The sequence below is a fragment of the Marmota monax genome, unplaced genomic scaffold (assembly GCF_021218885.2).
Source record: "Marmota monax isolate L192 unplaced genomic scaffold, Marmota_monax_Labrador192_F-V1.1 WCK01_AAM20220418_F8-fsc00095, whole genome shotgun sequence".
In the NCBI taxonomy this organism is placed as follows: domain Eukaryota; kingdom Metazoa; phylum Chordata; class Mammalia; order Rodentia; family Sciuridae; genus Marmota; species Marmota monax.
This window is the reverse complement of record NW_026695244.1, coordinates 5506432-5650610: the sequence shown is the minus strand read 5'-3', so window position 1 is coordinate 5650610 and position 144179 is coordinate 5506432. Positions and strand designations below refer to the sequence as shown.

Genomic DNA, 144179 nt, shown 5'->3' with positions numbered 1-144179 from the left:
TGTGGTTTGAATGTGTTCCAAGGTTGATCTTCAGTGGGGCAGTGTTGGAAGGTGGGTGGAACCTGTAAGAGGTGGGGACGGTGATTAGGTCCCTGGGGTCTCTGACCTTGGAGGGATTAACGTAGTTCCTGTGGGATTCTGGTTAGTTAGAGCAAGCATGCCACCTCCCTGCTTTCTGGCTTCCTGTCTCACCACGTGAGATCTCTGCTCACAAGCACTTCCACCACGATGCCAGATGCCACCTGTATTGATGGGATGCAGCCAGGGCTACACTCTCCAGAGCTGGTGTCATGCTGTTTAGATTTTCACCCTTCAAAACTGTGAGCTAAATAAAAGTCTTCTCTTTCTGAAGTAGCCAGCTTTGGCTATGTTGTTGTAACAATTGAAAACAATCTAATGGTAGAGTCTTGTCCAAGGCCCCAGTAAAATACAGAGCTGGTAAATCCCAGTCTGTTGGACTCCAAAGTCTATTTCTCTTTTCTACTAAAAAATGAACACATGTGCTATCGAACACTATACAACCTTTGCTCCACGTTCTGTTTAGATATGCACTGCTCCACCTCACCACCTCAGCTGCTAGACTGACTCCCGAGAAGCTGAATAAAGCAAAAAAAAAAAAAAAAAAAAAAAAAAAAAAAGTCAGTGCCATTTTAAAATAGCTCCCTATCTAAATGGCCAAATGAAAGTACTATTTTGGTCTAATTGGTCCAACTGGCTCTGTTTGATACTTCATTTATTCAATGTATGTGGCTCTTTTGAGGAAAAACATGGAAGGGGCAAGGGGTGACTTGTAAATGCAGCCTAAAAGCTTGGCTGAAAGCGCTTTGAATCAATAAGCAAGGCAATGCTTTGGTATGGGAAATTTACTAGTCAGGTTTGAAATGCTTTTTTTTTTGTTTTTGCTTTTATAATTAATTACTGTTGATAATGCTTTCTGTTATTATTTTTACAATTAATTACCAAGCAGTGATAATAGGCAACATTGGTTAAATATACAGAGATAAGAAATCAGAATCAAAACTGGAGTGCACATTCATGGAATGCTAAAATGCTCACATAAGAATTACACACTAATTCAACTACAATAAAAAAAATTACACTTGAAGAGCTTATTATATATTATTTCTTACCCTTCTGAGAAACATTTGAGCAGAAGCCTAGCATGGTTACCATGGCAACTATAATGCAAAATTGGCAGTAACTTTATGAATTGCAAATTCCTCTAAGGGTGTCGGGGATTTTTTTCTACTTCCATTTTTAACCATCTCATATGCATTATTCCAGCAATATGTTAAACAAGATTTTTGGGAACTCATGCATCACTTTGAAATAAGCTATGTTTTAAACCCTCAAATTCCATTATTCTAACAAGAGCAGGCTAAACAGGGAACACCTGATTTACCGAATTTTATATCATCCATTGTTTTTAACTGCGTTTTTAGCACATTTGATCACCCTCACTTTTTCTGAACAGGATCCAGGTAGTCAGTGAATGACATCACTGGATTCTTCCCCATCATCAGTTCTTGAATCTGAGACTAGAGAAAAGGGATAGTCCTGTTGAAAAGAAAAAAAAAAAAAACACATAATCTCACAATCTGTCTCTCTAAGTAATTTCACTTGCATCCAGCATCAAAATGATACTCAAGTAAATGGTCAGTTTTCTTTGTTTTCCATTCTCAATTCCATCTTCTCTCAAAGACTACAGCAAGCATGAAAATGACTCAGAGCAATTCCTTGGGTAACCAGAGAGGTATATAGCACCCAATAAAGACTGTTTGTCTTGGGAGTATAGACACTTGCAAAGGTAGCCAGCATAGAATGCATGTATGTACCTCTTCATTTATAAATACTTGGAATTGAGAGCAAGAGTTACCCCAGAATCACAATTGGTTCAGATCTTACCATTGTCATTTTCTAGTCCTGTGACTTTAAATCACTGTGGGCATCTGCCTCCTCATCTGTGAAACACAGATTTTAAGTTTTACCCAGTCCATTTTACAAGTCTGTTACAAGACTCCCATGACAATATGTTTGAAGAATGCCATGTCCTATTAAAATATTACTATCTATTGTTCTGAAATTTTATTTCAAACAATCAATAGTTAAGAATCTCCAAAACATAAATACCCTTTGTTTTCAGAACCTAGTATCAAGAAGAAATGTGCTGATTTATGAATTGGGTGTTTGGAAGTTTGTGAAATAAATTGAAATATAGCTTAAAAACAAAAAGATAAGGATTAAATCCTGTTTCAAAAAGAAGACCTAAATTATTGAGTCTCCACTTTGGGAGACCTATTTGTTTACAAAACAGCAACACAGAAAATGAGTGCATTCACAGCATTTTTCCAAGACAAGTGTCCATCGTGTGCTCAGCAAACACAAGGAGCATCAGCATTTTGTGAAAACAAGCAAGCTTACTGGTTTCTTCTTTTCTGGCCCGTTTTATTGCAACTTCCTGTGGTCAAAGGAACAAGTTAGTTGTTTCCTACCCTTGAATTGTAGCCTTCAGAAAGGATATAAGTATGGTGTGAACCTCCAATGAACATAAATCATGGTATCCAAGGTAGTGGATAGCTGAGGAATATGGTGGAGAACCTTGGAAAGACAAGACAAGCCTCTTGGCCTCTGAGGACCCTGTGCTCATTCTTTCCTTCTCCTTATTCAATATTTACTGAAAGGCAATGGTCCTCTGCTCTGGTAAGTGAAAGGAAGAATCAGACACATTTTCACTCATGAAGAGCTCTCTAGTGCAGCCTACTGTGCAACCCTGGCTGCGTTTAAGGGTTTGAGAACACAGAGGTGGCAGCAACTAACCACAATTAGGAAAGGAACAAGTGAGGAGAGACATGGCAAGGAAGCTTTGCCCAATCTGCACTGATACAGGAGCATCCCTGGAGAGAAGAACAGGCAGGGATTGCCAAGGAGAAAATATGTGGAAAGACTGCAGCACGAGATCTGAACATCAGTGAAGACTTCTGAAGAGCTAGAGCATAGGATACCAAGGATCAGGAGTCAGGAATCTCAAAAAGGGGGTTCAGGTCCTACTTGACAGAACATGCATAAGCAGTGAGGAATCCTGAATTTTTTAAATAAGTGGAAAGAATGACATTATCAAATCTGGGTTTTAGGCAGGACCCTTTAGGAGTATCAGAGTCCACCAAAACAAGTACAAATGTCAATCAAAAGTCACTGACATGTCTCCCAGAAGAGCCCACACTCTCCAGAGCAGACACAAGTCTCAGTGCCTCATGGGCATGAGAACCCTGGGAGAGCTACAGGAAGGAAGTTAGAATCCACTGAACTCCACAACTTCCTGATGAGTGAGGAAAATTTTGGAAAACTGTCAGCATTATCTCAGAAGGTGAGCGCACAGATTGCAGAGTATTTCTACCTTTCCAAGCTTGGCAACAATACAAAAATGTGGTCGATTCACTCCGAGTAACTCATACCAGATGCTGATGCCCTTAGACTCTTCCTCAGCTACAGTTCCCAAAATCATTTCTTTCCAGAGGTCAGGCATATGGAGCTCATTAAATTCTATACAGCAACATTCTAACTGTGTGAAACTTTCTGTTTGCAGTGCAATTTAATGTTGAGTTTGATTTACGAAGCACTGCATATTCTTAGTTTTGGGATGACAGTCTATTCTTCTATGAGCTTAAATCATGTTTGGGGGCAATGGGGTTGGAAATAGAAATCTGGGCTTATGCAAAGCATTTGTAAAGAAGGGAGAGCCTCAGTGTCTCAGAGGAGGTCTATCCCAACTTTATTTTTTAAAAAATTTTTGTTGTTGTTGTAGATGGACATGATATCTTTATTTATTTACTTTTATGTGGTGCTGAGGATCAAACCAGTACCTCACACATGTGAGGCAAATGCTCTACCACTGACCACAACCCTAGCCCCCAACTTCATTTTTATACAGCCAAGCAAAGCAAGACCCAAATAATTTAAATGATAGAAGTTGTGACTGGAACCCAGGTATTCTGGTCCTCAACCCAGTGGCTTTTCCTCTCTCTCTCTCTCTCTCTCTCTCTCTCTCTCTCTCTCTCTCTCTCTCCTTCTTACACTTCAAAGGAAAAAAAAGAAAGAAAGAAAGAAAAAAAAAATAAAAGAAAAAGAAGGGCTTTCTTATCCATGATGAAATTTCTTCCAAAGTTATCCATGTACATGTACTAGTACTTTCATGTCTTGGTTTAAAGATGAGAGAAAAATTAATAAGACATATGTTTGAAAACGACTTGCTTCCTGTTTATTATAAAGTTTTCTAATACATAATATGTAGCTCTAGAATCAAATTTAAAAGTTTAAATAATTTGCTCAATGTCATGTGGCTTTGGTAACTCTAAGTCTGGGTTTCTTCTGCTGAAAAATGGGCAAGATAGTAATTACTTCAAAATTGGATTGTTTTATTTAATTAACCTTTGAGAAAAATGCTTAAAAGAGAGTGATTGCTATTATATTTTGTGTTATATATGTGGGTTTGGGCTTCAAATAGCCTGCCTGGGAGACTCACCGAACACTCATTCCCATGATGCTGTTATTGTTCAAAATATTTTGTGCATTTTTCTTTTGGAACTGCCTTAGAGTTAGTTTTTGAGTCTTAAGAGAAAATTATATCTTTATGCCTATACTGCTATGTTTGGACGAATCCCCGAAAGGCCTGTGTATTAAAGGCGTGGTTGCCAGTCTGTGGGGCTTTGGGGAGGTGATGCACTTTTTAAGAGGTGAGGCCCAGTGAAAGGAAGTTAGGTTACTGGGGACATGCCTTGAAGGGGTTATTGGAGGCCCAGTCCCTGTTTCTCTATTTACTGGCTGCTGTGAGATGAACAGGACTCATCCACCACGCAACCCTGCTGTGATTGTACTATGTTGCAACAGGCCCAAAACAACAGGGCCAAGCAACTGTGAACTGAAACTTCTGAAACCATGAGTCGAAACAAACTTTTCCTCCTTTTATGTTGTTTGTGTCAGGTATTTTGTCACTGTGTTGAAAAACTGACTAATGTACCTACATTTAATCAAATAATGTCACTCAGTTTTATCAATTTCATTCACCAAGGCTTGCTGAGGTAGCCTAAAGTGTTTAACCTAAAGCTAGATATAAAAGATGAACATTTGCCAAAAATGAAGATACACAAAAAACTTTGTGCCATTGAGTGATAGGACATATTTTCTATTTGTTGTATAAGGCCCAGAATATTTGGGAAAGTCATAAGCCACGGAATCAAACCCTGCTCTAGAGTTAAGAAGGTGGGGAAATATGTTGCTGATGATTCAAAGTCAACCCTGGGAAAGCTAGAATTTTCTGGAATTTTTAAGAGAGAAATATTGCCTCTCCAAAGCAATCACATGTAGATTTTCACAAGCAGAAAAGATCACTGTAGCTCTGGTAATAATTAATGCTCATTCTGTGGAAGGACCAGAAGGAAGGAGAAGCACTCCTGACCTTGAATGCAAGGCAGGCTATGAGAGGAACAGGAGAACTGGGTCACTCCTCTCTTGCCCTTATTCACGATAAACTTTTTCCCTATCCCAGTCCCTTCCCCTGGGAGACACAGATGCGTGCGTGAACACACACACACATACACACACACAAACACACACATACACACATGCTTACACACATACACCATTAAAGAATAAGCTCCCTGCCTCTGCTCTACCAGAAACTTCCAGAATTGAGGGTTAGCATTGTGCCTGCAACTTGCACCTCAAACATCTCATTCTTCATGTTGTTATCATTATAACCCTATCATTACACTGCTGGTTAATCATGATTAAAACAATAAACAAAGGGAAAATTCTTTCCCTGGTGAGCATAAATAATTGCAGATGAATACATCTTGTTTGGGCCCTACACCGTGTAATGTTAGATGCTATTAGGAACAGTATTACAGGATGTTTTATTGTCTGAGATAATTTTTTCTAATTGTAATGTTCACTCCCTTCAGATTTCAACCTCATCCTGAAGGCCCAACAAAGTCACCCAGAAGGATTTTGTGGCTCTTGCCTGCAGTTAATGGAAAAAGTGTTTTTTTCTCCTTGGTAATGATCCTAAAGTGCAAAACCAAGCAGAAGGGGACGGGGGCTTCTTTTTTCTACCAGGTATAAAAAGGAAAAGAAGGTAGGGTGTGAGCTCTAGAATGAGCCTAGCTTCTGGGGTGGGAGAGGAAATCTATGGGTTTGTTTGAAAATGTGTCATGTGCTTGGAAGCCTCTCACTAGGGGAAACCAGCTTATGAAGGGGCCAGTTCAGTAGCTAGGCTGGAAAAAGCTTGGAATTCTTCCATCCTCTGCCTTTCACTCTGGATTTCCCAGCCTTCCTTTCCCACCCAGCAAGGACGACCCCAGCATACGCCAGAGCATGCCCGGTCACATTTAGGTATCAGAAAGCCTCATTTTCAGGTTCTCTAAAAATCCCATCTATTGATCTAGTCTCAGAACTGCCATCTTTCCTTTCCTTTCCACAGCTCAAGAATGAGCAGCTCAGAGGAGGAGGCCCCCATTTTGTGGAACCTCTCCTTTTGCAGTTAGTCCTCTTTGTTCTTCCTTCTCATCCTCCTGTTCCAGTCACTGTGCTGCCTCTGGCTCCTCCAGGGTCAGGATGGAGAGGAGGGAAAAGGGGGAATGCTATTAACTGGTGACCTTGTATTCTGGGGGGATGCCCTTTGTGGGTAAGATGCTGGCTCCTCCAGGCAAAAGGATTCTTAAGAGACACCCTCCACCCCACCCCCTTTTCCGTGGCTGCAGCTCTCTCACGCCATTGTGCTGCCTGTCCTAACTCTGGAGACTCACTCTCAGGCTGCCTGTGAAAAGCCCTTCAGCTTCTTTTTTGCAAGCTCTGGCATGGAGTCCTCCAGGGCAGATGCCTTTCAGGATGATTCAAACCTGCTAGTTTCTGTGGCTTCCACACAATCCACAGGAAATATGCATCTTTGCCATCCCCTTTCCCCAGCAAAGCTTGGGAGGCTGAAGCCCTCTCACAGCCACCTCTATTTTTCTTCTGCCATCTGACATGGCTCCAGGCAGTTTTCTGCCTTTGGGCTTTTCCAAGCAAGAGTAGGTTCCTAAATCCAGCCACCTTCTCCCACCTCACCTCCATTCCACCACAGCAATGTTAGAAGGATCCCACATGAAGTGCTCAAAAGGTTCTGTGCCCTGGCTTCTGAGGGTTATTGCATGAGTTATGACTCTACCAGAGTGAGTGAACAAAATCCAAACCACCAGACATGCCCTTCAAGACTGGATCATGTCCCCTCATCCTCCCTCTCCATATACTGGGCTCTGCCAAGGATTATAGATCATTTTTCTCTTGAGCCTATTTCAGCTTTTGACTGAGCTGAAAATTTTAAACATAACACCCTTCTCTGTCATCATCTTAGGCAATTTACAGAGATAAACTTATGACTTCATATCTATGCTACATAAAGTATGGATGTTTCAGATTCATTAGAATATATAATTCTCACATATAAAAGTTTATACCCATAAACAGTATTTCCACAATACTCAAGCCAAAGATGATCTCATTATCTATATGATAAAATTCGTCTCTGGTGAATTTAAGTTGATCTTGCAAATCTTGTGAACCACATATACTATATGATACTTTATACATTTATACTTGTGAAATTAAGGAATAAGTAGATGGATGGAGGGATGGATGGATAGGTAGATGGATGGGTGGATAAATGACATATTCTCAAAAAGTCACATCTAAGAGGTGAGCAGGGAATTAGAGATGTGCGTATGTCTTATTCTTTTAAATAATAGTTGACAACCCTGGAAAATGTCATTTAACCTTAGTGTCTTAATTTCTTCATCTATATGAGTAGTAGATAGGATACTTTTGGGAGCTCTGAAACTACATAGAGCAGGAAGGTGTTAGTAGGACAGAACAGGATCTGCAGCTCTGCTGTTGTCTTGAACAGTTGCCTGTTTCTAGACCTCACTTTTAATAAGTGCAAATAGGACATAGGAAGATTCTCTCTAATTCTCCTTGGAAGGTAGTTCATATAGAAGAAATAACTTTGATTTCCTGGCCCAGCAGTTCTAACTAGCTGTACAATTATGGACCTGTCATCAAAATCTCTATGCTACAATTTCCTTAACTCTTAAAGAGGATGAGGATTGCTACTTTATGGGGTGGTGGTAAGAATCAAATGTCTTAAAGTACTACCATGACTAGTACATAGACAGCCTATACAATGGTTGGATTCTGTACCATCCTGTGGATTTCCAATTAAAAAAAAAATACAGTGGGGTTACTTCCCTCCTTTACTGCCCAGGTTCAGTCATTTTTGAATAAGCTTAGTTGCTATGGTTACCCTCCAAAGACACCACGTTTGAAAATGTGTTAGGAGATGGGGATAGATGGCAGAAGGCTTTAGTGGAGGACACAAAGCAACTTCAGCAACGGAGACATTTTAATACATGTGAATTCTTCCCCTTAGAAACCAGTCACATTTTGCCAAAATGGAAATGAACTCAGGAAGTGGAGTCTCAGAAGTTCTGCATTTCTCCTTCTCCCATAACTGAGACCTCAAGGACAGGTATATCTGGCTCTAAACCAACTCCGGAGCATCTCAGTTTCCTCCCCCAGGATCTGGCAGTCAGAAAGATGTTGGTTGCCAGACAGAATTCATCAGACTCACTTCCCAGATGCTATCGCTTCTGATGCCGAAGGAAAAATAAGTTGCCCAGCAATTGAGGTTGGAAAGGATGGCTAGAACTGGGAAATGCACAGTGTTACATACAACAATGGGCTATTCTTGTTAAAACTGATTATCAGCCATTTTTTGTATTTTTCGGAGGTCCTTGCATATCTCCAATCCCACACTGAGTCTCTAGAGGAGCTAGCACTAACATTCCAGGGTAAACTATCCCCCCACAGCGGTGTTACAAGTGGTTTTTGATCTGTCAAAATCAATGGCTCCAACATTGATTTTGCTGCTGGCTCCAACAGCTCTCAGCAAATGAATAAAAGTTGGCCTGACCCTGCTTCCTGATGCCTACTAAAGCAAACCCAGGACCCAAAGGGGCCTCTCAGGCAAGAATATTGTGCACTCAGTCCTACCAAAAAGACTCTTTCTGCCTGGTCATTCCCCCCCACCCCAGATATCCCAGGGAGCTGTCCTGCTCTCATTTGAAATTCAAACCAGAAAAAAGTCACCCCTGAAAATACCAAGTGTCCCACTTGTAGTTTCATGATGATTCAGCACCACCTAGGGGACGTTGTCATTCTTTTCTTGCTATTTCCATTTTAAACTGCTTTTTAAATATTGCAACTTCCTCTGCCCATGAGAAAGCAATAGAAGCTTCTCCGCAAGTAGTTTTCAAGATTTGGCTCCAGATCATTTCAGCTGGAAACTTTGATCAAGCAGCTTATCACACAACGATCACTCTCAAGGGTTGTGGTTCACATATACAATTCACCATGGGGAATTTGCTTCACTGTTATAAGAACTAGCAATTATTAAGCATCTACTCCATGAAAAGACACACACACACACACACACACACACACACACACATATATATATATATATATATATATATATATTTCTAATATATACAATAGTCCTTCAAACTGGGAATTAGCATCCCCATTTTAGAGATGAAGAAATGAAGGCTCTGAGAGGTTGAAACTTTCCAAAGATCCTAAACCGGGGAAGGCTCACTCTTTCCAATGCAAAATACTGTCTCTCTACATAGCAGTGTGGCGGTTCATTTTAATGACTCTGAATCAGAATATTCAAATATTGCCTTTCAAATAAGTCACTTTGAAGCCTATTCTGTCATTCCAATACCTAATGCTCATAACATAGCTGAGTCTCTGCTGTGCAAAGTGCCTTCAGAGCTGTCCATGAGCTGCACACATAATCTCAGTACCTTAGAAACATAGTGGAGATACATGACACCAAGCTGTATAAACTTCCAGGCCAATCCTCTGTGGAGTCTTAGTCCATATGTCTGAAACAGGCCAGGAATTTATATTTTTGTCAAGTAGGCAAGTGATTAAAATCACCAGGAAAGCTTAAGAAGTACAGGTGGAGTGATACAAACTTTGGGGTCAGAAGGACAGCAGTCCATCTCTGCCTTTTTTCTAATTATTCACACCTAGGAAAAACACTGAAAGTCCTGGAGTATCAGCTTTACTATAAAATGAATATTAATGTTTGTTAATGTCCGCCAAACAGGGTTGTGATGAGGACACAAGTAGGCACTTAATAGTCACCATTGTTACTTAGTTTAATCACTTACTCATCAAATTTGCCTTACAGAGAAGCTTTTTGACATTTTCAAAAATTAAATTCACACTGAAAGGATATCAGGATACATAAAATATACACCAGTAATATATATTATACTTCATTAAAAAACTGAACCAATAAAGACCTTTAGGAGGAGATGATAGATAGATACAGGTAGACTGATGATCAGATGATCATCTATGGGATAAGAAAATATTCCAGAAATGAGAAACCAAACACTAAAACAATTTGACACTAAGGAGAAAAACAAACTTCCAGAAAAACACACACAATGATAGAAAATGTAGAAGCAACTCAAGTGCCCATCAACAGAGGAATCCATAAACAAAATGTGATATATACATATAATGAAATATTTTTTAGCCTTAAGAAGAAAGGAAATTCTGACATATCCTACAACATGAATGAGCTGGAAGAACATTATGCTAAGTGAAATAAGCCAGGCAGAAAAGGACAAATACTGTATAATTCCACTTGTATGAGGTATCCAGAGTCTTCACATTTAGACAGGGCTGGGGCAGGGTACTTGCCTGGTATGAGCAAGGTGCTGGGTTCCATCCCAGTATTGCAAACAAAAAAAAAAATTATAGAGATAGAAAGTAAACAGTGGTTGCCTGGGCCTAGTGGTAGAAGGAAACAAGGAGTACAGAGTTTCTATTTTATAAATTTAAGATTCTACAGATGATACTGATTATTGCACAATACTGTAAGTATATTTAATGCAACTGAACTGTACACTTAAAGATAGGTAAGATGGTAAATTTCATTATGTTACTTTACCACAATTTAATTTTTAAATAAAAAATGATACAAAACTCACAGGTAAATTTGAGAAGGATCTTGTTGGTTTGTGTGGCTAAGGACAAACAGCACTATGTGAATGAGATACTGTGGCTTACAAGTGAGCACACAGTTCATTTTTAAAATGAGCAAATAAATTCACAAGTAATTTTGCATTCACATTCTCAATTAATGTGACCAGCACTGCCTGGGTTGCCTGTTTTTCTTTCAAGCTACGTCTTTACCCAGCAAAGCTCAAGAAATATTATAGAGCGAAAAGGAGACTATGACTAGACAACCTGTTCTGCCTTAACTCCCATGGCCTGGGGGAAAGTTTTGAAAATTGGCTCAATCCAAGGAGCATGGTATAAACGGAGGGAGCAGTACCTTCCTCTCTGCAGCACAGTGAGTTGTATATATCTGTGTGCTGGGACAACTGGGTACAGAGCAGACTTATCAGAGGCATGGCCTGTGAACTGGATCACAGAGCACCCCCAGCCTCAACCACAGCTCACAACAGCAGCAGGAGCAACAGCAGGGGATGTAACCTTATTTGAACCTCAAGTTGATGAAGAGGGAATTGCCCCTCAGTTTCATTGAATTGATTTTCTTCAAGACTAGGTATTCTTCAAGATTAGTCTTTAGTAAGATAGGGAAATATTTTCTGGTGACTTTAAGTAACACCCAAGCACTTCAATTTCTTTGTCTAATTTAATTTCATATCTTTCTCCAGTTCCACATTTTTTCGAGCAAAATCAAGGCATGGATTTCCTGAGACCACTGGGTAAAATACTGATGCCATCCCTTTTCCCTTTTCATGATGATGTGCTTCCTAGTGTAAGGAGATTGCTGAGAGGGAACTGGCAAGAAATACAGTGAAAATATGGGGAAGAAAAGTGAAAATTGAGTGCAAGAAGAACAAGCAGAAAACCAAGGCAGGTTTCCTCTCTCACCTGCCAGGAGAGCTTTCTCTGTGCCTGGAGCAACCTGCTGAGGGCAAGGTCACATGTAAACCAAACTGCAGTTTACGTGTTATTCCTAGTGGTTCTTAGTAATAGCATATGTTTCTCTGACCCTGAACAAAATTCTTTAAAGCAAAGTTCAGAAAATGTTAAAGAAACCTTTTTTATTTTTTTCATTCTACAACCTATATAAGCATATTATCTGTGATATTATCATTAGTCAGCATTCAGTTGCTGATAACAGAAACTACTCTATTTAGCACAATATGTTTGGAGGATAATTTCTGGCCATTCATAGAAGACTCATTCTGCTTACACGATTAGAAAAACTGAAGAAATGTGTAGTTTAGTCTGACTTCCAGCAATGACTCCCTAAACACCATCACAGAACTGGCTGTCCAAAGAGCTGCTATCTCTGCTGACAACCCAGAAGCTGAGAAGTCATGAAGATGCTGCCCCATCTCTGGTTCCAGAGCCACATTACCTTAGCCACAATCCCCACCAGCAAAATGGACATCCTACATACTGCCATACCTCACCCTGGAACTTTTGCTTTTGATACTCCAGACAAATAAAATGTTCCATGGCAGTTTGCTGGCAGAACCAACAAAAGCATGATTTCCATCTCATTTAACCTCTTAATTTCAGGTGGGCCCATCTGCATGAAGAAAGCTAGGCCACAATTGGAATTCAAGCTGGGAGTCTCAAAAATGTAGACTTCAGCTTTATCTGGGATTATGGGTGACCAGAACATGCCCATGTACACACAAGGGTCATAAGTATGTCAAGAGATATCTAACTCCTCGGTCTTCTGGGTAGCCACAAAGAGCTAGGTGACCAAAACGCTGTTGGTCAGTGATCTCCCCACCTAGGGCTTCCAAAAGGTAGCCCAAATATGATGGGATCTGACAGTCCCACTCTCAGTGCCTGTGGTTAACAACTATGAGGGGCATCTGGCCTTTGCTGCTCTGCTGTGATATTATGTGAAGCCAACAGTATATCCCATCACTGGGACAACTATGTGAGTAGTCTGCTGCTGACAGAACCATTGACCATTGTACGCAAGGGGAAATGTCAGTAAAGTGAAGTCAGGTGGGGTTTGAGGAATGCCAGCTCCTCATAGGTACAGCTCCAAAAGATACCCCAGATCTGTCTTATGGACAGAATTCTATGTACTTAAAGAGATATTCAAGGGTGACTACTCTAACTCACTCTCTCTCTCTGTATGTATGTGTGTGTGTGTGTGTGTGTGTATATATATATATATATATATATATATATATATATCTGCACTCCATAATTAGAATATCATCATTCTTTAGAAATACTTCAATTGCATTTGAGATCCATTTGTATTATCACACACAAAAAAAGATACCAATACCACACATTCCGTCAATGACAGAATAGGAAGATTTGTTAGGTTATAAACATAATTTTCAATTTTTGTATGGTTTTAATAATAAATTGTTTCATTAGCTATTTTTGTAGATAGCTTGTCAATGCTAAATATCAAGAATTTGAAGAACTTATTAAAGTGTCTTGATCAAGAATTGCATGTACAGGACTGGGCCTGTGGCTCGGTGGTAGAGCACTTGCCTAGCATATATGAGGCTCTGGGTTTGATCCTAAGCACCACATATGAATAAACAAATAAAGTGAAAAATCTATTGGCAAAAAATATTAAAAAAAAAAAGAATTGCATGTACAACAGCCCGGTATGCTAGTACATGCCTGTAATCAGAGCTACGCAAGAGACTGAGGCAGAGGACCTCAAGTTCAAGGCCAGCCTGGGCAACTGAGCCAGAACCTATCTCCAAATAAAGGGTTGGGGATGTCGCTCAGTGGTAGAGCATTTGTCTATCAAGTGCAAGACCCTGGGTTTAAACCCCAGCAACACCTATTTAAAAAAAAAAAAAGAATTACATGTAATCATTTCAATCACACAATGAAACATCTAATATCTTCTCTAATGCTTCGGATTTTACTGATTCATTTCTTATACAAGGAAAATATTTTTCGCTACCAACTTCCAAATAGAACCCCAAATGCTCTACAGCTAGTACTATGGAAATACTATCTTTTTTCCATGTGTGCCACAGACTTGTGGTTTCCAGGGGACTTTTTAAAGATGAGGGATATGTTAATTATCTTGATTGTCGTGATAGTTTCCTAGGCATATGTATGTGTATCAAAATTTATCAAATTGTGTACCTTAAATATTTTTATTGTATGTCAATTATACTTTAATAAAGCCATTTTTAAAAAACATGGAAGGAAAAAAAACCCACAAAGTACATTCCAGAAAGGTTGTTTACATTCCACTAGTAGCATATGCAAGTGCTTACATCATTACACCTTCATTAGCACGGCAATTCTTAAAAGAAAACCAAAATACTAATTTGAAAGGCAAAAATATCTCAGATGTTTGTATGTGCACATATTTACTAGTAGACTGCAACTGTTTCTTGTTGAACAGCTCTCTGCCCATTGTTCTTTCATTGCCACAAAAGGAAGAATGCTAACATTAGTGATGTAGTCAAAGGGAAATGTCTTCTCATCTGCTATGTCAATCAGTTCAAACTCAAAGAAAATTACTACTCCAAATGGCAGTTTAAGTATTCATAAATTTGTCCAATTCTCTGCATATGAGTCATAATTAACCTCTAGAAGAAACTGATACACACTTAACATTTAAAGAATGAACCCTAGTTTCTCTAATAACAGAATATTCTCACCTCATTCTGAAACTTATAAAGGTTAAATCACTTGGCTAAAACTAGACGATGTCCAATTTGGAACCAGAATCCAGTCCACTTGGGATGAATAGCCCTGAAATAGGAAGATGCAGAAATCAATGGCATAGCTGAAACTTCTGAAAGATAAAATTCTTTGAGCCTTAACTTCTTCATCTATAAAATGAAGGAGGTCACTAAATGACCACTGAGCTTCTTTTTAGGTCTAACCTTTCCTAAATGCAGGCTGCATTAAGTTGATAAAACCCAACAGCTATTGTCTTATTGCTGCAGTTTTATTTTATTGCCAGCCTGGGGAATCCTCAACTACTTTTCCTGTAAGTCCATGTCAGCTCACATTCAAACCTTAGCCCTGACCAACTATCTGTGTAGCCTTGGTAAATAACTTATCCTCATTCTAGAGATGAAGAAATGAAAGCCCAGAGAGAATCCTGAGAGCCGATATACCTTAAAAGGCTAAGACAACAGAGAAACTACACATGAATACTGAGCAGTGCCCAGTACCTAGTAAGATGTCTAGGAACTACAAGTCTTCTGTATTTGTTGGTAGAATAATACCAGTTTACATGAAACCCATACTGCAAGCTCCACAAGTGACCCGGCCTATTCACCACCATATCCCCAAAAACTCAAATACTGGGTAGACAAGTACAGAAAAAAATATTTCAACTGCAACAAATATTTGAACAAGAGACTAAATAGACACAATTGAAAAAATAGTACTCAGGTCTGATTCACAACACACTTCAGCTATATATTTAATTTAAAAGATATCATAAAATGATGGGAGAGGTAAAGAGGAAGAAAATAAGAGAAAGGAATAACATAAACAATGGCAAGGTATTAGCAAACATGCCATCTACGTACTATCTCATCTGTGTTTCTCCACCTGCAGCACTGGTTGCAAAGGCAAATGCCATCCTTATCATTTTTAACATGCTGCCTCACTAGTTAACATCTTCTACAACTTGAGTACCAAGACCAATTGCTATCTGGCCAACACTTGATTTGGAGGTATAACTCCATGTCATAGAACAGTGATAGCAGAAGTACGTATTCACAGATTTCAAACACAAAGACACATCAACTTGCCTATGACCCATCAAGACCAACTAAGAAACAAATTTTTTCAAATATTAAAGCTGGGGAGAAAAAAATGAAACCTACAGCTCTTGAATTTGTCAAATATCTGTATAGTAGAGGGAACGGGTGTTGGGAAAATGATCCTTCTGGAATTTTTTCAATATATTCTAAGGTACCAGTAATCAACACTTCTGTCATTCTTAAAATTAACTTGAAGAAATGAAGCAACATTTTCTGTCAGATAAATTTCATTGATAACTGAATTTCAGTCTTTTTTTTTTAAAGAGAGAGAGAGAGAGAGAGAGAGAGAGAGAATTTTTAATATTTATTTTCCAGATATCGGCGGACACAACATCTTTGTTTGTATGTGGTGCTGAGGATCGAACCCAGGCCGCACGCGTGCCAGGCGAGCGTGCTACCGCTTGAGCCACATCCCCAGCCCCGAATTTCAGTCTTTATTAAAGTTATTTTTATAAATGCATATGTCCTAATATGAAAAGGTTGACTTTTTAACTTTAATATGTGCTTTGCAAATTTGCATCAGCAGAAGGAAGGGCTTCAACTGAATAAATTTTAGTCTTCAAAAATGTGACCGCATCTTCCATCTTTAGTTTTTCCAACTCCCACTTGTTGACCTTAACAGAGAAAGAAGAAAATAGTCAGTTTATGAAAAGATAACACACATACACAGAGGGAAAAAAACTAATGTAGGGATCAAACATATTAAAGTCAACTGCTTTTTAAAAGCAGTTACCTTACAATTACTCATACTTTAAAGGCCAAATGAGATGATAAGCTCAGAATGAGTAAAGATATAACAGTAAAAATTATAAAAATTTTAAAGGCCCTCTAAATGGTATAAAAATTACTTTCTAGGGGGAAATCTTCCTTAGAATGTATATCACCAGTATGAAAAACAAAATCTTAAATAGTAGTACATCAAAAGAAAGAGGCTATCTTAATCTCAGTAATCTGGACAATCTGCCCCTGGATACTAAAGTATGATAATGGAGGATCAAATGTTTACACTTTACATTTTGTATAGGACAAAACGAGTTGCACTGAGATGGATTCCAAGATTATCATAAATTTATTTGCAAGATTCTTGCTACAGACAGAAACGTTTGCAGAGGCTGTTAAAGAAAAGCTGTGTTGCTTGGGATCAAAGGGAAGCATGAGAGGGAAGAAGAGGAACCATCATCCCCAAGCTATCCAGGAAACAAGCACTCTCCAACAGCCTCACTGGCCAGGGAAAGCAGAGCTTTAATATTTTTTCTTCCCTGTTCAAGGTAATTGAGAAACTGAAAATGGTTTCATGTGTCTTCAATTATATAAGAAAAGATATTACTTTCTTATCAAAAAATGATAGTAATCAGCTGAGTAGAAGCCAAGTAATGTATTAGAAATATTCTTATTAAAAAAAAAAAAAAAAAAAAAAAACAGTGGGCTGTGGCTGTGGCTCAGTGGTGGAGTGCTCACGTAGCATGTGTGAAGCACTGGGTTCAATCCCCAACACCACATAAAAATAAATAAATAAATAAATAGAATAAAGCTATTGTGTCCATCTACAACTAAAAAGAAAAATATTAAAAAATAAAACAAGCAACTAAAGTACTTATTCTAATAATGCTCACAATTTCTCTATAGAGTCCTAATAATCAACTTCACCAATCCTGGTAGCTGTTAGAATGTATAACAGTAATTAAAGAGTGTTTCATATGCATTTTTTTGCTTACCAAGATTACATGAAAACCCAGTGCATTCAAATGACGCATTTTCACAGCAAAGAATCCTCTGGGGTGGTTTGAATCCAAACAATAAACAGATCTAGGAACACACAGCACAGCTACTCTGAAAACAAAAATAAACAATATGAGAACAGTTATAGAGACCACCATTTACAATCCTGCTGCCTTGATGCTCTTTGGGGGTTTCTAAGTGGAGCTCTTCACTCACCACAGTCCTTACCATTCCCTACAACCTTAGTCCTTCACCTCTTTCCGTTACTTGCTACAAAATACAAAGATTACTTTGTAAACTAAAACCTTATCATTAATATATAACAAAGTTATCCCTCAGCCATCTTTAAGGATGGCTATTTTTTTGAAGTAGAAACTTTTCAGATATAAAAGCACTCTTTTTTAAGGGTTTCCTGTCTGCTAATCTCTGATCTGAATACAATTATCCAGTAGAAGCTCTGGTGGAGGTTAACACCAATGGTAATGCTCTTCTTGTACATACTTCACATACTCTAAAGAGCAATATTTAAAAACCACAACTTAGAGAACAAACACAAAGAAATCCCTAAGAGAAAGGAAAGACTTTTTTAAAAAATGTAAAATGTGTAATTGTAACAAAAATGTGCAAGGTGTCACTTAATTTTTTCATTGTTCTTTGCATTTTGGAAATGAGTAATGAGTTCATTAGGAGGGGGAAAAATGGGAGAGGAAAAAAAAAAGACATTAAGACTATTGTCTTCTCTACCCTGGCTGCTAAAAGAGAAATTTCATATTTTTAAAGAAATGTTTGCTTCTTCTCTTCTCAGTACTTCATGCTGAGAACTATATTATTTTATTATGTAAGAACAATGATATACCTAAAACAAAAAAATGACCTGTGACTAGGATTAGAGAGTATTAATGGTTTGGATATGTGGTACCTCCCAAAGTTCCTGTTAATATAGAAATATGCAGATTTAAATGATTAGATTAACCAATCCATTCTAGTTTGAATGAATTGACTGGGTAATCTTTAGGTAGAAGAGGCATGACTAGCAGGGTGGGTCACTGAGGGAGTGCCCTGCAAAGGTTCATCTTCCCTGAAGCCCCTTCCCCTTTCTCTCTCTGCTTCCCATCTGTCACGTCTTGAGCAGATCTCCTCTACCACCTCCTTCCACCATGATGTTCTGCCTCACCTTGGAGATCCAGAATAATGATTTGGCAGACCATGGACCAAATCACTGACATCATGAACTGAAATAAACGTTTGCTTTTCCAAGTTGTTCTGGTCAGGTATTTTGATCACAGCAATGCTAAACTGACTAACACCAAGAGAAAGCCTTTTTTGAGCAGATGGTAACAAGGGCAGGGAAGACAGAACATGAAAAAATGGTCCAGAAATAGCCAAATGAATTCAGAAAGGGAAAACTTACAGAACTTCATGTGAATGGAAAGGAATGGGTAGATAAGAATTTGAATCCCTGAAGATTTATTTTGCACCTTCCTCTTTAATATTTATGTACCTATCCAATAGAATAACAGGATATTTAAATTCTACAGGGTTGACATTCATATCTGACTCATCTTTGTGTGCCCCACGGGGCCTAACAGAGATTTTCCACAAAGGCTGACTGAATAGGGGTGTGTGTGTGCAATGATCCCATGATCACATACATCTGCTGACCAGGCAAGGCATTCCCTCATGATATGGCATCATAATTTTCCCAAAGGTACTCTATTTATAATGTGTGAGTCAAAGGAACAACTTATGATTACCTTCGATGGGCTCTGCTTCGTATACAACACAGCTTAATTAAGAAGTTAAGGTTTCTCTACTTTTGAAAAGGTCTTGGTGATACAGCAAAATATTTAGTAGGTATTTGATTTTTGCAGAAGCTTCAAGTATCTATAGTCATTATTATTATCTTCTCAGAAGTTTATACTGCAGTGATAGTTTCAGTTATTTTAGCTTCAGAACATTTTTTTTAAATGTCTATTTTGGTAAGTGACCGAACTCCAGTCCACTGTATTCAACAAAATGCAAACATTTGCACCTAAGCAACAAATTTAAGGCTAAGAAGTCCCATGATACATTGCAGGCTCCATACAAATGTAAGGTCTTGGTATTATGCTATTTCACATGAAGTCTTTCGGAATTAAGATTTAAATTCAGAAAGTCCACCAAATGAGCCAGGCGCAGTAGTGCACACCTGTAATCCCAGCAGCTGAGCCAGGAGGATCATGAGTTCAAAGCCAACCTCAGCAAAAGCGAGGGGCTAAGCAACTCAGTAAGACCCTGTCTCTAAATAAAATACAAAATAAGGCTGAAGATGTGACTCAGTAGTGGAGTGCCCCTTAGATCAATCCCTGATACCCTCATCCCCCCCAAAAAAGAAAATCCAGCAAATGAGTATTGGTAAGCAACCTTTGCATATTTGTAGCAGAAGTCACATCAATGTCAGAAAATGAAAGCACTTGGCTCCTGTTAGTATCCATTCTGATTTCAAAATCTGAAAGAAAAATTTTGATATTAATGTTTCAACATTGCTCAAAGTGATTTTCTGTTTGAAAATGTGTCTAACACTAATAATATCATTAATGATAATGATAGCTAAACATATTGAGAGCTAGCCATGTGCCAAACACTAATCCGGAGACTTTGTAAAATTTCCTTTATTGGCCACAAGAATCTTATGAGATGGGTACTATTATTATTGTGCTTTTGCAGATAAGTAAGACACAGAGCAAGAATCAAAGGCAGATCCAAAGGCAATACTACACTGCACTGGACATGCTGCAGTAAACTCCCCAACCTCTGAAAGAAAATAAATAAAATTAAATAAAGAAACTTCTCATACCAATATGATAATTATGTGGCAACTGCACATCTTTGGAGAAGTATCCTTCACCACCTAGAAGGCTAGTTAGTGCCTCTGTAATCTCTGCATTTGGGCGTGGTAGTGGTGATGGCTGCTGTGGTAGTGAAATGTCTATGGCCTTCTGATAAGGAGTGTCATCCAGTTTTAAACAAGTATCAACAATGTGAAGCTTATGAACATTCCTCTCAATGTCACCTAGAAAGAAAGAAAGAAAGAAAGAAAGAAAGAAAGAAAGAAAGAAAGAAAGAAAGAAAGAAAGGAAATGCATCATTATGAAAAATATTAATGCCACATTTTAAAAATTACACTGCATCTATATTTGTAATCAGCTTTCTTATTATAAGAACTCTATCAATGTTGCCCTACTTTCCATGGCCTGGACCAGTGCCCTGTTCCTGTCCATGTTTTAGGCCTTAAAATATCTTTAGAAGTGATTTAGTCTAAATTCCTCATTTTATAGAGGCAATATCCAAGAATGTTAAAAGAAGCCTCATGTGTAATTAAAGGCAAAGTTGGGACTAGAATGAAGGTTCCCCTGGCTTTAAGGCTGTTTCTTAAATATACTATTTGAAAAATCAGCACGTGGTATTGACCCTTCACAACTCAATTTTGGGATTTTCATAACATTGTTTTTAAAAGGATTGCAACTAACTTATTCTCAGATACATCATCAAGTTTTGTATGTCTATCCAGATATTTATTTTCTTTATTTAAAAGCCAACAATTAATTTGGTTCTAATAAATAAATTCGCTAATTTGACAGCTATTTAGTTATTTATTCTAACAGGCTGTGTCCTCATTACAGGTCACAAGTAACCAAGTGTTTACAGCTATAAGGATTGACTTAAGTGGCTTTAAATGTGACATGTACAGATTAGGAAATGCAAACACCTCTGATCTAGGCATAAAGAACAACTGGAACATTTAGCCTTTGTATAAAAGCATACAGTGTAAACAAAAAAGTGTAATGCTGATTGAGCTTGGATCTTTAATGTCCCCAAAGGCCTACATGCTAAAGGACTAGAGGTCATCCTGTGGTGCTACTGAAAGGCAGTGGAACCTCTAGGAGGCAGAGTCTAGTGGAAGGAAGTTAGAGCACTGGGGGTGCCCTTGAAGGTCACTGGCACTCTGGCCCCTTCCTCCCTCCCTCTCTCTCCTGCCTGGCTGTCATGAGGTAAGCAGCCTTCTCCATCATGTGTTCCCATCATGATGTACCATGCTGCCACAGGCCAAAGGGACACAGCCCAGCAATCATGGACTGAAAACTCTCAAACAGGACCAAAATAAATATCTCCTCCTTATAAGTTGATCTTCTTAAGTCTTTTTGTCACGGGATGGAAAGCTGACTAACACAATGATGCCATCCTTTTTCTTCTCTTCTATACACAGCCCCTGTCACTACAGGAGGCTCAGTGGGTTTGCTGATTTGAGCACTGACCTTTAACTTCACCATTATCAGTCCTTTCCTCAGAAACATCTGTTCTGCACATTTAACTCTGACTGAAACCCCATTTGGAATCACAAAGTAGACAGTGGTAGTGCCTTCTTTCAGTCACTATTTGCAACAACGTCCTACCTGATGTCAGCAGCTCATTGATCACATTCTTTTGGAGAAGCTGGTTAACAGGGGCCAAAGGGAAATAATTAATCACACAAAATGAACATATTGCATTCAGAAGGTTTTCAGAAGAGATGTGATGAAGACAGCCGGTCAGAGCACTAGCCATAATTTCCAGGAACCTTTTGGGGAACAAAGAAAAACCAGATTTCAAATATACATAGAAGACACGGTTATGGAAAACCTAATTAGCTCTATAGAACCAGCATCCTTTAGAAATCCAAAGTAAAGAGAAAAAAGCGGGCTTGTAAATAAGTTTTTACACACAGTTTGGGACAGGCTGCTCTCTCACAGAGTATGTATCAACTTGCTGTTGCTATTGTCTTGCACAAAAAGTGTTTTACATGCTTTCATTTAATTCCTATTAAAACTCTATGGGCTATTATTACTATTACCCTCATAATAAAGATGAGTAAACAGGCTCAAAGAAGTTGAGGAAATAGCAGTATATGAACAAACAGCCAAGAAGTAGCAAAGACAATATCAGAACCTAAATTGTCAAGATCCACAGCCTTTTAATCATTATATTATATTTTCTTTAAGGCTGGACCATCACTGCAATTTTGTAATCAATTAAAATTCCCTAGCTATCAAGTTTTCTTTCTTGAGTTTAAAACCCGAGAAAATATTCTGGGTTAAAAGAACTGCAAACTAAGTTTACCACTCAGAGCTAATATTATACAGTATAACAAAGAATTTTAGCATCGACTCAGAGAGGAAAGATCAAACTTCGGTGAGGTTATTTACCCAGAATGATAATACTAATAAATGGCACAGATATTCTTTGAGCCCAGGTCAGTCTGACTCTCAGGGAATCTTTGATTTGTATCATTATGTAAGAAAAAAATAAAATACATAGAAAGTACTGTGATAGTACAAAGGAAAAAAAAGTAGAGTAGCATTTGGGAGAATTTGAACAGGTACAAAGATGAGAAAAGGGAAGATCAATTGAATGGAGCCCTGAAAATGTATGCTATTTCAGTGTCAGTGAATAACTAATGAGAGGAAAGCACAGAGTAGGGATTCTTACAATAAGAGCAAATATGCCTAATTAACAATGCAACTGAAGGGCAAATGTTTAAGATCAACTGAGAGATCCCACAGACCCAGCTGATTGGGTCCAGGAGGAAGGGAGGCCTGGTAGGCTAGGAGAGCTATAGGTGTTACAACAAGACAGAGAAATTAAACAGATCTTATAGAAAAAAATGAGATATCATTATTAAACTGATGGCTGATTTCACTTGGATTGTGCAATCCAAAGACAGGTAGGACAGGGTAGGGCCACAGATGATGAAATCTGGAGACTGGGTGGTGATTACCTCTGCATCTTGTCTCCCTCTTTCCTCACCTGTACCCTATGCTTTCACAGCCCCAAGCTGTGTGCTGCTTCCTCACATGTTCTGCTGTTTCTTTCAGTTCTTGCAAACACAGTGCCTTCTACTCAGCATGTCCTTTCCTGCTTCTCTTCCCCTATGATCTCCTATACATCTGGCTTTTAAGACCAGCTCAGACACCATCTCTTCCTGGCAGCACTGAGTACACATTTCCTGTATGCATCTCTATCACTCTATTTTTCATGCTATATTTAACTGCCAATTTAGATGTCCAATTTATCTATTACACCGAATCCTCTGGTGAGAATGACTATCTTATTTATCTTTTTGCCTAACTATCCAGGTGCTTGGTAAACATTTAATGGCTAAATGAATAAATAAACTAGAAGAAGAGACAGAGGAGGAGCACATTAGTAGACAAGGATGAGTCAATAATTATGAGCTCACTTCCAGAGTTACTGAAACTTGAGACACTTCAAGATGTACAGTGAAGACATACAAACCCCAGAGATAGGTTTGGAACTCAGAGTACACTAACAACCAGAGATGCAAATCTGGGATTATCCATAGGGTGGTAAATGCAGATCAAAAGAGAAGAATCCAAAGGATCAAAACGACACGGTATAAGTGGTAAATGTTTTCTTTCTTGAGTTTCAAACACGAGAAAATATTCTGGATCGAATACATCCCTTCCTCCAATAAAATGATTAATGTACACAAAAAGGGCATTCATTATGCTAAGCCAAATTTGGCACCACCGTCTGACCCAATTTCTCTCTTCTAGTCAATGTCTTTCCAAATGCTTAGCATTATGCTGCTTCCATAGCTTTGCCACCCCTGTCACTATCTATTCTCTTTCCTTCATAAAGCATTCATTTGGTACCCGGCACCTATTGCCTTCCTCTGGATAAACAAGATGTGTCCTCCTAACTAGACTAAGAAGGAAATGCAAACTTCTTTTTTATGTCCTCAGAGTAGAAAACTCAGGCAACTACACATTCATGAGCATTCAGGGTGACTGACTAACCTCGATCTATCAGCCACACTTTGGCTGTCCCCTTTCTCCAGAGAAGAAATATTGAGATGGGAGACTAAGGGTGAGATCAATCTCAGCCCTATGGACACTTAACTGGATGGCTCCTTGGTGTAAGAGGTGGTCTATCCTGTGCAGAGCAAGACGTCAGTAGCATCCCTGGCCTCTACCCATTAGAGACTTCCTCCAGTCATGATAACAAAATGTCAAAAAATGTCTCCAGCACTGTTCAATATTCCTTTGGAGGCAAAACCACTTCTAGTTAAGAACTATGAGGTTAAATAAAGGCAGAGCAGACAGACAAAAGGGCAATATTTATAATTTGCTTCCTGTACTAATTCTGTTCCTGCTGTTGTATTGAGTTTCCTGGCTTTTTTTAAACCTCTATTATTCTCCCTCTATTTCCAATATAAAATTTTATTGGACAAAGTTATCTCTTGGGCTGTCTAGAGTCAGCTAAAGAAACTTCCTAAATGGCCAGTGCTTGTTTTCTAATCCCAAAGAATTTGTGGAACTGTTTCTGGAGTTTTAATTACCACTTAGCTGGATACCGTTCATCTGAAATGTCTACGAGGTCGCCAGGAGCCAGCCTCATAAGAAAACGGAGCAGGGAAGTAGATGAAGGATGAATCTGGGTGAAGTTCAAGACAACAGGAACCGGGGTCTGACTCTAGAGTGCTTGCCAACTGAGAAGCAGAGGCAGATTAATTGACAAACAACTATAACTATGTGGTCAAGGCTCTAAGAGATCTGTATGAGACATGGCAAGCATCCGGGCTCTGAAAGAGACAATTAGGAAAGCACACAAAACATGGTCTGAGCTGAATTTGTCCACTTGCTATAGAGCATGGTGGCCAGTTGCTTTTTAGGTGGCTCAGTATGACTCTGTTGATTATCTGCCCACATCAGGTAGATATCTGTCCCAAACCCGGCTGGATTTTGTGGGTAAATTTGAATAAGAAAAAAACAACATGATAGAAGACAGTTGTAATCAAGCCAGATGATGGCAAAGGGATGGACTGTGAATACTGCCATGAAGACTTTCAGAACTGCGGTAGTGTGTTCCTCCAAGAGCTGTGACCTAAACTCTACTTTAATTTTTAATCTAAAGATTACTTTGGATATTGGCCAAATTATATTCTTATGTTGTGGACATGTATGAATATGTAACCAATCCCACCATTATGCACAATTATAATGCACCAATTGAAAAATGTGGAAAGAGAAAAAATAAAGATTACTTTGTGCCAGGGATTAAGAACCTGGCATGGATTTTCAAAATGACCCAATGCAACTACAAGTAACTCAAGCCCATTTTAATAATGAATAAATCAAAGCACAGATAAATAACTTGTCAAAAGTCAAGTAGTTTCTGAACAGCAGAGCTAGGATTCAAACATAAGAAAGCTATCTATGCTTTTAATCAATCTTCTAACAGATGACATTTTATATACATATCTAGTTTTTAATGATTCCTAACTGTTCCAGAGAGAAAGAAAGATCTAAAGGAAGAAAAGCAAAGGCATAGAACAACTTGTAGAACCTAAGAAATTGTTACATGTTTGTGGTTAAAATAAAAAGAAGACAATGCAGTAGCACAGACCAAATAAACTATAGTGGAGTGAGTCAGCAAGATAGCAGAATAAAAAGGTCCAGCCCTAACTGCCCCACAGAAAAAATGATTTAACAAAAATATATAGATCAGAAAGCCCTTATGAGGCTTTATGGAAGTCCAGAATCCAGTTAAGACGTTGCAGTATTTCAGATGCACACAAAACCAAGAATTGCTGCATGGACACAGATAAGGAGAGCAATTTCTTTGCATGCCACCCCTCCTGCCAGTGGGCACAGCTCAGCAGCATAAGAGATTATCTTGGCCTGCAACTACTCCCATGGAGCAAAGAGTGGTGCATGCACTGAATGTGCTGGACTTTTAGCATATGGACCAAGGGACTGGTTTCTGTTTGGTCTCATGTGAGGTACTGATGGAACCAGACAGTTCAGATGCCTTAAGGCAATTAAGAACAAAGGAAAAAGGGTACGTGACTTTCTACACCCAGCACACCTCCACAAGATTGAGAGAAGGTGCAGAAGACAGGGCTTCATTCCAGGGAGCAAGGGAGAGGAATGGAGCATGGCTTCAACCTCACAGCTTTCAGTATGCTGAGGGGTCAGTTTCTATCTGCCTCGCATCTCCATGCCAATACAACAAGCACAATTCAGAAGCCAAGGAGAAATTAAGAAGAAAGGAAAAGGGATTGGTAGTTTGCAGCAGGCAACACAACTCTCCAAGATTAGGAAAAGGGCTCATCTCAAAGCTACTCCACAAGAGACAGGAAAGGAATAAGGTATACCTCCAATGTTCTAGCCTGCTGGTCAGCAGACACTAGAGGAAGGAAGAGATCATGGCTTCCTAAAAACAGTGGAACCAATAACTATTTCTAATTAGGAATCTATGAGTACAGAGAAAAGGTTGGTGATGCTCCATATTCTGTATCTGGACTAGTAAGGGTCTTTCCTTGACAAAGCCAGTCTGTAAAGACAGGAAGATGCAGTTGTTTCTTGAAATGTGTAGACATGGGTGCACAGCTATGAGGCACAGAAAGAATCAGAAACATGGCAACAATCAGAGGAGCACAAAAAATCTCCAGTAATCAACCCCAAAGAAATGGATATTCATTAGCTAACTCACAAAGCATACAAGATAATTGTCTTAGAGAAGTTCAGTAAATTTCAAGAGGACACAGACAAGTAAATAAAATCAGGAAAATGATACATGAACAATATGAGGACATCAACAAAGAGATAATAAACCACAAAAATAAAGCCAAAGAGAATTCTAGACCTGAAGACCATAACACCAATGACATGATTCCCTGGCTGCCAAGCCGCACAGCCAGTCTGCTGGACCCTGCTGAGCAGTGGCAGCAGAGTGGTAAAACAGTGAAGAGGCAGTCCAGGTGGACAGCAGCAAAGCAAGCACAGTCTGCAGCTGTGTGGGGCCTGCCATATAGGTAAAGCAGTCCTGAAGTACTGCAAGCCAAGGTAGGCTGACTTGTCACCCTTTGAAGGTCAGGCCTGGGCATGACATGATGCCTACTACAGAGGGCCACTTCACGCAGCACAGCATCGAACTGCTAGCATAGACCATTCCATGACCTCAACCTTCCTAACCTGTGGTAAGAAAATGGCAGTGGGGCAGGCCTGAATGGAAACCGGGACTCAAGAATTGACTAATAGTGTTAATGTTTCCAAATCCTAATTAACATAAATTTGAACCAATAGCAATGGTATTGGTATTGAACCAATAGCATTCTTTCAAACTCTAATTAGCATAAGCTTAGACCAATAGCAGTTACCCAGTGCTATATAAAACCCCTAGACTAGCACTTGTGGGAGAAAAACTGCTATTGGGTCCTCTCTTGCATTGTAAGAGTTTTGTTTCTATATCCTACTCTTACACTCACTTATCCTAGTCTGTGGATTTCATTCTCTGAATTCATGAGACAAGAATCCAGAAAGAATTAGAAATTGATGGTGAGCTGCTGGGTTCTGTTACAACACTGGACGGCATGACCCACCATTAAAAGCAGCAACACTACTCAGCTGCAGAGGCCTGCAACTTTATGCAGACCCCACCCACCAGTAGAATCAGAGAAACTCTGTTCCCACCTGCCAGCAGCTGCAGGGAATCAAACCTCTGGTTTCACCTATACTGAAAAATTCACTAGAGAGCTGAAAGCACATTTGAGCACAAAGAAAAACATCAGCTAATCCAAACACAGGTCATTTGAAATTCTCTAATCAAAAGGGCGGGAGAATAAAAAAGTATTAAGAAAGTCTAAAGGACTTATGGGACATCATCAAGCACACCACATTTGTATTTAAAGAGTTTGAGAAGAGAGAGGGAGGAGCCAGAAGTTCATTTAAAGGAACAGTACCCAAAACCCCTCAAATCCTGGGGAGAATAATGGATGTCCACACTCAAAAAGCCCAAATGCCTCCATTGGACAAACCCAAAGAAATCTATATCAAGACACAATGTAATCAGATTATCAAAAGTCATAGGCATGCGTACCACCACGATGGTGCTGAAAGCTAAGAAGGAAGCTCCTGCCCCTCCCAAAGCTGAAGCTAAAACAAAAGTTTTGAAGGCCGAGAAGGCAGTGTTGAAGGGTGTCCATAGCCATAAAAAGAAGATGATCCAGAAGTCACCTACCTTCCGGCAACCCAAGACAATATGGCTCCGGAGGCAGCCAAAACATCCTCCGAAGAGCGCCCCCAGAAGAAACAAGCTTAACCACTATGCCATCATCAAGTTCCCCTTGACCACAGAGCCATAAGACAGAAGACAACAACACACTGTATTCATTGTGGATGTCAAGACCAACAAACACCAGATCAAACAAGCTATAAAGAAGCTCTGACATTGATCTGGCCAAGGTTAACACCCTGATCAGGCCTGATGGAGAGAAGAAGGCATATGTGTGACTGGCTCCTAATTATGATGCTTTGGATGTTGCCAAAAAATTGGGATCGTCTAAACAGAGTCCAGCTGTCTAATTCTAAATATACCCTTTTTTTTCAACATTAAAAAAAAACAAACCTCAAAAGGCAAAGACAGAATTTTGAAAGAAGCAAGAGAAGAGTGTATCACCATATACATATATATGGGAACCTCCATAGCACTATCAGAGATTTCTCAGCAAAACCCTGCAGGCTGAATGAAGTGGGATAATATATTCAAAGTGCCAACCAAAAACCAACTATTCTTGGGACAATATCCCAACTATCCTTGGGATAACAGCCCTTCAAAAATGAAGGAGAGACAAAGACTTTCCAACAAATGAAAGCTGAGGGAAAATATCACCACTATGCTTGCCATACATAAATGCTAAAGGGCATTTTTCTAGTTGAAATGAAATGACACAAAATAGAAATACAAAAGTATATGAAAGTTGCTGGACTACAGGGTACATGCCTGTGATCCTAGCAACTCAGGAGGCTGAGACAAAAGAATAATAGGTTCAAGGCCCACCTGAGCAACTTAGTGAGACCCTGTCTCAAAATAAAAAAATAAAAAAGGTCTCAGAATAAAAGCTCAGTAGTAAAGTGCCCCTCAGTTCAATCCTCAGTACCACAAAAAGGAAAACTATATACATATATATGAAAGTAGAAAACTCACCAAAGGTAAATATATAAAAATATAGAAGACTATAATACTGTAATGAATAGTATGTAAACCACTTTTAATTCTAGTGTAAAAGTTAAAGAATAAAAGTATTAAGAGTACTATAATTATAAAAATATATTAATAGAATCCTACTAAATTGAAACATCAGTGGGGGGGAAAGTGTACAGTCTTTGTATGTGATTAAAGCTACCATCTTATATACATTGCTACAGTGATGTTTTATGTAAGACCTATAGTAGCCAGAAATAAAATACCTATCAAGAATACACAAAAGAAAAAAAAAGAATAATAGCACATATCCAATTATAAAGGAAGACAGCAAGAAAGGAAAAAAGAAAAAGAATTACAAAATGGAAAATAATGAAATGACAATAGTAAGTCCTTCTCTTAATAATTAATTAAATATAAATGTATTAAACTTCCCAATAAAAAGACTAAAGTAGCTAAATGGACTAAAAAAATAAAAAATAAAAAAAACCCCAGAACCCAAATATATGCAGCAAACAAGAAACTCATTTTAGATTTAAGAACACAAATAATCAGAAAACAGACCGGGAAAAATATATTCCATGCAACAATAGACAAATAAGAGCAGGGGTAGCCACATTTGTATCAGACAAAATAGATTTTCAGTTAAAACCTCTCATAATAGACTAAGAAGGTTATCATATAATGATAAAAGGGTTAGTTCATCATGAAAATACACCAATTATAAAATATATGGATTCAACATCAGAGCACCCACCTATAAAGCAAAAACTGACAGATCTGAAAGGAGTAATAGACTGCAGCATAATAACCTTACTTTGAATAATGGACAGAACATCCAGAAAGAAAAGCAATAAGGACATAAAGAACTTGAACAATGCTATAGATTAAATGAGCATAACAAATACATATAGAACATATAGCACCAGAGTACATTTTCTCAAGTGCACACAGAACATTCTTAAGGACAGTTCAAGTGTTATATCACCAAAACAAAGTCTTAAGAAATTTATGAAAACTGAAATCATATCAGGTACTCCTTTTAAACCACAATGGGATAAAAATCATAAAGTGGTAACAGAAAGAAATTCACAAATATGTGAAAATCATACAATATACTCTTGAACAACTAACTAGTGGGTCAAAGAAGAAATCAAAAGGAAAATCAGAAAATATTTCAACAAAAACATGAACACAAAAAAATTATGGGATGCAGAAAAAGTACTATAAAAAAGGAAGCAATAAATGCCTACTAAAGAAAAGAAAGAGCTCAAACAATTTGAATTTATACCTCAAAAAACTTAAAAAAAAAGAACAAACTAAGTTTACAATTAGCAGAATTAAGATTATAATAGAAATAAAGAATAGAAAAAAAGTGGCAAACCTAAGACTTGGTTTCTTGAAGAGGTTAACAAAATTGACAAACCCCTAAGGAGACTAGCAGGAGAAAAGAAAAGAAGATTCAAATGAATAAAATCAGTTTTGAACAAAGAGATATAACTAATGTCACAGAAATAATAAGATCATAAAAGATTACTACGAAAAATTACATGACAACAAATTGGATAATCAAGAAGAAATAGATGAATTCCTAGAAATATATAAAAAGTCTAAACAGGCCAATAAGGAATAAGAAGACTGAATTAGTAATCAAAACCTCAACAGGACTGGGGTGTAGTTCAGTGGCAGAGCACTTGCCTACCATGAGTGAGGCCCTGGGTCTAATTCTCAGCACCACAAAAAGAAAAGAAAACAATGAAAAAGCCAGGACTAGAATGGCTTCACTGATGAATACTACCAAATATTGAGAGAAGAATAAATACCAGTCCTTCTTAAATTCATCCAAACATTTGAAGAAGGGGGAACATTTCTAAATTCATGAGATCAGCATTACCCTCACACCAAAGCCAGACAAACAGCTCTACAAAAAAATCACAGGTCAATATCTTTGATGAACATAAATGCAAAAGTCCTCAACAAAATACCAGCCAACCAAATTCAACAGCACATTACAAGTTCGTATACTACAAGCAAGATTTATCTAGGTATGCAAGGTTGGTTCAACATACATAATCAATTAATGTGATACACCAAATTAACAGTGTGAAGGATAAATATCATACAATCATCTTAATAAAGAAAAGAGTTTGAAAAAAAAAATGAACAGTCTTTTGTGATAAAAGATCTCAGCAAATTAAGCATGGAAGGAATATATCTCAACATAATAAAGGTCATATATGAAAAGCCCATAGCTAACATCATATTCAATGGTGAAAAACTAAAATCTTCTCCTTAAGATCAGAAACAGGACAAGAATGCCTACTTGGAGCAATTAGGTTAAATAAATAAATAGGAAAAAAAAGAAAAGAAGGAAGCATTCACCTAAGAAAAGAAGTATTTGCTTTATTCCCATACAATGAACTATCCAAAAACAAAAAAAAAAAAAAATATATATATATATATATATATATATATATATATATATATATATATGTGTGTGTGTGTGTGTGTATATATATATGTATGTATATATATATATATATATATATAAATTCCATTTATAATAGCATAAAAAAGAATAAAATATTTAGGAATAAGACTAATCAGGCAAGTTAAAGACTTATGCACTAAAAACTACAAAACTTTGATGAATTAAAGACAACATAAATAAATAGACATCTCATGTTCATGGACTGTAAGACAATATTTTTAAAACGTCCATACTATTTCAACATGATCTACAGATACAATGCAATCTCCATCAAAACTCCAACAGCATTTTTTACGGAAGGAGAAAAATATAACCTTAAAATTCATATGGGAGTCACAAAATTGTCAAAGCAATTTTGGTAAAGAAAAACTAAGCTGGAACCGTAACATTTTTTGGATTCAAAATATATTACAAATCTACATTAATTTTAAAAAACAGTGTGGTATTGGCATAAAAACAGACAAGGGTGACTAGAATGAACAATGGAAAAAGCATAGTCACTTCAATAAAAGTGATGGGAAAACCGATATCCACATTCAAAATAATAAAATTAGACCTTTATCTTACACTATTCACAAGAGTTGACTCAAAATGGATTAATAGTTTAACCTAAAATCTGAAACTCTAAAACTTGTAGGAGGAAACATGACAGGAAAAGCTTTATGACACTGGTATAGGCAATGATGCTCTGGCTATGATACCAAAAGTACAAACAACAAAAGCAAAAACAGACAAGGAAGTCTTCTGCATAGCAAAAGAAACAATCAACAGAATCAAAAGGCAATCTATAGAGGGAGAAAATATATCTGATAGGGGGTTAATAATAATAATTAAAAATTCCCAATTTCTCAATCAAGCTTTAAAAAAATGAACTATGAATTTAGGAGCTGAAGGGATAAACTGAGAGTTCAAAATGAAAACTCCAATATTGAATGAACAAATATAAAGAACCAAGAAACAAACAAAATAAAGAACAACAAAAATAAAACAAAATTCTGTTTAACTTCATAATTGAGTAAGAAATGCTAGGTTTAATCTCTTGACATGGATGATGGCTGTAGATATGTTCCCTTGTAGTAACTGATTAAACATTTGGTTGGCAATCTTTTCTGTAAGTATGCAATATGACAAAAAAGAGATAAAAAGAAAAAGTACATACTCTCTGTCCTGGGAATCACAGAAATGATTGAGAGAAGAATATACATGAAGAATAGAGACAATGCTCCTCAAGCATAAGAATGAAGGATCCTCTACTATTTTCTTCATAAACAAGTCCATCAATCCAACATGTCGAAATCCAAAGTTTTCAAATAAAAGGAGGAGAAAAAGAACCTTAAAAAGAATTGAGGAGAAACTCCTTAATTAATAGGCACATTATGCTACTAGTAATTTTTTAATCTCAAAAAAAAAAAAAAAACAGAAATGTGCTGTCACACAGAATACTCCCTAAAAAGGAAAAATTATCTTTTCCTCATAAAATCTGTTTCATTAGTTGTTGAATGAGATATCAAGTTAATAAGCAATCTCTTTTTATAAGTTGAGAATTAGGGCATACAATGATTTCTTTACTTCTTATTCCATTTAAAAATAAATTCTTTCCAACATGTATTTCATACTACTGATCTGAAAATTACTTTTAAATACACCTTTTCTAGAGCTTTTCAAAATGACCAACTCAATCTTGAACTGCTCCCACTTCCAAACCTAAATAATTCCTAGTTTCTAATACATGTGATAACTAAAAAATTTCTAAATTTAATAGTAATTTCTAAAAGAATGGAGCAATATTATTAAAATAAATTTCCAGTTTGCCTCCAATTTCTTTTTTGGTCTTTATCACAATAATTACTTCTCTTTCTGAAATCAGTTTCATAGTAAATTCCATATTCATCTTACTCTCCAAAGTAAATTGAACATTGTGGTCCACTATAGTTACCACCTACTTCACTGGAAAAAGGAATTTCTGCTAGTTTGATTTATTTAGATGTGTATGTTATCAAACACTTAAATTGAAACTTTTACTCAGAAAGAAACAATGGACATCATCACTAAGTAATAACATTTTATTCTTCAAAAACTACATACCTGTCATAGTACCCATCTCTATGTTTCAAAATCTAACAAGGAAGATGTATAAACAATGCCAAGTATCTAACTAAAGTACCATACAACCTTTTGAAAACCAAATAGAAGAGAAAACTTTGGACTTTTAGATTTTTGTTTCACATAGAAATAAGATTAAAAGATTGAACAGGAGGGGTAGAGTTGAAGCTAAGTGGTGGAGCACTTGCCTTGCACATATGAGTCACTAGGTTTTCTCCTCAGCACAACACAAAAATAAATAAATAAAATAAAGGTATCGTGTACATCTACAATTAAAAAATAAAATATTTAAAAAAAAAAGATTCAACAGGAGCAGCTCAGGAGGCTGAGGTAGGAGGATCCTGAGTTCAAAGCCAGCCAGCCTCAGCAACTTAGCAAGGACCTAAACAATTTAGTGAGACCCAGTCTCCAAATTAAAAAAATTATAAAAAGAGCTAGGGATATAGTAAAGCACCCCCGGATTCAATCCCTGGTACCAAAAAAAAAAAAGATTGAACAGTATATTAACAAATAACTGCTAGACAGAAATAATAAAGAGCTTATTTTTCAGAAGTCTATTTAGCACTGAAATATTTTGATATCTTAAATGGTAAAAAAGCAGAAAGAGAAATACTTAAAATGCTAAATAAACTAATATTCTTCTCAAAATTTTCTGAAGTTTATTCTCAACTGATAATATACTCACTTGTTTTAATTTCCAGATTTCAAAAGTTGTAGCCACATAATCTGCTATTCCCTTGAAGAGATCTAAATTCTGGTATCGGAGGTCTTTGCAGGACTGCAATATGCTGATCAATATTTTAAAAGGACATCCATGGATATTATCTTTAAGAATGAGTTAAATAAACAACCAAAATTACCAGTTTTGGATATAAGATTCACAATGCTCAATACTTTTGTTTCTTTAGGAAAAAAACAGCAAAAAAAAAAAAAAAAACAGCAATGTATTTTGTCAAAAAACAACACTACAACAAAAATAAAGTTTAGATATAACCATATCATCATATTTTCTTCATACCAACATAAAGTTTTAAAAACATAACACATATAAAACAGTGGGTAAAATGCTACAAATCATAAAAAAAAAAAAAAATTCCTCTTACCTAGGACCATCTTACTGCATTCATTCAGGAGTATAACAGAACGGTGATTCATAGCAGCTAATACCTCAAACATGCGTTGGCTATTCAAAACAGAAAATCTGTCTAATTCTTTCAAGGCTTTCATCTAAAAAAATAATAATAATAAGTTCATATTTAATTTATCATTTGTAGAAAAATACACTTTTATTTTTAAATAAAAAGGATGAAGTTTAGAAAAAATAACTCAAATAGACAAGTAAATATGTTAATTCACTTTAGCAAAGCCAAACTCAAACGCACAGCCATGTCTTCCTAAAAAATTGACTTTAGGAAGTGATAGCAGATCATAAGACTTTTCTCAAATCTTACCCTTCTAGAGAAAATTCAGCTATTTACCTCCAATTTCCTTTTAAGAGCAACTGGTGTATCCTTTCCAATATATTTCATCACAGTTTGTAAAGTAAAGACACGTTCTATTTTCCAAACCTGCTGATCAACTAGTATCCTATAATTAAACACAATAAAAGTTATAATCCTAGAATCTTCAAACCAGAACAGAAATCTTAAAATTTCATTTGGTTGAGCTCTCCCTTCCCACAGGCAAGAAACATGAAGCCCATAGACATGAATCTGTCTATGAGAGTGTAAGTAGTTAGTAAAAGATCTAGAACCAGTCTAGCCCCACTTCCTCTCACATTATTACGCTCTTTATTAATGAGCAAATCACATCAGGAGATTATACTGGGATATCCTAGGAATAGCCAACAAAGATATAAAATTAACTATTATACTCAATAATCTATGCCATTAGATCAGTTGCATCGATTTTATAAATCCCCTTTCAAGCTGAGTCAATGTCATGTAACCCCTACACAGAGCCAAATAACCATTCTGAATTGAATATACATGTCAATCTTCCCCATTCCATATTGGTACTGTTTTTTCATTTTTCATTTTTTCAGTCTTTTTGTAGTGCTGGAGATAGAACTTACTGCTAAGCAAGCACTCTACTTTCTTTTAAAATACATTAATTTAGAATTCAGTGTTGCCCACAATTTTTTATATGGTAAACCCTTAAAAAAAACAGGTATTATTTCTAACTTTATTTCATACAAAGTCAGGATTTTAAGTTCAATAAAGAAGTAAAGACTTTACCAACAGTGCCTTCCCTCCCTCTATTCTCCTGCTCATTTTCATCTCAATTTTTAATTTCCAGTGTAAGAGGAAGAACAGAGAAAAACCACATGAAGAAAGCATAAGAGAATTCTCACCGCAATCCTGCTCGAAGAACATGCACATTCTTGCATGGTTTCATTGCCTCTAAAATAGTTGACAAAATGGAAAGACATCTCTCATCACACTCATTGATACGTTCCTATTGAAATATAATTAAAAAACACTAAAGATGATGAGCACATAGTAGACTATCTCCGTCAAGCAAAACCACTGACCTGATGTCTTTATAAAGGATTAAGTACAAAACTGAGTCGATATAGTCAGTCAATAATAAACAACTTCTCTGGGAAAGAAGACATCATATTTAAGTGAATTTACCAAATAATAGATGCATATTCTTTTATGCATCCATACATTTTTATATTTAATTAAATGACAAGTTCTATCAAACATTATTTTTACCTCTTCTTAGCACCCAAGACTATCATGAAGGCAATATGATACAGTAATATAAGACCTACTGAAGTACACAGAGCAACTTTCTCCTTCCTAAAGACCCTTAGGAGGCTGTGTTCTTATAATTTTTCTATCCTTTCCTGAGTATCTTTCCTGAACCTATTAACTTCAGTTGTAAATCTCCTGCCACATTTTACTACCGCTATCTGGGTCTCAGGGAGCCCAGGCTCCAAGAATCCTTCCTTGAGGTTTCTTTATTTAGGGTACTAATTTTGATTCCAGAAATGGCAGTGAGCATAATTTGGAAAACGAATAGTAAGAAAAAAGTTTACCTGGTACTCCACAATTTAATCACAACTACCCTATACACCTCATAAGGTTAATTATGATCACATTTGAGGAAATCAAGACAAAAGAGGTACACTCTTTGCTAAAATTACATCACTAATCAGTTATAATATATTGAGTCAGAACCAGATAATGATAAAAATGAATAAGTCTGAAAGGAAAAAAAGATTTTGTTACCCTGAGACAATCTGTGGTACTCCATCAGTACCTGCTCTAAAAGGAAAGTCTATCTGGCTGTGAATGAAGGGCAAAGTCATTGATGGCAGTGAGACATAATCATACACACAGATATTCTGACTCCAAATATCCATGGCTTCTACTTCACCAGTGTAAATGCAATACTGATGTGAATACCTGTCCAAGATCTAGTACCAGTAAGAGGATCACTGACTAGGTAGGGTGATTTATTATAATCACTTTTAAGTAACTACACAAGAAACTAATATATAATCTACCAAATAAGCATGGATATTCTGTGGCTGAAATGAATATATATATACACACAAAATAAAAATTAGTTTTTAATTGCAGACATAAGGAAATCACAGTAATGTAGAACATTAAAGTTAAAAACTCTCATACACCTATGAACCTAATTCTTGAATTCCACAGCTAGATAACATATGTGTCAAATTATCTTCAAGAACTTCTTTCTTTAAAATAAACATTATTTTATTACTATAATTTCAGTTTAGAAGTCTGAGGTGTTTACAAATGATTTAATGATTATTTTAAAGAGCTAATCATTCCTGACATCTGGTCAATGACATCAAGCAGAATACTGACACCCTTGTTTGAAACCAAAAGTTCCCCTATCCAATTTCATCCTTCCTTCCAATGCATTTTCCACTAATTCAGAGACTGAAATACAAATCTGAGCATGTCAACCTTCGGTTTAAAATCCTTCAATGAATTCCCATTGCCTAAAAGATAAATATAAACCCCTGAAGCAGGCATAAAAGGTTCTTTACAACTTTGCTCTTATTTCTTCCTAGCCTCATGTTCTACTACCAAGCTACTTGCTGCCCCTACTATCCCGCTTGGCCACAATGGGCACAACTTACTTCCCATCCATTCAAACACATAGCCACATCATTCTGTACTTCAACAGGATGGTCATCCCTTCAACTGCTGGTCATCCCTTGGTCTCAGCTTAGGCATAATTTCTAACTGGGCTTGAATCCCAATTCTACCATGGATTAGGTGTTCATTCAATCAGTACCTTACCAAGTATAGGTACTGCATCCCTAACCCAAATATCTGAAACTTAAACATTGGCACTAAAATTTTTGGATTTTGGAGCATTTCAGATGTTGGGTTAAAATGGTCAAAGTTCAAGTAGTAAAGTCTACGTAAATACTTCAAAATCTGAAAACTCCAAAATCGGAAGCACTTCTAATTCCAAGCATTTCAAGTAATGGATACTCAATCTGTACCTAAAGATATGGACAGTAACAGGTACATGTCTTGGCCACATAATTAACCTAAGTTTCAGTTTCCTAATCATTAATAAGAGTAATAATACCTATGTTAAAGGGCTATACTAAGGATTACATGGGAGGATTCTGTATTTAAATTTTATATCCTGCTTCAAACATCTCATCTTACCATCATGAAGACAAACTAGATTGAAAACTTATGTTATACCCTCTCATAAAACATATTTTTCTTTTATTTCTCTGAGAGCTCTATACAGTCAGCATTCTGTTTACAATTGTATTCCCAAGTGTTCAGAACAGTTAGAAAACACCTTAATATCACTGGGACTGGTTCCTCATCCTCAAAATAACATTGATCCCATAAGGTTAAGAGGATTAAATAAATTATATAAGTAAAAGGGAAAGATGCTCAATAAACATCAGTTCCCTTCCCTTCTCTCCTTCCTTCAACTAATCAACCTTTCTTTGTAAATCTTGCATCTCTCCCCATTTTAACCTATTCACAACACTGGAGAAAGTAAAGGGGGCAGACTTTCACAGATTTCCACATCAAAAGAAATGACCTAACTTAAGGTCTCTAAAAAAGAAATGCAAAAATAAATGATTGATCTCTTTTGGCAGCTACACATCAATTTCCCTCCCCATTCTTTTGAGATATGATAAACTGAGTAAAAACACATTTAAGTTGCCCTTAAATTTTACCTGGATAAACCTCAGCAACGTCTGTACCAGAAGAGTATTCTGAGGGACTCCAAGCTTCACTATAGCATGAAGACTGAACAGTAGGTGGTCATAGTGCATAATCTTGGCTTCTCTTATCGTTTGTTCACACAGCTGGTTAAACGCAGGGTGATTAAACATCAACTGCTTTTCAAAGTGTTTCTGGTCATCAGACATCCTTTTGGCAATTGTCCACATTGCTGACAAATAGTTACTACTAGGAAATGTAGGTGCTTTGGAATATATATCTAAAACATCACACAGAGAATTACATTCCTCAGACAGTTTTCTAAAGGTCACAGGGGTTGGTTTTGTTCCCTTGGTGAACATATCTTCACCAGAGGCCTCATGATGGAAGTTTACTTTCTTCAATCCATTATCAGATGTACCAACAGAGACAAGAGAATGTGTTGAGTCAACGGATAAGCTTCTAGAACAAAGTAGTCTGTCAACTTTAAAGACAGTGACATTGCTTAGGTCTTTTGTTTGAAAGCCACTATATCCTGATTTTAAAATGAATGGACCCTGAAAGAGATATCTAATGGATGTTTGCATTCTATCATGAAAGTCATTTAACAGAAGGTTTCTTAGCTTCTGGTTTGAATGAGCATTTTTTGGTGTGCGAAATCCCAAAGAATACTGCCTCACTCTGCTTTTTGGAACTGAAGTACTGAGTTGTCGGAGGTTCCATAGAAAGGAACTTGTTTTGTTGTTCATTTTGCTATCCACTGAAACACTTTCAAATGGGTTTAAAGTTGCCAGTATAAAACAAAAGTCACTCCTATTAGTGAAAGAGAACACACGCTGTCATTTTCCTGTAAGGAACACAGTAAAGGAAGAAAGAAAAATTAAACCAATCTTTTATTTAAATAAACACAATACATTTAACAGAGGCTAAGGTGGGAACCTACCAATCCAACAGATTTACATTTAAAAGGTAAAACTAGTTCACCAATACAAGCGTCCCCCATTTTTACCACAATGTGTGCACTGTTTTAAAGTACTCAGGGTCAACCACTTTAGAAACAATTCTTGCAAAAACTAGCTTGAAAAGAAACAGAAAAAAAAGAAGAAGAAAAAAGATTTCAGATGAAAAGTTCTTCCATAAAGCTTCCTCTGCGGAAGAAATTTTTGTTAGTACTGCCTTTGAAATATCTTCAATGGAAATAAAAAGTTTAACTTTGATGGATACTTTCCAACATGATGCTTTAGCAACGACAGAACACGGACTGTTAATAATACTGACTTGGACAAGTTGGACTTGCTCGGGACAGGAAGCAGGAAACAAAAATGATGTGCCCCACGCTTGCAAGATGTCACTCACCGGACCCCACAACCGTGTCAATGTCCTCCTGCAGCTGGGACACCCAGCACTAACCTACCTCCTTAAACACTGCCGGGGCTACTCCTCAGACCTTTCTTCGTAGGGCAAAAAGTCTAGGGTGTTATACTGCCGGTGGCCCCACCTGTGCTCGTCCTCCAGTCACCTTATAGCAGAACCCGTGCCACTATCCGGAGGCCGCCATGACAACTTTGCCGACAAGCGCGCGGATCGCGAGATTTTACGGATTCCCTTACAGGTCAAAAAGGATATGTTCCTGGCTGTTGCAGAAGGGTATGTTTTGGAGAGAAAAAAAAAAAGGCTACCAAAAAGAATGACTAGTTTTATTGAAGGCAGAGATGGAAACTAGGAGTGGAAGAAACCTCCGAGCTTATAAAGATAATATATGATCGTACACTGAAAGTGACCCATTCAAGTCACAACTTTGAACGCCCAACTATCTGGCTGGGCAGCGGAGTTCAATGCGGCAGCCTCAGACTGCGCCTGCGCCACTCTTGGCGGCGTGAGTTGCCCAGAAACCGTGCCGCCGCGGTCCCTAGCTCTAGGTTTCTTTAAACATGGCCAAATTCGTGATTGCGGGTGAGTGATCCCCGCGCTCGCCCGCAGGTGACTCAAAATACCAACAACTCTCCTCCCAAGTGTAGATTGCTCTTCTATCTTCGTTCCTAAATTCCACTCAATCTGACTTCTACTTTTGCCTCATATGGAAGCTGTCCCCTCCGAAGTTACCAGTGACTTTTACTAAAGCTGTCCGTCTTAGTCTTATTCAACTTCCTCAGTTCATTGAACACTGATCTTACTGGCTTGTATTTTAACAACTCCAGCCTCTACGGACCACCTCAGGCTTTCTTGTGCTTTTCAAAGAGTTTATTGGATTGTGACAGTTTGCCAAGCACAGCTGAACACAGGGAATACAGGTTTTTGGTTTGGGTTTTGGTTGGGGTTTTTTTTGGGGGGAGGGGGGCATTCTTCGGCGAGTATTCGTTCTCATGAGATAAAAGCACATAATGAAGTACTTTTGATATGGTGTGACTAATGTAATGAGGGAGTGGTACACTTACCTCTGGATGAATACACCCCAGATCTGGAGGTGGGGGTGGTAGTAATAGGGACCCAAGGAACTCACTAGGGGAACTGAGTTGTGAAGGTTTGGATATGGAGGCCATTCCAGATAAAAGCAGAGGGTAGAGCCTCATGGTCTAATGGGGGACCTGAATGTGGGTCTTTGGGATTAGATCTACAGAAGCAAGAGACAATCTTACTTAGACAGGTAAGGGCAATTGTTTTGCACTTCCTATACACCTAGCAAACATGTTTGAACTGTGTCTTGAAACGAATGGGGAGTTCAAAAAAAGTTACGAAAATTTTTAGACAGGAGAATCCTAATAGGCTTGCATTTTAGGAAGTCCATCTTGGCAGCAATGCAAGGTGAGAGAGGGACTGAAGTGTGGACTGGCAGCAAAGAACCATGGAGGGGGCTTATATTGTACCTGTTTCCTCCTGTTCTCAGCAAGTTTCTTTCTTTTTTTAATTTGTTCGTTTTGAGAGTGTGGATTGAACCCAGGGACACTTTACCACTGAGCTACATCCCCAAGCCCTTTTAGAGACAGGCTCTCACTAAGTTGCTTAGGGCCTCAATAAATTGCTGAGGATGTTCTCTAACTAATGATCTTCCTGCCTCAGCCTCCCAAGTCAACTGGAATTACACGGGTGAGCCTTCAGCATGTTTCTTAAAAGAGTAGATTCCTCTTCTATTTTTATTCCTTCATTTCACTCAGTCTGTCTTTACTCAATCTGTATCATTATGGAAACTGCCCCACCAAAGTCACCAATGACTTTTACTAAAGCTGTTCATTCTTTGTCTTATTCAACTTCTTTGATACATTGAACACAATTGACATTTACCATCTGCCTAAAATCTATTTCCTTTGCTTCATTAAAAGAATATTTTTGAGCATTGACTATATGTTTGAAAGAGTGAAAATTTTACAGAAAGTGTTTTGTGTATGACAGTTGCAAGGCAGTGTTCTTCAGTAGTGGTGGCAAGGAATCTTAGGTAAGGGCTTCCCAGAGGGAGCAATTTTAAACAGCTGAAAGATGAAAGTCACCTAGAAGAGAAGAGATAGGGTGGAGCAGAGCAATTTAAACATGGGTATCAGGGAGTGAGATAGGAGTGAGGAGAACTAATTTGGTGATACTTGAGAATATACAATTAGCACAAAATTGAAATAAGTTTAGTAGGACTGGAGCAAAGAGTAAGGAAGTGACTGTCTCAAGCTGAGGCCTGAGATAGATAATGTAGATTCTTCTGAGCCACATTTAGTAGTTTAGATTTTATCCAAAGTGACTGGAAGATTTTTGGAAAGGGAGAACATGCCTATTTGCCTTTTGCCTGTTTGACCATTATGGACATGGTGTGAGAGAGAAAGATTGAATGCCCACAGACAAATTAGGAGATTGGCACTATAGATCAGAAAAACATTGGTGGTAGCCTGCCCTAGCACCGTGGACAATGGAAATGGAGAGAAGTGAGAGATGGAAATGGAGAGAGATAAGGGAGGCAGAATCTATACAACTGATTGTCTAATTGTTTGGGGGAGATCAAGTAAGGGAGAAGAAATAATAAAAATTATTCCCAAGCAATAGTTTGGATAACTGGGTCTATTAGGAATCATTTGAAAAAATTGAGCAGAAGAATAGGCTTAATACTCCAGATAGTCTTAATATTCTTAAGTAATTGGGGAGATGGACATAAAAAGAACATAGGAGAAGGAGCACATTTGGTAGGGAGCTAGCATAGACATGTTGAGTACCTATAAGACATTTAGAAGGAGATGGGAGAATACTGGAGGATATATATAGACATCTAGGTAGGTATAGGGATAGGTCTGAGCTGAAAATACAGATTTCTACATGAAACCAAGGAAAAATACGTAGGGTACAAAGATAAGACATTTGAAGACTGATGTTTTTAATGGGTCAATAAGGGAATAAGGACCTGCAAAGTATAGAGAACAGCCAGAGAGATAGAAGGAAAACCTGCAGAATGTCCCATTATATTTAGTGTTTTCAAAGAATGGAGGAGGGTATCAGTAGTGAGGGCTCCTAAGGGTCAACAACAAGAAAAGGATTTTAAAAATACTAGGGCACAGATGACCCTAGTAACCGAGAGAACTGTCAGATAAGCTAGATGGCAGTGGGATGAGAACTAAATGAAAGTGGAGAATTGAGGGTGGCAAGTATGCAGTGTTTTTAAAAGAAGTTTTAATAGAAGGGCATATAGAACGTTGCATTTTTTAGCACACAAGAAACAACTTGAATATATGTATGTATGTCGTAAAGGGAGCATTAGAAACAGATAAGATTCTATCTGTGGAAGATAATCAGTTCAGCAAGGTTTCTTAGAGGGCAAAAGATGCAGTGATTCAAGTGGTAGGATTAGACAGAGAGAGGAGAAGGGATTCCTTTTTCATTGAAAAGGAGGAAAGGAGGAGTCCAAATGCAGACTGGCTTGCAGATGTGATGGCAGAAGTCTGAGGGATTTCCCCACTGAGTCCATTTTGTTTAGTTTGGTTTGGTTTTTATAAAGTAGAAAGCAAGGTGTCTATTACCATCATCAATGTTGTCAGTGTTCTCCTCCTTCCTCCTCCTCCTTCTGTTTATTTTTTCTTTGTTCTGATGCAGTTCTGGGGACTGAACCCAGGCCTCACATGTGCTCACACTCCACTACTGGGCCTTATCTCTAGCCCCTATCTTCTGATAGTGCAGAGAAACTGTGGGGTTGGGGAAGAGATTTGGAGGAAATGGACATAATTTGGAATAGTCACTGTGGAGAACAGAAATAAGTGCTTGTAAGGGAAGCAGAAAGCTCACCAGGCATAGTTGAGGGCTAATAAAGTCTGGTGACCATGAATTTATAATGTTGTCCCTCTGCTTGGTTCCACCATGTTTCTCCAGTGGTGACTAGCAAATGGGACCCACGCACAGAGAAGGCAGGTAATTGAGTTCATTGAAGGTGAAGGACTTTTACCAAGCTGATTTCCTGGGACAGAAGACCCAGATTATTCAAATCATGAGCCTTAGAATGATGGGCAAGGTATTTGAACTAGACAGAGAGGCTAATGGACAGATGGAGCTTGATAACTTGGGAGTTCCCATGCTGTTGACGAACTAGTGACTGGAATTAATTAAGGGAGAATGTTACAAAGAAGTTTCAGCACCTGTTACCTGTGCCTCCTGCTCTGTCTTAAACCCATACCTATTTCCTATGGTGGATTTAACCCATTAATGACTGCAAAATGTGTGTCTGAAACCCTTATATAGCACATGAACTTGAGATTTACATATCAAACTGCTGGTTGTGCCCACTTAAATACATTACAGATATCTCCAATTACACGTGTCTGAAATTAAACTTCTTATCCATAATTTATCTCTAGTAAAGCCACAATCCTCTATCCAAATCAGAAAATAGAAGTTATCCCACACTCTTCTGTTTCCCTCAGTTTCTCCCTCCCCTCTAACTGTGGGTCACACATGAAATCCACAGGTGCCCTCCCTCATTACCACTCCTCACCCTTTGGCTTTGAGTGGCTTCTGGTGATTAGTTCATTGCTTAATTGATAGTACTTAGCAGCCTCTTAATATAATATAATAAAAATCAGAAATTTATGTCATAGCAGTTTATACTATAATTTTGTTATAAAATTATAACTATGGTTAATTCCATAATTTCATGATAATTTCTGTGTGATAAAAGAAAACATTTGAACTCTCTTAGGTAGAGCAGATTGTCCATATTACGCAAAAACAGAACTTCTGGCAGACTATTTACAGAAGAATCTTCCTGATTTTCAGATATATAAAATTACACAACATCCTGATGTTTGGGAGGTAAAATGCCTTTTCTTCTTCTTCTTCTTCTTCTTCTTCTTGTTTGTCTTTTTAAGAAGACTTGAACCCAGGACCTCCCATGTGCTTAATTTGTTAAACTTGTATGTGCATAAAATTACATTTTAATTTGATTAAATATTAGCTAGTGTATCATATTGACCTCCAATAATAAGTGTTCATGTACTAATGATGTTTGAATACTATAAAACGAGCTCTTACTTATCAGTCTCAAAACATCATTGCTTTTTCCATAATACCTAGTAGAACAAATGAAACCTAACCATAAGTAGAATAAGTTTGGCTCTTCCATCACTAGCCCAACCAAGAATTCAGCTAGCTTAAATTACACTTGTTAACTGTACATTTTCTTCCAATGCTTAATGGATAGTATTTAGCAGCCTCTTAATATAGCTGATTCTTAATAGGAGGAGGACTTATGTATTTGAAATACCCATATTTGTGACTGAGTTGCCTTATAAACAGACTTTGAGAAGAAGCTTTGGGTGCTTTGGTTATGAAGATAGAAGCTGGACTCAATGGCATCCTCTTTATACACCCATTATGCCTTTGGACCCATATGATCCATGTAATAATTTATGCCATCTAGTAATCGGTCCTCCAGGATTCTGGTTGATGTCTTTCCCCAGAGAAACTTTTCAGGAGTAATATTAGTCAAATGACCTATATTTTCAACTGCACATAGTTTTCAGAGCCAAACTGACTCTTGTCACCTCTCTTCTCTGCTATCCATATATATTCCCTTCATCCTCTACTGGTGTAGGAGACTTATTAGGTGTGGTGACCTAATCTGTGTCCTTAAGGGATCTGATTCCTAGTCCATTTTCAAGATAGAATTGGTACACTTTTTCATTTACTGTCAAAATCAAGCAGGGAAATAACAAAGACACCCCAGTGGAACCTAGATCCTAAATATTCTTTACTGCTTATGCTGGGGAATGGCTGCTCTGTATGCTCAGCAGCAGCAGGGTAATTATTCCTTCAAGCATGGCAACTCCTCTCCTTGCCTGCTGCTTGGCACAGGAGCTCAATGTGACTAATGGAAGCTATAGCTTAAATTTAGTGGTACTCTTCCTGTTTCCCTTGATAAAAACAGTCTCCATTTAGGATTTAGAATCTCACACAGTCTAGAATAATAGAGTCTATGGAAGCACAGGTTACCCAAGTGGGTCCCTGGGGGTGATGGTAAGCAGGATCACTCTTAATTCTACTCCTTGGTTCCTGGATTCAGGTATTCTACATATTAGGGCAAAACATTACATTGATTTATGATGTGTATAACATCCTGAAAGAGATGCCCCATCCTTCCAAGGTATCGGTCTTTAAGCTAGCACCTGTACCTTTGGTGGCCTGTCCTGCCCTCTGTTATTCTGGGTGATATGTTATATGATAAGGGCTGTGGAACCCATGGTTACATGCTAAATACTGCATCTCTGCTGTAAACTGAGTCCTTTCATTCAAAGTAATTTTGCAAGCCCTAATCCATACTGGCCAAAGATCTAAGAGTAGAAAAGGGAGTTATTTACCCAGAATACATGTAAATGCAATTCTAAATAAATCATTACTCTCTTTAGGGTGATAAGAGTTCAGTGTGATCAATTTGCCGTGAAAGCGCATTGGTCTTTGTTGCTGAACATTTAGCAGCACAATAACTAGGTAGACTTTACTGAGTGGCAGCCCATTCTCTTGAGCTATTGTATAACTTCTCTCTTCTGTGAGCAGACTGCAACTGTTATTTCATCCCCTGGCGTTAGTTATAGTATTTCTTTAACAGTAGATGTTTTCTTCTGCCTTCTCAGATCTTTGTTTTTTGGGTTTTTTTTTGAACTGGGATTGAACCTAGGAGCACTTAACAACTGAGCCACATCCCTATCCCTTTAAGACAGGATCTCCCTAAGTTTCTTAGGGCCTCACTAAGTTGCTGAGGCTGGCTTTGAGCTTGCTATCCTCCTGCCTCAGCCTCCCAAGCCCCTGGATTACAGGTATGCACCACTCTGCCCAGCTTTCTCAGATCTTATCATTGGGAGGCCTAGTATACATAAACCAGAAAATGGTAATTTAAGCTTTTTCTGATAAATATTAGCAGATACTCCCAAGTGACTTTTAGCTTATTCAGTCTGAACCATATAAACAATGTTCACAGAAAATAAATATCAAAATTTATGTGTCCCTAAAACTGGAAGTAGGTCATATATAAGAAGAATACAGAGGAAATAAGTCACTTTTAAAAAATAAGTCTAATTAGAACATCTGGCCTCTCTTTAAATTAAAAATTTGTACTCCAGGTTTCCAAAAGACCAACTTTCAGTAATTTTATTTGACTAATTAATTTGAAGATTTATTCTTTCTTTTTTATTAATTTGTGACTTAAATCATCATTATTTTTCTATACTTACTTTTTACTGTTTAAAGATATCCAAATTGGTATTGAATTGAATTCTTGGGCAGATCTAATATATGATTTTTCTTGGAGTGTCATTCAACAGGAATGGCTGAAAGGTGTGTGTGAAAAGAATAAGTGGAATCACAAAAAGTCTCCCATTATCTGGAGAGAGCTGCTGGATCGTGGAGGAAAGGGTTTGCTTTTGGGAGGATATAATGAGTTCCTGGAGCATGCTCAGGTGCATAAATTAACTTGTCTGTTCAAAAAATATATCATTGTATTACATTATTATATGTTTTAAATGTTTTATTTTCAGGATATTCTGTCTTCTCTCTTTCTAGTCTATTTTGAGTTAGAAAAAATTTTCCATTATGACCATTATTGGGTGATGATCTATTTTCTGAGGTAGACTTTTTCATTCTCCATGTTTAGCTTTACTATGATGTCACCTCTAACATGATGACTGAGCTAATGATGGTAATTGCTCAAGAGAACCTGGAGGCACATATAGAAAAAGAGCTGGAGAAGGAAACCCAGAAAGATCTCATCAGCCCCTTGCAGGTCTGGATCACCAGGTGAGATAGTCAAACACTAGGATTTAGGATATTGGCTTTTATTTTTAGAAAGAACAATGAGATGGGATTAATTTCATGATAGAAGAAGACCTGAATATCAAGTTTGAGATGTGTGTTGGGAGCATGCATGCACATTTATGGTTAGATATGTGTGTGTGTCCTCCATTGTAACCCCATGTATGAGTTCTAGATTTCACACATATGCGTGCATACACACACATGCACACACACTCGCTTAACTGTATAGTATGACTGCTTTGCCAGATTTCTGTCTCTGGCACTGGTCCTCTCTAACCATTGCCACTTGCTAGGTTTCCTTGGTTCCTCCTCTTGTGCTCCCCTTCTGTATCCCCACTCCCCTCACTTTATTTCTTCTTCTTTTTTTTCCTTCTCAAGTTTGCTTGCCATTGCTCCCAGTCTGGGACACATCCAGTCTTTGCTGTCACTGTCTCTCTTTCTTTGATTTGATTTAATTTGATTTTTATTGGTGCATTATAGCTTTGCATAATAATGGCATTCATTGTGATACATTCATACATGCACAATTCACATTTTAGTCTGTTTAATTCTCTTGTGTCCTCCTTTCCCCCTCCCCAGCCCCTTCCTCTAGTCTACTGGTCTCCCTTCTATGTTCATGAGATCCCTTTTATTTCCTTTTCCTCTCAAGCTTCCACATACGAGAGCAAACATACAACCCTTGACTTTTTGAGTCTGACTAATCTCATTTAGCATAATGTTCTCCAGTTCCATCCATCTGTACTCTCTCTCGTTCATCTCTGTATTGTCTCTGTCTTTCTTGCTCTCTCCCTCTCCCCCTCTCCTTTCCCCACCCCTCAGTCTGACTCTCACATTATCCTTCTGTAGAGTAAGAAGTATGTGTGTACCTAACATGTGCACTTACTTTAAAGATGATGTTTTTTTGAAATATTATAAATACTCAAAGAATTGAAAATTGTTTAGTAAACATCTATGATCCTATAACCCAGCTTTAATAAATGCCACATCTAAAGAGCATCAAAATGATATAGATACTGTTGAAACTCCTGTTGCACCCCTCCCCAAGCCCGTTGTGAACACCAGAAATTCTCAGATGCAATTCCAAACTCCCTACAGTTGATTATCACAGAAATAGAAGACCCAGATACTTGCAAAATACAGTTAAAAAGATACCATACACAGCCTGTGTTGATCCTAGACATTTTTACAAGGATTTGTCTTTGTGGAAATTTGGAAAAGATGGTCCTTTCTAAAAAGAAAAAAAAAAAGTCATTACTTTATAGATAAGTGTATAAAATTTTAAAAAGCTGTGGCTAACTGAAACTTAGGTCTTTTTCTTTTAAGAAGAAATGTAAACGTGTAATTGAAATTGTGTGATATATCTCTTTGAAATTTTGCTTTCTGCATATGGGGAATTCTGTTTTATTTGAAAAACATACTACACAGGTACATGTCTTACTTGAGATTGTTTTCAGATACCCAGAGCAAGGGGTTATTAATGAAAATTTTATTGTTCTATTTCCAATTTTTAGCCTTCAAAATGTCTGTGAAGCTGTAGAATGCTTAAAAAATATTAAATCGTCTCACAATGCAAATGCAGAAATATCTATTAAGAATAAATGCTTAAGAGGGCAAAGGATCTAACCATTCACAATTCAACTCTGCATTTTTATCAGTGCAACCTCTCCTGCCTGCTACAACCTCCTTCCCATACTGATGAGTGGTGAAGTGTTTGGGATGCAGACGGAAATTAGCCTAACTCTGTTTGACAAGGAGCAGTCGGAAGAACTACTCAAAAGCCTGGTGATGGAGACCCAGGACCTGGCATCGCCTGTCCTCCGCAGTGTCTCTAGCTGTACTACGGAGAAATACGCCTTCCACCAGGCCCATGTGGTCATCGTCCTTGACGACAGCACCGAGGAGGAGGTGTATGGTCTAGAAGAGTGCCTGAGAAGCAAGGTGCCACTGTGTCGTCTCTACGGGCACCTGATTGAGAAAAATGCTCACGAATCTGTCAGGGTTATTGTGGGAGGAAAAACCTTTGTGAATCTTAAAACGGTCTTGCTTATGATGAATGCCCCAAGCATCGCTCACAACATTATCGCGGTGGCTCTGGGGGTGGAAGGCCAAGCCAAAGCGGCAGTAGCCAGAAAATTGAAAACAACTGCTTCATGTGAGTGAACTCCTGCTGATGTTTGTGTTTGTGCTTTGAAACAACAGGATTTCAAGCAGCTAGGAAGAAGGTGCATCCCCTTGGATAGCTAGAATAAAAGTAGAAAGTAGATACTAACAACTTATTTAACTACAGTAGTCCAACTACAGTAGTCTGCCTTAGTTAGGGAATATATTCTAGGACCCCCAGTGAGTGCCTGAAACCACATATAGTACTAGACCCTACATATATTGTTTATTTCTATATGTACATACTTGATGAGGTGTAATTTACAAAATAGGAACAGTAAAAAATTAACAATAATAACTAATGATAATATAGAATAATTATAACAATATATTATAATAAAAGTTCTCCAAAACATGAATTATTTCTGGAATTTTCCATTTAGTATTTTTAGACTGTAGTTCATTGAGAGAAACTGAAGTCATGAAAAGTAAAATCTTGGATAACAGAGACAACTGTACTGGGCATTTTTTTTTTTAACCAGCTTTTACAATTGACCTGGTCCTTCATTATAAAAAACTAACGAACATGGGCTGGGGTTGTAGCTCAGTGATGGAACGCTTGCCTATCATGTGTAAAGCACTGGGTTCAATTCTCAGCACCTCATATAAATAAATAAAATAAAATAAATTAATGAACAGATATTTGTTTTTTTTACTAGTCAAATAATAATTTGAAGCCTAATATTCAATTTTTCCTCAATAATGGTCAATTGAGGTAATCAATGCTTAAAAAAGTTTAGAGCTATGTTAAAATGGCTTTGCCCCACTTCCCATCCATGTGACCTTCAGCAAACATGCTGTTCCTCAGTTTCCTCATATGTAAAATGAGGATGTTAACAGCACCTCCCTCTCAGAATAGATGTAAGGATCCAATGAGATAATATTTCTAAAGTACCTGTGTGCAAGAATACCTGGCACATGGTAACATTTGCAAGGATGTTTAACTTTATCAGTAGGCTTATAATATCTGGTCAGTGCTCCTATTATCTTTGAACTGGTAGACATCAGAACCATCTGAAGATGAAACTGGATCACAAAATGGATGGTTATATTTTCAAGGCAACAACACATCTGACATATTTTAGTTCTTTGTGCCCAGAGATGGAGCAGTTGCAACACTGAGAATGGAAGGAGGCACAAGACTTTATAAGAATGAAACACAAGGAAGTGTGAACCTGGAATGCCTAAACCAGGCCATGGAAGACTTGAATGAGCCCCTGATATTAGAGTCTGTGCTGCTTTATCTGTTTATTCCCAGTGAAACCCCAGGAAGTATAACTCCTTGTATTCTTGTATACATATCTTTAGTATCTAACCTCCATGATAAAACTCAACCAGACTAATGCTAAAATTATTCAATAGGAAATGAAACATTTCCTAACCATTTTATCTCTGTCATTGACCTTATAGTTATATATGTAGACACTGATTTATCACAAAAGATTCATAATACACTGATGAAAAATGTCAAGAAGAGGCAGTGATAGAAAATTTTAAATGAGGCATATGTGTTGGGGGCTGGTAGCCTAGGCTTTCAACTAGAAAGGTGCTGTCTTATGGGTCTGCTGGTGCCATAATTATAAGTTCTGCTCTACTTAAAGCAAATAAGCATGTGATGAGCAGAAAGAAATAAAAATAGAGGAAAGCCAGGAAGAGGAAGGAGAAACATTAGAGAAATAGTAATTGAAGTGGAATTGTCAGTGAAACAACAAGGAGAACCCAGTAAAAGTAAAAACACTTAAGCAAAATGATGTGAAAGAGGGAAACCACTAAGGAAATCATTCAGGGATCGTTGCAGCTGCCAAGAGAGTGGCAAACCTTTCCTTAAAACCAGGTTCAGCGTATCCCTAAGTTCAGTTCACACGTTCTCGGACCATGTGTAGTCTTAATTGGTACTCCTGTGTTACAAGTGATAGAAAGTCAACTCAAAGTGCCTGAAGTGATAGTTTTTTTTTTTTTTTTTAAGGCATAGCTGAACACTGCGGCTCCAATGATGACATCAGGATCGCTGGTCTCTTTTTCTGGCTGATCCTTCAGTTAGTTTTACTGTAAGGTAGGCTCTAAGGTGTAGCAACATGGCCACTGGCATCCTCAACTCACAAGTTCATGACTTACCTAACCAGTAGAAAGAGGACTTTCTTCCTTGCTGGTTTGTACAAAAAGACTACAAACTTATTGGCCAGGTTCAGACCACATGCCTTTCTCTGAATCAGTCACTGTGTCCAAGAGAGTAGAATCTGGATCTCATGTCTATTGCTGGATCTAAGAAATAACAACAGCCCCATCCAAACCATATGGACTGAGACTGAAGAAAGGGTAATTATTTAAAGAAAACCCAGGATACTGTTAAAGAAAAAAAGAAGGAGGAAGAGAGACAAAAAGCAGCAGATGTTCACTAATTTTCTGAATCATAATTTAGGGTTTTTAGAGCTATAAAGAGACTCAGAGCCATAAGAAAAATGAGACCCAGTGAGATTAAAAGTCTTCTTTAATCTCTAAGAAGAAAATCTACCTTATGTTTACCTGGGGCTAGAGAATAATTTCCTGTGTGGATCATGAACTCCAAAGCCTGACTACCTACCCTACCCAAGCTCCTACATCATACAGCTAATGGATGGACCCAAGTGCATATTATAAGATCTCTTGGGAGTAGGGCAGTGAAGGGAGAAGTAGCTATTCCAACGTCATGAGCCATTTCGGTATAAAAGAGAATGTCAGAGGATGAGATAGGCATTGATGGGAGTCTACTTGAGTTCCATTCCCACCTTCTTCTTCCCTGCCTGTCTCTTGCTAGAGATCCAGGACCAACCCCAGTGATATAATTTTCAGTAGCAGTTTCTTTCAGGGAACTTTCAGTATTCCTTGATTTTAATCATATACCACACCTTCACAGAGCATTATTAGTGATTGCCAAGTGCTGATAATTAGGGAGATGATCCACACCTTTTGCAATATACTCTCCAGTTTATTTATTTTTTATTTATTTTTTGGGACACAATATCTTTATTTTTTATTTATTTATTTTTATGTGGTGTTAAGGATCGAACCCAGGGCCTCACATGTGCTAGGTGAGTGCTCTACCGCTGAGCCACAACCCCAGCCCCCTCCAGTTTATTTTACAGCCAATGGAGCATTCTAAAATAGACAAAAGTAGGATTCAGGTAATTTTTTATATTAATATTATATAATGTTATGTTAATATATTTGTATTAATGTTGTGATATTATTTATTATGATTATTTTTATTTTTATTCCCAGGCATCAAAGATGTGATAATTTGGGGTAATATCAGTGGAAATAACTATGTTGATCTGAGGAAAACACGGGTTTACAAATATGACAGTGCCATTTGGGGACCTCCTGAATTTTCTCGCCCTGTTTTAGATGTGATTTTTGATAGGTACAGTATATTTTTAAGTGATGTATACCAACAATGTTAAATAAATGTATGATAGTTGTTACTTTCTTTAGAAGCATCCATAAATCTTTGTGCAAAATTAACTCATATTTTTACTCATATTTGTTCATGCTTTCTTTTAAGGCAAACATAGAAAATTCTACAGAATATCATCAAGTTGCTCCCAATCCTAATTTTTTTTAAAGAGAGAGAGAGAGAGAGAGAGAATTTCAATATTTATTTTTCAGTTTTCGGCGGACCAGCATCTTTCTTTGTATGTGGTGCTGAGGATCGATCCCAGGCCGCACGCATGCCAGGCGAGCGCGCTACCGCTTGAGCCACATCCCCAGCCCCTCCCAATCCTAATTTATTTGATTTTGAAATTATGATTTTTATGTCAGATGATCCTTAAAGTAGTTTATTTACGTCATTAAACTTATCTCTAAAACAAATATATGTAAAGGTAATCTTATTTAGTGTAAAGACAGATATATATCCAAGTTTAAATTATTTGAGGCATTTTAAGAAAGAGGAATTAAAGATAATAAGCAAACCAGGCCATGCTGGGTATTGTGTCCCAATAGAGGCAGAACTGAGAGGTGGTGAGGCACATAATCCCAGGATCAAGCTGCTTGGGTTGGAACTCTCAGCCACCTATCAGCTGTGTGGCTTTTGAGAAATCACTTAATCTCTTTATGCCTTAGTTTCTCCATCTGCAAAATGGAAACAGTAACATGAGATAGCCCATACAAGAATGCTAGGAACATGAAATGGATTAATCCAGGTAAAGCACAAGAAACACCAGCATTGTGATGAGGCAGAAGAGGAGACACCAGCAGGAGTGCCTTTGAAGCATTTTTCTAAACTCTACAACACTTTCCCAGTTGTCTCATATCCTTTCCATTTCCCCTCACTTTCCCCTCCTCACAACCTAGGAACTTGGTCTGTGTCTTGGAATGATGTGTCCCCGGTTTGCCCTTCTGGAGCCAGATTTCTCTTGTGTGCTGCCTACACAGGGCCAGTGTTGCATGGAGCTGTGTCATGTGCTAACCCATTAGCAGGGGCAGCCTTTTAGCACTCGTTCTAGCCAAGCTAGGCTATTCCCTGAGTTTAGATTCAGATCATAAAAACATAATTATTCCCTAAATCTCAAGATGAATAATTCAGTGCTTCATGAAATTGTTTTATTTTAAATGAAGGATATCACTGGTTCCAAAATAACATCTACATAGAATAAATTCTTTGTAATGAAAGTAATTTTCCCTGCAGTATTTGGCCACTTTTCTGTGTTCCATATTCATATTATCATGGTGTTAGTTTGAAATTTTGGGATTCCTTTCTGCTATGCTTGATTATTTTTCCATCAACTTTTTATGGGGACTGAAGTCAGTTGAAGAAAGGGCATATGAAGTCATATTTCAGTCTTGAGTATGTATATAATTCCTAGTACTTAGTTTCATTGAACCAGAGAATATCTTTTGTAATTTGCATTCCTCTCTCCATTGTAAAATCGTTTCTTTTTCTCCTTACAGTGAGTGGGTAAAAAGAGAATTTGTGATGACCATTAAAAGTTTGACCTCCACGGGAAAACAATTTGGACGCATTTTAGCTTCACACAGTATAGCCACTACGTTGAAATATTGGTACCATGGCTCACCACCTGGGGAGATTGTGTCTTTAGGAGTACTGAGTGAAGGTAAATCTGGGTTTTTCATTTCTTGTAATATTTAAAAACCTCTTGTCTAGGTCTTAAAATGGTCTATAACCTCTGTGAACTTTTATGTTACCATAATTCATTGTACAGTTATTCATTCAAAAACTTGACAATATTTTGTATGACTGCACTGGAAACACATTAGGAATTTACCTGGCATCTTCCTTGGAAATCTACAGTAAAGGACAGCCAGACACACTCAGTTTTATGAAGGCAAGAAAGGGAAAGCAAAGTCAGTTCTAGGCTGGGAACAGGAAGAAACAGGGCATCTTCATAATGGACATCTTCACTACAGGAAGCCACAAAGTCTGAATGATGCTGAACTGGAAGACAAGAGTGAGAAGAGCACTGGTTATGGGAAGCCCTGGGAAGAAAGATGCAGAGTAGGATACAAATGAGTGCAAGAGGACCAGGCAGCACTAGAATGTGAAAAGGTTGCTCTCTGTCCACAAATACTAAGTAGAAATGTCAACAGCCTTAATGTTTTAATCTACTAAAACCTATTTAGCAGATAAACACTAGCTAAAACCATCTTCTGTCATTTTTACAAAACAGGAAAGAGAATAGCTAATATTCTGTCCTCTATAGTTCTACCTAAAGCATGTCTTCCCTTTGTGTTTTCCTGTCTCCCTTAGCAAGCTTATTTTCTTCAATGCTATGGGCCAGGGATCCTCTGCTGAGTTCTAGCCTACCAAATATGGCTACCTGTTTAGCAGGTAACTATGCTGTCACACGTAACACAACCCAACGTACACCAAACTGAACTTACTGTCTTCCTTCCCAATCTGATCTACCTCTTGCATTCCTTGTGTTATTAGCAGAATCATCACCATCTTCCACCTTGTACCAGTGACTTCAGTGCATTTTGAAGACATCTCTCCAAATTCCCCATGTCAGAATTAATCTGTCTTCTCCTCTATACTCATGTAGTATTCTGTTCATCTGTCAGAGAGCATATTGTAGTCTGCCTTTTTAGTTATATATGTATCCTTTACTTGAGAATCTGCACTCTGAGGGCAGGGGCTTTGTCTGGGTCATCTTTCTACACCTTCCTATAGGAGCATTTTGTATGGAAAACACTCAGTGAATCTTATTCAATTGAGGTTAAGATTCATGAACATTGCCACAGTGTGATTTTAAATCATTGTATGTGACTTTGTAGGAAAATGGGTACTTAAAACGCTTTATTTATAGAAATAAAGTTGAATTAATCTCTAGGAATTTCATTCAAAAATGAAAGTGGGAAGAAGATATCCTAGTGACTACATTTTCAGTGTCCAGAATGGCAGGAATCATTTTCTTATTTGAGGCATCAAAGAAAGGTAGTCATCTTATCTGAATGGTGCTCAATTAGTAATAAAGAATGTCAATCTTTTTATAGAGAGCACATTCAAATGAGGTCCTGGAAACTGCAAGGAAATAGCCAACTTTCCTGCCCACTTCTTTCCTTTCCCTGTCCTTCTACCCTGGCAATAAGACGGCCATCGTAGGCTAGAAGACTGGAAGACCAGATTGGACAAATGACTTTGCTCGTGGGCTTTATAGGGAGTCATGGAAAAGTTGTAGGAAACAGATACAAAGAATCCAGGCAAGATTTAGAAAGGAAAGAGTGCATTAACCCTTGGGATAGGAGATCTCGAACTAGAGATGGGAGTACTGTCAGCACTTAAACAGGTGCTCAGCCAATACTTAGAAAGTGAGTGCTTCAGTCCTCCCTTGAGGAATTTCTAGAAATTTAGTTCACCATTCTCATTATAAGTTGTCTATTATGTGTGTCCTTTTCTATAACACTTAATAGGGTTTGTTTTTCTGAATGCTTTTGTTTTGCTTTTCTTTGTATCTACTCACTACAGGCCAGTTTGGTATTCCCGAAGGGATTGTCTTTTCTATGCCTGTGAAATTTGAGAATGGAACATGGGTGGTTCTTACAGATCTCCCAGATGTTGAAATAAGTCAACAAATAATGACCAGAATGACAAGTGATCTAATTCAGGTAATGCCAGAGTACATTCAAGGAAACTGACTTTGACAGTGCTGAAACTGATTCCCCCAGGGCAAAGCATACATTGGTTTTCTGTGGGTTCAGTTTGTACCATATTCCTAAAAATAATGAGGCAATGAAAGTTTGAAGAAATCTGCAGAAGAACACTACTCATCTGATTATATAACGTCTGGTATGTTAAAAATACCATTTATTTAACATGAAAAATCAAAGCACTTTTCTCTTAAATAATAAGTAAGTAAGTATGGTCATTTAATTCTCTGATTATAAAATTTGTCAACAGGAGAAACTTGTTGCACTTGGAGACATGCTGACTTTTCAGCCATATCATTCAGGTAACCTCTTGAATGTGGTGTTGTGTTGCACTGCTATTAAAAAGTATTAAATACTTGTTACAACAATTACTGTTAATATAGATGACTCTAATCCATGTTTTATTATTTTTAAACCAAATTATTGACAAAATAAACTGCCACGTTCAGTATATCTTTTGAAATAAAACAGAAGAATGATAAGAAAATCATATCTTTAAAATGCCATGACCTTATAACTTTGGGGAATAATATATTAATTAGTTTTTGAGAACTACTATAACAAACTACCACAAACTGTGTGACTTAAAACAATAGGAATTTATTTGCTTACAGTCAAAGGACTGGAACACCTAAATTCAGCCATCAGTAGAGCCATGTTCCCTTTGAAGGCTCTAGGAAGAATTTTCCTTACCTCTTCTAGCTTCTGATCCAACACTTGGTGTTCTTGGCTTGTAGCTGTACCACTCTAATCCCTGACTTTCCTTGTATGTGTGTCTTCCTTTTGTGTGTTTGTTTCTAAGTCTGTCTTTCCTTATGAGGACGCCAGTCATTGCATTTAGGACTCACCCTAATCCAGTAAGTCCACATCTTAGATTGATTATATCTTCTAAGACCCTATTTTCAAATAAAGTCACATTCACAGGGGTTAGAACTGCAACATACCTTTTTGGAAACATAAGTTAAACCACACCACCATATTTACTTTTAGATAATTTAAACTCAGGAAATTTCAATAAGCTTATTTTTTTCATTGATATTTTCTCTAATCAGAAACTCATAAGAAGTGCTGTCATCTCTCTTTTCTTCCTTTACTTTAGAGAAAATCCCACCTTATCTGTGGAAATAGGCATGTAGAAATAAATTAATGTACATGAAGAGCTTTAGCCAAATGTTTTTTGGAGTCCAACATTTTCTTCCACTATCACTTATGGATTACCAACTGTAAGTCAGTGCTAGGAGCTAGAAATACATAATAGATACAGTAGACATGATCTTGCTCTCTTGGAACCTACAGTCCACTAAGGGGCCACATGTATAAATGACTCCATTGTGGTACATCTTAGGAATGAGAAGTACAGAGTGCTGTGCTGTGAGAGGCTTGAGGATAAAAGGAAAGAACTTGAAGCAGAAAAGCAAAGATCAGCTTGTTTGGAAAAAAAACTGCGAAAAAGCTTATGTGGCTAAAACCTAAAGAGGTGGTACGGAGAGAGCCATAAGGTGTGGACCCAAGAGCTGTGGGAGGCTTCTGGGTAGAGAATAACATGATCATGAGCAGGTGGCAGAGGAGCATGAGAGAGGGGTAGTTGAGAGAAGGATGAGCCCCTGGAATTGCTCATGTGGGGATTCCTTTGGAAAATGGGCTGGAATAAGGCAAGGCTGTCTGCGAAAAGACTGGTGTTAGGAGGTGGCACAGTGACATGAGGAAGAGAGCTTTACAGCCAAGACTAGAGGCAAAGCAATTGGAGAGATCTTTAGATGTGATTATCAAGATTTGATGATGGGTTGGCTCTGAGGAGTCCCAGAGGACTCTGGCTTCTTTTGGTTAAACAACTCGTGGATTTCCTGAAAGGTTTGGGAATTCAGAAGCGATTCTGACCGTTGGTCAAGTAAGAAGCAGTCCAAACCAAGCAGCCCAGAGCAGAGGTGGAAAGTGCAGGCACAGAGGGTTGTGTAGAACTCTTATTCCCAGAATTTAGAGGCTTTCTGGGTGGCTTTCTGCATTTGGCAGACTAGAACTCAAATTCCTTTTATTAGAGAGAGCTATAAAACTGTTGTCCTAAATTTGACTCCATTGACTTGTAGCTGGTCCTACATTTCCCATCTATATTTGCCTTATAGAAAGTCTTGAAAAAGAAAATGACCTGATAATATGCTGTGTTCTTATTAACAAAGGTCAAGGGGTGGGTGGGTGGGTGGGTTGGTGTGCGCAGGCGTGCATGCAGGAGTATTTGATTGACCTTGACTCTGTTACCTTTGGACCTTTGCAGGGATCCCAAACTTAGAGCATTGAAGTAATCAGAGCATTGCACACTCACAGTTTGGAGATCTTTGCTTAGTAACTTATCACTGATATGATTCGTGTATGACTTTTTTTAATCTCTTCAATTAATTTAATGCTTACCTTTCTGACTTTTAGAAACTGAATTATCCCTAAGAGATAGAAGGCTCTCCTTAGCCAGCACAGATGACAAACAGGAAGAACAAAATGGTAGGTACACGTAAGGGAAAAGGTGCCTTTTTTAATCTAAAGGTTAACATTAAATTTTAAAGAAAGGAATTTGATCATCCATTAACTACAAAAAGGGAGTTAAGTCATTTGTCACCCTTATCACATACTAAAAAATAAGATCATATTTAAAATTTATTTAAAACTTTGGAGGAAATAACCCAAAATTTGTGGTGCATCTTCTATTTTCTGGTTGCTGGGGGACACAATAGGGAAGCTGGCCACACAAACCCTGTAGAGGAAAGGAGCCTTGAGACTCTGAGGTGCAGGACACTCAGTGAATTAGAAAACATACTAAGTTGGGGCACCATAGGGTGAAAGAAAGTACATAATAAGTAACTCTCTAAAACCTCACAAGGAAAGGAAGAATCCTTTATGTAAGATGCAGAAAGAAACTTGAAATCTACCTGGGACTTAAGATGGCTAAAGATAAACAAATTGGCATTTATTTATTCAGAAACTGTGCTAGTTCAGTTATGTAAGTTGAAAAGCTTCCAGAGATCTGCTGCACACAATGTACACATAGTTAACTGTGTCCTTAAAATTTTAAGGCAGATTTCCTGTTATATGTATTTTGCCCATAGGAAGGAAAGAAAGGAGGGAGAAAGTGAGGAAGAAAGGAAAGAAGGAAGGGAAAGAGGGAGGGAGGGAGAAGGGGTGCTATATGATAGGAACATAAAAATAAACGTTAACATCTGCCCTAAAAAGTATTTACCATGGAGCATAGGAAATAGCTAAGAGAAAATTACCTCACTGAGAGATGTCTAAGTTTGTTCAGGCTGCTATAACAAAATACCATATGCTGGCTGGGTGCAGTGGTACACGACTGTAATCCCAATGTCTCAGGAGGCTGAAGCAGAAGAATCATGAGTTCAAAGCCAGCCTCAGCAACTTAGTAAGGCCCTTAACAAGTCAGCAGGACCCTGGCGCAAAATAAAACATAAAAAGACCTGGGGATGTGGCTAAATGACCCTGGGTTCAAACACCAGTACCAAAAGATAAACAAACTGGATAGCTTGTAACAATAGAACCTTATTGGCACATTTGTTGTGTGATTAGGTTCCATTTCTGAGTTCATACATGGTGCTTCTCACTGTGTCCTCACATGGTAGACAAGGACAAACAAGCTCCCTTGGGCCTGTTTTATAAGGATATAATCCCATACATGAGGACTATCTTCATGACTTAATCACCTCTCAGAGGCCCCACTTTTAGTATAGTACATTGGGGTTAAGGTTTCAACATAGGAATTGGGGTGGAGTGATAACACAAGCATTTAGATCCTATCAAATTGTAGGAGGTCCAGGGTGAAGTGGAAGGACCTAGGGTCTCCTAATATAATATTAGGAAAGCTTTTCCAGAAGAGATGACATGAGACCTGCTCTGGAAAGATGAGTAGGGATCATTCATTTGATTTAGAGAGAACCTTCTTCTTAGGAGGTTGTAAAAGTATCCACCAGGGGAAAGGAATGTGGCAAAGGAGGCATTTCAGGAAATCAAGACTTAACCAGAACTTCCAACCTAGAGCCGTAAAAATAAATAAATAAATAAATAAAATGGTTTCCAGAAGATATGAAGTAGGGTAGCTGGGCTAAAGCAGAGAATGTAAAAAGGATGAGTGGAGTCGGTAAGATAAGGAGGGGCCATGTACTATTCAGCTGTATGGTTATCAGTATGGCTGGTGGACGGCAGGACAAAGCATGAGATAGATGGCTTACAGAACTACTCTGGATGCATCATCGGCCCTATAGAGGATTTTTACATATCCCAAATCACTGTCCAAATGAGCTTGGTAAACTCAGTCCTAACCCGAGGAGATCTCTCAAGAGGGCCCGTTAGCTAGAGCTACGTCTGGGCATCTGAGTAACAGCACTGTCATTCTAGTTGACCCAATAGGTATTAAGCAACACTCAAGGAAAGGACTGAGAGGGAACTGAGAGAAACTACAAGCTCTGTTGTAAGGAAGGTGACTGGCAGATTTCCAGGATAGAGGAAGAAAATCCAAATTTCAGAGTGTGAATTCCATAGAATACATAGAATTTAAGTTACCAGTTAAAATCCTAGGCACTAAGAATTCGTACCAAGTAATATTCTTATGAAGACTCAAAAGCTTCATTAGTGATAAAGTAAAGAAAGTAGCATAGATTTCAGGTTGATTTGGGAGCTATTTGTTGAAAATCAAGAGGCACTTACTATAATACTTTCCATATTGTGGAAACAACCTCCATAACCTTACTGGGTTGTTTAAAAAAAAAAAAAAACTAGTGTCTAATGAAATCAATTTCATTACTAGCATTTTTTTTCATCTAAATATTGTAAAATTGATAAGAAAATAGTAAAAATTCCAGGTCCTTTTTGCCCCCAACAAACTAAGATTTTTAAGAAAAAAATAAACAAGTATAGATTAGATAATATTATTTTATATAATTTTTGTTTCATTTTAATGTATAAAAGTGTATGTCCTGGTCTATAACATAAAATGTACTCTTGACTGTGGATCCTGGTCTACCACCCTTGAAAAACACTGGCTTAGAACATCTCATAGGCTGTTGGTTATATTCTAAACCCAATGTGTTTTCTTTAATGTTACTTTCAGACCATCAAGATAGCATATTTTCTGATCAAGCCCCAGATGACGAAAAAGATGCAGTGCTGTCAGACGGTAAGTCACTGAGGCTGTGGACAATCTTTGTGGTGCTCATATTCACGGCTCATATCAGTCAGTCTTAGATGTGGTGGTCAGAAGAACATGCCCAAAAAAACAGAACAATTTTTGAAAAGCTCTCTGTTACTTTTCTTACACTTCATAAACACTTTGAATGGGGGGATAAAAATGTCAATAATTATGTTTAAGACTGAAACTGTTTCCATCTCAGACTCACTTCAGACTCTCCCAAAATACTCCAACCTCAGCTCCGGCCCCTTGTGTCTTGTCCTTTTCACATTTCCTTTTTCTACTTAATTCTTCTTTACAAAGCTGAAATAGCCAATATGGCTAGACAGGATAGTTCTCGGAAAGTGGGTCAGAGGAACAGACTGAGAAAGCCAAGTTAGAATTCTCCTAAGAAAGGAAATCTGGTGATTGCCCACCCCCTTTCTCTGTCATATAAATGTCTATATCACATATATAACTTGCAAATATGTATGCAGAGGATCACATATTTTCTGAATCTTCCTATACAAATCACATGTCAAAATAATAATAATAATCTAGTCTGCTTCCATTTTTACTACTTCTTTACCTCTTTGAATAGAAAGAAGCTGGCAAACACTGAGATGTTCCCCAGTGATTTCTGTTGTGAGGCCATGGCTTCACAGGAAGTTGCTAAAAGCTGCTATTTGGCTGGATACAAGCCATAGTCTTAGATTGAGATTCCATAAAAAAAAAAAAAAGTGGTCTAACAACATACAACTCCTCTCAGGGAAAGGCACTGAGAGAAACTTGAGTGAAAAGAACAATATAGGTGAAAATGAGAATAACTGCAAAACTCAATGTGCTTTAAATGCTAAAACCTATTTTGTTAATTCTTTACTTACTGCAGTAGAGTTTTTAGATTTGATTCCTCAAACCATCTCTGAAAGTCAGAATCAAGAACCCATAAATGGTCGGTGGGTAGACAAAACATTAGTATTTTCTTATTCTACAAACAGAACTGGGCAATAGAAAATCCAGTTTCCTTGTTATGCAATTCTTTTTAAATTCTTCCTGCTCCCACATCCCCAGGCACTCAGCCTGACTTGCCCACTCTTCTGGAACCTAGCTTCCCTCTTTTATAACCAAAGCTATAACAGCAAGAGCCCTAATCCTTCCCTCAGAATGAATGACTGAATAAGGAAGAAAACAGACCAGATATATCTGCAAGTCCAGTTTCCAAAGTAAGTTACTGAGTTCTCCTGATATTTTATGAAAACAAGGCAGACAGATTTCTTTGTAGTTGACCAATCAGGATGTTCACCCAAGTCTCCACACTTATGCAAATGTTCAATAAGATGGACACAATCTAGTGCACCTTTCATTCTGATGGACTTTGGAATGGAGTTAAGCACAGAGAATTAGAATTGGTCTATTCAGGAGAAGCAGAACCTAGAGATGAAATGGAGCTGAGAATATATCTGCATACATAATTCACAATGAGAAACAAAGGAGCCAAAAGAGACTGCACATGGAAATGGTGTAAGGTCAGGAGAGAGGCCAGAATACATTTTGAAATATATGAAAATATATTTTGAAAAAAATATATGAAAATATCTAATGATGATCTTCTGGTTTTATTTCCCCATAGAATCTACCTGACACATGGACTCCCTTGGCCATTGAATCAGATTGAATACAGTAATCCAATAAATAGAATGAAGAGAGGAGAAAATGAAAAACTAATAAAAAACATAGCCTACCTGATGTATTTTTTAAATTGTTACATCTTTTGTTTTTCTTTCTTGTACATACTCCAAAGGCAAAACTGCAGAACTATAACAGATTCAATTAGACCAAAATGAAGTTATTTGGTACCGCAACAAATATAAAAAGACCTGTGAATGTCAGTATTTAAGAAAGAATAATTTTGAAGAATTCATTTCAGTCTTAGATAATATTATTCTAGGCAATTAAATAAAACTGATAGAACAAAATGTCAAGAGTTCAATCATTTTGTGGTACCTGTATCCGTTACTATGTTTGCTTATATTTGCATTTTCTCAAATAGTTTGGTGTTAAATATTATTTTTTTAAAATAACATTTAAACGGTTGTCAATCATTGCATCTTTGCTTGTATATCCTCCCGGAGAGAATCAAGGAGACCACTTATTTATTAACTTGATCTTTCTTTTCTAAAAAACACTTGAACTGAGACAAATGAATGAGCAAGTTTGTGTCTGAGTGATATTAATATTAGTGAACTAAAAAAGACCACAAAATTCTGCCTATGAGATCTTCAGGGCTGGTCAGGTTTGGTACTTTCAGACCTGTCTATGTGCTGTGCTCTCTGGGATTTGCTTGAGATGAGTGTCTTTGCAACAAATTGTATTTTTGTCTTTAGCTTCAATTGAATAGGTTTTTATTTTTGACACCAGATATGGCCTTAATAAGCTGAATTTTGAAGGAAAAGCATAGACTTTGACCATAAAATTGCATGCTTGAAATAAAAAATTGTTATTAAAAATTTCTAACAAATGCCAGGTAGAAACTTTTGAAAGTCCAAGACTCTTATTATAAAAGACTGAAGTTTTCTGTGCTTTTCCTATACTTTTTTAAACAGCTTTTAAGGTCCAGATTGCTTTCTGAAAATCAGGAGACGTTCACATGGCTCTACATTGTTTCTATACCAGCATATAGTAAAATGGATAATTTCAAAACCATGACTAATTTTTGCTTGTCTTTAAGGTTAGCACTTTATTTGATGTTATTGTGAAGAAAACTTCAATGTCTGTGTTAAGGACATCAGTCTGTGCTCTAATATACTGGCACTTCCCCTGCCTTTCTTTGTGGACTCCTTAGCCAAAGTAGTGTGGCCACAAAGAATAATAATTGAATGAATTCTCTACACATAGCTGGGCACATGACAGTTGCTCTTTAGCTGCAGAACTTTTTCATGGTAAAAGTGAGCTAGGTTAAAAAATGTGATTCAGACCAAGAAGCCAAAGAAAAGCTTCCTGTTCCATTTTCTTTGAACCAGTTATGTGAATTACAGAACACTCAGGACAAGGTGGAAAAAACTGAACCAGAATATAACCATGAACACACATTACCTCTCATCATAGTGGCCCTGCTACTTAGAGACATTTTTCCCAGTAGTTGTTAAGCTCAAGCCAATCAGATAATGTTTTTTTTCTGCAATTGATGAATATCAAACTAGAGAGAGACAGGCAATTTTGTCCTCTTGAGACACATTCATTCCAATCCTTAGCATTCTGTACTTTCTAGCATAAATATGAACTATTATATAGCATGTCCTAGGAAAGACTCCCATATGCAAATGGAACAACTTGACCTTAATCACTACATCTGCTACAACACCCTTGTTCCAAATTAATATAAAATATTACCCTGGGAAAAGAGTATTCATGTTTGTTATTTATTTAAAAATAATGACAGTGCCATCTCAAAAATAATTTTCAGGGAGATTTTAGTTTTTTTGACTCTTGCACTGATTCTCAGAGTAGTCTGTTACAATTTGGGAAACATCTGGTTTCTCCACTAGAAATAACTTAAGTGTGAGATTATTTTTAAAAATTCTCTGTTATTAAAATTGACATGGTACAGGCATGAGAGAGGGATTTGTGGTAGAAAAATTAGTGCATGATTTGGGGAAAGGTGGTGTGTGTAAAACAATTATCACTGAAAAATGAGGTAAGTGTATATAAATCCTTGTTACTGTAGCAGGAATCAGTTGCTCCTCCCACATCCCTGCCCTATCATCTTAACTAAAGAACTCTGATTTTGTTGGGATGAGCCTAATACTAGGGAATAAATATTGATATATCTAATTTAGTCCCTTTTTGACAGTGATTGGTCTAGGCATGCTATCCAGTTTTGACAATGACACATAAAGAGAAGTCTTTTGGAGATCTGTATGCAAGATATGGGTCCTCCCTGCTTCCTTCCTTCCTGTTTAAAATGATATCCTACAGTGTTAGAGGTTTTATTTATTTATTTTTTACTCCTGTGAACAATTTTAGAAGAAGAAAAGTTTATTTGGAATCTCATGGATTCAGAGGTCTTAGTCCATAGGCAGCAGGCTCCATTCCTTGGGGCTTGAGGTGAGGCAGAACATCATGGCAGAAGAATATGGTGGAAGGAAGTGGCTTCAGACCTGGCCACCAGGAAGCAGAGAGAGACTTCAAAATATGAAAAATATATGCCCCAAAGGCATGCCCCCAGGGACCCCCCTCCTTCAGCCACACCCTACCAGTTCTCAGTTACCACTCAATCAATCCCTATTGGAATTAATTCACTGATTTACATCAAAGCTCTCATAACCCAATCATTTCACCTTTAAACTCTGATCATTATCTCACACTTGAGCTTTTAGGGGACACCTAATGCTGAAACCATGACTCCTGCCAAGATGTAATGCTTGTATTTTGGGCAGCCATTTTGTGGCCGTGGAGAACAATTATCACTGGCATAGGTGGAAATGCAGAAAGACAGAAAAAAGCCTAATACCTGGGCCTGACTTCAAAGAGCCTTTGACTAATCCAGGATCAATTCTAGAATTTCTGTGAAATGAATAATTCTATGGTTTGAGCTAACATCTATATAACTTGATAGAAAAGCATTTTTCAATCATTTGTTTTATGGGGAATCAATAAATATATTTAGAAAATTTTAAAAGCTGACTTTTTATGCTTAGCCAGGTTAAAAACCTGCATTAACTCATATTTTTAATATTCTCCCCAATTCTAGCCAGGATATCTGCTGCCATCAACCTACTTCACTCCTAGACCAGTAGGACTGAATAAATCAGAACCAACTGTTAAGACAGATAGCTGAGTTTATGATACCTAGGGCTTGCAATTCAGCAGGTTTGGGGGGGCCTGAGAATTTGCATTTTTAACATGTTGCCAATAGATAATGATGCTGCTGTTCTGGGGATCATACTTTGGCAACCACTGCCCTAGGCTGTAGGCAGTCACCCCCTAAATCAACCACTCCCTAACTCATTTTATCCTTAATTTCACCCCAGATATTGTAGTCTGGATTTCACTTTCTGACCACAGAATTCTTCTCTAAACATACCAGTAAATTCTTTTAGGGTTTTAATACCATCCACTGTAGTCCATGCTCAATTGTATAAGATTCAGATTTGCTGCTTCCTTTCCTTTGCACATATCATTTGTCCTACTTGGATTGTTATGGTTTATATATTAGGTGTCCCGTAAAAGCTCATGCATGAGCCAGTGCATTAAGGTTTAGAGGTGAAATGATTGGGTTATGAGAGCCTTAATCCAATCAGTGAATTAATCCAGATAGGGATTAACTGAATGGTAATGAAAAGCAGGTTAAGATGTGGCTGGAGGAAGTGGGTCATTGGGGACGTGCCTTTGGGGTTTATATTTTATCTCTGGCAAGTGGAGTGTCTCTCTGCTTCCCAGCACCACGTTCCCAGCTGCCTTCCTCCACCACACTCTTCGTGTGTTGTTCTGCCTCACCTCAGGCCCTAAGGAATGGAGTCAGCCATCTTTGGACTGAGACCTCTGAAGCATGTGAGTCCCCAAATAAAATAAGTCCTTTGGTTACAGCAGTGAAAAAGCTGACTAAAACAGAGTGTCCCAAAATCTATGTCACTGGAGTCTTTTTAGGTCTGACACTATGGAGCAGTCTTTTCTCAATTGGTCAAATCATTACTTCTTTCTTTTTATTTCATGGAAATGAAACATATTATAAGACTCCAAGAGACAGAAGTAGGATAAATCACTTTCCCCTCCTCTACTTCCTGTTACAAGTGTGAAACTTTTGTTTGCCCCTCTGCTGGCTTTAAAGTAAGCATCTTAACTCCAGAATGATCCTGATCCAGAGATGAATGCTTACTCAGTCTGCAGAGGACAGAGAAAGGTTACCCAAGCTTGCAGCTGAGCTTCTGGAAGCAAACTGGTAACCCTCCCAACAGTGAGCAGCTGCTCTGCCCTCAGACTAATTTTTTTCTGGGCAGAAATTATGAGCTCACAGAGATCACCAATCATAAATCTCTCATTTCACTGGTACAAAGAAGCATGGCTTGTATATAAACGAGCCATAATCAAGGATTTTGCAGAGTGTGCACAATCTCCTCCCTCCTTGTAGGCGTGCTGCCTATCTCTGGAAAAGAGGTCACAAATCCAAGTGCATCATGCTCAAGAACAACATGCAAGCATCACACTCAAATCAAATTTCATCCACACACAAAATTACCTCCATGTTTGCAAAATCATAAGACAAGCTCTCAGTCTTTCCTTTGATTTATATGTGGTTTCATGTGTTGCAAGATTGGTCCCCAATGTGGCAATGTTAAGAGATGGTGAGACTGTGAGGAATTGAAGCCTAGTGGGAGGTCAGTTGGGGGTGCTGCCCCAGAAGGGATTGAGATAGTTCTCATGGGAGCCTGTTAGTTTTCTAAAGAGGGTTGTTATAAAAAGAGCAAGTCTGGCCTCTCCTCCCATTCTGGCTTCCTGTCTTGCCATGTGCTCTCTCCCTCTTTCACAGGGTCACACTGTGATGCCATCTGCCTTAATATGATGCAGCAAGGAAGGCCCTAGCTAGAGCTGGCACCATGCTATTTGGACTTTTTTTTTAACAATGAGCTAAATAAACCTCTTTTATTTTTAAAGAACCCATCTTCAAGGGGTTTGTTACACTAATAGAAAATGGACTAGTACAATTGTCATGCTTTCTTGACCTATCTGCAGCATTTGACATGGAGATTATGAAGTTTTTAAAAACAGCAAAGAAGCTAACCAGAATGAGCACAAGAGAGATATAGGATGGGTTTGGAGAAAGAGGCAGATCATGGACAGTTTTATTAAGCCTGGGTTAGTAATTTGGATTTTGAAGCTATGAGCAAGTGCCTGTGAAGATTAGAGGCAAGTAAGAGTAGATAAAAGCATGCACAGGGAAACTGGTGGTATCCCAAGCAAGGAATGCTGAGTACCCAGATCAGGGAGGTGGCAATGGGGATAGAAAGAGGGAGAAAATTTGAGAAATATTTTATAAGAAGCCTTTATAGGATTTGAAGACAGAATAAATGTAGTGAGGAGATTAAATACAAAAGAGAAAAAAAGATTACCTGGTTTTGGTTTGAACAACTGGGTGAATGGTGGTGCCTCTTTCAGAAATTTGGATGAAGGGAACAGATGTGAAGATTATATAGAACATCAGTAGCATGTCAAATTTAACATCTAAATTGAGGTGCCAGGTTATCAATGAATGTACAGTTTAGACAAATGGCCAGGTCTAGAATTATCAATTTGTGAATTAGTTGCTTAAGGTAATTAAGAGAACTACATACTGTATAACATACATAGGAAGGAAAGGGGAAGGAAGGAAGCCAAAGACTTATTCTGGAGCTACTCTAGTAATATAAAGTCCTGATCTAGAGGGAGAAGCCAATGAAAGAAACTCAGAAGAAATAGCCTTCAGGTTGGAAAGAAGATAAATACTATGCAAATAAACAAATATATCAATAGTTTTGGAAGCCAGGATAATCAATATTAAAGAAGGATAAAACAAAATAGGAAAAGGAAAGCAAGAACCCTTGGTTTCGGATTATTGGATTGGAATTTAAGATATCACAATGAACTTATAAAAGGGCCTAGCAAACAGTGGTATCCCCATAACAATGAACATACTTAGCACACAGATTTGAGATTCAACAAACATTCCCCACATAAAAAGGAGGGTAGGTAGAGAAATTACTGGTTCTAGGACAGGAAAAGTATGTAAGTCTGGAATATCTTGTTGAGTCAGAAAATAAGAAAATGTCAAAAAGAAAAAAAAAATGGCATGAGACATACCTAAAACCACAAACACTGCTTGAAAGGATAACACCTTAACCAAGTGTACAAAGCTAATATCATGCAGTAATTAGATAACCTGAGAGCCTATGTCTTCTGATTATAAGGCACTGAAAAGAATAAAACATCCTGTAGGGTGTCCATACCCTGTTCCATGTACAAATTGAAAATAATTATGGGGAAACAGCATATAACCCAATTTGAGACATTCATTACAAAATAAATCGACCCATACTATTAAAAAATGTCAATGTTATAATAAACAAAGAAAGATTAAGAAATTGTTACAAATTATAGGGGACTAAAATACAAAAGCTAAAGAAAATGTGTAATTCTGGATTGGATCATGGATCAGGAAAAAATATGCTATAAAAGACATTATTTGCAAAATTTGAATAATATCCATTGGATAATAGTAATGTTTAAATGCTAAATTTCCTGATTTTAAAAATTACACTGTGGCTATATAAGGGAATCTGCTTGTCCTTCAGAAGCATTTAAGGGTAAAGGCAGAAAATGTCTGTAACTTACTCTCAAATGGTTAAGGAAAAAAAAAGTCTGTGTGTGAATGTGGATGTGTGTATTTATACAATAACAGTTTGTGAATTTGGATGGAGAGTATATAGGACTTCTTTGTCATGTTCTTCCAACTGTTATGTATTTTAAAGTTGCCAAACCAAAAGTTTAGTAAGAAAAAGCTAAGAGGAAGGCAGAGAAATATACTTTGGATTTAGCAATATATAGGTCACTAATGATTTTGATACATAGTTTAGAAGCTCAGCCATGAAATCATGGCCTCTGACATCTTTCTAACTAAATATTTTACAATATTTGTCCTACTGTGAGTTAAATTTTTAATTATATTCTCTAACTGGATCATTGGTATATTTTTAATGTTTTTATTCCACAAACTGTGACCAATGCCATGAAATAAGAAACAGAAGATATAAAACAACAGGAAACAAATAAAACTATGATTATTTACAAGTCATACACCTAGTAAATCCCCCAAAACACATTTGGTATAGTTTAGAATAAATAAATCTTCAGTAAAACAGAGAAAACAGTGATGATGATAATAATAATGCCATTATTGCCAAGGAAATAAAAGACTTGTACACTGAAAATACAAAACACTGATGAAAGAAATTAAAAAGATACAAATAAATGGAAAGATTTAGTGTTCATGGATTGGAAGAATTAATACTGTTAAACTATCCATACTACTCTCAAGTGATCTATAGATTCAATATAATCTCAATCAAACTTCTAATAACATTTTTTGCAGAAATAGAAAAAATAATCCTAAATATGTATTAAACCATAAAAGACTATGCATATCCAAAGCAATCTTAAACAAAAGCAGAGGTAGCTCACTGCCCGACTTTCAAATACACTACAGCACTACAGGAATTGAAACAGCACATGCTGCCATAAAGCCGGACACACAGACCCATGGAACAAAAGAGAGAGCCCAGAAGGAAATCTCCATACTCATGGCCAATTGGCTTTTGACCAAGCTGCCAAGAACATGCCATAGGGAAAGTGCAGTGTTTGCACTATTGGGACAACTGGATAGCTACATACACAGCAATGAGATTAGACCCTGTCTCTCACCATAGACAAAAAACAACTCAAAATGAATTAAAGATATAAGTCCTGAAACTAAAACTACTAGGTGAAAACACAGGGGGAAAGTTCCATGGCATTGGTTTGGGCAACGACTTTTTTTTATATGACTTCTAAAGCAAAGGCAACAAAAGCAAAAACAGACAAACAGGGTTATAATAGTCTCAGAGGAAACAATCAGCAGAGGGCAGAGACAACCTACAGAATGAGAGAAAACTATTTGTAAACCATACATCTGATAAGGAGTTTATTTCCAAAATACATTGGAGCTCAAATGACTGAATAGCAAGCAAACAACCTGATTTAAAAATAGGCAGTTGGGCTAGGCATGGTGGTACACGCCTGTAATCCCAGAGACTGTTATAAGGATTGCAAATTCAAGACCAACCTGGGCAATCTGTCTCAAAATAGAAATTTAGAAGGACTGGGGGTGTAGTTTAGGGGCAGAGTACTCCTGAGTTAAATCTCCAGTAACACACACACACACACACACACAAACATACACACACAGAGATAGGCAAATGACCTCAATAGACATTTCTTTAAAGAGGTCATACAAACATTTATAAAAAATGCTAAATATCATTAATTGTTAGGTGAATGCAAATTAAAACCACACTGAATTACTATATCACACCTGCTAGAATGGCTACTATCAAAAAGAAAAAGAAAACAAATCTTAATGAAAAGGAACCTTTTCACACTGAGACTGTAAATTAAAAAACAGTATGGAGGTTTCTTGAATTTTTAAAAATAAAACTAGCATATGAACAGCATTCCAACTACTGGGTATATTTCCAAAGAAAATGAAATACATTTTTGAAGAGATATCTGTAGATAGAGATACTACACAAGAATCAAATGTTAATCAATGGATGAATGTATAAAGCAAATATAATACATATACACAATGGAATACTTTTAGATCTCAAAAAGAAGGAAATCCTGTCATTTGCAAGAACATGGATGAACATGAAGGATGTTATGTAAACTAAAATAAGCCAAGCACAGCAAGAAAAATTCTGCATGATCTCATTTATATGTGGAATTGAAAAAGTTAAACTCAGAAGCAAAGAGTAGAATGGGTAGTTACCAGGGGCTGGGATGGGGGAGTGGTTGGGAAGATATTAGTCAAAGTATACACAATGTCATCTAGATAAGAGGAATGAATTCAAGGAACCTATTTATAATAGATTTAAATCACATGGTGATCATCAGCTGATAACAATGTGTTATATTTTGAACATCACTAAGAGTAGATTTTGTTCTCACCACAAAAAATGAGGATGTGAGATAATGCATACATTAATTAGTTCTACTGAGCACCCCACAATGTGTACTATCTTATGACATCATGTTGTACCAAAGTATATGTAATCTTGCCAATAAAAATTACCAATTAATTTTTTTAAATAACTCTCAGATTCCTTTACAATGTCAACTGAAATTATCACTTGATTTCCCTTTGGGGACCTATCAATACATTACATTATGTTATCAATTCTCAAATGTCAAGCATCCTTGCTTTTGTCCCTAGAATAAATCTGACTCAATTGGATAGGTATTTTAGTTGGTCTTTTAATGTATGGTTTCTAGGCTCTTTGTTTAGGAATCTGTTACGTATATTATAAATAACATTGGCCCACAATTTTTATGAAAATATTATGAACTAGAGAGAAATTATAATGCTTTATTTCAGCATTGTGTTGTGCTGGCTTCATAACAATTTTCATAGCTTAAGAATCTGTGTATTTTAAAGCTAAAAGGCTTGACACAGGGAATTATCTGGGCTCAGAACATTATATTTTTAGTTCATTTGAGATATCTTCCTTGGTATTGGTTTTCTATTTTTTCTTAAGTTAATTTTAGCTATTTAAATTTTCCTCTGAAATTGTTCATCACATATGTAAATATATACATAAAATTATCCTGGCATTTGCATAAGGGGCTACCTACATATTTTTAGGTATAATGTATCAAGGCTACACTTTCTCTCTCAGAAGTTATGATCTTAACATGTTCACGCGTAAGGATCCATCAGAGCATGAACAAAACCCTGGCAGCCTCAAACAATCATGCACAATAAGGGCAGTGGCCCAGTTTCTGGCTGGTGTGGAATTTGTATGTCTAAACCAGGCCAAGTTGAGATTGCAGAGGAAGATTGAACCCTATTCCTCCTGGCTTCCTCAAGGTGGAGCTGTTTCAGAAGGTAAAGAGTCAATTACCGCCCAGCCGGCTTTCGGGAAGTTAGACCAACAGAGGCGTTGTCAGACGGCTGGGGCATTTGCCCTCTGCCGGCCCCAAGGAACCCAAAGCAGTGTTTCACGACGAGGTGGAGATGGAGGACTTCCAACATGACGAGGACTCCGAAACGTATTTCTACCCCTGTCCATGTGGGGATAACTTTTCCATCACCAAGGAAGATTTGGAGAATGGGGAAGACGTGGCAACGTGTCCTAGCTGCTCTCTCATTATAAAAGTGATTTATGACAAAGATCAATTTATGTGTGGAGAAACAGTCCCGGCCCCTTCATCCAACAAAGAATTAGTTAAATGCTGAAGAAACCTTCAGGAATCCACATCCTGAACAGTTGAGAATGAGCCCAGGTGGAAATATCAAACGCAGAGTAACTGATTTTTTTCACGGGGACAACTGTTTTGTGGTTTGCCATTCTGTTAGCGTGTGGATCTTTTCACCAACTGCTGAGTTCATCTTCAAATAGAAAAGTGAGCACCAGATAGGTCATACCTGGATTTCGTGTTTAGAATGTTGAATCGGAAGCATTCTTAATTATCCATCTGAATTTAAATGAAGATAATTTTACATCAGTGCTTTCTTTCCCTTATACCTTAAACCTAATTCAGTATCTGATAACAGCATCATCTACCTCAGTCATTAGGATTTCTTAGTTTAAAAGATATATTTTTAATTAGTTACCAATATGGTTAAAATTAGCCCTTTCTTTGAAATTTGACATCAGCTTTATTACTCTAACTTAAAATTTGTTGCTTCATCAGTACTGCACTTCCAGTTCCCTCACCAAGCCAGTCTCCCCAGTCTTGCTATTATTAGAATGTTCAGGTTCTGTTTAGCATGTTTTTTCTGTTACACTTCATGCACAGAGTTCTATTGTGGTAGTGAATAAGGAAGGTTAGTGAATAAGGAAGAAAAATCTATAGTGAAATGATTGAAGAAGTGGAGAGTCCTTATGTTCCTTAAAAATCATGACAAGATTAAAAAAAAAAATCAGAAGGAAGCAAAGTTGTTAACAATGAGAGGAGTTAAACATGCCAAATTAGTAAATGAATGCTTTAATTATTTTACCAGATCAAAGCATATATTTTGATTTTTGTTTATTTTCTGATAAAACTAATGAAATTGCATTTCATAGAGAGGTTAATGCCAAGTCTCTGTGGCTAGTTCCAGTGTTTTTAGCCTATCACAGTATTGTGTCACTACACCTAAAAAGTAAAGCATCTACAATAGAGAATGAACTTAAAAATGGGAGGCCTGTTCTGAATAAATATGTCCATGTGGACACATCTAAACCAAACATGCACTCCTACAGAGAAATGTTGCTAGGGAGTAAGAGAAATACATGAAGATAGACTATTAGTCTTCCTTTGCTAGAGTGCTGAGAGTAGCAAGAAATTAGAATCACAAGAAAATTGGAAAAAATTTCCATTATAAACACAACTTTGCTGTCTGTATGAAAATGCACTGATACCTGGCAAGTTGTTTTAGGTATGGCTCCTGCAATTAGAAAAGCTTCTTAGAGTATGAGTGTTCTATACTGGTTGATAAATAAACTACACACAATCTTTGGAAGTTTAAATTAAAACAAGTGGACTTAAAAAAAAATCTGGTAGTAGCATGGCTGTATGCAACCATTAGGCTGAGACACATAATAAATCAAAAATTATATGCTAGATATACTTCTTACATTATATGGCATATTTGTGACATGATGAGAAGTCTCACTGCTGCTTAGAACACTGTTAGCCCAGAAGTAATCCACACAACTTTGAAAAGCAAAGTGACTGCTCAGATGAACAGAGCAGGATACAAGTTAACTCTAGTGGGCAGTGACCTGCAAAGAGAAATGAACTGTCTCAACCTCATTTTAGATGGTACTAACTATATATAAACTTTCTCCGCTGCCAATGAATTTCAAGCAAGAACAGACATCCTTGGTGAGGGTCTACTGTGAGCATAGAACAGGAAAAAAATTTGCCCAAATTCAAACATCCCAGGAGAAAAGAAATACAAACAGCATTGGCAGTCAGTGATTGTTGATAATGCTGCAATAATAGGAATGATTTTGTTTTAAAGCAACTGTATTGTTTAAGTTTGAGAACTACAACAGAACATACCAGGAATTAATTCTATAGTAAGCAGAAAGTAAAACCAAGGTTTTTCAGGTATGATTGGAGTTCTGAGTGATGCTTGTGCCTTATTTAGCCCCACAGACATTTGTGGAGCACCTCTGTGAACTGATTTAATGCAATCTCTGTCTGATTAGCTCTGGGGTCTTGAGTTCAGGCCAGTGGATCCCTCACCTGTACAGGTATAAGAGATGGGATCAGAACGTTTTCAGCTATCAGTTCTCATTTCAGGTGTGGGCAATTGCCAGAATGGAAAGGGCAATTGAAACCTTGATAAACTCAAAACTTATGAATCATGAATTCAGGAAAACTCCCAATTTTTATCAGCGATGTTACCACACTTCTGAGTTTGAAAATTAAGTCGGCTGTTTGAAGGATCTGCATATACTTTATACATTAAAAAGCATTTTTCTTGGATAGCACAAACATTTTTATAACTACATATTAATTTATTACCAGGATAAATTGTATTGGCGTACTAAATAAAATCTGATAATTTAAGTTCTCTTGTTTTCACATAACTCTTCTTTTAAATATCAAAATATTACATTGAAAAAAAAAGACTCGATTACCAGTAACAGTAGGACCATGTTAGAAAAAATGCCACCTTATCAGTCATTTTGGAGGCAAAATTATAATAACTGTTTTATTTGTAATCCTGAGGAGAAGAGAGAAGGTCAAGAGTGGAGAGAGGAGGGGATGTTTTAATGTGACTACATTTGTCAGAACTTGAACCAGAGGATGCAACAGTAACAATAAGTTTCCAGTTAACAGAAGTAAGTGAAACAAGTCTTCAGATCTTTTCTCTAAGCCTGTCCCAAGTTCAGCCAGGCTAAAAGCTCAGGGCTAGCAACTGTCCATTTGCCCAAGTTACATTTCATTGTATCCTAGTTCATCCTATATTTAAATATTTAGAACACTTCTCTATTTAATTATGTTATTTAATTGGAACTCTTTTTTTTGGATATTGATACTTTTATTTGAGAAGTTAACCATTTTCAAAGTTTCAAAATCCATTCTTCATAAATTCAACATTTTTCATAGGGATAATCTTAGATCAAGCCCTTGTAAGATTTAATTGGAACTTTGGACAACTTTAAAATTTTTTTTTTAAGCAAGATTCTACAGCTGAGCTACATCCCCAAACCCCCTGGTACAAGATTCTTGACTCAACAGAATTAGTCAGTGCTAGAGCTTTGCTCAAATCTGAACATGACATTCAAAAAAAAAAAAAATTCAAGCCTCCTTCTATTGTTCATACCTCAGATATTATGGTATGTCTTGATACAGTTACAACGTAATGTAAAACTTCTAAATGTTATTTCAACTTTGAGTCTGCAGCATTCAACCAGATGTAGATTTTTGTACAAAATAGATTTGCTCTCCTCCTAGATTTTTGTCTTATCTGTTTACAGGAGGCCAGTATGATTGGCATAAATGATCAGTTGTTTTCCCCTCCACTTGATCCTATTCTTGCCCCATTACTCATCAATTTTCATTTGTAAAACGTCCCAAGTTTTTGTTTTTAAGAGGCCAACAGTGTGATGCTAATACTTTTCAAGAAGAAAATAGTAAATTGACTGTTCTTCAACTTCATATACATAGATCAAGGTTATTTTCTTTTTTTTTTACATTTTATAATATATATCTTTGTTTTATTTATTTTTATGTCGTGCTGAAGATCGAACCCAGTGCCCCACCCATGCAAGGCAAATGCTCAACCGCTGAGCCACAACCCCAGCCCCATTCAAGGTGATTTTTGTTATGGGACATTCTAGAGTAGATTTGTATCCACTTACAGTTGTTTTAAGCATATTAGTTGGGACTATATATTGCTCTTGGAGTATAATGTCTCAGCTGGAGGTTCAAATAATTTTGAAAGATAAATCAAAATTGATTTCCTACCTCTTCAGCAGCCTGAAAATGTTAATGGTAAAGTTCTGATATGTTAGGTTCATGTGATGCCCTTTTCAAAAATTCTAGTAGAGTTAGAAAGTGTTATTTTTTTTTAATGTGAACTATTTTAGAAATAAGATATTTGGGGTTATACTCAAAACTTAAGAGAGAATATGCATTCAATCACAAATTGTAATTATCCTTTTGAAGACTTATCTATTTAGTACCTTTTTTAAATGTGGAATCATACCTCTGTATTTATGAAAGAATTAATAAAATGAGTTAGATTCCATTCATATGTAACTCTTTTCTGGGTTTGTTTGTAAGGTTGCCGTTACCTGGAATACAGAGATGGTAAACCCCGCTCTCAACAACACCCAGAACATGTTTTATTTTCCTCTCCTACAAACTAAAACAGAAATGGCCCTTTGAAACAGAGATGTACAGGTGGCCTTAAATTATTCAAGATCTCTATTACTAATGAATGCACTTGAGCAAGCCTTTAGGAATAGTGCAACTTCACACATCACGGTTTTACATGCGACTGTGGGGCAGTCAGAACAACAAAAAAAAAAAAACCTCTACATGGAAAGACCACATCTGAGTCTGCAATTACCCAGCTTTTCCCTCTTTCAGAACTGCTGAGTCATTTATGCAGAAAGTTTGACTCAAATGCTTCCCCAGGAAAACTAAAGAAAGGTAAGGACATGGCAGAGCCATCTCCAGCTATACTGACTGGACAGGAGGTTGACCCTTCGGTGTCACCTGGAGACCTCAGGAAGCAACCAGATAGCATTTGTATTCCAAGGACAGTGCTGACCTTATTTCTTTTGCTACAACTTTTCAAAACAGATCATACTTAAATATATTTGGAAACTGCCTAGATTTCGGCAATCTCTGATTTCCACTATTGCTATCATATTTTTCGAAAAGTAATGTAATCAGTGTTTGCTTTAGTTTCTCTCCATGTAAAATAATATTTATATACCCAAATAATTTGTTCATTCATTCATTGGTTCATTGGAGAGAGAATACTGTTTAAATTTAATTATTGCGTAACTTTTTGGGAGGGTGGGTACCAACTTTTAAAACCAGTTTTCAAATGTGATGTCAACAAATGCAATGGCATTTTCTTGGAAAGGCTTTCTTGTAGAATAACTCATTGTCAAAGGATATGCTTTGAACAATGTTACAACATTAGAAACTATTAACAAGGTAGCTAATTGACTGTTTTTGTTAAAATACTGGCTGAATTCTATGTAGAAACACATAAATGTGAATATTTGGATATATATGTGATAAATAGTATTGGTTAGAAATTTTATATATAGACTAATTTAGCATAAGTCTAATTTGACATGCAAATAATTGAGTTTCAATTTTTGTTCTTAAAATTTAAGCAAATTTAAATTTTCTTAAATTAGAATATAGTCTATTTTTTAAATGATAATGCCTCAAAAGTTCTGGTGTTGATAGTATTAGTCTCAGGAGCTGTTTTCAGTTTTATGAAAAGTGTGGCCAGTATAAGAAGCCTCTACCTTATATTCTCCTTTTCATCTCCTTAAGAGATTTCCCAGTCCCCCTGTTCCATGGATAAAATGATTCCTTTAATTGGCTTCTTGTTCTCCCCTGCTCATTCCTCCATTTCAAAACCTTCTGCATACATATCGGTTCATTTCTAGTTACAAGGACCATCCTGCCATCTGGTATTCAGGAAATTCGTGAAATGGACCCTGATAAAAAAGGTGAGTATTATTGTCAAGTTTCTGAACATAGTTTGTAAATTAAAAATTGAGGGGCAGATGTACCCTCAGACCTCTGAGAGTAGAAGAGTAGGCACACAGCAAATGTTTTGCCTAATAAAGAAGTTATTAGTTGAGTAAAGTGAGTTTCTCTCTTTTCTAAATAGAAATTCATAATGGATTGAAAAGTATTTAGTCTGTTGTCTCTGAAGCACCAAAACTAATTTGACAAAAGTTTTCACATCCCATAATTATGTTTTAAATTGCTATTCAAATACACAAAAGTGTCTTTTTAAAATTTATCTTCATAGTTTGCTATTTAAATGACATCACTTGAGATAGTTTTATGGGAAGATTAAGTTCACAGTACAACATGAGTGCAAAGTTCCCACAGCTGTCACTCTATGAATATTTGATAAACGAATATGGAGAAACTAATTCTTCTTTCTCCCTACATCTCTGTATTGAAAGTTAAGCCCATGACTAGTCTGTGACATTTTTATTTCTGGAACTATTTGCAACCACTTTCTTCTAGCTAATACAGATTGTTAACTTTAGTTGATTGATATAAAATTCTGTATAATCTCAAGATATTTATTGAAAACAACATTATGAGTCAAATTATTTTGGGGTTTCCCAAATTGGAGCCCTCCTACTAGTAAACCCAACACAAAACAGCAGGTAATCTGTTCAAAGCTCAATTTTTCTCTACCTAAAGCAGTGTTTCTCAAATCATTGGAGGATTTGTTAAAATGCTGGAGACCCCCTGTCGAGTTTGATTCAGTAGGATTAGGGTACAGACTGGGAAGGTTCATTTCTAACAAGTTCCTGTGCAATGCCAATGCTGCTTGTCTGGGACCACGCTGGGAAGGCCACTGACCTAAAGTATTTATTTCTGGACCCTCCAACTAGATGATGGACAGTTGAAAGAGATCTCACTACATTCATCTGTAAGAAATGAACATAATGATCTAGCTAAGCAAAAGTGAGGATTGTTGGAAGCAAAGACGTTTCCCAAATTGCTTCTAAGAAACACCCATGAAGTTTATGTTATTATGTCTTCAAGCATCTAAAACTACTTTGTTCATAACTTAGGGCCTGATGCATCCAGCAATGTCTTCCTTTCTTGAGTTTTCTCACACTGCCAGAAAAGAAGTTTTTAACAATGAAGCCTAGTAGAAACAGGGCTGCCGGCAGCTCACCTGGGATACACATTCATTTTCCACATCGCACAGCTTGCCAGGTTACGCTGCATAACTTCATCAGATGACACTGCAAAGCATCACTTGACAGGAGTGATGGGCCAGATGGCAGGCAGCTACAGAGCTGCTCCTCCACCAAGAGCTGCATCTGGGAACCTGCAGAAACCCTGGTTTACTGATTCCCTGTATCCACTTAGTGCATCTGGGAGAAACTGGGGCACAAAAATTGGACAATTTTCAGACGAACAAATAATGCTGGGCATCACATGTTGTCAATTATTTCCACACTATTATGCATATTTCCAAAGAGGTTTCTGACCTCTCCCATTCTTTAACATTGGAGTTTTCTCTGAAAACTAAGAATTTTTTAAAACAAGGAAATATTGAATAGCAAAAGATGTACAGTGAACTGTGGGTTCTTGGATATGTTTGCACTTGGAAATAAAAGAACAGAAGTAGAGGGGCCTGGAACAGGATCTCTTCTTTAAGTGGGAATATAGGTGCATAGCCTACATTCACCTTATGTAAGTGTCTTTGACTCATGATATCGGTTGCTGAATCATTATACAGCTAGTTTTCCCTTGCTATCCACAGGAGATTGGTCTGAAGATCCCCTACAGGTATGCAAATCTGCAAATGTTCAAGGCCTCTATGTAAAGTGTTCTTAATATTTTTATGTAACCTCTACACATTCTCTGTATACTGAAAATCATCTCTAGGTCTCTCAGAATACATAATGAAATATTACTGCTGTGTAAATGGTTGTCAGAGTGTATTGTTTAATAGTAAGGGGAAAAGTCTGTGTTCAGTACAGGTTTAATTTTTTAAATATTTTTAATCCTCAACTGATTGAATGCATGGATACAGAAACTTGGGATACAGAGGGCTAACTGTTCATTCAGGGAGTAGATGGTGGCATGCTCTGTCTCCTTAAAGTTGGGCCTGTCCTGATTCAGCACTGTGACCCTCCCTCAGTGATTTGGCATAGTGCTTGGAGCTCAATATTCTTATGTATAAAAGTGAGGACTTTGCTCACAACACTGAATGTTCATTTTCCAAATCAAAATCAAGTAAAATCGTACTTCAGTGTGAACTTAAGACTAAGACTAAGTTTGGGAAGGAACCATCCTTTGGAGACAGACAGAAACCTCTAAGGTTTTTATTTTTAACACCTGTACAGAGGCCCCAGTCTGATTGCTGATCTGTCATGGCTGCCACTTGCTTGCTTTTTGCCTTTGATTTTAGAGTCTTGGAGACATGGGGCTCTGTGCAAGATTGCACACAGAAGACTCTGCCACCCCTGGTCTCTGGTCTCCCTGGTTGTGCCATATCATCATTCCTTCTACCAGCATGCATACAGTAAGAGAAACCTCTTAGGTTTCTTTCTTCCTCTGCTACTTAGAAGATTATGTTCCTCAGAGTGTTACTTAGACTAATTTTCTCTTCAATAAATATATTCTACCTAAACAATCTGATTAGTGAACATGATATTGCCCATATCTAACATCCCCATATCCCCCAATCCCAACTTCTGTCCAGGGTTCAGCCTCTCTCCCCACTCCAGGAAAACCACAGATAAGTTCTTCAATGGGGCTGTCTGTCCCTTCATAGTAAGTAAGGCCTGAGTGGTGTGGACTTCATTAATGGATCCTTAAATTCAAAACAACTGTTAGATCACCCCAAGGAGTAAAAAGAGCTTAGATCTTGAAACACACAGAGACATGGGCATGGAAACATTGTCTTTTCAATCTTTAAATGTTCTCATTGCTAAAAGAATAGAAACAAAATAATATGGCCACAACCATGAATGATCTTGTCACAGATATTTGAATTAATGAAGTCCACCTAGTAATCCCTCATTTTAGTTTTGCTTGGGGTCCACTTAGCAAAGGTTAAAGGACTGGCTGTGTTTCTAATCACAAAACTTTCCCAGCACACAGGCCACTTACTCCCAGTTGCTTGAGTTTTATGGCAATTAACTCATGGTTACATTTGAAAGTATTTTATTTCCTTCAAGGCTTATTCCTTTCCTGGCTCCTCCTCCTTGACCTATACATGCATTCTATCATCTCTCTTGCCTTTGAAAACAAATTTTCATTTTACATGTTGTTTCATTATGATGCTCTCAGATTAAAGATCTTGGAAAAGTTGCCTATTTTAGGCTTTCTCTTCATCTTACATTCATTGCTTAATCCTCTGCAATTTGTTGTTTATCCCCCTCACTCCACCGAAACTGCTCTTGCAAAGACTTCCAAAGATCAGGTAAACCATTAAAAACGGAGGACACTTTTCAGCCCACAGTTGATGATCTTGTAGCTTGCAGGTAGCAGGTAGTGAAGCTTTGGCTTGTCTCTACTTTCTGAAACTTACCTTCCTTGGCATTTCATCAATTGCTCTCCTCGTTTGTCTTTCCCTTCTCAGTCCTCTTAGGTTTCTCTTTCCTCCTCTACTACTTAGATGATCATGCTCATCAAGGTGTTGCTACTTAGCCTAATTTTCTCTTCACTAAGTATGTTCTATTCAGTCTGATTAATGGACATGGTATTGCCCAAATCCAACACCAACAACTCCTAAATCTCTAGCTCAGCCCAACTAGCAGCCCTGACTCCAGCTGCAAAATCAAAAATTGAAGCCCTCTTCAGAACCTTGAACAGCTTCCCCTCCCCATATTCTCTAAAACTGAGCTGTCAGTATGTAGCCGCTGGCCATATGTGGCTATTGAGCAATCCAACTATGGCTAGTCTGAATTGAGATGTGCTGCAAGTGTAAAAAAGACATGGAAGTTCAATGACTAATAAGATACAATAATTCATTAATAATCTTTATATTGATTATATTTTAAATAGTACTTTTTACAACCCTGTTGTAATAGAGAAGGAAACCCCCAAGAATTCTAGGTATCAGTACAGATACACTGCTACCCTGAAGCAAACAAATAAAATATAGGACATCAGAGCCATCGCTATCCTCTCCACACTGCTGCAAAAAAAGCCCAGGGCTCCTTGATAGACCTTGTTCAAATAGCCCTAAATTGGTACCAGTGGTTGGATTTGGCACAGAGTGGTGGATTGAAATTTATCTGCTGTTTCTATTTGGGAATTCCAAACTATGCACACACAAACACAAACATTCACAGGTGATATCAGGTTTTGCAGATGATATGACTGTCTATATAAATAATCCCTAAGAATCACTTGCAAGTTGACTGGATCCAAGACAATTGCACTAAAATCAAGAAATTTCCTTCATTCCAGTAGTTTTCAAACTATAGTTTACATCAGATTTCGTTTATATCATGTTTTCAAGGGCCTGTTTAAGCAACATGCTTAGTCTCACCTCTACAGGACAGAGTTGGTAAGAATTTGCATTTCTAACAAGTTCCCAGATAATAGTGATGGTGCTGGCCCAGAAACACACTTTGAGGACCACTGATGTATACCAACAATAATTGAATAGAACAGGCAGTTTTAAGTTCCTAAAATAAACTAAACAATCAATGTGTAAGACCTTTGAAAGTGTTGCTGAAAAACATCAAAAATAACATGATCAAATGATGAATTCTACTTCATAGTTTTTAATTTTGCTGGATGTGAAGACTGATTATTTCAGTTTTAGACAACAACCAAAAAAAAAAAAAACAAAAACTCTGTTAGGAGACAACAAAAAGTTCTGTTGTGAGACTTTACATGTCTCTTCAAGAGATATCAAATTTTGGAAGATTGAAGATATATAAGCTATGGAAAAGTAAGGGAAACAATTTAGAAATAATGTTTAAATCATGCAAATACCCTTTGAGGGATGTATTATATTCCCTATCTATCTGAGAAAGAAACTGAACATCAAAAAGTAAATTAATTTCCCCAAAGAGAAAGAGAAACAATAGAATTAGGCAGGACTGGCTCCAGAGCTCTCTCCTCTCCTTCACACAGTGAAATGGGAAAATTCCCTATCAGTGCCTAGAAAGTGCTCACAACTGCTAGCCATCACAGCAATGATGGTGGTGTGAACTGGAAATAAGATCTACTAAGGATTCTTTTTTATTATAAAAATAACATGCTTTGGGCTGGGGCTGTAGCTCAGTGGTAGAGCACTTGCCTAGCATGTGTGAGATAGTGGGTTCGATCCTCAGCACCACATAAAAATAAATAAATAAATAAAGGTATTGTGTTCATCTACAACTAAAAAAAAATTTTTTTTAAACATGCTTTTTATAGACCATCTAGATAACAGCAACAAGTATAAAATAACTAAAAACACTGATAATTCCTGAATCCAAAGATGCCTACTGTTAACTAAGGTTAAACTCTTCACAGGTGAGAATTTTTATCTGTTTAGTTAACAATAATATTTCAAGGACCTAGACTCATGTCATAGAAGAACTCAAGAAATACTTGCTAAATACTTGAGACAACTTTTGGTCATTTTTACTTATGCATAAAAATATGTGTACAAATAAAACTGGAATATAGTGGCAAAGTTGAGTTTATATTCTACATAGTTTTTTTTTTATTATCATTACAGCATTATAGTTATACATAGTGGTTGGGTCCATTTTGACAAAATCACACATTCAAGGAATTTGATTTCAATCCCCCATTGCCCCACCTGGCTTTTCTTCCCCTCTCCCCACCCCCGCCCCCATTCTCATTCCCCAGCTCTAGTGGTTTTCCTTTCACTCCTTTATTTATTTATTCTTGATTGGTACTTTCTACATTTTTTTTTACATATACATAAAAGTAAAATTCCCTTTGGTACTTTCACATTTGCATAGAACATAATTCTGTTACTTTCATTTCATATTTTCTCCCTTCCCCATCCTTCCTCCCTCCCTCCCTCTCATTCTCTATCTTCTACTCCACTGATTTTCCATATATGTTTATGATGTCTGATCACCCCCATCACTGCCTTTCTCCTATTTGGCTCTAGCTTCCACATATAAGAGAAAACATGCAACCCTTGATTTTCTGAATCTGGCTTATTTCACTTAGCATTTAGTTTTCCATTTCTATTCATTTACCAGCAAATGCCATTGTTTTATTCGTCTTTATGACTGAGTAAAACTCCATTGTGTATGTATACCACAGTTTCTTGATCCATTCATGTATTGACAGGCATCTAGACTGGTTTCATAATCTGGCTATTGTGAATTGTGCTGTTTCATTTTGATTTTAGTTCTGTTGGATAAAAACCAGGGAGTGGTGTAGTTTGGTCATATGGTGGTTCCATTCCTAGTGTTTTGAGAAATCTCCACATTGCTTTCCACAGTGGTTGTACTATTTTTCAGTTCTATCAACAATGTATCAGTGTACCTTTTTGGCCCCTTTCGCAAGTATCAGATGGCTATAAATACTATATATAGGTGGGTTTTTGTGTGTGTGTGTGTGTGTGTGTGTGTGTATGTCTTGCTTCACAAGGCCTTTGCCTTCTTATATAAAAAGTGAGCTGACGCCCCACTTTTTGATGGACTCCTTTTTTGGTGGATTTGCAGAGTACTCTTTAGGGTCACTTGCAGCCATAGGATACTATAAGTCCCTTATTTTTTGTTTTCAGGTAGAAAGGAGAGTTCTTCATTTTAATTTTTTCACCTGCAAAATAATATATGGTTACATGATCTTTAACATTCCTTTCTGGGACATGGTTTTTATATCGTGAAACTCCTTTTTCCATGATATTTCATGCTTTCTTTACAGATATTCTTAATAATATTGAGAATTCCATGTATAGAACAGCCTTCAAATTGCGATCAGTGCAAACTTTGTGCCAATGTAAGTACACGCTCTCTTGTAACACTTAGAATAATCTGACCCTGAAGATGTGTGATATAAAATTCATAGATAAAGTAGAACTTACCCCATGCAAGTAACTGCTGGTCTCTGGAAGGGCTGGACCTGTGCATTTAGCCCATTGTTACACAGAAGATGATGAAGTGAAGGGGAGAATTTTGTGTGCATTCAACCAACACATAGCTTTGCTGACAATAGAAAATGATTGTGGATTACGAGTTTAGTTTAGTTTAGTTTTATTTTTCTTTTAATTTTTCCTGCTTGGTTTCTGAAAACATTTTTGGTGTCCCTTTCAGGATACCAATATCAACACAAAATCAGATTACAAAAATTAATTTAGAATCTGTACTTACATATTTAAACATAAAATTAAAATTTACTTCCATCATATATGAATTTTCAAGTCGTATGCCTTATGACATACGCTGAACATGCGAAAATGAAGGTTCAAATGTGTGAGCAATGGCCATAAATTTTAAAATTGTCTACAGAATCCTCTTGAGAACTCTCTTTGAGTTAAATTTATTTAGAATTGAATATTATGATTTTCTTTTCTTATACCATTATCTAGGTTAAATATATTCAAAATATTTATCCTGTTAAAATTTTCCAAAATGAAGTAACTTGGGTCCTAGCCATGAAAAACAACAGGCATTCAGCATATCTAAAATTATTAACTTTTCACATGTTCTTCATTGCATTAGAATAATGAGTTTGTACAAAATTATTTTGACATTTATATCAGACTTAAAAGAAGTTGTGTTATATAGATGACACAGCTTCTATTAAAGGTTGTTATTTTTTACATTTTCCTTCTATCTGATAAGCTATATAGACCAATGGTTTTCAAATTGTGCTTCATGAAGTATACATGGTGTGAGGGAGGGTACAACAGGGTTAGCAAGGTGGGAAGAAGAGGTGTAGGCAGAGTGGAAATACTCAATGGCCATATCCTCAACAAGAACATCCTGTTTATGGCTCTTCTCCATACTGTGCTTCTGTACCAGATTTATCCAAAGAAGAAATTTTGAGCTTTACAAAAATTTTTCTTAAATAGCTGTTGTATAAAAATTCTTCTGTAACTATTATTTATTAAAGGAATAAACAAAAGGCAGAATGTGCTTATTAAAAATTTATCCCCAATTATGTCATTTTCCTGGAGATTTTCTCCCATTAAAGAAAGTAGTGAGCCCAGTACAGATGCGCATGCCTGTAATCCCAACAGTTCGGGAGGCTAAGGCAATAAGATAGTGAGTTCAAAGCCAGCTTCAGCAAAAGCGAGGCACTAAGCAATTCAGCAATTAGACCCTGTCTCTAAATAAAATACAAAATAGGGCTAGGGATGTGGTTCACTGGTTGAGTGCTCCTGAGTTCAATCCCCAGTACCCCTCTAGGGAAGGAAGGAAGGAAGGAAGGAAGGAAGGGAGGGAGGGAGGGAGGGAGGGAGGAAGTTATCAGTGAAAGTTCACATTAAGTTTCCATCATTTGGACCTAGAAATAGAGAATGTCAATGGAGGATGTACTTTTTTAAAACCTTTTTGTTATCCCTGGCATCAGAAGCAGTGAATGTATGTAATACCCATGAGGAATATTAGCAATACATAAAATCAGTGTTGAAAAATTCGGCCTAGAAAAGATATTCAAACAGACATTTGAAAACAAGAAGACCTAAACCTCAGATAAAACATGAACTCCAAGTAGCAGGATCTGGAGACTATCGATGTGTAAATCTCACAATGAGATTAATGGGCAGCACCATTATCTGGTTTGCTGTAACACAGACCTCTCAACAAAAGACAAAACACCCTGTGTTCAGAATGCCAGGCCCAGGTGCTAGGGCTTGTGATTGAATAACAATGGAAGAGTTTATAGCTTCCACCACCTGCGGCCAGGTTTTTATTTAAGTCACATTTTGGAAACATGCTCCTCTGTTCCTTAGACTCTCCCCTTAAAAAGCAATATCAGAGAACAAATAAAATATTTTATTATACTTGCTAGATTTCTTTTCTGTGACGGTGATTTACGAAGTAGAGAGAAACATGGAGTTTTATCCTTTCACAGACTGGAGTGTTTTCAATGCCAGCCATTCTAGAGGTTCTTGTGACATCCCTATTCCTTGGAAGGCACAGGGGGTGTTTATTAATTTTGTCTGTCATCCTGTGTCTGCAAGAAAATAGAGAGTTACCTCTATTTCATTCTTCTTTCTTTTCATTGCCTTGTAAAATTTTTAGAAGATGGTAAAACATATATATATATATATATATATATATATATATGTGTGTGTGTACATATATGTATATATATGAGAAACCATTATTTTTTTATAAGCAGTTCTAGTTTTATTAAGTGCCTTCTTTAGATAATAATATTGATGGAACCAAGATTTTAAAAGTGATTTGGCTGAGGCAAGGGTGGGACCTAAAGAGTCTGATAATTCAGCAACTGCATTTATAAAGATCACTGGGGTTTTGTTTGCTTTTTTTTTTTTTTTTTTGTGGTGCTGGGGATTGAACCCAGGGCCTATGCATGCGAGGCAAGCAACTTGTTTGTTTGTTTGTTTTTATAAAATTTTTAATATTTATTTTTTTAGTTTCTTCGGCGGACACAACATCTTAGTTATAGGTGGTGCTGAGGATCAAACCCAGGCTGCACGCATGCCAGGCGAGCGCACTACCGCTTAAGCCACATCCCCAGCCCAACTTGTCTGTTTTTTTACTAGGGCAATTGCATCTTAACCCAAGATAGTCCTTCTGAAGGTAGGCTGCAGACAGGAATTTAGACATGAAAGGTAAACTTTTTCGGTCCACTTAAAGCAAATTATGAAAATATTTTCCCTGATGGGCGCATTGGTACTCACCTGAAGTCCCAGCAACCTAGGAAGCTGAGACAGGAAATCACAAATTCAAGGCCCACCTACCAAGAACCTGTCTCAAAATAAAATTTAAAAAAGGGCTGGGGATGTAGCTCATGGTAGAGACCCCGTGGGTTTAATCCCTAATAACACACACACACACACACACACAAATACTTTACCCAATTTGTCTCTACAGCCTCTTAACTTCCTTGGAAGGCTTATTTTTTCAGATTTTTTACTTCTCCTTTTAACTTCATTATATAAAATGGCATCCTAGAAAATATACTGGCAATAATGTTTTAACTATGCTTTACCAACAGATGTACTTTCCCAAAATCAAATTGACTGTCAGAATAGAAATGCCTGAATTACACACAAAGCATGTGTTCGAATAATGGTCATATTTAATTCTTTTAAGGAAAATAGCTGCCAGAAAGAAAATAGTCTTGTTTAAACACTAGAAGACATTTGCTTTATATGAAGCCATTTGTTATCATCAGAAAAGAAGGTTCAGTTCTTCATTTGCTTCCTACAGTGGATTTGATCGACAGCTCCCTGATTGAGCAGGTCCTTCTACATGGAAGATTCTGGGAGGCCAGAGAGAGCTCCCTTTCTGTGCATCAGCTTCTTCAGGCACTCCAAGATCTGTTTCAGAGAACTAGGGAAGGAAAATCAGGACAAATGAATCCCAGAGCTTCCGAACTCACTTTGAGCCTTCTCAGGACCATGTATGACAGGTGAGGATGTGAATGTCACATCAAGCCATCAAGGGCAATGTATAGTTGCCACTATTCATTGACCATTGGGTGTTTTGTAATGTTTGCTTGAGATTTGGTATAAAAAAAAGCATTATTAATTTGTCTATTTCCACAAATTTATTACTCATTTAGAAAGAGAACAAAGAAGGAAATCCTTATCCAGGTCACTAGTATAAATGTCCCATGGAGAGCAAGAAAGGAAAAAACTCCACATTACTCTTTGGAAAAACATGCACTTTTTGCAAGGAGCATTATACATCTTTATTTTGCTCTTGACTCCCTCAAAGTATGTTTGTTTCCCTACTCATTTCTTTGTAATTCATTAGTAGTTGAGTTGTTGGATTGAATGGGGTTGAGTAGCGAGCACATGGATGACTAACCTACAGGCCAATTTAGAGCATGTCAAAGAGTTGATTACATGTACTCTGCAGTCAGTGGCTTTGCTAATCTGTGTGTGTGTGTGTGTGTGTGTGTGTGTGTTATATGTTTTGCTGAGCTATAGCTTTTACATTCTCTGTTCCTCCTCATTTAGATTTACTTATGTAATCTTGATTCAGCAGACTGTGTCCTTTAAAATGAACTTTTAAAAAATCATAGTGAATATAAAACACTTAGAAAGTAGAGAAAAAGACCAGAGAAGAATATTACCCATAAACTGACCTCCCAGAGGCAAGCCCAGGTTGAACTACTGGACAAATTCCTTAGTTGTTTTCTTTTCTAATTTATTATTTTTAACTGCATAAGTAATATATATTCTCAAGTTATTTTTTAAATGATTTCAGCCTTCTTAAATGTCAAACTTTGGAGTATCACTGCAACTATGATGCTTGTTTATAATAGCCTTCCTGCCTTTGATAAGTTATTTTGCAGGTTTTGTAAACTTACTCAGCCAGTGGGTTAAAGATGATTAGCCCCTGATCTAGGGCTAGTGAACCGGTGGATTTTGTTCTGTTTGGGTTTTTTGTATGTTTGCTCCTTTGAGCCTTTGTTTGATTTCCATGCAGCTTCATCCTGAGGAATTAAGACTGCCTGCTCCTCGAGGACAAGAAGTACCCCATAATCCCCAGTCCCCGGAACAGTGCTCAGCACAGAGAGGCATCCAATAAATATTTGTTGAGTAAACGAATGCTGAAACATTTTAAATCAATGCTCTGTTTTGCAAAATTCTAGATATAGAAAAAGAGGCCATCAAAAACTATAGCTTATACCACCATGTAAGAAATGTCCACTAATAGTTATATATTTTTAATAAACCACTTCACCTATATTAACCCTGCCCTTTCCATTGTCTCTGTGATATGTTCCATGCAGCAAAGGAACGGGTTTTCTCAAGCTTCTGCCTGTGGCTGCTTCCCTAATTGCTCTCTCAGGGGATACCCCTCTTACAAAATACCGAGGTAACCTATAAGAGTTTTGTGTGTTCTGAAATACCATGACACCACCATCTTCGCAAATCCCCAATGCATTGTCTTTTCCACCCACTCTTATATCCCTGTAACAATGACTCTTTTTCTTCAGCATGTTCTCAGCATGACTGGTTTGTTTTGATTTAAGAAAAATGTTTAAGAGTGGGAGAAATTGTGATTTTTTTTTAACGATCAATACTTTCTAATTATGCATTGCTTGTTAGCTTTTGATGCTTGGTAGGGATTATTCAGATACCACCAATTATTGTTCTCTAAAGACTGAGATCATCTTCACTTTGCCACTTACCAACCTCATGATCTTCATCATAGAAATGCTTAACTGTCAAGGGGTTGAAATGTGAATGGGTTTTCATTAGTTCTCCAATAATCTAGACTGGGAAGCCCTCAAAAGAGCAAGCAAATAATCAAGAATATAACTCTGCCTTCCTTTCTCGCCACACTCACAAAAAATCTTAGATCAAAGCACATACTCTTCAAGAACACAAATATTCAACTTAAAGTTTTATTCCCTGCCCCTTTACCCGTCCAGCTCTATTTCAGCTGTATGCAGAAAATAACAAGGGAGATCATGATTCTGGGGCACGCATGACTCAAAAGATTTTGAGAAGCCTATTAAGAGATTTACAGCAGGTAAGCCCCTAATACTTAATTCTAACTTTGTTTCAGTTATGATGGCCACATGTATTATCAAATAATCTGTTTTTTACTGGGTCAGTTCTATCTTTATATAGCTCTCCATGCAACCTTGTCCCCTATTATTTGAGTATGATCCCCATTAACTTGAATCTGATCTATGGCAATTGCATCCTAACTGGTTTCTCAAGCTTAAGCCTCCCCCTTCTCTACCTCTTCCTCTGAACTGAGCCAGTGGCCTTTCCAAAATATAAGTGTCACCTGGGTTAGTCAGATTTCCATTACAATAGTAAGATACTTGAGATAACCAACTTAAAAAAACAGGAAAGGTTTATTTTGACTCACAGTTTTCGAAGTTTCAGTCCACGGTCAGTTGGCCCCTGGCTTTTTGGCTATGTTGAGGCAGCACATCATGGCAGGTATATGTGTTATAGGGATCTGTCCACCTCATGGTGGCCAGAAAACATATATTGAGAGAGGAAGAGACCATTGTCCCATAGTTACCCTCAAGGACATAAAACCTCCCACTAAGTCCCACCTCTCAAGTCTTCCAACACCTCCAATAGCACCAAGCTGGGAGCTAAGTCTTTAACACATGGGCCTTTGGAGAACACAGAAGAACAAAACTATAGCACACCCTTATACCTAGAAGGCCTCACTGCCTACTCATGGCCATTGTTAAAGCGTAAACTCCTTAGCATCACAAGCAAAGTTTTTGTGATTTGACCCAATCCTCCTCTTTTTAAAAATAGGTGAAATTATGATTTCCATACAAATATAAAGGAAACATGTCAAAAAAAATCTATTTTATTTATTAATTAAAAGAAGGCACCTTTAAAATGTCACAACTAGCTGAAAGTGGGGCAGGGTGAGGCAAGAACAAACTGCAAGATTAGGAATATTAAAATGAATTTGCAGATGGATACAACACTGATTTGGGGCAGGGGGGATTGTCTCTCAACCTGGACAGAATTTATTTACAGGTCCACAGACAAGAATTGGCATTAGTTTTCTACAAGTTAACTTCAGTCTCTACAGAGTTATAAAATTCCAAGTCAAAGAGTGATACATCATCTCTGTGGGTTCAGATAAGCACCACTGAAGAGGTAACCAGTGGTCCCTCTTATTCCAAAGTGTTTGATTTTTCTTTACACTCCTTCCACTCCTTTAACTTCTGCACATCAAAATCCTTATTGTCCCTGACACGCGCACCTTCTCCAAGCTTGACTTCTGCACTTTCATCCCCTGGAGCTCCATTGCCTGTACTACCACTTAACAAGCCGTTCATCTTTCAAGATCATCAAATAGTAGTCACCTCTTCACTCAGACTTTAACTCCCTATGCAGAACTTTATTACAGCACTTGGCAATGTTATAGGAATCTTTCCCACCAGACTCAAAGGCCTTGTTTCTCAAGGAAACAAATTATATGTAATTCATGCCCACATCCCCAGTCCCTAGAACAGTGCTTGATGACAAAAAAGCCTTCAACAAATGCTTAATGAATGCATAGGTAAAATGCAATACTGAATATTCAAATTACGATTTCCATCATTTCCAGTGTTTTAAGAAAGTGCAAATTTGATATTGTTTTTATCCCTATTGGGCAAAGGGATTTAAATTGCTTTAATAGGTTGTTTTCAGTGCTAAAATGATGTGAAATGAAATAACCAAGCAAGAACTTGGTTTACAAATGGATTAAGCAAGTTCCAGATTGTCTTGTGTTAAGTGGTTGTTGTCCTACTGTGCTTTAACTTATTTGAAGGATGTCTTCGTTCTAATTTCACATTCTGTAAAATCCTATAGTTTAAGTTCTGTCTTGTGAAGCTATTGTACCTCTTTGATATTTTTTTCTCAATGGTCTGAACCAGATATTCTCAAAATCATTCAAATTGTAGTCACATCCAGTCTCCGTATAATCCTCATGATCATGATGGAGAAAGGTGTGGGGTAGGGAGAAAGATTATCAAAATCACTAAGACAGGAGATATGGTTTGGAAAAACCTACCCCAAGTAAAATTATCTTTGCTTTGATTTTTTTTAAAATTATTTTGTATGTTTGGGGAACTACTAAAGATTGAACCCAAAGCCTTGCACATGCTAGGCAAGCACTCTACCACTGAGCTACATCCCCTACTCTTTTATTTTATTTTGAGACAATCTCACTAAGTTGTCCAGGCTGGCCTTGAACTTATGATCCTCCTATCTGTCTCCCAAGTAGCTGGAATCACCACGCCTAACTTGACTTTTTCTTAATAACAATATTTTATGTTCATGTTGGTAACAGTAATTAATATTTAATTTATTCTGAAAGTTCCCAAATTTGAGAAGTTCATATTTCTTACTTTTTTAAATGCCAGATAAGAATTATATGTATGGGGATGTGGCTCAAGCCATAGCACGCTCGCCTGGCATGCGCGGGGCACTGGGTTCAATCCTCAGCACCATATAAAAATAAAATAAAGATATAAAAATATAAAAATAAATATTAAAAAGTTCTCTCTCTCTCTTTAAAAAAAATCATGTGCAATATGTTGCTGTGAATTATGTATCTATTGTGGAATAGTTAAATGTAGCTAATTAACAAATGCATTCTCTCACATAGTTTTATCATTTGGGTGGTAATAACACTGAATATCCACTATCTTAGAACCTTTCAAGAATACAATATCCATCACTAATGATAGTCACCCATTCCCACTAGTAGATCTCTTGAATTTATTCCTCTTATCTTACAGTAGTTATATATCTTTTGACCAATATCTTCCCATTCTTTCTCCCCACTAACCATGCCAGCCTCTGGTAAATGCCATTCTTCCCTCTACTTATATGTAATCAATTCCTATGGGCTCCACATATCTGTGCCCGACTTATTTCATTTACATAATACACACCAGGTTTATTCATGTTGTTGCAAACTATAGGATTTCCTTCTTTTAAAAGGCTAAATCACTGGGCTGGGGATGTGGCTCAAGTGGTAACGCATGCTCAGGGTGCTGGGTTTGATCCTCAGCACCACATAAAATAAAATAAAGATGTGTCCACCGAAAACTGAAAAATAAATATTAAAAAAATCTTTCTCTCTCTTCTCTCTCTCTTTAAAAAAAAAGGCTAAATCATATTCCATTGTGTTTATGTAGCATACATTCCTTATCCACTCATACTTAGCTTGCTTCCATATCTTGGGATCAATGGTGCTAACCTAGTCCGAGACTGGATAATCACTGGCAAAGTCTGCTTTGGAAGAGCGAAGGAGCACTGATATCCTGATATCCTCTGGCAATCAAGAACGAGAATAGAGCTTGCATCTGCTGCTGCTCCCTTGTTCTTCCAACTTTTATTCCATCCAAGCCACCATCCTTATTGGACGGTGCTGCCCACACTTAGGGAAGGTCTTCACTTCAGTTCACTATTCCACATGCCAGTCATTCCTAGATACACTCTCATTGACATGATCTTCAGCATCTCTTTATCCAATCAAGGTGACAATTCAAATTAACCATTACAGGGAGTATAGGCTCCCATTCACACCAGGATGGGTCTGAAAACTTAGCCCACAGATATCAGCTTGAAGTCAGGACCCTAGGGGTATGCCTAGTGCTAGGTTTTACTGCATTGGGGTCCAATGCAAATTATTACACTTACCTCCTCTTTCTCCCAAGTAAATGGTACCTCTCTCAGCACTGTTCTGCCTTGGGTTGGGAGAGGGGTAACAGGTAATATAAAACTACCTTTCATATTCTTTTCAATAGGTCTTTTATTGTGATGATGATATAACCAGGCACTATAACCTCTTCTCTGCTTTCCTTGGCTCTTCAGAAGGTATTTATATGCATGGATAGTCATTCAAATTGATGTCTGTGTAGGAGGAAAATTATTGAAGAGTCCTGTTTCACCATCACGCTCCACTTTCCTCTTCCTTCCCCCCAAATGTTCATATTTCCTAAATAAAGTGATGATTTTTAAATTGTATATAGTTAAAATATTAGGTATAGATCTTTCAAGGTTTTATGGCAGTTGCAACATCCAACAGATACTGCTACCAGGTTGTTTTTGCTCTCTCAGGCATGTGTTAGGGAGCCATCATAGGAGATGTTCTTTTCCAACAATCCCACATCCCAGAATTCAAGCAGGTGGGGAGCCATGGAGGGCAGGATAATCTCTTTATCCATTTATGCAGTCAGACTGGTTTAGAAAGTGAGTGTGATGAAAAGAAATGGGCTAGGGGGCATTTTCCTTCTCATCTAGAGATATTTGTGTCTTCCTCCTGACTACTACCAATGTCTCCAAGCTAGCACCAGGTCCAGAGGGGCCTAAAAACTCTTTGTTCCAAATATAACAGTTATGGTTTGGGGAGTAGGTGTGCCCCCAAAAGCTCATGTGTGAGACAATGCAGGCAAGTTTGGAGGTGAAATAACTGGGTTTTGAGCGTCTTAACCTAACCAGTGCATTACTTCTCTGATAGGAATTAATGAGATAGTAACTGCAGGCAGATTGGGTGTGATTGCAGGAGGTGGGTCCCTGGGGGTGTGCTTTGGGGATATATGTTTTGTTCTCTCTGTCTCTTTGCTTCCTGGTGCCCCGACTTCAGCCACTTTCCTCCACCACACCCTTCTCCCCGTGAAGTTCTGCCTTGCCTCAGGCCCCACAGGATGGAGCTGCCTGTCATTGAACCAAGACCTCTGAAACTGTGGGCACCAAATACATTTTTTCCTCCTTAAAATTGTTTTTGTCAGAAATTTTGGTCACAATGGCAAAAAAGCTGACTGAAACAGTAACTCATTTCAAAGATTTGTTGAAATGGCAGCTGGTACAGCAACTCCCTCCTCCCCTCCACACCCCCACCCCATTCATTAGAATGTTCCTGAGAAAGAGCTATTAGGAAGGTGGATATTTGCATAGCAAATTATCATTCCATTGACTTGGCATTATGGACACAAAGATGGATTTCCACAGAAAATTCCAGACTCCACTATGTGATTCAAATCCTCCTGAAGAACCCTAATTATCCTTTCAAGTACCATTCTATTTGTGCCAGCTTGTCATCTAACCACATTTAGTTCTTCCACAGAACACCTGCAAGATATTAGTCAAATGGGCAATTAATACACAAAATCTTTGTGCACACCCTTAAAGGCAAAAACATAGGTGGAAACCCACGACAGAAGTGAATTTTCTTTTCATTAGTGTTAGGATCACAGAACTGGCAAGTAGATCTCCTGTTATCCACCTCTCTTATGTTACAAATGAAAAGAAACTCTTGGCCAAAGCTCAAGGACACCAGAGGAGGGACAGTGTCAAATCAGCAACACAGTCTAAAGGAGTGGTCCAGTTAGTTCATTAGCACCCAGAAGCCAAAGATGAGTAATGAGTTATTTTTTTCAGACAAAGGCCAAATAACATAGGGAGTAGTTACTTACATTTGACTGGTGACAGGGTTATTATCAATTTAAAGTACAAGCCATCTTGTCACTATTACGCAAATGTTTGTTGAATTCTGCCTGGCTAATTGTCAGCAAAGAGGTTCTAAGTGCCACTTTCCTGATTAGAAGAATGTTTATTCCAGTTGATGGACTCGGCAGGGGGGCATTTGAGATTACTTCTGAGCTTGCAGGCAATGCCTGCCACAGCCCACACTCTAGAAGACATCGGATGAGAAACTGGGACTATTTTAGTCAGCTTTTCTCACACTGTTCCCAACCAGAACAACTGTAAAGGAGAAAAGTTTATTGGAGGGCTCACGGTTTCAGAGGTCTTAGTCCACAGAAGGCCAGCTCCATTCCTTGGGGCTCAAGGTGAATCAGAACATCGTGGCAGAAGAGTGTGGAAGAGAGAAGTGGCTCACACGGTGGTGATCAGGAAGCAGAGACAGTCTCCGCTCTTGAGATAACAAAATAAATACCCCATAGCCACTCCCCGAACCAACCACTTCCTCCAGCCACAGCCCACCTGTCTCCAGTTACCACTCCATTAATCCCAGCAGGGATTAATTTACTGATTAGGTTAAGGCTATCACTGGATCATTTCTCCTCTGAACCTTCTTGCATTGTATCACACATGAGACTTTGAGGGATACCATACATCCAAACCAAAAAACAAGGACCAAATGGGAATAAGTAGAGGTGACACATAGATAAATCTGTGCATATAGATAGTTACAAGAGGTTCTTAGATCCTTAAACTCCTTGTTGTGACTGTGGTTATAATATGGATACCACAGTATGAGGTAGTATACATTAGTCTTTGGAATATCTATAAAGTCTGATGTTACAAAGCTTTTTGAAAACTCCTCAAAGTCTTATTGTCACTCAGACTTCTGAAGTGAGATCCCAATTCTTCACTCAACCACTGAGCTACATTCCCAGTCATTTTTATTATTATTTTTTTTTTAATTTTGAGGCAGGGTCTTGCCAAATTACTTAGGGCCTTGCTAAGCTGCTAAGGATGGACTTGCACTTGATATCCTTCTGTCTTAGCCTCTGAAGCCACTGGGATTAAAGACATGTGCCACTGTGCCTGGCTAACTTGCTTTTTTGATCTTAAGCAAAATGTCAAATCTCAGTCATCCCTTTATTTTTAAAAATACTTAATTGACAAAGAAAAATCACACATATTCAAAAATATAAATGGAGTGTGGTAAGGTGCATAGCTGTTCCACCTACTCAGAGGCTGAGGTGGGAGGATGACTTAAGTCCAGGAGTTCAAGACCAGCCAGGCAACATAGTGAGACTCTGTCTTAGGAAAAAAACAAACAAACAAACAAAACAACAACAACAAAAACAAAACAAAAAACAGAAGAACCACCAAACTCTTTGAGATCATAAGAAATAGAACAGAAGCCATCCCTTTATCAACCCGATTGCTAAACTTTCTTCTTTCACGTTTCCTCCTCCTCTTCTTCCCACTAGTTAACTCACTGTTTCAACTCAGACATTGCACAAAACCCACAAGTTTATTTGGTTTGCTTGGATTGAGACAGTTCATCCAATCTCAGACCCCCAGTACTTGTGAGTTGGTGGCTGTGAGATCGCCACTCAGGCATGCTGATTCAGGTGGCCACAGATGCCTGCATGTTCTCACAGCTGACACGATGTTGCCTCTTTCAGATCCCGACCCTTGTAGGGGAGAGTCACACTCTGTGTCCTGTGGAAAGTGCTGTCCGCAGCTGTTTCCAAGGGGTGAGTACCTTGGTAATGTCAGAGTTGAGCAGATGTACTTGAAGAGTGTACTCAATTTAAATTAGACTCCATGGGGCCCCCAGACAACCCTATTCGGGAGGTACATTTGCCTCCAGGTTTTTGTATGATATGCTTGTTTGGCAGAACTGACAGAAATCAAGCTGGAAAAGAATACAAAAGCACAAAGTCATACCTACGCATGTTCTTGTTTCCCAGGTGTTGAGCCCAGGAATCAAGGAGGAGAAATTCTTATCTTGGATACAGTCTGAGCCTCACATCCTCCTGTGGCTCCCAATCTGCCACCGTTTGTCAGCCACTGAAATGGTCACTCACCCTGTTCGGTGCAGTGTTTGCAGGACGATCCCAATCGTCGGACTGAGGTACAGTCATCATTGGTATTTCATGGATGGTCATTCTCCAAATGGGTCCAGCATCAGAGCTGCTTCTCTCCAGATGCTTTCTGAGGTCATCCTTGCACATCTGGAATTCAGTTGACTCTTCCAGCTCAATAATTCCCTGCCTCAAGCATCCTGGCTGAAAATTAATTTATCTTCTACAGTCAATGGGACATTAATTCTTCCACTGTCTCACACTTTGATCAGTAAATATTACCCTAAATGGAAAAAGATGTGTCTTTAAAAAAATTTTTTTTAATACTTTGGAGCCATCCATAATCATAACAATAGTTTATCTTTGTTAAGTGTTAAGCAAATGCTAAGATGAGCAGTTCACATGGGTCATTTCGTTTAAAATATGTCTACATGCCTTACAAAATGGTATCAGAACATCCAATTTGCAGCAAAGTTGAAAAAACTTGCTCAAGTTCTCATGTTAGCAAGTAGCAGAGGTTGGCATTCTGGATTCACAATCCCTACTTTGCATTCGTGGTGCTATGCTGCCACCCTGTGCATAGAATGAGGTATGAGCCAGAAGGGACAGTCTGCATTTGTGAGAGCAATTCAGGCCTTCCCTCCCCCTAGTGACAAAGGCTGATATGAAAGCTAAGCATTGGGGTGAGAGATGGAGAGCTCTCTACAGCTTTCAAGAAGACAGTCAAAATCCCATCTTAGAGAAAGGGAGGTGTAGGTCTCCCATAAATTAAAAATAGGAAGTAAAATTAGAGATACTGGTACAGGTTTGGGAGGCAGAGAAAGAAACTAGCAAGTCTAAGCCAAGGATAGGTGGCTCCATTATTCATGATGAGTGAACATGGTTATGGAAACGTGGTAGGACTGGAGCTCTGAGACACTCAGTCTAAAACAAGTCACAGCTGGTGAGTCCAAAAGGGGAGGGCCCAGAGGATTCAGAGCTTGGCTCTCTCTCACCTTGTTCCTGTATTTCCTGAACTTAACTAAACTAGACTTTAAAAGTGTTCCCTATATTTATTAAATAGTCCTTCAGTACCCACTAAAAACCTGGATGTTAAGTTTTAATTTTGCTTAGAAAATGCATTGGGTTCACAGGTGATTTGAAGGACACAGTGAATTGTCACTCATCTTTGCAAATAGCTGAACTTGTAACTTGAAAGTTGTGTTTTATATAGTAATAGAACTGCTACATGTCCTCTACTAGGCCAGGTACAGAGTTAACTTTGCAATAACAAGACACACAATTTTATATTGAATTTTTTTTTGTTCAAAACCAGGATATAAGACATAAATCACATATGGTTATTTCTATTCTACAGATGGCATGAATAGAGGCTCAAAAAATTTAAGTGATTTTCTCAAGTCACCCCAAAAAACAGAAGACAAGAAGTTCCATATTTTAACTTTCAGAATACATCCTTACCTATTAGGAATGAGATTAAGCTTCCACCTAGAAATGCTTCTGTTGAGCTATCTTTACTCCTAGATACACAAGGCAAAATGAAATAAAGGCTGGTGTCAAATGATGTCTGGGGCTTCTTTTAGCTCTAACTTTCTGAGTCTATTAAAAATTGTTCAGATCTATTATAATCCTAATCTTAAACTTGTATTATTGGCTCTCAGAAAATGTAAGCAATAGCTTTGGGTTTAGAGAAATTAATAAAGCCATTTGAGGGTAGAAGCAGTCACAGATCTGAAGGTAGCAGGACAAGGGCAATGACTTGGCCTTCTAAAAGCCAGGGATTGTCCCTAATCTGTGTAGACCTGGGGGTTTATTTTAAGGGTTACAGCTCTTGGTACTCTACATATAAAAGGCATTTGACATTTCAGGGCAGTGGGAGAGAAGGGTAACTCAGACCTTTATATTACAGTTTGCTGGATAGAACCATATTAATATAATGCTTTTAAAATATCATCAAAAGATTCATTTGATTAAATAATTTAATATCTCTACCAACTTTGAGAGAAATCTTAGGTTAACTGGATAGCTCAGACATCTCCTGTAAGTTTTCATTCTTCACCTGAATATTATTTCTTTGCTCTTCTAGTGGTATTGATATAAACTGCATTTTCATTTTAATTGGCAGATACCGCTGTCTGAAGTGTCTCAACTTTGACATCTGCCAGGTTTGTTTTTTATCCGGTCTTCATAGCAAGTTCCACCAGAAGTCACATCCTGTAATTGAACACTGTGTTCAGGTAATTTCTAATGCAAAATACTAAAGTATTCATTGATTAAGTCCTAATGAGCTATAGCCTTAAAAAAAAAAATGCCGTGGTGCATGGCTGTGATCCCAGCGACTACCATGGCTGAGGCAGGAGCATCATAGTTCAAGGCCAGCCTCAGAAACTTATTGATCCCTAGCACCCCTCCCCTGCAAAAAGGTCTTCCAACAAAATCACAGATTCTGCTTCTGCCATACATTATAATATTTAAGACTAAGGTTACACCCATCCTTAACTAGCTCTTGATATAAATATGCTTTCTTCAGTATGGAGATTCCATGGAAATCTGGGAATGAAACCACCATTTGACCCAGCTATTCCTCTCCTTGGACTATACCCAAGGGACTTAAAAACAGAATACTACAGGGACACAGCCACATCAATGTTTATAGCAGCACAATTCACAATAGCTAAACTGTGAAACCAACATAGAAACCCTTCAGTAGATGAACGGATTAAAAAATATGGCATATATATACAACGGAATATTACTCAGCAAAAAAAAAAAAGAGAGAGAGAATAAAAGGGGCTGGGGATGTGGCTCAAGCCGTAGCGCACTCGCCTGGCATGCGTGTGGCCCGGGTTCGATCCTCAGCACCACATACAAACAAAGATGTTGTGTCTGCCGAAAACTAAAAAAAAATATTTAAAAATTCTCTCTCTCTCTCTAAAAAAAAAGAGAGAGAGAGAGAGAATAAAATCATGACATTTGCAGGTAAATGGATGGCATTGGAGAAGATAATGCTAAGTGAAGTTAGCCAATCCCCCCCCCAAAAACAAATGCCAAATGTTTTCTCTAATATAAGGAGGCTGACTCATAGTGGGGTAGGGAGGGGAAGCATGGAAGGAATAGATGAATTCTAGATAGGGAAGAGGAGTAGGAGGGGAAGGGAGGAGGCAGGGGATTAGCAAGGATGGATGAATGTGATGGACATCATTATCCAAAGTACATGTATGAATACACGAATTGGGTGCCAACCTACTTTATATACAGAGATATGAAAAATTGTGGTATATATGTATAATAAAAATTGTAATGCAAAAAAACCCAAAGTACATGTATAAAGACATGAAATGGCATGAACATACTTTATGTACAAAGATATGAAAAATTGTGCTCTATATGTGTAATAAGAATTGTAATGCATTCCGCTTCGTGTATTTAAAAAAATAAAATCAATTAAATAAAAACACTTTCTTTAGATTGCAGGGGTTTTTTTTGTTTGTTTGTTTGTTTGTTTTTTGTTTTGTTTTCAGTACTGGGAATTGAACTCAGTGGCATTCTACCACTGAGCTATATCCCATCCCTTTTTATTTTTTATTTTGAGACAGACTCTCACTAAGTTGCTGAGGCTGGCCTTGAACTTGTGATCCTCCTGCCCTAGACTTTCAAGTCACTGGTATTACAGGAATGTGCTGTCATGCCTTGTTGCATCATAGATTTGGGGACAAGAAAAGGCCGCATTGATCCCACACAGGATACTAGAAAGGTCTGTGAAAGCATTGGAAATTGGCATGGATGAAAAAAAAAAAAAAGCTTTGGTTTGGTAAAAATGATGCAACAAAAATTCAGGTTGCTGGTATACTTTTGGAGAAGTTCTGCTTTTGCATGTATTTTCCTGATTCCTAAAATTCAAGTATTTTTTCTTTAAGGAAAATACATGAGATTATTATCTCAGTTTTGACTGTAAGAGCTGTATTTGAGGTTTTGTTTCTGTTTAAGACAGTCGATTATTAATACCCAACAAGTAAATTTAGTTCTAAGAGAATGGAGAAATAGAACAGTGGATTTTGAGCCAAAAGCATTCTCACTTTCCCCAGAAAGAACGTTTTTCTTTTCACGATTAATTTGCCATGTATCAGTTTCTTCCCGCAGATGGCGCCACCGTCCCCGCCATGCCACAATAGCGAAGAACGTTGGATTGATTTTGCTGAGGATAGCTCTCCCTTATTCTCGCTTTAACGTGAATAGTCAACAAAAGTCAAGGGCCCGCATCTTGCCAAATATTTCCCGCGGGGCACTGCCTTGCTAAACTCTACGCCTTCGGTTCTACAGGTCCAGCGGTCTCTGATCCCTCCGTCCACGCCCGAAGCCCAGGGTTAGACGATGCTACAGTGCCACCGTGTGGTCACTTTGTTACGACACTTCAAATTTGAAGAGCGGAAGATCTCTTAATGCACCCTTTCCTTCCTCCTTTGTTAATTTTAAAATTTATTTTATTTATTTATTTATTGTAGAAATTCTTAAGGTGAGGTGAAGGAATGGACTTCAGGTGGTCCATGAATCCACTGAAATTGTCCACAAGATTAAACCCATGAGTATTTTTCTGGAGATCAATTCATGAGTCATCATCCAATTCACAAAGGAATCCGCAGCCCAAGATATTAGCAACCATAGACTTACTCCTCTTCCATTCTTTCTTCTAGCTTTGCATTTCCAAATTCCTGGGTTCCTCTAATGACAAGGAGTTGTTGAGAGAGGTGGGGATGAACTATTTGGAGTCTCTGTATAAACACGCAATGTTATGTTTATACAGAAAAGATAAGGAAATTCTAGGGGTAAGGAAGTAAGATGATTTTCCCAAGGGCATAAAAGTAAGAGAAATAATTCCCAAAACTTTCACTATGGCCAATCCACCAATGAAAGGAAAGACCGTGTTTAGACTGATCTGATGCCATTTTTAATGTTGGCCATTTCAGCGGATGTCAGCAATGGAAAGTACAAAACTCCTCCTCAGGACGCTCAGAAAAAACCTGCTCCAAGGGTGCTGTGGGAGAAAAGAAGCTATGAGAAAGCGGTGGCAGCTGGACCAGGTGAATCCAAAGGACATGGCTGACCACGCACAGGCCACGTGAGTGTCCATGAGGGACAGACCACAAAATGGCATCCCAGAGGACCTGGGTATTTGTTGCACAGACAGCACCGGGCCTGGTGCCAACTTTTCTAATACTGAAGATTCTAAAGAAGGCAGGTGGTAGAGGGGAGAGAGGAATTAAAATACCTCTCCCCTTTAGAAATGGTCTTTAGTTTTAGAGTAGAACTAAGGGCAGCAAGGCCTTTTAATGGCCATTTAATTAAAGGCATCAGAAAGACAACAGAATGACTTTGTTTTAGATTTCTAGTTTTTACTGGTTTGATTTTGAAAGCCTAATTCAGAGTTGATGCTTTATTAAAAAAAGAAAAAAGAAAGTAGGAAGACCCTTGAGTATCCCACTACTCACAGATGAATGCTATTCACATTTTAGCGTGACCAACAAAATAGGGATTATTCTATGAATACAATTTTTCACTCTTATTTTCACCTGCAGTAAATGGAGAGCATGTCCCATGCCATTAGTTTCCTTTTGTAATAGCTTTACTCTCATCCATGTAAGAAAATGCCATAATTTATAAGCAATTGCTTACCATTGAAACTTTTTATTATTTCAAATTCCTGCCCCCTAATAATTCTATAGTCAACATCCCTGGGCATGCATCATTCTGCATATTTTTATTATTTTATTAAGAGAAACTCACCAATCTCTCCAGTCTACTTCTAGTGCCACAGGCCAGATGAGCCTTTTATAACCTTGATCAGATTTTGTCACTCCCTTACACAAGCTTTCTGATGGCTTTCCATTGTTCAAGAAAGCAATGTTCTCCCAATGGCCTTTTGCCTGGCTCTAACAGTTCTATTCTGAACCAGCTCTGAGCCTCTCCTGTGCCTCTCCCTTGACTTGATTCACTCTAGCCATATGCCTCTCCTGCTGGTCCTTGAACATGCCAGGCAGGCATGCTGCCATCTGGGTTACCCTAGACCATCTCCTGCATGGCTCGACTCTGCACCTCCTAAAAATCCACCAAAAGTCTTTGCTCAAGTGTGATCTCATCCTCAATGCCTTTTCCTGATGACCATTTGTCATTTCAGCCCCTGTCTGCACACTAGCACTATGAGTCATGTTCCCTTGCTTTATTCTTTAAAGCACTTCACTGTTTGACACACTGTATACCTTACTAATCTTATTTATTTATTTATTGCTGTGCCCCCACTATAATGTAAACTCTATGAGGGAGGAATCTTTTATTGTTTCCATTTGTATTTGCCAAAACCTATAACAATGTCTAAATATGATAAATGCTCAATAATGCTAATTGAATGAATGAGTGATAAAATGGATAGATACACAATGGAGAATCGGTGGATAGATAGATAAGGTGAGTCCCTTTAGAATGAACCATGAAAGGGAGTTGGACAGACTGAGGGGACATAATGTGGGAAGGAGGAGAAATTTGATGGAGCCCACAGAGACAAAGAAGCCTTGTCCTTAGCCAACTATCTGTGTGGCCTTAGCAGAGTCACTTTATTTCTCTGTGACCCAATTAGTTCACTTAATAACAAATAACCTGACATTCATATTCTTGGAATAGTATTTGTGAGGCTAAGATAAAGAAAGGGAACTGCAAGGGCTAGGTAACTCTAAAGGTTATTTAAACTTCAGTGTGTTCTATTCTGTCTACCCCAAGTACAATAGGGTTCTCCCAAATTGATGTTATATAATAATTTTCAGTTTAGCCTGGATATTGATGAATTCAGAAGTTCTGCTCAGTGTCTTACCTAGGGAAAGTTAATGTGGAATATTACTATTTCACAATGTGATAATAGGCAAAACACATCCTCGACAGCTATCAAGTTGGCACTTTAGCAGTGACCATCTTCTAAGAGATCAATCGTGATTCCTAGTGATGACATTGAATTTATTTCATGATTCAACAGTTTGCATAGTAAAAACTTTCTTTCTCTTGATGTGGATTTACTTACTTTACATGCAATTATTCACACTGAGAAAAGAATACTTTTATTTACAAAAACATAATTGAAAACTAGGAGCCAAATATCATCAGTGTTATTAAATATTTAGGGAAACTCTTGCAAATACAATACAAAGAAAATTGAAAAGAACAGACAAAATTACTTCCATTTACAGTTAATATGATTGTGAATCCCCAAGAAACCTCTAGCAAAAACTACTAGAATTAATAGGCTTTGAGTGATAGTGGAATATAAAATAAATATGCACAAAATTCATTGCTCTTCATTATACTAGCAATAACCAGCTGGAAATTTTATAAAAATCCCCTTTGTAATAACTGTAAAAATTATTTTTAAAAGAAACTAGGGGAAAAGTTTAGCAAAAAGAAATGGCTCGTATAAAAAAAATCATACTACTTTGTTGAGTACAGAAAACAAGACCCAAACAAAAAGAGAAACATACCAAATACCTAGAAGGGAAGACGTTAGCATAAGAATGCTCATTCTCCAAAAATGAATATAGTCAATCCTCACTATGCATAAATTCAGTATTTACAAATTTGCTTATTTGCAAAAAAGTTATTAGTAACCCAAAATTAATATATTCAAGGTACTATTCCAGTATTTACAGACATGTCCAGAAAGGCCAAAAACTTGAGTTGCCTGACACATACATTCCCAGTACGTTGAACTGGGGTTGTGCTCTCTCCTCGCTTCAGCTCTCTTACTGTGTTGTGGTTTGGATCTGGAATGTTCCCCCCAAAGACTCCTGTGTCAAAAGCATGGTCTCCAATGCAGAAAGTTTCAGAGGTGGGGCTATTAGGCAATCTTTGGATTATGGGTGCTCTAACCTCATCATCCAATGGATTCATCCACTGATAGCTGAATGGCTTACTGGAAGGTGGGACCTAGTTGGAGGAAGTAGGTCACTGGGGACATATCCTGGAAGGGTTTGTCTCCTCCCCAGTCCCTTCCGCCCTACCCATCCCCTGCTTCTCAGTTGCCATGAGCTGAGCAGCTTCCCTCTGCCAACCCCTTCTGCCATGAAGTTTCTGCCTTGGACCTAGCTGACCATGGACTGAACTACTGAAATCATGAGCCAAAAAATCTTTCCTCCTCTAAGTTGTTCTTGTCAGGTATTTTGGTCACAGCAACAAAAAGCTAACTAACACACACTGTAAACAAGTATATCCACATAGTCTATTTGGGGCTATGTTTTTCACATTTTTGTACTTTTTGATGTGATTTTAGTGTTGCAAAAAAAGGCCCCCAAGCGTGGTGCTGAAGTGCTGTTCAGTTTACTAAGCACAAGAAAGCTACGCTAGAGCTAAATGAGAACATGTTGTGTTATGTGAGCTTTATTTAGGCATGAGATACAGTGCTGTGGACCATGAATTCAATGTCAGTGAATGAACAATGTATATTTAAAAAGATATCTTTAAACAAAAACCCACATAAACCAAGGTTATGTATTGATTGGTGGGTGGAAAAGTGCCCAGGAACATAACCCTGTATCTCCCCTAGGAGCCATGGTTCAGAATTTGCTAATTCAATGTTCAAGGTGACTTTATAGAACACAGTTCTTGTGAATAATAACAATTGACTATGTTTCAATTAAATGCATTTCCAAATAAAATCTCAAAGCTTTCTATGTAAGGTAAAAGAATTTTGAAAACATAGTGGAAGAATAAATGTGCAAGAATAGTCAAACATACAAAATTGAAGACTAGTGAGAGGATTGTTCTTCAACAGATGTTCAAACTTGCTATGGAACCTCTATGACCAAATGATACAGTATTTTTAAAAAATGGACATGTAGATATGAGGAGAGAATATAAAATCTAATAATTGATCTGGCACATATGGAAACCTAATGTGATAAAGCTGCTTTTTCAATACAACAGAGAAAGAACACATAATTCTGAAATACATCTGATAATTCATAATCCATCTGAAAGAAAAAAATACCTGGCCTTTAGTTTGCCTCATATGATAAATTCCAAAAGTAAAATTTAAATTTAGAATTAAAAAAATAGAACAATAAAAAACCTATGACTGGAGAACACCTTCCTAAGAAAGAGAAAAAAAATAGAAATCATGAAGGATTGGAGAGGCAGGTGTGTATGTCAGCATGGAAGTTTAAACATGTTCCTACAGTAACAATGTCCTAAACAAAATCAAAAGATGAGCCTGAGACATGGAAAATAACTTTTCAATAATAAGACAAGTCAGGTTACTCAGAGGTTAGGTTATGCAAAGTGGTAAGAAAAACTCCAGAAGAACATGAGGAAGATGAGCAGGACAAAGGGGAGGAGAAAAACACACCAAATTTGTAAATAGGCAATCACAGAAGAAGAATTTCCAAATGGTCATTAAACACCCCAAAAGATCTTCAACCCCACTGGTGGTTAGAAATGTGAAAGTAAAAGGAACCACGAGACACCATCACATAGCAGAATGGCAAAGATTCAGTGACAGTACCCTTGGCTGCTGAGGTTAGAAAAAATAAACACCCTTGAAATGTGGTAGAAGTACAAATTGCTATTGACTTTTCAAAAAATCATCTGAAAAGCACTCATTGACTTGCTCAGTAAATAATTATTTGTCATGTAAGTATTCAATAAATATCAAACACTGTTCTGGGCACTTTGGGATGTATTTGTGAACAAAGATCTCCACTTTCATGGTGCTTGCCTCCTGGTGGAGGAATGAGACAAAGCAAAACAGGTAGATAAAGGAATGATGCGGTGCATTAGAAATTTTAAGGGCTAAAGTAAAAGGTGGGGGTGGGAAACAAGGTTAAGAGAGAGAAAGACTGGAAGGGAGAGTTGGTGGCAAATTTCAATAGGATGGTCACAGAGGGCTTCAGTGAGAGGTGACATTTGAAGAAAGCCTTGAAAGAGGGAGCGAGTCAGAGTTTTATCTGAAGAAAGCAGGCTGCGAGTTGAGAGAGCCAGGGCAAAGGGGGAGCCTGCTTGGCAGGTCCAAAGAACAGTGGCGGGGTGGTGGGGCCGGGGGCAAGAAGGACAAGGGAAATGACAAGAGAGGGAAGGAAGATATTAAAGGGCCTGGCAGGTCAGGGGCAGGGCTTGAGCTTTTCCTTAGAGGAAGCATTGAAGGGTTTTGCGTAGAGAATCTGACTCCAGTTTTAAAACTGCCCGTCTGGTTGTTCTGTTGAGACTAGACTCGGGCATTAGAAGCAAGGCTGTGTAAATAGTTTCCTGATTTTTCTCCTCGTGTTTCTATTTGGAATTATTAACTTAAAATTTCAATGAATTTATTTTAGCTTTGCTTTCTTTCAGATAGGCAGTGAGTTAGGTACTCGTTTTCCTACTGAATTAAAATTCCACCTTTGTCACATATTAGGTTCCCTGATTGTTTTAGTCACCTTTTCACTGCTGTGACTAAAAGACCCAAAGAGAACAATGTTGGAGGCTCATGGTTTCAGAGGTCTCAGTCTATAGACAGCAGGCTCCATTCCTCAGGGCTCAAGGTGAGGCTGAACATGATGGCATAAGAGTGTGGGAGAGGGAAGTGGCTCCCACAATGACCAGGAAGCACTTGCCAGATATAATATATACCTCAAAGGGACACCCCCAACAACCTGCTTCCTCCAGCCACACCCTACCTACCTTCAGTTACCACTCAGTTAATCTTGTTAAGATTCTCACAACCCAAACATTTCTCCTCTAAACCTTTCTTGCCTTATTTCACACATGAGCTTTTGGGGGACAGCTCACATCCTAACCATCACATGTATGTACTTGAATCAATCAAGACAACATCTCTTCTCATCCTCAGGCCTGTGTGTCTATTCTTGTGTTTACAGTAAACAATAGGGTCATGGTGGTTCTGGAGTAAACAGAAGGATAAATTTGCAACCACCTGAGGAGGAGGCCACAGGTAGATCATGTGTGTGGAGATAGACGGGTTAGGTTTGAAGCACTGGAAGTTTGAGGTGGCTCTTAGACACTCACGTGGAGGTGAAGACTAAGCAGTTGGCTCTCCATATCTACAACTTAGGGAAAATGTATGTGCTGGAGCTCCAAATCTGAGATCTGTTGGCATGTATGTGGGGTTTAGAACCATGAGATTATGCAAGATCATCAGAGAGTGTCAATAGAAAAAAGAGGACAATCGAGGACTGAACCCTCTGACACTTCACGTTACAAAGTTTCAGAGAGGAAGAAGAACCCACAGGGAAGACGGAGGAAGAGTGGTGGATGAGGTGGGAGGAAAACCCAGAGAGTGAGGAACGCTGGAAGATGAGCGCACAAAGGACCCCAAGAAGAGGGCAGGGTGGTCCTATGTGCAAACCTACTGCTAAGTCAAGTTGGATTGGGCAACAAGGACCTCATCAATGACCTCAAACAGAGCACTGTAGGACAGCGGTAGCCTAGCATGCATGAGGGCCTGGGATCAATCTCCAGCACTGTAATAAAATAAATTAAAAATAAATGAGTGAGCAAGCAGCAAAAATGAAGATCTGTTAGGAGGGGCGAATTGTTGGCACAGTCAATATGGGGGTGAGATGCAATGTGGAAGGATTGGCTCTAGAAGACTAGTTCCCACAAAGTGGTAAAATAAACACAGGATTCAGCCAGTGACATTCTTGGAATTCTACCCTGTAGGAATGGAGGTACCACTAGATAGTAAATGAGAATGTTTATTTTAGCATTGATTGGCAGGGTAATAAAACAGAAATAACTTCAGGGTCCCCTGTCCCCCCAAAATAATAATAATAATAATAATAATAATAATAATAATAATAATAATGGCATACATATGATTCAGACTACAACAGAACCTAATGAATCTGCTTAGAAGAACAAGTTTTAGCTCCTACCTATGATGATAGAGTGTATTCACCGTCATACACAGTGAGAAAAAAATTAAGTAGCAGAATACTGTGTAGGGAATGATTCCATTTCTATTTCAGAATCAAATCCAATAACTGTTTTGAAGTTTCTAAATGTTTGCATAAGTACAGAAAATATGTATGTATGACCATGCTGTCACCCTAATGTCAGACTTCTAGCCTCCAAAAATGTGAAAAATAACTGTTATTTAAGGTAACCAGGTTGTGGTATTTTGTTATAGCATCCTAAGCTAAGACAGAGCAATAGAAGGTATTAGAATTATCTCTGATGGAGCTGGACATAGTGGCACATGCCTGAAATCCAAGCTTCTTGGGAGACTGAGGCAGGAGGATCACAAATTCAAGGCCAGGCTGGACAGTTCAGTGAGACTATGTCTGAGAGAGAAAGGGAGGGAGGGAGAGAGAGAGAGAGAGAGAGAGAGAGAGAGAGAGAGAGAGAGAGAGAGAGAGAGAGAGAATTTTCTCAGGTGGGGAATAGAATGTTACAAAGAAGTTACAGGTTACCCTCTGTTTCTACCCCAAATGCCCACTTCTTAAAGACATAACTAAGTGTACCACAGAATAATCGCTTCTTGCCCTATGTTCTCATCAGGTCTTGTAGAAATTATCACAGCATGTCAAAAGTAATTGAGTGTTTGTCTATTCATTAGATGGGAACTCTGTGAGCAGAGAGCTCTCTGCTTTTTTGTTGTTTTCTTTCTTTTTTTTTTTAAACCTGCAATAACTCAAGATGGCAAGATGCTTTAAAAACAATTTTTGAATAAAGGAATAAAACTAAGTGGAATTGTATAAAGTTGAGTCTGCCTGACCTTCAACTGGTCTATTCTGTGTTCTTTCAGATATGACATGATAAATATACACCTGTACTTAAAATCCCTAGTATCTGACCTGGACAAGATGACCTACAAGATTTTCTGCCATCGTCCCTGGATTTCTTTGCATTTGCACATCTAGATTGTCATGGAGAAGGGAAAATGGGATTTCCATTCCTATTATTGGTTAATTGGCTCTCTGTCAACTAAATTGTCTGGAAAAGAACACAGAGAAAACAGTTGAGCTACTTGATTGCTATGGGGGTTACTGACTTCAACATCTGATTTTTAATATTTAAAAAAGGTTTTCCTCAATATCATATCTGGTCATTAAAAGTTGCTACAACTTCTTGAATAACTACTTTCTAACATGCTTTCCATCCGGTACAATAGCTCTAAAGTTCCAGTGTACGCAAGGCGAATTGGACGAGCAGAAGCAGCCTCCAGACGCATGCGTCAGCCAGTCTCTCAGGCTCAAGGAGCGGATGTCAGCAGCCCACATCACCAGGTGACCCCATGGCAAAAGGAATGGGCAATAATGCACAATGGGTCTGGACCATTTCATAAGAGTGAAGTTTGGTGAACCCATTCTGTAGTTTAGGGAATATTTTCAAGATGTTAATGTGATCAATGAAAAATCCAGTCATAAAGGGATATATATTTATTTTAGAAAATTTGGGAAAGTCAGAAAAGAAAGATGAACAAATTAAAAAAATATAAACAACCCATGATGTAATCACGACTAATATTTCAATATATGTCCTTCCCTATAAATATTTTTAAATTAGTTTAGCTCATACTACAAAATTTATTGACTAAGTAGTCAATTGATAGTAGCAGAGATAATCATGTTCCATTGTCATTACAATGATTCAAAATCATCTTAATGGTATTTAAGTGGACATAACATTATTCATTTAAGTTTTCCTCTGTTGTTAGATTATTTCAAATTTTGACCGTAATTTAAAATTTGCTTTTAAAATTCTTACATACTATTCTTTGTGTACAGATCCCCAATTATTTCCTTAGAATACATTTCTGAAGTTTAATCACCGGAAAGAAAAGTAGAAATGTTTTTAAGGCTCTTTGTGCCTGTTGCAAAATTGCCTTTTTGAAAGTCATATCAAATCACACTCCCAGTGGATACAGGCAGCCAGCTCACTTGATACAGGCTAATATTGGTTATTACTATGTTTTGAGTTTTGTTCATTTTATGAGCAGAACATATTTGCCTGACTTTGTATTTCTCTGATTGAGTGGAATGAGACTTTTCCCCAAATAGTTTAGAAAGCAATTGTGTTTTCCTTTCTTTCAGTGCCCTCTGCCCGTTTTTATTGGTGCATCAATTTGATTTATCAATATATTTAAACTTTCTGCATTTGAAGTTTCACTAAGTCAAATATTGCTTCCTAGTTATTTTCTTTTAGACTTATTCATAACATGACTTGCTATATGGTTGTTTTCAATTCTTATGAAAATGCTATCAATCTTTGCCTTTGTAATTTCTTACACAGTTTTATGCTTGGAAAAATTTCCCCACTAAGAAACCAAATGACTCCTTAGCTGTATTTTATTTTAACATGTTTCATCTTGACATTTAACTTTTAAATCTATCTAGCCTTTGTTTTGATGTATGATAAGAAACAAAGATAGTTTCCTACTCCTGCTTTTTACTTCAATAAATCTTTTCCTTTTAAATTTCTGTATCATGTTCCCTTTAATATATACTAAAATCTTCATTAAGAATGTGTTTTACTGCTTTCTATTTAGCTCAATTGCTTTTCATTTTATTTTCATATAAGAACAATATTTGAATTATTCTAACTTTAGTCCTATTAGCATATTACAGAGCAAGTCTTAAATCACTGTATTGAGGTACGATTGACACATAAAAAGCTACATATAGTTAATGTATACAACTTGATGGGTGTGGGGATAAGTATACACCCAAGAAACCATCACCACTACCACCATCCTTGCCATAAAAATATCCATCACTTCTCAGTTTCCTCTTTCTCCGATTATTATTGTTGTTATTATTAGGATGTACATATGTATGTGTTTGTGTTAAGAATATTCCATATGAGATCTATCCCCTGAGTGGGTTGTAAGTATTCAATAGAGTATTGTTGACTATAGGTGCTACACTGTATACTAGTTTTCCAGGGCTCATTATTCTTGCATAAGTGAAAATATATACCCTTTGACTATCACCTCCCATTTTTTCTCTCTTTCTGAATTATTTTATTGGTGCATTATAATTATACATAATGATGATATTTGTTGTTACATATTCATATATGCACACAATATAATTTGGCCAAGATCACTCCCTACCTTCCCTCCTCCCACTACTGATCTCCCTTTGATTTTTATGAGATCCCCCCTCCCCCACCCCTGCACCTCTCTTTTCCTTTTTCCTCTTTAGCTTCTACATATGAGAGAAAACATATGACCCTTGACCTTCTGAGGTTGGCTTCTGAATGAATCTCAATATCCATTCATTTTCCTGCAAATGACATAATTTCATTTTTCTTTATGGCTGAATAAAACTCCATTGTTTGTGTTTGTGCATGTGTGTTTCCATCCAGCTGCTGATGGGCTCCTAGCCTGGTTCCATAGTTTGGCTATTATGAATCACATCACCTCCCTTTTATTTTTATTTTTTATACTAGCTATTATAAAATATTTTTTTCTAGAATAATTTTGAAATCATTATAATCATTACAGTGTGATCTTCTAGGTCTTCAAAGGATGATGTTCTGTAATACTTTTCCATTATCAAAGAGAAATTAGTTCCCATCTTGCAGCTATATTAGATAGAAGTCAAAATGGAAAGTAAGGCCTGTGGCCACCAGTGACCTGTGCAGCCATCTCTGTGTCATGTCCTGTCAGTCCCTGTGCACTTTAATCATCAGCTTACAGAGTCCAACTCATTCAAAAATACCCGTGTGGGATATCCAGCACGGTTGGTGGAGAGCTGGGCGCACATGTGTGAGCACAAAGAGCTGCTCTACTTCCTGCTTTGAATAAAGAGGAAGAAAAGACATCGCTGCAATGCAGATTTGTCTGCATGGTAACCTTTATTTGTTCTGTGGGAAACTGCAAAGAGGTTTTGCTGTTTTTGTTTCTCTTACACTCACCTCTTTTTCAGTTTTAAAAATTGCTATGTACCATCTTATGTATGTAGTACTTTGTTTTTATTAAAAAAAAATTTAAGTATACAAATAAGACATGAATCTGATTGCTTTAAAAGAAATCAAGATAATACACAGAAAGTTAAATCCTTTTCAGCTACAAATCCTAACCCAGGTCCAATCCTTAATTCCCCAGAGGCAATCTGTTTGGGATATATGTTTGCATGTCTTTTCTTCTGCGTTTTCAAATGTGCATGTGTGTATGTGTGTGTGTTCATGTCTGTGTTCGTGTGTGTGTTCGTGTGTGTGTGTGCATACGTGTACACATACCCAAAGGGGACAAAGGAGCAATATCTCTTAAGCTGAAAACCCAAAAAACTTGAATGTGTACAAAAGGAAACATATTTAGTTTTATTCACAGCATCACTGCTTTTAATTTTGAAAAACTGGAAATAGACTAATATCCTTTAATGGAAAAATGACTCAATAATCACGGTATCTCTTTAATGGATGTGCCACAGTAGGTCCACATGTACAAACCTGAAATGCTTCCCAATTTCAGAAAAATATGTACCATGTGGTAGTATTGATGTTATTTTAAAAGTTACAGATTTGTTTTTCCATCTTAATATAGAGCTCACTGATTCAAAGGCTATGCTAAGCATATGGAAGCCATTTGAGTAGTTAAATGGAGAGGCAGGCGGGCATAGGTCACTCAGAGGGGGCACAAAGGCCACATAGCAATCAGGAAGTGCAACTTTAAGTCTGTGTATAGCTCAGTTTCTTCTGCCCTTCCTTCCTTCCTCTTCCAGGACATTCCTATGGGACAGTGCTCCTTTGGTGGCCAGATGCACCTCCTATCATTTGCAGGGAGAAGGAGGCTGTGCAGAATAACAGCCACAACTATTTATCAATGTAAAGCAATGAGATCCAGTCTCTCGTCCAGACATGTGAGAGCCAGGGGCTGGAACACCATGCCCCAGGAGTCTGGCCCAAGCTTATTCAGGCCAGGACAAGCCCCTGGCTGGCAGTTCAGGGAGCCGACTGTGATGTGAGGTTTGATGGGAAAATCCTGAGAGCCCAGCCAACCATTATTAGTTCAACAGACTTGGTGAATTCAAAGAGAAGCAACATCTCCAAGTATACATCCAAGTAGGAAGCAATAAAAGATAAGAAAATTTAAGTAGAAGATAGAAAGAAGTGAGAGACTTCTTATATCAAGGGAAATAAAGTGGACCCAACTGCTTTTTTAGAGGTCTTAGGGGAAGGAGATGTTCAGGATGGCAGCGTAACTTGGGCAAGAGACTATTGTAAATTATTCTTCAAACCTAAAATTTTTCTCTATGTTTTAATTTCTTTTGTGTCAATTAAATCGTGCCAATGTACTTTTTGTGTCATTGTTTATGGACATAAACCAAAACATCAGCTGTCTTTAAAAATAGGTGATATTTTTATTAAAAACATTATTCTTACAATGGACTTTTAGGAATGTGGATTAAAATCCAACTGAAACTCATTTTCCCTATTTCTTTCCTTCTCTAGACCTTAGTCAGCATTAAGAATGAACTGTGGAGGATTCGCGAATCCATCAATGCTCTCCACAGAGAAAGAAGGTAGGAACAGAGTGTGGATGCACACACAGCAGGCTGCAGAGATAAGTCAGTAACATTTCCCTTGGCTTTGGAAAAGTTTTCTATAAGGACTTCACTTTGCTCTTTTGTTTTTATTTTGGAAGGAATTCTGTAAGCAGAGAAATCTTGATTCCAACATGAAGGTAAAAGAGCAATTTGACATTACTTGAGTAGTTATGCAGAATAAAAATCAACTGGGTAGTAAATTTTTACTCTTGATTACCTGAGCTTTTTCTTTGAAAGTTGGCTCAGCACATTCAGTGAGGTATTGATTCTTGCATATGTCTTGTGTATGTGTGGCTTATTTCTAAAGAAATCAATACAATTTCTCCAGCAACATCTAACTTTCTCCCAAATTTATTATGTTGATTGGAGCCAGCCTACCTTCTCTTCATTGTATGTCAAGAGCAAATCACTCCTTGGGCTTGTCACTAGTTGTCCTTCCTGTAGAAGACAGAATTCCTGGCTCCTCATGCACTACACAGTCAATAAGTTAATGATACTCCCTGTATATGCATGATGAGATATGCTTCATCATCATCATCATCATCATCATCATCATCATCATCATCTAATTGTACACAAGATAGGAAATAGTTTCCAAATTCTGTGATCACTCATGTGAACAAACTTAATAAACCCTTCTAAAGTAACTTAAGTGTTAAAATTGATTTTTTTTCTACTTCATGGTAAGAGAAAAATGTTAAAAATAAAATTAAAGAAAACAGCATCAAAAAGCAATTTTGAAACTTAAAATGTAGAAATAACAAGGAAACTTTGAAAAATTTAGTTCTTTAAAACTTAATTCTTAAAATAATTCTACTACACATGGTATGGGTATCCTAATAAAGTATTTAGCATTACAAAGTTTACCAAAGTGTGGGGCTGATTAACAAAATACAAAATGAAGGCTCCATCTTTGTTCTTGTCTGCATCATCACTGCTCTCAAATGTGTGCAGGACATGGTACTAAAAGGCACAGATGAGGGGCTGGGGTTGTGACTCAGTGGTACATTGCACATGTGAGATACGGGGTTCGATTCTCAGCACCACATAAAAATAAATAAATGAAGATAATATGTCCATATACAACTAAAAAAATATTTTTTTTAAAAAAGGCATAGATAATAAGCCAAATAACAATTTAGGATCAATAAGATTTCACGGGATAAAATAGTGAAACAATCAATAAAGACCAAATTTTAAGGAATTAAAGAGAAGTCTTCCAATTGTATGTTCACAATAAATAGTGTAAAAAAAGATGTGAGGTATAGTTGACTGCAAGTTCAGTAATAGCCAGCATTATGTCACTGATTATCTAAAAAACAACATGATCTCAGGCTGCGTTAACAGGAAGAGTATCACTCATTTGTTGGTTACTGATTCATCGGTGGGTACTGTGCTAGGGACTCATCAAGAGAAGTCATCTTTCACTACTCTGTGCACGATTAGCCTGCCTTGGGAGCATCTGGGATTCTTTTAAAGGCCTAGAACATGGTGGACTCAAGCCATTTAGCTCTAAAAAGCAGAAACACATATAAAGATCTAAGGCAGATTTCAGGTCATTTGATTAGAATAATTTCAGATAATCTGAACTGTTTGTTAATAATAGATATCTAACTAGAAAGTAGTGGTAGACTCCCAGCTGCTGCAAATATTTGTATCAGATAAATTGTGTTTATCAAAAACACTCACAAGAAAATCTCTCCTTAAAAAATTTTTTTAAAAAAATTAGAGTAAGTAGGAACTGCATTTCTGATTGGCCTCTGTCTACTTTCCCCTGGATTATAGGGAATACAACACATGTCTCCTAGCTATTCAAACACTGTGGATTGGCCAATGAGGAGGCAGGGCTCTTAGTGTAGACAACATGGGAGAAAGAGAGACTGTTGTTAGAGATTAAAACAAGCACAACACCTTAGGTACAGAGAGCACTGTACTCAGAAGCCTCCTGAGATGGTTTCTTTGTTGTCGGTTATATAACCCCTCTGAGCTGACACCTTCCTGAAAACCCCATCCTATGTACATACTCAACACTCGAGTTACAGTCAAGGATTTTAGAATAGAACTCCTGTCTCACCTAAGTGACTGTCTGGAAGTTTAAGGGCTATTTTTCAGAGACATCTGCTGTGGGTAGGAGCCCAAACTGTACCAAAGCCTCTCCAAGCCTCTCCTCTTGAGTCTAAGAAATTCAAAGGTTCTAACTTGAGAAATGGTACCTTTCTCACCAGACAGCCAATTTCTCCCAAATTCTACACATATGTCAATGACACTGATTAAAGAATAAGATTACATGCAGACAATTTTAATTATGTAACTACTATGTGACAGGGAATGTTTTAGGTCAGGTCTTGGGGACATGGTAGGAAACAAAATATGAAAAATGTTGTCAGAATCCAGAGACAGAAAGCAATTAAAGAAGTAATTGAGTAATATGTATGCAAAATAATAAGCAAAACAGGTAGTATGTCATAGAGCATGCTATTCAGAAGCTTAAAAGGTAGAGACTCTACCAAAATCTGAGGTCTCTTTGAGCTCTGGAAGCAATTAGACATGGGGATAAAGAAGGGAAGGAGATGTTCAGGGTCAGAGGAAAGGTTGGGGTCATGGTTTGTGATTTCTACTGGGCATTAGGGAAGGCCTCCTTGAAAAGAGAGCTTGTTAGCTAAAATTTGAAGTGGGTGGGGGAGTGAACCAAGTAGGGACCTGAAGAGGAAAAGGGGGTCCAGGCAAAGGGAGCTATCTGATGAAAGAATATGCCCTGGTGTGTTCAAGATAGCCCTGTGTGGCTGAAGGGCAGTAAGTGGCCAGGGAAAAGCAGATGAGATGAAAGGGAAGGAGGGGTTTGACCGTCTCATGGAGCTAACTCACCTTTGTAAGGACTTCAGTCTATGCCAAATAAGAGGGGAGTCACCAAGATTTGTGTGTTTGGTTTTTATACCAGGGATTGAACCCAGGGGCACTTAACCACTGAGCCACATCCTCAGCCCTTTTTATTTTTTATTTTGAGGCAAGGTCTGCTAAGTTGCTTAGGGCTTCACTAAGTTGCTGAGACTGGCCTCTAATTTGCAATCCTCCTGCTTCTGCCTTCTGAAATTCTGGGATTACAGGTCTATGCCACCATGCACCACTTATCAAAGGGTTCTGATGAGAGAAATTACATAATCTGCCTTATGTTTTAAAAAGAATAATCCCAACTGCTTTGTTCATTCTTGAACTAATGAATGGTTAGAGAGGAAGAGAGGCCAAAACAGATCCACAACTCATGAACTGTATAATTGGTCCTTCCCTGTAGTCTTGGGTATTCCGTGTTTAGCCGTGTTAGGTATACTATCTTTCTGAATGCAGTGTTTCTAGAACAAAACAATAATGAATAAAGTAAATATTCATATTTAAGCAGCTGGTGAAACTATGCTGTCAAAAGTAATCCAAGCTGGGCATGGTGGCACCTGCCTGTAATACCAGCAACTCAGAGGCTGAGGCAGGAAGATCACAAGTTCAAAGCCAGCCTCAGCAATTTAGTGAGTCCTTAAGCAACATAGTGAGAACTTGTCTTAAAATAAAAAAGGGCTGGTGATGTAGTTCGGTGGTAAAGCGCCCTTGGGTTCAATCCCCAGTACCAAAGGAAAAAGTCATCTGAGACATGCCTGGTGAGTTTTCGAAAATATCTCTAATGTCAGTGAGGTTCTCAGGGGAGTTGCTACATTATGGACACCACGGGAGCTCTGCATGGTGAACAAAGGCATACAGCAGTGTAGTCAGGTTAGCCAGCAGTTAGGGCACAGGCTTGTCTGTAGGAGGACCTGGAGTACATCTGGTTCCAGCTCTGGTAGGGAGCTGGCCTCACCTTTCCAAACCACTCTTCCCATTTCAGAGTCCTTAAGCAACAGTTCAGCCAATACAAAGAAAAGTTGCAAGCATTCTACACCTACCAGGAAGAAAAGAGTTGCAGATTCGAAACAAAGATTCATGCACTTACAATCCATCAGGAGAGTCTATGGACCAGGCTACAGCAGGTGGGACAGGACCTACAGGTAGAGAATGGTGGGGGCGGAGTGGGGGGCACTGGCCACCTGGACCACCTGAAGTCTAACCTGAGATCCTCCTGCCAAGGGAGAGAGGCAACCCAAAGCTTCACACCTCACATGGCTCAGCCTCAAGAGAAGAGGCCCTCTTCTCCCCATCCCCTAACCTCCTCCCACTCTCACTCTCCACTCTGTATCCTTCCCCTTCTCGAAGACTGCCGCGATGAAAGAAGGTAGGATCGGTAACATCTATAAACAATAGAGCTGGGCAAAGCCGTTCTTTACAGTAATTGTTTCTTTTTCTATTTTTTTTTTTTGTTCTTTTTAGTTACACTTGACAGTAGAATGTATTTTGACATATCACACACACAAGGAGTATAACTTCCCGTTTTTGTGGTTGTACATGATATGGAGTTACATTGGTTGTGTATTCATATATGAACATAGGAAAGTTCTGTCTGATTCATTCTACTGTCTTTCCTATTCCCATCTCCCCCCTTCCCTTCATTCACCTTTGTCTAATCCAATGAACTTCTATTCTTTCTTTCCTGCCCCCTTTTTTTGTGTGTGTAAGCATCAGCATATCAGAGAGAACATTAGGCCTTTGGTTTTGGGGGATTGATTATTTCACTTAGCATGATAGTCTCCAGTCCCATCCATTTACCTGCAAATGCCATAATTTTATTCTTCTTTATGACTGAGTAATATTCCATTGTGTATGTATACCACATTATTTTTAACCGATTCATCTGTTGAAGGGCACTTAGGCTGGTTCCATAGCTTAGCTATTGTGAATTGAGCTGTTGTAAACATTGATGTGGCCGTATCACAGTAGTATGCTGATTTTAAGTTCTTTGAGTATATGTCAAGGAATGAGATAACTGGGTCAAATGGTGGTTCAAATCTTCTGGATCCCTCACATATCCTTAAAATTCTTTGAGGATGTCAAAAATCTTTTGTTTCTGTGAGTTATATCTGTTGCTGTTTATAATAATTAAATTTAAAACCTACGAATGTCTTTAATTAATTGGTTAACATATAAAAATAATAATGCAACATTTTTAAACAATAACCTAAAATTTTTAAAGCCTAGCAGAATGGCACTATTTTATATTTTTTACAAATTTCTTCAATATCTTAATTAAAAATATCTGAAATATCATAACTGCTTAGCCATCTCTCTGTTGCAACAGGTTTTGGTTAAAGCCTATGAAGAAATCTGACCTCATATATGATTACAGTTGAAAAAAGGTATTTTCATAGGCTTTCACATAACTGGGGATACTTTTCTTTGGTACTACACCAAAACACAATAAATGATAGTTTCTTAAAGCACAGAGTAATATGGAATCTGAAATGCTGTCTATCTCATACTCTGTTTCATTACAACCCAATGTTCTAGTATGTTCTTTGAATAGTCTACCCATGCATGATTTTGTTAACAAACTACATTGGTCATTTGAAAAATATTGGTTCACTGATGTTGAACTTCCTAAGCTCACCTATTTTATTATACAAAAGAAATTCACACTCATTAATATAATATCACCACTAATTTCATCAGAAAATTATAAAGCTATCAAGGTCATGGTGATAAATGCAAGTTTTTCTAACTTCTGCTGAGAGTTACCATTATGATTGACTACAAATACGGTTCATTGTTGTCCTTGCAGTGACATTCTCATTTTGTTCCTTTATGAACAAAAAAAATATTTGCAGATACCCAGATATGAAAAATCATAGTCTGTCTGTCAATCCTTCTTTGGCCCAGGAGGTAACCTTTGTATTCTGCATGATGCATCTGAGATGTTTTATATACACTTCTCATTTCACCACACACAATATTAAAAAGGCAAGGGTTATTGTTATTAAAATCAAGAATTTTTTATATTCCATCAAAGGTACTCTTCCATGGAACTTTTTATTTATTTATATTTTTAATCAGGTAGTGTATGATGTTGAGAGAGCCCCTGTTGGCTCTGTGTGGTAAAGCTGTCTTTACTCCTGCTCAGACACTGACAGCTTTACTTACCATTAATTTTGTACTATCAGTGCAAACATCAAATAACACAGAAGTATCATTAAGAACAAAATTTTACTTCACAGACCCTTAAAAGGGTCTCAGGGATTTCTAGGGCCTGTGGACCAACCACACTTTGAGAACTGTGCTTAAAATAGAGCACATCCCTAGATTGTATCCCTTGGCTTATTGTGAACCCCTCACAACACAACCACTACCGGATCATGATGAGCATGTTTTGTTGTGATTATGTATATTATTAAATTATATGTCAATTCAACATATGCTTATGTTTTCAGAAATTCCTTATGATGTTTTTAGAACCAGGAATTTTTTTAGAACCTAGATTTTACCTCCCAAATCTTGTGATTATTACCTGTGAAATTTTATAATCTGAGCTGTTCCAAATCTTGGAAAGAGTTATAGATTGATATTGAATTAACAATATAAAATATAATTAATAATATATTTAGAGAGGAAAAAGAAATGATGTATTAGCATCTCCTGTTAGATGATTGAAATTTAATGCTTTGGGGGAGAAAAGTAAAATAAATTTTAATTCTTCATAAATAAGATTTTTCTCTACCTAGGCAGTGTTGCAGCCACTCCATCCTGTATCTTCCCATCAAAATACAATGTCCAGGGTTGACCATTTTTCAGCTGTTAAGCCTCTGGATGGAGGTGATTTTTCTCAAATGAAGAATGTCACTGAGAATAGTCCAGAATGGGAACCTCTTCCTAACCCTGCCATAGTTAATGGAAGTCAAGCAGATGCAGAGAATGCTCTACCAAATTTGGAATCATCAGAGACTCTTCTGCAAAGCACCAGACTGCAAAGCTATGCCCAAAATATTCCCAAGGAAATCCTTAGCTCCCTACCAAGCTGTCAGGAGGGATTGCTACAGGAAGATCCCCAAATTTCTCCTCCTGAAAAAAACAGACCTGCTCGGGTACCTGCAGAAAGAAAAGAGATGGCTAACATCAAAGAGAGAAATGATGATCTGGAGAAAGAGGAAGTCCAAGAACTATTGTCAAAATTCATGAATGCCTTCAACCTAGAAAAGACACCAGGTAAAGTTTTCCCCATCAATAGAGAAAGTAATGGCCAGAGATTACAATACTTGATTTTATAGTATCAGACCAATGGGTGCAGTTTATCTAGTCTGTAACATTATTCTGAATCTTTTGGACATCAGTAGCATCTCTGAACTTGATTCCTTCTGTTGACTAATTCATAGGATTACTGTGAACATAAAAACATGCAAGATTTTAGAACAGCGCCTGGCACACAGTAAGCATTAAATAAATTCTTATTATTTTCTTATAGCACTTATTAGTATCTAATAGCACTTATTAGTATCAGCCTTAAATCATATATACCTGTGCAGCCTGGTATCATGATTTTAAAATGGGGATAATAATGTTGTTATCTTTCTGAAGAAGAATTGATTAACTTTCTAAATTAGAAGAAGCTTGATCATTATAATCTCCTTCATAAGCTGTGATCCATTGCTAAATTCTGAAAGCCTTTTAAGAAACCCTTAACATAGTTATTTCTTCTGCTTTGGAGTAACATTATCTTAAGTCTAGGGAGAACATATATACTTTTGAAAAAGTCTAAACTCTTGTATGGTGGACGATTTATCTAAAGACTCATGGTAAAATGAAGCATAACATTCTCATGTATGAATGTTCTCAAAATATTTCTGATTTGGGGGTTGGAGTGTGGTTCAGTGGAAGAGCTTCTGCTTAGCATTTGTGAGGCTCTGGGTTCAATCCCAGCAACACACACAGCAGTTTCTGAGTTGGTTTATTAGTTTTTCAGAGTTTTTATAACAAAGTACCACAAACTAGTAGGTGACTTAAACAAAAAAGAAAAAGAAAAATAAGGGGAAAAAGAAAGAAAGGAAAGGAAGAAAGAAATTTATTTTCTCACAGTCCTGGAGGCTAGAAGTTCATGATCAAGGTATCAGCAGCACTGTCCCCTGCCCCAGGCCTCTCTCCTTACCCTGTTGATGACCGTCTTCCACCTGTGTCTCTATGTAGTGTCCCCTTAGCATATGTTTAAGTCCAAATTTTCCCTTGTTATAAAGATAACAGTCATATTGGACTGGTGAATAACCTAAAGACCTCATTTTAACTTAATTAACTCTTTAAATACCCTGTCTCCATATACAGTCAGTCACATTTGGAGGTATTGGGGTTGATTTCAATATAAATTTTACGGATGAGGGTACACAATTCAGCTCACGACAGCCGGAGAACTATAAATTAAGCACATGATAACATCAGTTTTTTACTTGGTAAAGTCAAGTCAATGAGCTGATTATTTGGTGATTTTCAAAAGCTCTATAGTAAATGGAGTTGGAGTTATAATCTTAGTATTAGAGGAAATGAGTTCACAGTGATATCAGAGCATGCTCTGTCTGCCTGAGACAAAGACAAGATGGGAACTCCTTGTGCCTGGTTCTTAAGCCAACAAAAAATTCCACCTTGGTATTCCCATCTAAATATACTTGGGGTCATTATGAGCATTCAAAGCAAAGTCAATATCCACTTGACCTTTTTCTTGAAAATTTTCATATAAATATTGGACTTTACAGAAAAGGATTTTAGTATTTGACATCTTCTTTTTTGTTTTTATTTGTTTCTCCAAATAAGCTGATGAAAACTGTTGATTACTAAAACATTGTGTTGGATCAGCTCTCACAAATGTAGTTATTATAATACACATTTTATATTTATAATACTAGGTATACTACTTCTTTTTGGAAGATAATATCTCAATATTTCCCTAGGATTCGTGCATATTTTAAGTGATTTATCAAGGTCTCTATATAAATATATCTATCTATACATATATAATTATATCATTAAAGGAAAATCATGAGTAAATATATATTTCTAAATTCAGGTATTGTGAGAATGTATCAACATGTAATTAATATTATCCAATCTTGTAGAAAATATTTAAAAATCTCAACAAATTCATCTGTTTCCACTTACAATCTCGATAGAATATAGATGTTTTATAGGAAGCATGTTCTATAATGCTTATGATATTAGCAGAAAAATGCTTGTCCTTTTGTTATTATATACTCACTACTTTGTGATGATTTGACAAATACTAACTTTTAAGATTTAAATTCATAGACTACAAAGTCTATTTCTTTTGTATTAGCGGTATTTCTTTGAGACCTCTAAACTTACAGTATAAACATGTTAACCTTCATGGCTACTGTTTTGCACTGTCACTCATCACTCAAATATTTCTACTTAAGCTAGGATCCTTATTCAGTATGGTATTGAATATAATCCTGTTTTCAATTCCAATTAGCCATTGGCAATTTCTATTATAAAATTATACTTCATTCATTCTACATAATCTATACATGCTTGCAAGGTTACATCAAACTTACTCAAAGACAGAAGTGTGGTGAAAAGGTGGAAAATGAAATGAGCTAAATTGAGGTAATGGTTACCTTTATTTACTCTATTTTTATCATGGAAACATTAGATAACAGCAGGAAGTTTTGATCTCTTTACTGTTTGATTTTTTTTAATTAGAAAATTGTTGGACAAATTAGAAATACTTACTATTTATAACATTCTAAGATTGACTCAGATGAAGTATTGACATATTCACCCATTGTGGTGATTATCCCAGTAGTTGACTGCCCTTTTAGATTACAGATTCACTAAGAAGTTACTGTATCTTGGTTATTGAGATGAACTTCATGATACTTAAAGGCTTAATAGGATTAAAAAGTAAACCTTATGATGATTTTTAGGCAATCGTTTGACATTAATTGAATAGAGTCATTCAGCATTAAGATCTAAGAAAAAAGGACTTCAAAGATGATGAGAGCATAATGAAAAGAGACAGTTATGTGTAAAGAGGTCCCTTAACCTCTTTAAATTCTGAATGTTGGATTGAAAATCAATAGGAAATAAATTTGTTAAAACTTACAGTAAAGAAAGTAGATTTGTGGGCTCAGGTTGTGGCTCAGTGGTAGAGTTCTTGCCTTAGCATGTGTGTAGCATTGGGTTTGATTCTCAGCACAGAAAGAAAGAAAGAAAGAAAGAAGGAAGATTTGAAATACTGTTTAATACTCTTTGCTTCTGTTTTATTAAACTGTTTGCTTTCCATCTGAGAGTGAAATTTCCTGTGTACATGTACTAAATTATTTTCAGTTTCTATCTCATCCATTTTTGCAATACATTTGTCACTGTGTATTTCAGTCATGAGGAGGAAAGACAGAGGAGGAGGGTGGCAGAATTAGGAGAGCATGGTTTAAGAACAAAGTTGGCGGTTTAGACCAGCATGAAAGCACCTGGAATAGCTCCTCCTCAAGGCTGAGTGCAAAGCATGCAGGCTAATAATACTTAAATCTCATCTTTTTACTCAGGAGAGAAATAGTTGGACTATGCATCCATCATTCTAATACTTCTGGGGACTCTCTTAGGGACCAGATTTTGCATTGCCTGTCTCAGAATACTGATAGTACCTCTCATACACTAGAGGCCTGAGAGTTGCTAAGAACAAAGGTAGCAGTTGGGACTAATATGAAGACTTGAGAAGCTCCCAAAATTTCTGACTAGACTGATTGCTGAGGATCCTCTTCTGTATGAAAAGACATGAAGAGTATGCATTAGAGTCCCTGACCTAGAAGTGGCTATTTTTTCTACTGTATATATACGAATACAGAGTAAAGAAAGGTGAAGGAGCATGGGAACATGGTACAAACAAAGGAATGAGAATGCTCCAGAAAAGGACTCTTAAGAAACAGAGGTATATGAATTACTTGACAGAGAATTCAAAATAGCCATTATGATGATGTTTATGAGCTGAAGAGAAGAACAAAATGACAATTTCAACAGAGATTTAAGCTTTAAAAAGACCGAATAGAAATCTTGGCACTGAAAAAATTCAATAACTTAAATGAAAATTTCAGTACAAGAGTTAAACAGCAAACTAGAATCAAGCAGAAGAAAGAATCAGCAAACTCAGAGTATTTGAAATCATCCATTCAGATGAGAAAAATAGGGAATGGGGGGGCAGGTAAATATGTTTGAGACAAAAATACCATGATACTGAAACAGTGATGTATAAATCACTTTCAATTTCAATGCAAAAGTTAAAGCAAAAGTATTAAAAATAATTATAACTATAAAATGTTTATGATATACAATATTAAAAGGTGTGACTTTTTCAGTAACATAAAATATGGTGCAGCAATTAAAAGTAAAGAGTTTTTCTATGCAATTGAAGTTATTATCAGCTAAAAAAAGACTTTTATAACTGCAAGATGTTTGATGGAAGTCTCTTGGTAAGCACACACAACAAAACCCACAGAAAATATACAAAATAAAATAAACCACAATAATGCAAAAAAAATGAAAAGAAAGGAATATGGTAGAATAGGAAAAGGAAGATAAAAAAAGCTGTAAGACAGAAAACTAACAAAATGGCAAAGCAGTACTTCCCCTCCAATAATCACTTTAATTATAAATGAATTAAAGTTTCCAAACAAAATACATAGAATTGCTGAAAGGATTTAAAAAATAAACAAATAAAAAAGAGACCCAGCTCTGTAATGTCTATAAATAACTTACTTTATATTTAAGACTGAAAGTAAAGGGATAGAAAAAGATATTCCATTAAAAAGAACCCAAATGACATCAAGAGTGGTTATCCTCATATGATTCAAAATAGATCTTAGGTCAAAAACTGGCACAAGAGAAAAAAAAAAGACACATAATGATAAAATTGTCAATTCCTAAGGAATACATAATAATTCAAGTAATATGTGTACTTTACATCAGAGTACCTAAATACATACAGCAATCATTGGCAGAACTTAAGAAATACACAGTAATTCAATAATTTTAAGAGGTTTCAATACTCTTCTTTCAATAATGTATAGAACATCCAGACATAAAGTCAATAAGAAAACAGTGGACTTGAACAACACTGTAAACCAAATGAACCTAAGAGACATGCAGAATGTTTCACTCAACGGCAAGATAATGTATGTTCTTCTCAAGTGCACATGGAACATTATCAAGGATAGGTCACCTGTTGTCAGAAAACAAGTCTTAACAAATTTAAGAAGACTAAAGTCAGATCTAATATCTTTTCCAACCACAATATAATGAGAGTAGAAATTAATAATGGAAGAAAAAAAATTCATGAAGATACATGAATGATCAAAAAGCAAAGTAGAAAACTATTTCAAGATAAATGAAAACAAAAACACTGCAAGCATATAGAAAATATAGTCCTAAAAAGGAATCCTCTAGTAACAAACACCTACCTTCAGGGGACAAACACTTACCTACCATGCATGAGGCTCTGAGTTCCATCCCCAGTACTGAAGAAAAAGGAGGAGGAGGTGGAGGAGGATTAGGAGGAAATGAAGGTGAAGAAAGCAAAGGAAGAGGAAGAAGAAGAGAAAGGATCACACACAAAATAAACCTGAATATTTCTCCTCAAGTAAGTGGAAAAGGGCGGGTGTTAGCCCAAAGTTAGCAAAAGGAAGGAAACAATGATTGGAACAAAAATAAATAAAATATAAAAAAACGATAGGGGAAAAAAGCTTACTTGATTTTTTAGAAGATCAATAATGTGACAAAACTTTAGCTAAACTAACTTAAAAGAAAAATTCAAATTAATAAAATCATAAATGATAAAGACATAACTAATACCACAGAAATAAAAAGGATCATGATTATTACTATGAACAATCATGCACCGACAAATTGGATAATCTAGAAGAAATAGGTAATTTCCAGAAACATACAACCTACTAAGACTTAATTATGATGAAACAGAAAATTTGAACTACTTAAAAAAAAAAAAAAAAAAAAAGCCCAGGACCAGATGACTTTACTAGTAAATTCTAGCAAATATTTAAAGAAGAATTAATGTTTATACTTTTAAAGTCTTCAAAAAAAATTGAGGGACAGGGAATACTTCAAAAATAATTTTATGAGGTCAGTATTACCCTGTTGCCAACACAAATGAAAACACTACAAGAAAAGAACTGCAGGCTAACTTCTCTGGTAATAATATATGTAAAAATACTCAACACATTATTAGAACATTGAATTCAACAGCATATTAACAGGGTCATACCCCATGAGCAAGTGAGAATTTTCCTTGAAATTCAAGGATGTTTTAGTTTTTGCAAATCAATAAATATGATACTGTACATTACAGAATAAAGGATACCAATCACATGGTTTGTTTAATAGATATAGAAGAAAGCATTCGAAAAATTCAACTCTATAGTGATAAAAATTATCAATAAACTAGGTAGAGAGAGAAATTATTTCAATGGAATATAGTCTATATATGAAAACCCACAGCTGAAGGTGAAAATTGCTGAAGGTGAAAATTTGAAAACATTTCCTTTAAGATCAAGAACAAAGCAAAGATGCCCATGCTCACCACTTCTGTTAGACATAGTGCTGAAAGTCATAGCCAGAGCAATCAAACAAGGAAACAAAATAAAAGCTATTCAAATCAAAAAAGAAATAAAATGATCTCTGTTTGCAGATGACATAATTTTATATATATGAGGGCACAGGTAAGGTCAGGGATGTGACTTATGCCCTTTTCCTTTCTGAAACTATTATTTTAAATGTATAGAAAATAAAGCTTCAAATTTAGCAAATTATGGGGAAATAAACAACAGTGTCTTAGCAAACTCAGGAGAGAAAAGTTCAACATTGTATCTTTATCTAATCTGTTTGAAAATAACCTCAAATGATGATTGGGAGTCCAAGTACTGTTTATTGGAAACTTATTGGACATATATCTTTTATTCTGTCTTCTCTATCATTATACACACACACACACACACACACGAAAAATCAAAGTAAGTTTTTGATGAGTAAAGGAAGAGATCCAGCAGAAAATATATCTAGTTGGTTCGTCATTAAATCACTCATTTACTCATTTATTCACTTTACAAATATTCATCAATAATCTACTCTGTGCCAAGCACTATGCTTGCTGCTTGGCATTCACGGCATACGTTTGTATTTTTAAGACATTCTGGCATTATGTGGAGAGTAGCTGGGAGAAGGGCAAGTGGGATAACAGACCAGGAAAGAGCATACCACAAGGGTAGATGGTGATATTTTATGACAACAGGGAACACTGTGAAGACTGACGGGGGCCGGGGGGGGGGGGGGGTGGTGGCCGGGGGGGGGGGGGGGGGTGGTGGCCGGGGGGGCGGTCAGAAAAATCAGGTGTTCTGTTTTTACCATATTAGGTGTGAATTGCCTGAGACCTTTCTAAATGAATTGTCAGAGAGGCAATCAACATGTACAATCTGCATCTCAAGGAAGAGGTCCTAGCACAGAGTAGATATTTAATGAATATTGATTTGCTTAATTAATGATTGTTGTAAGAAAGACATGGGTTCAGTATTTCAATTGCCTAGGAAAGTACTCATAGACTACACAGCTTAATACTTTCAAATCTCTACATCCAACATTCTAATAGCCTTCTCTCACATCTTTAATTTATTCAGAGACCAGATAGGCTTTTAAATTATATTTAAATTAATTGTTAATTTAAATTATATTGTGATTTTCTCTGGACTGTCAATTAACATCTCCTTAGGCATTTACATATATGCATATTAATTTAGTCCTTATACATGTTGAATCCCAAGAGTATGCCAAGTAACATATTATGTACTAGGTGCATATCTTTGGCTTTTTTTTTTCTGTAACATTACAAGGGACTTAAGCTTAAAAAAAAAGTAACAGGAAAAGCTCTCATTCATGAAAAGATGAAAAGGACTACACTTCCTTATTTCTTTATTGGTGTATTTAAGGTTTTATCACTGTGGGCTGAGAAGCAGTGTTTTAAAATAAGTTTGCCTCTGAACAAAGATTTTTAGTCAGGCCATGAAATATGATTTATTCAAGGTCCTTGTAGCTCTGGAGAAGTGTTAGAGAATAGATGAGGAAGAATGGTATAAATTCTCTCCTCCTGAATGTTCAATGCAAAATAGCACAGATGGAGCTACAATATACTCCAGGTACCTGAAAAGTATGTAACTAACAAAATAAGCCTTTCTGTGCTTTCAATTCCTGTGATTTTATTTTTTATCAGTTATACAAATAATACAATATTACATTTTTTGGTAAGTTAAGATGCCACAATGCACAATTTTCTAAAAATTAATTCATCTTCATGTCCTCCACTTCTCCCACCTTTTTACTAGAGGTTTAATACGTTTTCCTTTACATGTTTTTAACTGCATATGTACATGTCCTTACTTTTTCATCATAAGTCAGATTATACTATACTTTTGCTTTTTTCCTGCTTGCTTAGTGACATTGAACAATGTCATTTTTAAAAAATTCTGTGTAGCATCTCATGGTATGAATATACTATATTTAGTGATGTATAATCAAGTTACTTTCAGTTTTTCATGATCACAAAGGCTTTGGTGAATATCCTCATATTTCCTTGTGCTTATGTGTAAGCGATATTCTTTTTTTGTATACTTGTATATTTTGTATATTTAAACTATGAGAGTTCTTAGTTTAAAGATTATGCACATTAAAACTTTGATAACCACCAAATTGTAGATCTTTTTATAGCACAATCTCTTTTTTAAAATTTTTATTCTAATTTGTTATATATGACAGCAGAATGCATTACAATTCATATTATACACATAGAGCACAATTTTTCAAATCTCTGGTTGAATTCAAAGTATATTCACACCATTCGAGTCTTCATACAGGTACTTAGGGTAATGATGCCCATCTCATTCCACCATCATTTTTACCCCCTTGCTCTCTCCCTTCCCCTTGCTCCCCTTTGCCCTATCTAGAGTTCATCTAATCTTCCCATGCTCCCCCTCTCAACCCCACCATGAATTAGCCTCCTTAAATCAGAGAAAACATTCAGCATTTGTTTTTGCAGGGGGGATGGCTAACTTCACTTAGCATTATATTCTTCAACTTCATCCATTTACTTGCAAATGCCATGATTTTATTCTCTTTTATTGCTGAGTAACATTCCATTGTGTATATATACCACATTTTCTTCATCCATTCATCTACTGAAGGGCATCTATGTTGGTTCCACAGTTTAGCTATTGTGAATTGTGCTGCAATAAACATTGATGTGGCTTAGTTTGAATCCATCCCATTTATTAATTCTTGATTTTAATCCTTGCACTACAGGAGTCTTATTAAGGAAGTAGGGGCCTAATCCGATATGATGGAGATTTGAGCCTATTTTTCCTTCTATTAGATGCAGGGTCTCTGGTTTAATTCCTAGGTCCTTGATCCACTTTGAGTTGAGTTTTGTGCATGGAGAGAGATTATACAGAGTTTGCAACTCTGATTGTACAGAGTTTGCAAGACACTCGTCTGGAGTGGACTTTCTTTCATGGGGTTTAATTTCATTTTGTTGCACATGGATTTCCAGTTTTCCCAACACCATTTGTTGAAGAGACTATCTTTTCTCCAATGCATGTTGTGGGCACCTTTGTCTAATATAAGATAACTGAATTATGTGAGTTAGTCTCTGTGTCCTTTATTCTGTACCATTGGTCTACCAGTCTGTTTTGTGCCAATACCATGCTGTTTTTGTTACTATTGCTCTGTAGTATAGTTTAAGGTCTGGTGTTGTGATGCCACCTGCTTCACTCTTCTTGCTAAGGATTGCTTTGACCATTCAGGATCTCTTATTTTTCCAGATGAATTTCATAATTGCTTTTTCTATTTCTATGAGGAATATCATTGGGATTTTGATTGAATTGCATTAAATTTGTATAATGCTTTTGGTAGTATGGTCATTTTGACAATATTAATTCAATAAGAATTGCATTTACTGATATCTGTATGTGGAACCAACCACATATGTGGATGAACCCCATTTGATCATGGTGCACTAGTGTTTTGATATGTTTTTTGTATTTGATTTGCCAAAATTTTATTGAGAATTTTTTCATGTATATTCATTAGAGATACTGATCTGAGGTTTTCTTTCTTTGATATGTCTTTGCCTCGTTTTGGAATCAGGTAATATTGGCCTCATAGAATGAGTTTGAAGTGCTCCCTCTTTTTCTATTTCCTGAAATAAATTGAAGAATACTGGTATTAGTTCTTCTTTAAAGGTCTTGTAGAACTCAGCTGTAGCTCAATCCCTTTTATAACTGATCTCAGGGAAGCATCTCAAATCTTAGCTGCATCAGCATCACCTGAAAACTTATTACAGATACATATTCTCTGCCTTATCCCCAACAGACTGAGTAACATCTCTGGGGATGGGGTCCAGCATTCTGTTTTAACACTCTTCAGGTGATTCTGATTGTACAGAGTTTGCAAGACTCTTGTCTGGAGTGGACTTTCTGGCACCTCAGATTTGTGCCATGGGAAAATGCATCTTAAGAACCTACAACTTCTTTGGATTAGTGGTATTGATCATGATTAATACAGCCATCTAATTTGCCTTATAACTTAGAGAAAAGGCATTGTTTGCAGGAATTGAGGAAAGATGGGTTCCATTTCATCTATGTGCAAAAGCTTTATCCAGATCAGCTTAAGAACCTATAAGTAGGTTTCTCTGAAAGATTCTCCTGTTTCTTGATTTCAGGGCCACAGTCTTCAGTGAACATGGACCTATATGGAAAAGCTGAGCAGGTGTGCAGGGCTTTCTCTGCCCTTGTGGATCAAATCACTTTTCCCAACTTCAAATGAAAAGGAGTCCAGACTCAAAGGCCCCAGGTTGTGATGACAAAATGCGTTTTCAAAATCTGAATTAAGAAAATTAAGTTTTCTACCTCTCTCTCAATAATTAGTGTAAACTATAAAGAATAGAAATCCTATTTTTGAATCTCCTTTTTAATGGATCTTCTTTAGAGTAAGGCCATGGGGTGAAGAGTAGATGAAAAATAAATTGAATCCAGGTGTGTGGAGTTTCTATCACAAGGTCATTCTTTCTTTGGATATTTTGGTAGTAATAGTCAAATGTATGATCTATGTCAATGAATGCATCTTCTTCACATATCATTCAAATTAGTGATTGATGACCTAATTCTCCATCTGGATGCTCCTCTTTGGGAAGTGGTATGACAAAGAACTACACACACACACACACACACACACACACACACAGGAGTGCATGTAAGACAAGTGAAATCTGAATAAATTCCTTGGGTTGCATCGATGTCAGCTTCCTGCTTGTGATACTGACCTATACTTATCCAAGATGTTCCCATTGGGTGAAATTAGATGAATATACAAATGTCTCTATTATTTCCTATAATTGTTTATAAATAAAAAAGTATCTCAAAAGACTTATGTGAATGTTTTCAAAACCTCCATCTCATGAGTTTCACCAAAGCACCTGTGTGTTCTTTCTCTATGTGTTGAATTAGATTAGATATGCTTAACTCAAAATCCAAAGTAGGAGCTAACAATTTTTTTACTGATATAACACTTAGCTTTAAATACTTTATATGTACTAACTCATTTAATCCTTACAACAGACCTAGAAAGCTGGTATGTCATTTTACTTTTTTTTAATGGAGCACAAAGACATTTAATAACTTAGGCAAAATCATTTGGCTGGTACTTGAAGTTGATATTTGAACCCAGCTCCTGAGCCTACAGTGCAATCACTGATCTCTAATTGCTCTCAATATAAATTATTAGGATTCCATTCAAAATCTGTGGTCCATATTACACTCAGAGAGATTATAGATATACATATATGTGTATGTATACATATGTGTGTATGTGTGCTCTATAATTCCTAGTACTGTTTACAGAGTAAAATAATGTCCAGTTGGATAGGATTAAAATGAATTTATCCCTGTTCAATCTCATCCTAATTTTTATGTTTGTTTCCCAGCCTATCATACATCTTTGTTTTGGTATTGTCATTTGACATATTCACTCTTCTTTCTTCATCCCTTAGTGCTCCTTATACATGGGATAATATGCCATAAAGCATGATGGTTCAGCAAACCACAGCCTGTAGGCCAAATCCTACCCACTGCCTACTTTGAACAGGCTGTGAGCTAAGAGTGGGTATTACATTTTATAAGTGGTTGAAAAGGACACCTGGAGAGTATATGGATTTAAATGTTGGTGTCCATAAACCAAGTTCTATTGAAAAATAACCATGCTCTTTTATTATGTATCATAGTTTCTTCTATTCTACCAAGGTAGAGCTGATTAATTACAATAGACAACAGGAAGCCAACAACCCCTACTCTTTACAGAAAATATTGCCAACTGCTGTTGGCATTCTCCAAGAGTGGTATCTATTTACTTATTTAAAAGAGGTAATGAGTTTATCAGATGGTTTTGAAGAGCAGGATGAAAGGCATTAGAGAAAAGAGTATGAAAGCAAAATGATGAATCTATGTAGAAATGGTAGCCAAAGAGTGGCAGGTTTTTAATATTCTCATTCTCCCAGTCAGCCAAACCCTGAGGCTGGACTTCTTCCCCCATTGTTAGGATTTGGCTAATCCTCAGATGAAACTTTGTCTTCTGATAATAACCCTTTAGATAAGATTTCTAGCTTTAGGAGGGTCCCAAAGGCTTCAGTGAAACATTTATTGAGATTTTACTCGGACCTGAAAATAATTTGGATTTGAAAATATCAAGAGAATAGCTAACATATCTGAAATTCAAACTGGCTCTCCATCATTGGTTATGAGAGAATGGTTGGAAACATGGGAATAATTAGAGATAAAAATAGCCTTATGTCTGGAACGCAAGTCAATTTGCTAATTGGACTTCACTGCTATGAATCTCATTCAGGCCTGGTCATTTTGCTAGGGAAAATTATTTATATGTTTTTCTCTTATAATCCTGTTTAAGTGTGTTTTGCTTTTCAGTGCAAACTATTCCCACTTATACAGTTTTAATATTTCATCAAATAGCACATATGTAATTGAGAGATAATTGATACTTATGGTATTTTATCAGAGTTTGGGTGTCTTTAGTGGAAACATTAAATACTGAGATAAAGAGACTTCAAAACATTATTTTTCCAGAGCATTTATTAATTTTGTTCCCATAAGAAGAATGCTTCATTCCCCCAGTTTTTTGTTTCATTTTATTCGTTGCTTCATTCAGTATTCAAAAATATTTTCTCAAAGTGTAGTATCACAGATTGTGGTAACTAGCAATTAATAAACACAGTTCCTTTTATGCCAGTGCACAAGCAATTCAGTGGTAAATGGCTTGGAATTCATGCAATGTATTCAAGTTAAATGTATGGCATCCCAGTCCATTTACAATGTCAAACATCCCCAGACAAATTATCAAATTAATACAGAGTGGAGTCTTCCAATCCTCAAGTCATCTTCGGAGGTTAACTCTTAAATGTTCTGTCAGTAATCACTGTTTGAAGGAACATGCTAGCAGCCTAAAAGAATGAAGCTTTAAGTATTCTTAGTTAATTTTCATATTAATTTTTATCTCTGGACATTTTCACCAATTAAAATAAATAAGTGATCAATATTTAAGAAAAAATATGTATGCACTTTTTAATTCCAAGGCATGAGTTAGCTCTAAGGTTCTATTTATTTTCTCTTTATTTCCAGGTTTACTTTTCCAACAAATCTAGACCCACTCCTGCGCACATACATGCTTATCCAATCTTCAATCAACTCTTTCTTCTTTAGGAAAGGGGCTCTTAGGATCTGGGAATATGCACCTGAAAGCAGAAAAAAGAAACTGAAGGTCATCAAATGATTTTCAGTTGAATTAAATATCAGTAAGTTGTTTTTTAAAAAGAAAAGTAGACATTTCTTCCATTCTTCTATCAAACTTCTATATAAACTTATTTCATATATAATAAATTTATATTTTTGAAAAATTTTGTGTCCTATGCAGTTTACCTATATTATATGAATGATGTAAATTATAAAAACATTTTCTCTTGTCAATTACTATGCATTATTTTTCTGATTAAAAAGTTAAAATTGTCTTTATATAATGTTTCCTGTAAAAATATAAATAAAACATTTTAAATCACACACAGTATAATCTTTCTGAGGTAGTTTTATACACATGCTTTATACCATAATTTATTTAATGGTCACTCTATTGTGGGGGTTTAGATTATCTCCAGGTTTCCTGTTACTGTAAATCGCAGTGCAGTAAAGAACTTGAACCTCTGGATGTTTCTTAGAGTAAATTTCTAGGTAAAGAATTGCTGAATATGCTGCTTAGGAAATTTCTTGGAGAGAGCAAAGTAGGAAGTCAAGCACTGTGGATCCATCTATGTTCCCAAAGCATTGTTCTCTCTTATGTTTAGTGTTCAAAAAATAAGCACTGAATATTTGTCAGCTAATTTGACACCAACTGCAACAACATTAGTTGATAAATCTAAATTTTCATTTTCTCATCACAAGAAAAACAAAGAATAGCAAATTTTCTAGAACATTCAGACTTCCAGGCCCCAGAAGATAATTTTTTCTGTCCTTATTAGTGTCAGAGCAAGGTTTTCTGAAGGAAAAGGCCATCATTTTTGACATGAACAAGGTTATACTTCAAAATCTCTTCATTTGAATGGAAGTCTTTACTACTGTGTGAGTTACCCTAAACTCTGTAGCTTACTCTTTGGGAATTATCTGTGTACTCTTGGCCTAAATGAATCAATCTCTCTCTTTCCTTCTCCCCCTCTCTCTTCCTCACCTTCTCCCTCTCTCTCCTTTTTTCTCCTCTCAGAATTTAGTGCTTAAGCCTAGGTATGTCCTCTTTATATTCCCTTTATATGTTCCACCATTCAACTGTTAGTCAACATCTTTCTAGACTAAATAACAATAACTTTTAGGGTATTTTCTCATAATGCTATCTCTAGCCCTTAGAATTTCTAGAATTCTCATTTCTGAGCCTCCTCTGTAAATAGCCACAGTGTCCAGGTTATCACCCAGCTCAGTCAACTCTCCTTTGGGTAAAGCTCTTCTAGATTCTTTGAGAGTTACATTAGTTTCTTTCATACATTCATTTTTTATAGGATTACATAATATTAGAACAGAGAACTTGAAGGTATGTCAGAGGTTACCTAATTGATGAAAAAATAAAGTACTAAATGCATAAATTAATTTCCCCAAGGTTACCTAGGTATTTGGTATCTTTTGGTTTCAAATTTATTGATATAATATTAGCAAATATGATTTAGTCAAATGGAAAATGGCAAATTATATATTTTTAGCAAAGCATGATTCATACTAAGATTTTGTAAGTGGATCTAAACTATTTGATTTAAAGTCATCAAAATAGCAAAAACCTATTTGTATATTATGTACACATTTATTTTATTCTTCTTCCCTTCTGCCCTGATGATATGATTTCCCTGAGAAATATGCAGAAAAGTACCTCTTCACCCTCACCTTCGTCCAAACATGGTAGCATATTATCCCCCCGAGACAAAAGGAAAAATTATTAGAGGATCCATGCAGGTACATCCAGAGCCCAGTTGAGCCACTAGAGATTTAATCAAGCCTCTTGAAAGGAAATCTCAATGTTCCTGTAACTTTTTAACTTCTGGACATGTATCTCCTTGACCTGAGACCTTCTTTGACTGTGGTTCTGCCAACCAAATGGAAAGTCTTGTTTCCTGATCTGCAAACAATTGTTTGTTCCAAACATTAAAATAACTTCAACAAAGAGAAATGCTCACTCCTATTACTTGGCTACTTGCAAAGCAACAGTTCCTAAAGTTTGAAACCAACTGATTCAATAGCAACTTTATAGTGAGATAAAGGAACTGGCTTCTATGGCTGGAGATGGAGAATTGTGTGTGTGTCTGTGTGTGTGTGTGTGTGTGTGTATAAACATGTATACATACATATAATTATTCTCATATTGAGAACACAAATGTTTTCTTTAGACATTTCTCTGAGCTATTCAAAGTGAGTACAAAATACAAAATATAGTTGTGATTATTTGAGCACAACAGCTAAGTGATAAAAATGAGAGAAAAATCCCTACAGATCACCCTCCACCATACAGAAGAGAATATGTAGTCCTTACTTATACTGACACCTGAGCAGCCTCTGTTCAAAATATTTTTAAAATAGTGGCAACCATGGACTTGGGTTGTGGCTCTGTAGTAGAACACTTGCCTAGTATGTGTGAGGCCCTGGGATCAATCCTCAGTACCACATAAAAATAAATAAATAAATAAAAGGTATTGTGTCTGTCTATAACTAAAAATATTTTTAATGGCAGTAACCAATGCTTAAAACATTCCATCTGTATTTCTACTTTAGTATCAAAGCTGCAGAGAGAATATAGCCTGTGAAAATTGAAATTAGTTTAAGTTATAATTACACTTATCAAAACAATAAACTTATTTATAAGTAATAGCAGTGGATTATCTGGTTTTGTGTGGCAGCAAGTCATGAGGATTTTTAGTTACTGAGGTTAAAACAAACTTGATCTCTAAAATCTTCAATATCTTAGGAAAAGGTAGTCCTAAAATCATAGCTATTAATCATTATTTTAATTATTTAGGAATATATGTCATATATCAAAGGCATAAATGACAATTTTTTTACAAATGTAAAGATTATTTATACTCTAGTTTCCATTGGTACATAAATAATTCTAAAAGAGTTACTACCACCTAAACTTCACTTGCTGCGATGCTTGAAAGCTTAATGGCTGAAGTGATACCAAAAATTGAACAACAACAAAAAATGAATAGAACTCAGGCATCTCTTTGCTCACTTATTGACAGGATCTCACTCACCTTCATTCCAATTTTATAAAGGATATTACTTCTACACCCCTAGAGAAGACTGTATTTGAATGCAATATTTACTTTGGTGAAAATTTGTAAACTTTTGGGAAGTTACTAAAAGTTAATTACTTGATAGAAGTTAACTATTTATCTGAAATGCACTAAAAAAAAAAAAGGAGTGAATCTGCATTCCAGTAGATTTTTTTCTCCTAATCAACTAAGTACCTCTCAAAGATCCCCTCCACTAACATGAAAGCAATGTTTTGTTTTGTTTTTCAATTTTAAGGGGGCAAGAATTCATGTGCTACAAATATTCCCCAGGCTTATATTCAAGTTTTCCCAATTCCACAGCAAGTAAATATCAATGCCAATGTTTCAGCTAGTGATAAAATAGTGTTGATCTTGGGCATACCTTTGTACCTTTGCCCTGTATTTGAGGAATCATGCTTTTCCTTATTTGCCCTTCTTATTCTTTCTCCTTAGTGTTCACATGAGCTATGAGGATAGTGACAATATGATCATCTAAATAGTTATTGTGAAATGCAAAAGAAAGTGCTATCTATCTTTCTATTACTTCTGTGCTCTTGAAAAGAATATTTGTGGCATTTGTCCCTTAAAGCCATTTCCCACTTCCTCACAATTCAGCACATTCATACTTGATTGACCCTTTTAAAAGACATGGGAGCTGGGGCTAACCACCTTGTTTATTCCCTGTGTACTGTGGCTGTGCTGCTGAGATTTTCTCTTCCTTTACAGACAACTGCCTCCTTCCTAAGCCATGGTTCCTGGAGAGGACACAGTCCACATAGATGTCCCAGAAGAGTTGGGCCAGATCCCAAAACAGTGCTCCATGCTTCAAGTTCTCAGATGTCTTCAGGTAGATCATGAAATCCCAGAAGCCCGACACAGTGTTGGAAATGCGAGGCTTTCGCATTTCCAGGAGGAGCACTGAGGAGGATTCCCAGCACTGAGGATCAGCTTGGTTAAGAGCCAGTAGGTCTGTCTGGCTATGACAGAAGAAAGGAGACACACAGCACATTCCCACAATGAGCAGGGAGCAGGTGAAGCTCAGGGGGTAATGGATCCCTCTTCTGATCCCAGGATCAACCATGGTCCTGAAACTGCACAGGATGGAAATACATCAGTCCCTGTTCCACTCAGAAGAGAAAATAAGTGTGCCCTTAAGAAACATAGTCTCAGAAAAAGAAACATGTCATTGTCACAAAATAGGAAAAGTCTTACCTTTCTTCCCATATCACAAGTCTCCTTCTATCTAAAATGACTCATTGCCAGGCCAGATAGTGTAAAATCTAGATAGTTGGGCTAAGAAGTATTCCTAATATATGCTCTTTCATTAGATGTATAAGAGAACTGTTTTTCCCTGGTACAGAATAATACAGCTTTTAAGTGAAAACTTAAAAATCTTGCTGCATGGCTTTTATTAATTAATATCTTAAACCTAGCCATCTAAGATACCTATGCAATTAAGAATTTAAATATATTTTATCCTTGTGTACTTTTCTATTCACATTGGCTTTTACTTTTTTAAAAAAGACATTCAAATTATAAAACGTTATAATAAAAATAAATACAAGATAGGTGCTAAAAGGTGGGTAAATATATTTGGAAACTGAAGGACATATATTCAACCCATTAAAGTAGAATCAAAAGACATTTTACAAACACCTAAAATGTTCTCAATTCTGATATAAATTTAATAAAGATACTGTTTTTAATTTCTCTCTTTTTGTTGTAAATCTCAAGGATTTTAAAGAAAATTCTTTGTCTCTCATTCAACTTTTCTCTCAATGCCTGTTACAATAAAATCAGGGCAGCTACATATCACCTTGAATTCGTTCTTATGTTACCACTTCAAACAAGTGCAATGAGAAATTATGCTCTTAAAATAACTTAAATTTTCTTTTTCCCCAACAAAACAGCTTATCGGAATCCTCACAGTCTGTGCACAATGTAATCACACTTAAACAACTTCAACATAAATAAGAAACAGGAAGCACACAAAGCTCACTTCTACTTTTATATTATATTTTCAAAAGCTTTTAGATGGTAAATATCACGAAAGTAAG

General features: G+C 37.1%; 5 protein-coding genes and 1 pseudogene across 8 annotated transcripts; 4 read left to right on the top strand and 2 right to left on the bottom strand.

The window, feature by feature from the left end:
- Positions 1-16172: 16172 nt before the first annotated feature.
- On the bottom strand, positions 16173-40994 carry Fastkd2 (FAST kinase domains 2). 2 transcript variants are annotated; one of them, XM_046463073.2, is made up of 12 exons: positions 40822-40994; positions 39422-40254; positions 36572-36675; positions 35697-35805; positions 35322-35445; positions 34904-35043; positions 33275-33447; positions 22034-22197; positions 20437-20652; positions 20004-20088; positions 17597-17711; positions 16173-16495 (listed from the first exon to the last, which is right to left on the bottom strand). In XM_046463073.2, exons 2-12 carry the CDS (start codon positions 40154-40156, stop codon positions 16376-16378), a joined length of 2085 nt encoding a protein of 694 aa, XP_046319029.1. In that variant the 5' UTR covers positions 40157-40254; positions 40822-40994; the 3' UTR covers positions 16173-16375. The 2 variants fall into 2 exon arrangements, with proteins under 2 accessions (XP_046319029.1, XP_046319030.1); XM_046463074.2 differs by having other exon boundaries at positions 40906-40994.
- On the top strand, positions 28528-29005 carry LOC124105716 (large ribosomal subunit protein uL23-like; annotated as a pseudogene).
- Positions 40995-41048: 54 nt separating the features above from the next.
- Positions 41049-65553, top strand: Mdh1b (malate dehydrogenase 1B). 3 transcript variants are annotated; one of them, XM_046463076.2, is made up of 12 exons: positions 41049-41360; positions 45562-45674; positions 48179-48313; positions 48508-48650; positions 50324-50820; positions 54087-54228; positions 55758-55921; positions 57793-57932; positions 58225-58276; positions 60393-60464; positions 63079-63144; positions 64766-65553. In XM_046463076.2, exons 1-12 carry the CDS (start codon positions 41339-41341, stop codon positions 64774-64776), a joined length of 1557 nt encoding a protein of 518 aa, XP_046319032.1. In that variant the 5' UTR covers positions 41049-41338; the 3' UTR covers positions 64777-65553. The 3 variants fall into 3 exon arrangements, with proteins under 3 accessions (XP_046319032.1, XP_046319034.1, XP_046319033.1); XM_046463077.2 differs by lacking the exon at positions 45562-45674 and having other exon boundaries at positions 41051-41360; positions 64766-65552; XM_046463078.2 differs by lacking the exons at positions 45562-45674; positions 48179-48313 and having other exon boundaries at positions 41050-41360.
- A 9060-nt stretch (positions 65554-74613) lies between these two features.
- Positions 74614-77484, top strand: LOC124105727 (diphthamide biosynthesis protein 3-like). The gene is made up of 2 exons (XM_046463004.2): positions 74614-74718; positions 74903-77484. Exons 1-2 carry the CDS (start codon positions 74614-74616, stop codon positions 75155-75157), a joined length of 360 nt encoding a protein of 119 aa, XP_046318960.1. The 3' UTR covers positions 75158-77484.
- Positions 77485-80605: 3121 nt separating this feature from the next.
- On the top strand, positions 80606-136082 carry Dytn (dystrotelin). The gene is made up of 12 exons (XM_046462950.1): positions 80606-80624; positions 87514-87588; positions 90996-91197; positions 92530-92615; positions 93175-93275; positions 100384-100455; positions 100672-100835; positions 102911-103022; positions 105750-105901; positions 122173-122332; positions 124934-125414; positions 135979-136082. The coding sequence occupies exons 1-12, from the start codon at positions 80606-80608 to the stop codon at positions 136080-136082; spliced, it is 1728 nt and encodes a 575-aa protein (XP_046318906.1).
- Positions 136083-138914: 2832 nt separating this feature from the next.
- Fam237a (family with sequence similarity 237 member A) lies at positions 138915-143203 on the bottom strand. Its single transcript, XM_046462990.2, has 2 exons — positions 142792-143203; positions 138915-139056 (listed from the first exon to the last, which is right to left on the bottom strand). The coding sequence occupies exons 1-2, from the start codon at positions 143201-143203 to the stop codon at positions 138923-138925; spliced, it is 546 nt and encodes a 181-aa protein (XP_046318946.1). The 3' UTR covers positions 138915-138922.
- Positions 143204-144179: the final 976 nt, after the last annotated feature.

Excerpts from the sequence above, each read along its gene's own strand:
- Dytn (XM_046462950.1), top strand. Across the intron at positions 91,198-92,529 it reads CTCAGGACCATGTATGACAG|CAAAGGAACGGGTTTTCTCA; the intron begins GTGAGGATGTGA and ends TGTTCCATGCAG. Across the intron at positions 122,333-124,933 it reads AGGTGGGACAGGACCTACAG|GCAGTGTTGCAGCCACTCCA; the intron begins GTAGAGAATGGT and ends TTCTCTACCTAG.
- Fastkd2 (XM_046463073.2), bottom strand. The coding sequence starts at position 40,156 with ATGAACAACAAAACAAGTTCCTTTCTATGGAACCTCCGACAACTCAGT. Across the intron at positions 35,044-35,321 it reads ATGCAGTAAGATGGTCCTAG|ATAATATCCATGGATGTCCT; the intron begins GTAAGAGGAATT and ends TCATTCTTAAAG. Across the intron at positions 20,653-22,033 it reads CAATGAGCTGCTGACATCAG|GTGACATTGAGAGGAATGTT; the intron begins GTAGGACGTTGT and ends CTTTCTTTCTAG.
- Fam237a (XM_046462990.2), bottom strand. The coding sequence starts at position 143,203 with ATGGTTGATCCTGGGATCAGAAGAGGGATCCATTACCCCCTGAGCTTC. Across the intron at positions 139,057-142,791 it reads GTACACAGGGAATAAACAAG|GTGCATATTCCCAGATCCTA; the intron begins GTGGTTAGCCCC and ends TTCTGCTTTCAG.
- LOC124105727 (XM_046463004.2), top strand. The coding sequence starts at position 74,614 with ATGTTCACGCGTAAGGATCCATCAGAGCATGAACAAAACCCTGGCAGC. Across the intron at positions 74,719-74,902 it reads TTCTGGCTGGTGTGGAATTT|GAACCCAAAGCAGTGTTTCA; the intron begins GTATGTCTAAAC and ends GCCGGCCCCAAG.
- Mdh1b (XM_046463076.2), top strand. The coding sequence starts at position 41,339 with ATGGCCAAATTCGTGATTGCGG. Across the intron at positions 48,651-50,323 it reads TTGCAGGTCTGGATCACCAG|TGCAACCTCTCCTGCCTGCT; the intron begins GTGAGATAGTCA and ends CATTTTTATCAG. Across the intron at positions 55,922-57,792 it reads TTTAGGAGTACTGAGTGAAG|GCCAGTTTGGTATTCCCGAA; the intron begins GTAAATCTGGGT and ends TACTCACTACAG.